Consider the following 144,179-nt stretch of genomic DNA (forward strand, 5'->3'; position numbering starts at 1 on the left):
AGAATATCAAAAATAACACTCATCTGAACGGCCTTTGCCAAGTTTGCATCATTGGCTACATGTTGAAGCCCATCCTTGATTGGATTGCCACTATTGCCACTACCAATTACCGCTATTTTCTTGAAATGCTCTTCATATTCTATGGAATACTTAACATGAAGGCATTCTTCCTTTGATTTCCATCTCACTGCCACTACTTCATTTCCATCTATGATTTGTTTTTCTATAGTGTTGAGCTTTAACTGCAACTTTTTCCCTCTTCTAGTTTTCCAGTTACAAATTATACACTTGCATTCTGTTGGTGGTTCATCATTGTTTGTGACTAGTTCAATAAACTAGTACTTTGCTACCCAATCAACCTGGAAAGTCCTTTTCATTTCCCACTCCCACCCCATTTTTACATTCCTTTTTCTTTTCTTCCTACCAACATCAATATTATCTTCTGTTACAACATCTTTTTTTGTTCAAACATTGTTATCCTCATTTGATGCATTTTGTTTTAATTGAATAAAAACTTGCTCTTCTAGTGGCGGTGAGGTATTGTGATTTCCTTTTGCATTTGTACTTCCCAAAATTGGTGGACCAGAAACATTGTCAATTCCAAAGAAAGCCTTTATGGTAGTATCTCTAAGTTTTCAGCATTTTGATGTAAGATTAATCCCTTCACTACCCTTGGGGGTCTTACCCTTGTCACTTTCCTAAGATTGAGCAATATTAGTTATAGACTCACCCTCCCCTAACATCTCAATCCATTGATAATCCATTTAAAATTTACTTCCCTGAGAATAAGTAGTATTACTTTCAGACTAGGAATTGAAACTTAAAGAAAAAAAGTTAAATTTCAAATCTGATTTTTGACAATTGGTGAATTGACATTCCATGGCAAAGGAAATAGAATATTGACCTTAGGTGGTCAATATCAATGCATTCAAGCTTTAAAAACCATTAATGTCACCAGCAACTTTCAGCATTGCATCCACTTTTTGAAAAAATTCCAATGAAAATGAGATAAGAAAGGAAATTGTAGATAAGCTTCTAATTAAATTAAACTACATAAGCTAAAGGAGAGTATTTTATAGCACAGCTACACATACCAGTGTACCACCACTTATGGAAGCTATCTCTGGAGTCTGAGTCGTGCCTACAATGTGTCCTGTACTACCAAAAATTTGATGGAGTGCCAGTAGTATTTAGTGAATGTCTCATTGCTTGGGTGAATTTGGATTTATACATATTACAAATCAATACAATTACCAATTTACCACACCAAACGAGCCAACTCCTCCACAACAAAATGAAAGTGTGTTGGAAAAATGAGCCAACTCCTCCACTTCCCATAATGTGAAATGAGCTGACTCCTCCATGGTAAAATGAAATTGGGATGGAAAATTCTCCCATACTGCATGAAATGGAAGTTTGAAACCCGGTGAACATTCCACGATAAGCGTTACCTGGTCGGCTTCATGAAAGGCGAATACCGGTAGGGAAAAACTCAAATGTAACATTTGCCTTAGCAATTACAATGCTAGGAAACCAAGTAAACCCAACAAAGCTTGGTGACCAGGAAACCATGGAAGGGCTCAAAAATTGCCAAAAATAACACTGGCAAAACATCAAATTCGCCAAAATATGAAAATTAACCACTATATTATACCTTGGGTAAAAGTAAAAGGCACTACCACCAATCTTGTGGTAACCCAAAAAGGGTCCACTTGCACCATGCTGAGGAGATAGTCTTATGTCCCAAACAATATAACAATCCCAAGAGTTAAAATCAACATGTAGGTCAAGAAAAATATTAAATCAATCTAACTCAAGGTACAAAGACACAAATGACATCTAAACCTAGAGGCAACAATGACATGTAGGAAATCTACTATGTAAGTGGGGAAGTGTCATCGCATCAGCCAACTCCAAGGTTACCTTTACAACCTGACTAGACTTTGACCCCTAGTGACTCTATGTGGCACTAGTATCCTTTCATACTAACAAGGCATAAGAATGAAGCAAGGTCACAACTAAGAATCCTCTCTACTCCCATCCTAGCATGTACTAGCACTTAAGGCATGGGTGAGGAAGAACAATGACACTTGTTAATTCATTTTACTCTTGTTTAATGTAATGTTATCACTTATTAAAATAACATACAATGGGTTACCCATGCAGCCTCTTTAGGGCTCCAGCCTCCATTAAAAACCACTTCCCGACATCACATATAGATAACTACCCTAAGCTCAGTAAAAGAAAAAGGTCTTGTATGACCATAAACCACACATCCGTTCTTAAACAAGTAATTGGAAAGTACTAAAATATCACTGATTAAAATTACAATACAATCATCCTAACAAGACTGATCCAAAATCAAGTATACATATACAAAACTATGACATCACATGACCTCAGCTAAAAACAATAACTCATAATCACCGCAATCCTATACAAGCAACTAGGAAGCAATCCAAAGATAATTAATCAAAGACTCAAAGGTTGTATCAAAAAAGTTCCACCATTCACCTCAATTCCACACAAGAACACTAGAAAGAAATGGCCACCAATAGATCAAACTCATCATAGAAACACGTGACACATCACCAAGGTTGGGTATAAAAGATCGTATACAAAACATCAACATGCCATCACAAAACAAACCCCCAAGCCTTTGGTAAACAATCCTAATTTGGTCAAAGAACTAAGTCAACCCCAAACCCAACAACAGTAAACCACACGTTACATAAAGTGCCAAACAATGTTACTTTCATAATTCATTAGGTTTTGAAAATACAACAATTCAATTTTCACTAAAGGGTTTCAAGATTCTATTTCATTTCAAGCACAAGATTTGACATACAAATAGGGTTACATTTTTCCATATTTGTTTTCAAGCATGACAATTTGATAAGATTTTCAAATTTATAAAAGAAATAAAATTTCCCATAGTATAACATCACTTATAAACAAACAAAACTATTTAATAAACACATGATTTCATTAAAGAAATCAATTGACTCCAATCTACAATTATCAATTTATTTCATAGATATATTTTAATAATAAATTAATTAAAATACTTCAATTAAATATTATTAAAAATAAAATTGATCATCATTAAATTATTAAAGATAATAATAACTTATTTATTAATAAAAAAACTTATATTAAATTATTAATAATATAATTATTAAACTAACAATTAAATAATAATTAATGATAATATTAACAATGTTTAATATTTAATAATAAAATATTAATTAATATTTAATAAATTATATTAAAATATTTAATAAAATTTAAATATCATTCAATATATATATCAAAAAATGACCCTTGTGATTTACATCACAGGTCCCTTTTATGGGAGAATCGCTTGAAGCTTAGCTGCCAAAGGTAGCTGTTGCCTTGGCAATCAGGGAGAAGGAAGGGAGGCTTCCCCAAAAACATTTTTTTTTAAATGAACAAGACACTAATCTTCTCTTTTCAAACAAAATCATAGAGCAGAATTTAATTTCCATATTCATATTGTTTTGTAATCAAGACAAACAAAACAATGCCCTTAAAATAAACTTTGGCAATTTCAATTGTGTGTGTGTGTGTGTGTGTGTGTGTGTGTGTGTGTGTGTGTGTAAACATTTATATATGTTTAAATCAATTTGTATAATAGATCCAATAGAAAAATTACTAATAACCAATCATATTTTACAATTCAAATATTGATTCCTTCTCCAAACCCTACCCAATTTAAATATAATTTTATTAAATTAATAGAATGAGGGTTTCTAATATTCAATCCTCATATACAGATAATCTCATAATGAAGAACAATTAAAATATACAAGGGATTCAACCCAAACTTAAAACTCAAAATACAGATTTATCCAAACACGAAGAAGATAGGAATTTGAAGAAGGAAAATTCATTGTACAAATAAACCCACAAGATCCTACCTGGATCTGATGCTAGGACAACAAACACATGGAGCACGCAAACAAATCTTCTTCTTTTTTAAACCTTCTTCTTCAAAATTGCTCCTCCAAAACCTAGTTATTGAGAAATGAACTGTAAATTGCTAATAAAGATCTTTTCCCCAATTTAGGGCTTTGATTATGCAATCACATGAAAAGCCTTTTACCTTTATTATTTATTTATATTTTAATATTCATGTACAACCTTTTTGCCATTTAATTAAAATATCTTTATTAAATAATTTTCTTTCTCTCTTTAATTAATTCTTGTGACATTTTTTATAAACATATTTATTAACTTAAGTAATAATAATATTTAGCATTTATTTAAAAATGAACTCCTAAATATATTATTATTAAATTAAATTAATATTTTTACACCCAAAATTAGACTAACTAAATCTTTAAATTTAATTCTTTTATTTAATTAATTTCTCAATTAATTAAATATAATTAAATATCAAATTTCAATTAAATTAAATCATTTATTATTCTTTTAAATTGATTTAATTATAACAAAAAATCATCATAGACCCACAAGGCTGAAAATGAAAACCCATTGTAAAGCACAAAATACTAGATCAAGCTCAAGGGTTAAAATCAAGAATTAACATTAGTTGATGAATTCAGAAGGGTAGACAACTCAAGTACTTGTCCTACTTTCTAGGACAGTTGACTTAAGGATAAGATTCGGACTCAAGAGTTATCTCCCTTCTCTTACCATTAAGATATTGTGATAGGGTACACTCATCCTAGCAATTCAGGCAAGTCAATACCTAGTACCTATAATCTGCATAAAATCCACACATATACATACACATATATTCTAAGCTAGACAGGAAATGGTGGGAAGTGGTGCACCATGTAGATCCCAACAAGCATGTGACTACGACTCCCTCCCTCAACCATATCAGAAACATCATGCATAAAATAAAATATGCAGGTACACCATACACATGCAAGTATGGGGTAAGTATCCATAGAAAAAGCATATAAATAATCCATCTAACTAACATCATGAAATAACTGAAATCACTATTTGAGCATACATGTATCATCATAGAAATAATCCTTAACATGAAATAAATAAGTAACTCAACACATATATCAATTGAATATGAAATACATTTAATCTAATTTGGTAACCAAGTATCGATAATTGTAAACATAAACATAAAATAGGCCTAAAATAAACTAACAAAACAAATATGAAAAGCCAACTAGGGGTAGGCATTACAATCTGATTAAAATTGCACTTTTGTAATAAAAGTTGTTATGATAACTTTTACAATTTTGCAAAATTTTCAAGCAACTTGACAACTTTTGTCCTAGGTAGACCAAACTTGGTCAAAACTCATTAAAGATGTTACTTATGATATGAAAACATCATTCCACCCCTTAGTTGACTAATCTAACCCTTTAGATACATAATTGTCATCCTTAGCAATAATGACAATAATTACATCACAGTTAGCAAGATTGGATAACTAAGTAATATTGCATGTTCCTAAGGACCTGATTAGACCTCCTAATGGAAAAGATGCACTCAATGACTCAGTATTCTCTTTTTTACACTATTGGTTTGGCTAAGGCCACTACAAGCCAAAACCTAACTAGGAACCCTAGGTTAACAATTAGCCTTACCTAGGTGCTCCTGCACCATGGTCCCCACAAGAGAAAATCATGTCACTCCTATAGACAAAATGTCATCAGCAATTCCCATCTTCTTTAAATCTATAGCTACAACCCAAGTTGCCTCTAACATTAGTTTAGCCTTCCACTTGATGATGTGTTCCATGTACACCTTCTGCTTAATAGTCTTCTTGTCTCTTGAATCTAGTACTTTCTTTGCCTATAGTTCCAACTTAGGAGGTAATACATTAGATACTACATCCTTGAAAACTTCTTGCTTGTTCATATCTAATTCAGTTAGAGACCCCTTGAACTTGGCTAGGTCTACCACATTGAAGACTGGTGAGATGTTCAAGTCACTAGGTAGAACCACCTTATAGGCATTAGCTCCATATTTAGCTATGACCTTGTAGAGTCCCACTCTATTTTTATTTTGGTAGGTACTCCTTTTTGCAACCTACATTTTTTGAAATTTACCATGACATAGTCCCCTATTACAAACTGAATATCTTTCCTCTTCTCATCCACTTTAGCCTTCAATTTTTTTGTAGTCTCTTGTATAGTCTTCTTCACCTATTCTTGGATCTCTTTCATGGTTTGGGTAAAGTCTTCAACCTGACCACTCCTATATTCCATAGCTCCAAGATCTCTGAGTTCACACACCCCTCTTGGATGCATCCAATAAATAATCTCAAATGAGTTTTTAAATTTGACCATCAGTCTAAGGGTGGTAAGTTAATCCAAATGATAGGTTAGTTCCCAACCTGATCCATAAGGTTTTCCAAAAATAGCTCATAAACTTGACATCCCTATTTGACACAATTTAGTCCATGGATCCTCACAATCTCCTTAAAGAATAGATGTGCTATATGGCTAGCATCATGGATAGTCTTACAATGTATGAAGTGATCCATCCTATTGAATCTATCCACTACAATATAAATGATATCACAACCCCATTTGGTCTTAGGTTTTCCATAATGAATTCCATTCTAACACACTCCCATGGCCTATTAGGGACTAGTAAAGGTTGGTACAAACCTAGATTACTAGCTCCTCCTTTTTCCTTCATGCACACTACATATTGTTTAACATATATTTTCATATCTCTTGACAACTTTGGCCAATGGTAGAACCTTTGAACTCTAGGGTTTTATTGATGCCAAAATATCCACTTAGGCTTCCATTATGTTTTTCTAGGATAAGGTTATCCCTCATAGAACCCTTAGGAACACACTGTTGGTTTCCCTTGAACAATAGTCCACTCTACAAGGTGTAATAAAAAAAAGAGCTATGAAAATGATTTTGAAATTTAGTGCATACCTTATAAGCTTCATCAAATTCTTCATCATCCTTGTAAAGGTCCTTGAAACTCTCAATGCCAATGTTATGGAGTTGAACTTCTTGAATGGTCAGCATCCTCCTACTTAGAACATCTGCAACCTTATTCAACCACCCTTTCTTGTACTTCATGGTGAATGTGAATGCCTGAAGATATTCCATCCACTTCAAATATCTATTTCTCAGATTTTCTTGGGTATTCATGTAGCTAAGGGCTTGGTTTTCAATAAATACCACAAACTCCTTGGGTAGAAGGTAATGCCTCCATTTCCTAGGAGACTAAACCAAAGCATACAACTTGAAGTCATAAGAAGAGTACTTCTTCTTAGCTTCATTTATTTTTTCACTAAAGAATTCTACTAGCTTACCTTCTTGACTCAACACACCCCCTACTGCCATCCCACTTGCATCACATTCTAGGGTAAACAATTTATCAAAACTAGGTAGTTTGAGGATAGATCATGTGGCTATTTGTTCCTTCAACTTTTCAAATGCAATATCCTACTTCAAAGGTCCACCTAAATTTGGTTTTCACTCCACCTTTGATGGTATCTATCAATGGTGCACAAATACCACTAAAATTCCTAATGAATTTCCTATAAAATTGAGCTAACCCATAAAAAATATGTACCTATGTTGTTGTATTAGATGGTGGTCAATTTAGGATAGCTAAAACTTTGTCTTGGTCCATCTTCAAAGACCCTTTGGATACTGCAAAGCCTAGGTATACAAGATCTTTCTTCATAAATTCACATTTTTTCAAATTAATTGCCAAATTCTCCTCATGCAACTTCCTTAGCACCCTCTCCACATGTTCAAGTTTTTCTTCTCTTTTCTTACTAAAGATGATTATATCATCAAGATATACTACCACAAACCTTCTAGTGCATTCCTTAAATACTTCATTCATGAGTCTCATGAATGTGCTAGGATCATTTGAGAGCCCAAATGGTGTCACAAGACACTCATACAATTCATATGTGGTCTTAAAAGTTTTCTTCCACTCATTACTTCCTTTATGCTTATCTTATGGTAACCACTTTTGAGGTCCAACTTGGTGAAGTATTGAGCTTGTCCAATACAATCCATCAAAGCTTCAATTCTATGTATGGGAAACCTATACCTTATAGTGATTTTTTTGATGGCCCTTGAATCTTTATAGAGCCTTCATTTTCCTCCTTTCTTAGATTCCAAAACCACTAGCACTACACAAGGACTAATTCTCTTCTTTCTCTAACCTTGATCTAGGAGTTCTTACACTTTCCTAGCTACCTCTCTATTCTGATCTGGGGTAAGCTTATAGGCTGCCTTAATTGGAAATAAAGTGTGAGGTAAAAAGTTAATCTAATGACTTATCACTCTTCTAAAAGGTAAAATTGAAGGTGTCCCATCACTCACAATGTCCTTATACTTCACAAGCATCTCTTGGATCTCATTGGGTAAGGGAACTTGTTTAGTCTTTTCTTCTTCCTTAGGCTTAAGATGAATAGCATACCCTTTATTGTCTTCATGCTTAAGGTAATTAATAAACTCTTTTCCACTACTCAAAAATACACTAGGATTTTTGGACTATGATTCATCCTCCTCTAATAAGGACTAAATCCTGAAAGGTCTTCCATCTTTCTTGAAAGAAATTGAATTCTCCTTTCCATCATAGGTAGCACCTCTGTCATATTGCCAAGGTCTACCCAATAGTAGATGGCATGCATCCATATGAAATATGTCACAAAGAAATTTATCCTTGTGGCCTACAATTGAAAACTCAACCCAAGTTTTCTCATTCACCAACATACTTTTCCCTTTGTTCAACCATATCACCTTGTAAGGGTTAACATGAGGTATCTTTACTACCTTGACCTTATCCATTTCTTCCTTTTTTATGATGTTATCTATGGAACTTGAATCCATAATAACCTTACATACCTTGCCCAGAATCTTGCACCTAATTTTGAATAAGGCCCTTCTATGCTTAGGTTCATCCTCTATTGGTTTTTTAATAAACACTCTCTTGGACATTAAGTTATCTCCTCTCTCTGAATCAATATGGTCTAGTTCATATACCTTAGAACTCATTGTGTCCTCATAAGCATATGCAACGCTCTTATCAACATTTGAAGAAGCGGGCTTGTTAGTATATCTATAGGTAGGGTGGCCCAACTAACCACAAGTATAAAATTTCATACTTTAGAAATATGAATTACTCCTACCTATACCTCTTCCTTTATTTCAGCCTCCTTGACTACCTCTTCCTATTGAATAACCTCCCTTTAGAGTAGTTTCGCCATCCAACTCTGCTAGTTTGGGTTCACCTTGATTTATCTAATCATTGCCTCTACCTTGGTATCCATCTTTGTGCCATATTTGATCTCTTCCTCTTCCTCTACCTTTTAATTTTTAATCTCCCTTCTTCCTATTCTTTTCTTCCACCTTAAGTGCCAATTGATGGCACTTTCGAACAATTATAGGGGTCCATAAGCTTAGCTCTTCTTGGATGCTCCATTTAGGCCCACCCAAGTATCCTTCTACTTTAACATGTTCCTCTTCTTGAATCTTGGACCTTGGGTATAATTTTTTTAATTCCTCTATGTAAGAGGATACATCCAAATCTTTTTTCTTTAGACCTTTCCTCTTTCTATCCAACTTTACCTAATAATATTTTGGTAGAAAGTACTCCTTCACTTTGGTCACCATGGCATTCTAGTTAGTTATAGGCTTCTTACCCATATTGACCCTTTCATCCTACAAGTATTTCAACGATGAAAATACTATTCCTTTGAGTCTTGATTTTGCAACTTTTACCTTTCATGCCTCTATGACACCTTCACATTCAAAATGATTCTCCATTCCCTCAACCCATTCAATCATTGTACCAGTGTCCATCTTTCCACTAAATAATGGAATTCCTTCTAGAACTTTTCCTCATAGTGCCTTGATGGCCTCCAAGAATGGTTCTTCATTCAATGGAAGTTCTAGTTTAGGTATGATGTTCTCCTCATCAATATTTATCTTCTCTTTATCACTAATTTCACATTCTTCATCTTTATTCTTGGCTGCTTCAACAACTTCTTCTAGCTTTGTCTTCATTCGTACCCAGGATTCTTAAAGGATTTTTTTTCTCCCTTTTCTCACCCATCACTTTGGATAACTTAGCATTAGTTACCATGGTTGTTTCACCTACTAACTCTTCTATAGGTGGAAATATCTATCCATAATCCCAAATATTTTGGGGCTTTGATACCATTATGATGTAAGGACAAGTCTTTCCACTTCACCCTACCATCTTGTAGGGTATCCTCTAGGACACTTCTCTAGCCTCTTAGGTATCTTTTACTAACCTTAAATTGGAAGGATTGAAATCCCCATCCTCCCTTCCTTCAACTTATCTACACCAATGTAGAACTCAACTCCATTTAATCAACACTCCCTAATTGTCTTGTTGACTCATCCATACCAAAATATCCACACATGAACTCAAGCTACCCAAAATGGAGAGAGAGGATTTTTATAGGTCATTAGGTCCATTCCAATTCACACCAACCAAAAATTCATAGAAACCTCTATCAATTTCAAGAAATTGCTCCAAACTAGGCCTAATAGGGCTATAAGGAATTAGGCCTCCAAACTCACCAAATGACATATAACTTGGAAAAAGGATTAACAAGGTAGGAAAAAAATTTGATATCATCATAACCTTTTGAAATACCTTTGAGATACACCTGGTCTCACTTCCCCAACCTATCTATATAGTGGGATGTTGATTCTAAGCCTACAATTAAGGGTTTTCAAATTTGCTAACATAATTCACAAGGGGTTGATTAAATCCTTTCCCAAGCATGTTACCAGAAGTTATCCTTTTCCACAAGGCTTCTCCACTCTTATTTCCTTCTCTCCATCCACTTTAGGTGAAGCTATAAATTCATTCAACCCCATTAAATGATGTTTCCATCACCGTGATCCCTAACCATGCTCACTTGGCTTGCCTAGGGCATCACTACAAAAAGGAAAAATTTTCTTTCCAGGGCCCGTGCACTTTCATGCCTATAGTAAAAGGAGTCACCTCACACATTCTAAGAGATTGTGCAACTTATGATTGTGGAAAGGTGAGTTTTGACCCCATCTTCAAAAATTGCCTAGTTCAGACTAGCAATAGTGCACAAACCAAAATATTGACAAAAAGGGAATGAAATGGAATCAAAAACCTATCTAATCACTCATATAAATATCAAAAAAAATCTACCAATTTATGAACAAGGTAAATTATGGAATTCAATCCATTAAGTACCCTCAAGAAGAAAAAATCTTGTACTATGGTAAAATAACACAGAAAAATGCTTGCTCATTAACTAAAATTCTTCTACAATGTCATCCAACCCTTATTCTTGGTTGAGGGAGGCCTTATATAGGTCCATTTCACCTGATCTAACCACTTGGAGGTGGTTACTCAACCATATAATTCAAATTGCACTTTTGCAATAAAAGTTGTCATGACAACTTTTGCAATTTTGCAAAAATTGTCAAGCAACTTGACAACATTTGTCCTAGGTAGACCAAACTTGGTCCAAACCTAATGAAACTCTACCAAGTGATTAAACATGTTACTTATGACATGAAAACATCATTCCACCCCTTAGTTGACTAATTTAACCCTATAGATGCAAAATTTCCATCCTCGGCAATAATGACAACAATTGCATCACACTTAGCAACATTGGATAACTAAGTAATATTGCATGTTCCTAAGGACATAATTAGACCTCCTAATGGAAAATACACAATATATGACTCACTAGTCCTTTTATTACACTAGTGTCTTGGCTAAGGTCACTACAAGACAAAACTAAACTAGGAACCCTAGGTGCTCTTGCACCAATGGCCCTTGGCCAATAATTCCTCCAACTGCAATCACATCTCACTCACCTCCTAAGTAGTCATATATTAAGGATCTTTTCAAATAGGCTCCACTCCTAGAATGAGATCAATATGAAAATCAATGTCATGTTCCAGCAGCATACCTAGTATCTCATCAAGGAATATGTAAGCATACCCACGAAGGAGTGGGTGATTGTCCAACATCACCTTATAGCTCTTAGCCTCATCAAGGTCACTGATAGATACTAGGAACATCATACATCCATGTTGCACACTTCACTTTAGCTTCTTAGCTGAGATCATCTAAAGTGGGACTGAACTCTGGACCCCTACAAGCTCTACCTAATCACATGTGTCATCAAAACATTGTACCAACTTATGTCAGCAATCTATATTCACTTGATGGGTGGCTAACCAATCCATACCCAACACAATATCATAAGATCCTAAGGTTAGGGTTCAAAGATCAACTTTGGTGGTGAAGGTTCACAATTCCAACACACAACCACTAACAATGGAATCCACAGTCACCTTGGAACCTATGGCTAACTTAACCTACCACCTATCAACTTGTTGTGTTGCTACTAGCCCACATAATTGAAAAAGGTGTGGTACACTCTTCCCTATTTGCTTCTTGCTCTCCATATCCCACCATACAGATCCATGGTCTCTTAGTTTCTTAATAGCATAATGGACCTTTAATTTTCTTTCATAAGGATGCATTGAAAAGCAATGCCTCATATCTAGTAACCATGTCTCGACCTTGAGACCACCTCCTAGGCCATCAAATAGTGGTGTTTTAGACCTATGAAGGTCTCTCATCATATCCATTTGGATGAAATCTCCATCATCCCAACCATGACCTATCCTATAGTAATCTCCATCACCAAGTGGTGTGTGATAATTCTCACGTTCATGCCCATGCTCTTCTCTACCTCCATGCCTTGCAATGTGGGAGTCTCCATGGTGAGATCTCTATTTTTGGCCATAGTCTTGTTGGTTCTCCTCAACATGAGGTCCCAACCGAGCTATAAGATCCTTCAACAAAGGTACCAATGCCTTAATAAAAACTTGATTATTATTTCCCTATTTTCCCTCATCTTCCTAATGTTCCTCCTCTTGGTACTCTTCTTTGTCATTATTCTATCAATTATTCCTCTAACCACCAAGTCTACATGATGGAGGTATCTCTAAAGAAGCAACAAGATAAGGGTTAGAGACATATCCAAAAAACATTAGTATCATAGCATAAGTGGTGCAAGATCACCTACTCTAAACTCATCAAACAATGTACCTAAGAGTCCTAAACATTCTACTTAGGTTAGTCAAGCACATTGATCTAGTTGTAAGGCCTAGTTCGAGGATTAGGCATAATTATGAGCCCCTAGCTAACTAAGGTCCAAAATGTTAAATAAGCCTAAAAGTCATAGGATCTTAGGTTTTTCTATTTTTTTAAGATTTAGATACATATTGGATTATTTTCATAATGTTTGGACCAAGTTTGGTCACTAGATTTGCAATTTTGCAAATTTTGCAAAAGTTGCTCTAAAAGTTATCAAAAACTTTTGAGAAACTTCCTTAAAAGTTGTCAAAAACTAGTAATCTGTTCTCCCAAATGGATAAAATAGTTTAAAATGCTAATATAACCATTGGTAATGCCCTATAAAGCCCTCATAGGTGGGTGGTAGGAAAATATTGTAATTTGGCATTTCAATCAATAAAATAAACAACATTTTCTTTGCAAAACCCATGTTTCAGGAAATTGTACACAAATGTTGGGATATGTTCCAATAATATCAAAATTTGGAGAATTTATTCTTCTTTCTTTTGCAATAAGTCTCATGCTTTGGTCAAGTATAGTGTGGGAGATATCAAATTTTTACTCTCGTTGCCTAGAATTCAACCTCAAAATCAGCATTCTCATAAGGCTTGATAGTTTAGGAACATTCCACCATGTGAAATTGATGCTCCTTGTTGTAATACAAGTATTATCAATTTAATTTCAAAATTTTTAGTTTAGAAGTGTTAAAATTCAGAGCACCATACGTAGGTGTGCATCCCTATGTGTACAACAACAGCAATTAAGGAAAATCACCCTTAGATCTTGATTGGTGATTCTTCAAAGCTTGAAACCTTGGAATTTATGTTGTTTCATATACCCTCACTTGTATCCATTCTTAGATTTTATTTTGGCATAGGAGAAAGAGCACTTGTAGTGCATTTGGAGCCCTAATTAAGCCTATCAGCCGCTAACATTACAACAGCAACATCTTCCTTGCATTTCCATCCTTTGATGTTCAAGCATGTTTTGTATAAGCCAAAAGGGTATCAAAATCTCTGGTCAAGTTATCATCTTGTTTTTAAACATTCAAACTTATGATCAAATCTCCCTCTAGGAAGGACTATAAGCCAAATCCTTGAGTTGCGAAGAAACTTGGTGTCATGGGTTTCTTGTTAATAAAGGGATCATTGAATCATTATGCATAAGACCTAAATAGGCCAGAATAGTGATTTTTGGCCACCCCTGGTCTTGGTATCCACTTTTTGGGGTTTGATCCCTCTTTTTGTTAAAGGAAAACAATAGTGCATTTGTGTGTTTTTGTGTTTAGGACCTTGGTAAGACTAGTGATTAGGTCACCTTGCCTTGTAGGGTTGTGATAACCTTCTTTAAGCCCCATTTATATACCTATGATAGGTATTTGGCACTTAGACCCTTCATCTTGGGTGTTGAGGGATTTTAAAACATCACCATTTCTTGATATTTCAATGCTTTTGTTGTCCAGTATTGCATCAATAAGCCAAAATAAGATACTATTATGTGTAACCAAATGATTTCATAGTGGGAGCATAACACAAAGATCCCAATGTTGCAATATGGGATCTCATGCCAAATGTAATGCTCCACCTGGCGATCCTTAGAACAAGATGAATAAAAACCAATATATTTTTCTTAAGGTAATAAGCATGGATTCAATCAACATCAACATGTGACCAATCAAAAGACCACAATAGAAGACTTAACCAAACAATCCAAGCAACCAACAATCTCCAAGTGTCACTACTTCCCAATGTGTTCAATAACCAACTATGGAAGTCAAACAAACAAAAAAAAACTTAATCTATAAACTTTCAAGACCTAGGAAGGTGCACAACCCAATAGGATATCCAAAAAACCCTCTAAAACACATTCGTTAAGTCTTAAAATACCTATTGTTTTCCTAAGTAGGTTTTCTCACAAAACTTGTGTGATACTTTTCTAGTATCGTGCGATATTTTCCAGTATTGTATGATACTATTCACTACTATCATACAATACTTTAAAAATATTGTGTGATACTTATTACAACTATTGTGTAATATTTTCTAGTATCATACAATACACTTTACTATTACCATGTCATACTTTACCAGTATCGCACGACAATTCTTGCTATTGTCATGTGATACTTTCTAGTATCGCTCAATATTTCTCCCTATAGCCATACAATACTTTTCTAGTATTGTCCAATGTTGAACCTATGTCACCCAAATTTGCAAGAAAAAATCCCAATGATCAATTTAGAAAGAAAATAAAGTTAGAACCTCCACATTGAGGAGTACCAAAACCACATCAGTCAAGGAGTACACACTCAAAACCATAAGGAAGATCAATAACTCTAAGATCTAATGTAATCATGTAGAAAGAAACATCACAATGAACATAAAAGTGCATAAATCAAATATCTCAATTTTTTTAAAAAAATCACAATGAATATACTTTGGAATGGTACATAGAACCATGTGAACATCCAGCTCTAGAACTGAACATGGAGGAAGGCCAACTTTTTATGCCACTCCCCAATAGTGGTATAGGTAGCTATGCCTCCCAACCATGTGGAACCCATAGGCCCAATCTTGCCATGATGGTGGAGATAGTGATCCAACTACAAAAACACACAATACAGTCATCCATGGCTAACAATCACTCCAAACAATGTTGAGGACTAAAACTAAGATCATGAGATAATGCAATACAACAGGTCCTAGTTAGAAGCTCTATGGGTCTACTATGTAGGGACTCTAGTGGAAGGTAGATTACTTAGCATTACAAATCTCAAGCTAAACATTATGCAAAAAATCTCCCTCAAATGAACCATACAAACACTTTCCCTCGAATGAACCGTACAAGCACATACCCTTGGATGAACCATATAGGTATGTCACATTTTATTATCTTAGTTTTATTACCCATGAATTCATTTAGTTATCACTTATTAGAAACTTCTTTACATAAACCTTGTTAGGAACATGACCCACAGTTACAAGAGAAGCCCCTCCACTAGTCTGCACTACATTCCCATGCTCATCACACAATGAGTGCTCATAGGCAATGTAGTTTCCCAATCCAACCCTAATGAACACAACTCAACTAAAAGAAATTGGGAGTTTGGATCTCACAAGAACCTGACAAGTGCATGCTCACGTGCTTGTGTGTGGGCACACCAACTACACAAAGATCATAAACAACAAGGGTTGGATGAGAAACAATAAAATAGCCAAGTAAAAAATCACTCCATCAAGTACATAGCTAGCAGTATGGACTTTAAATAAATCCCAATCCAAGAAGAATACATCTATGGTCAAAATGGATTCTTTACAGATAATACGAGTCCACAACCCACATCAGTGCCAAGAAACATGCAAGAAAACTAGATGGTACACAAATTGAGGTGAAGTTAAAAATGCCCAAAAACTAACATTAAAAAAAATCAATGAAATTGAAACCCTAGTTCTAATAAGGTATAAAGACACCAAATATCAAATAAAATGTGGATTCAAAGTCCATATGCAAAAATGGCTAGCATAATGCTCAAAAACCCTGAAATCCTACACCAAAAAGCAACAAATGCTCACAACCACCCAACTGGGTAGAGCCAACATATAGGAACAAAGGGGAAAATTAGTTCTCTACCTCCTAAACATATCAGTACTAGATACAGACTTAGAAACAAAGCTAAAACACAAAAATGAAAGACCCCTACCTCATAACCAAAAGGAAAAAATAGGAATGCTCATGATAAAATAATCGCTCTATGAAAGCTGCCAAAAGTCTGGGAAAACTTAGGTATCCTTGGGCTGGATCGAATGAGAGCAATCTCATGATGATCCCATGCTCATAGCTCCCACAATGAGTAAAACAACAATACCTCCTTAAGAGGATTTTGGATTTTTTCTCTCCAATTTCCAATTCAAAAGAGGGAAGTGAGGAATAATTTACTTTTTGGGATATATATCCCTCCTCGACCTAGAAAAATTGTTTAGTTCAATTAAATGTAACTCAACTACAAAAAAGTTGCTAATAATTAAAATAACAAGATTAAAACCCAAAATAACCTAAAAACATTAAATTACAATATTTCTTAACAATTTTTGTGACAAATGTAGATATCTAAATGAATAGACATAATATTGATCTAGTCACAAATGCAAATAAATCTAGATTTATTTAATCACTAGAGGGTTTAATTAATAGTTAAACAAGATAGGTCACCCATATAGGGACGATATTTTCTAGGTATAAATAGTTAAATCACTAACTCGATGTGCCACTACCAGGGATATAAATCTTCCACACTAAACAACATGATCAAATGCAATTTCATATAATAATATAGCCAAGGTGATAAATGCATTAAATCACATAATTAACCATTTATTTAATTACATTATAATAATATGTTTACATCACCCATTGCATCATTAAACATCTCAAGGAAAGAATGAAGTAAATATGCATAGCATTGAATCATAGTATCTAGAATCCAATAAGTCCACCATATAATCATAAACAAAGTATATATCCAAATACAAAATAACCAAATATCACCATAAAGTATCATGTCATATCAATAAGCATCATCATGCAAATATGATTAAACTAAACAACATAGTATCTATCATCTATGATATTTGCAATCAAAATATAGTATCTTACCATCAGGTTATCTTGAATATCATTCAACATGAGTATCAAAATATCTCTCAAATTCAAAACACAACAAGGTATTAAATGCAAACACAAGAGGCACTACAACCAACCTCATTAAGAACTTTGTCAAGAATCTACCAATGAGAAAGAAAGATTTTAAGTAGTTCAAAAATGGTTATATGAGAGCATTAGTTCATTGCAACTAGTATAGAATGTTGTAGTTTTCAATGTTGGAATATGTTTCTAGTTTTGTGTTCTTTCTAGTTGGAGCAACAAAAGTCTTGTCTTTAGATTGTTTAGGTTCAGTTGTAGAATGTGTAGGGCCTTTGAGTACTATTTTAGCATGGGATTGTGTGACAAAATTTGCACAAGATTATGATTATCCCTTATCAGATATAGGAGATGCAGGTCCTCAAAGGATGAATAGAGTCTTAGGTTTGTCACTTTTCTCTTTGATTTTAATAACATCAAAGTATTCATATTCTATAGGTTTGACCATATTGATCACATTATAATCATTGGTGTATGCATATTTGACCCTTTTATTGTTTTTTAGTTTAGATGTTCCCCCCTTGTCATGTGGAGAGAATAGTTCCTTGAATGATTTATGATCCAAGCTCTTGTTATATCCTCCTCCTACAACTACATCAATTTCATCAATGAGTTCTTGAATCTTGTGTCTTAGTTGGAGGTAGGTGTTCTTCTTATGACCTTTTTCTTGGTGGTAATCATAGTATGCAGACTCATTACACCAATTAGGTCTTAGTTGTGGATAATATAGATGAGAGTTATCTAGAGGAATGAGAATCTAATTTTGAAGAAGTGTCTTGTATACCACTTCAAGAGGTTCACCCAGGGGTGTGTATTTGTGTTTGGGTCTAGAGGCCTAAGATCTGTCTCTAGAGTTGTTGTTAGAAGGTCTATTGTCTAGAAAAGCCTTTTTAGTGGCTTTGGCTATTTGTATACTATTTTTAAGATTGAAAGCCACTTTAGGAGGCTTGGGAGTGATATTGTGCACTACTCCATCATCTACAATATTATGGTTTTTTGTTGACGTATTTGGATTTCTCTTTGCTAGAATTGGACCCTTGTTTATTCTCATTTTGCAAGGCTAACTCACCCTTCTTAACCATGAATTCCTCTATGTGAACACCTTGCATGATCATATATTTAAAGTTAGTGGGTCCTTGAAATTTTATTTTATACCCAAAATCAAGTAAGAGGTTGTTCATGAATATGTCAAGTTTATCGCTTTAAGGTATCTTGTGGGAATACTTGGTGTATAGTTGTCTCCATCTCTAGAGAAAAGTCAAGGAAGGTTCTCTTGTTCTATGTTTGAGGTTAAAAATATTTCTTATGTTAACTTGATGTTGTATGTTGTGTGAGTATTTTTGTATGAACATGTTAGCAATCTCATCAAAGGTTTTAATTCTAGTCGACAACTATGGGAACCACTCCATAGCTTATGCACCCACACCAGGTAGAAAAAAGTACATGATGTTTGAAATATTATGACAAGCTAAGTTACTATTAGGATGAAGCAGTAGTTGATCTCTTATCTACAACTTGGTTTGCTAAATGAGATTCCTCTAAGTGTACAAATCATCTTGTTGTGATAGATAAATCTTTGTTGCTTCTTATACTATTGTAGCCTTTGTAATTCACTCTTCTTTCTTCTCTAATTACATTACTTCCATTCATTACTTTGGATGTGATACAATACATTACATATATACCAATCTAATTACAAATTACAAATTTGGCCATAATACAAGTTTACACAAATATTACAAAGTTGGCCAAAATGTAGAAACTTAGGTTCTAAAGACTAACTCAGTGAGGTTCTAATACTCGACATCTAATGTCAATGCTTGACATCATCATGCACTAGGTAGATATAGAATCTCAGTTCATACTAATCACTTCTAAGTAGTCTTGAACTCAGTCTACACTGGCAACTTGACAAATATTGTGAAACTCGACATATAAACTAAATAACTCAATTCACACTGCATAGATCGATCAATGTTATCACTATGAGCTTGGTATAATCTGAGTCAGCAATGTTAACACTAGACTCGCATCACATCAATTGTGAACTTGATAAGCATTGCACAACTTGGTTTGCACTAGAAAATTTGGCATACAATGAGATGCTCGATTTACACTACTGATCATTATCATAGTAGTAAATGCTCGGTGCAAACTAAATTTTTTCCAAAGGACTCAGTAGCAACTATAGAAATTGATAACAACTAAAATGCTTGGTTAACATTAATAACTATACAATATGCTTGGTAGATACTTACAACCTAAATAAGTGTATGTCACTAATAACAAAACATGACTGGAATGTCAATTATCTCCCCCTTTGGAATTAGTGACAAAAACACTTATAAGTCAAAACTGAATTCAAGAATGTTCAAGAACATCTTAATCTATCACCTTATGTCTCCAACTCGGTAGAGTATACTATTTTTGAGATCTTTCAAATTTGGTTTTGTAAGAGATATATTTTTGTACATGGTAAAGCTCCCCCATACATAATATATAGTATACTATACATATGATATATGCATTTAAATACATCTTCTCCCCAATATAAAATATACATTTACAATCTACAATTTTCTCCAATCTTTCCTCAATCTCAATCTTCTCTTCTTTCATCTTCACATCTTCTCCCCCTTTCATTTTCACATCTTCTCCCCCTTTTTGACATTAATGCCAAAGATTTATGTAATATATTTATACAGTAATGCCAAAATGTGACAAGAAATCTGAATGTACCTTTAGGATAAGCACCAAAGTCTTGTCCCAATTCTCCTACAACATCTTGGATGTGTGTAATGAAACCTACACTTCTACTAACAATTCTATCATGTGATCTGCAATGGAGAAGTTGTTGTCATGGATGAGCATTTTTGAGTGTACAATGTGCTTCTGTAGTGCATCCATGTTAGGGAGAATCATGTTCTAAATATCTAACAATATGGATATTATTCTTTCCTCTTCTTTCAACAATTCTACCTGCATATCTATCAAAAATCTAATCTTATTGAAGTGGGTAGAGCTTGTCCTTGGGTCAAGTTCCAATTGTTGTGCACTTGCCTTTAGATCCTCATTAATTTTTGACAATTTATCTCTTATTTCCTTTGTGAAAATTGATGTATCACATAATTTACCAAAAATTAAAGATACATTAATGCAAGGGGTCTCTAGAGAGCCTAAAATAGTAGATAGTTCTACTTGATGAATGGAAATTTGTTGAGCAATAAATTCTCAAACTTTATTCTCAAACTTTTTCTCAGCTTTCTTTAATAATTTTTCATGTCCATCCAAATCTTCATTATATTTATGGATTGTCTCTGCCAACTGATACAAAATTGGTTGTGAAGTATCAACCTCTATGCCTAGAGCCTCTACTAAAATATTCTTAGCATCCTCAATGATTTTGAATTCCTTGTTTCTCTCTTCTCTAAGCCTTTGCTTCTTGGCTTTCTTTTGAAGTTCTCCAAAAGTTTGCATCTAATTTGGATTTAGATTTGAGATATCCCATTTAGGAATGACAATCTCCTCATCAATGTCTATATCCTCTTCCTTCTCTTTTCCTTTTCCCAAAAATTTTGTGCTCGACTGAGGCTTGGTCTCATCTGTCCTTGCACTTATTACTTGCATACTAGGAATGGAAAAAATTGTAGATATGGTAGAACTTACTAAAAAAATTTAAATTGCACTCATTGAAATACCAGTGGAAATACCTAATGTAGCCAAAATTAATGTAGAGGGAATAACTTGTTGCTTGGTAGATGAAGTGCTTGGCACTCCTATCAATGAAGTACTGAGTTGGATCGATGCAAAGATTGATTGAGTGCTTGTGTTTTTAGTGTTGGTCACAATCAATCCTGCTGAAGTTTTCTTTGGGCTTTTTATTTGCAATGATTTGCTAGGAGAATGAGGAAGTGAGGCTATGACCATTGCAGCAATCTTTATTGGGTTGGTCTCCTCAACATCTTGTGCATCTTCCTTTGTAGCTTCCTACCCTTGTTCCTCTTCATCATCTTCATTATCAAAATGAGTAACCTCTTCTTCATCTTTCTCCTAAACATCATCACCATCCTTATCACTTATACTAACTGTAAAATCACTCAATTTGTAAAGAAGATAGACATTCTTCCATGTGTTTGTAGCATTCTTCACAACATGCTCAATATCTTTCAATAACACAAGACAAGTGTTGAATCTTAAAGTTATTTCTTCATTTTTCTTCAAAGATTCTTTTACCTCCTTGTCATTCAAATTTGGCATGACTTGCCTTTGGGTTTTCTCATATATATCTTTTCTAGTTTGCATGGCATGCACCCATCTTGGCTTAATCTTTTCCATCAAAACACTAGGAATCTACTGAGTAAGATGATTAGGTGAGTACTTCCACTTACCCATCTTGGATATCAACATATCTTCTATTATCTTCTACTCCTCTGCAGTCCTAATCTCATATTTCAGTGCCTTGAAATTTGTGATGCCAAATCCTAATTCTAACTCTTTCATTCTTTCCTCAAAGGTGGGTGGAGACCTCTTGAAGATTATGTCTCCTCCTTCTTTGTCTACTTTCTTCCTTGATGATCTCCTTGTGAACATAGTAGCAGGTTTCGTAATGATTACCTTACCATTCTTTTTTAGTGGATCTTCTTCCTCTAATTTTTCCCCATCTTATGCTTCTTCATCCTCTCCTTTTCCTTCAGTTAACAGAAGAGTGGAACTAGTTTTCAGTTTAGCAATCCTCTTCTTACCCTTGTTAACTACCTGAGGGAGTTTGATTTCTAGTTCAATCGTAGCCTTTGCCTCTTCATAGGTACCAAAGTAAGCTTCTTTAGATTCAACTAGCTCATTTATCAATGCCTCAATTATGTCTTTGGTTCCATCAATGTTTACCTCATATCCTAGACGTTTTATCCATACTATTCTTGGCCTAACTGCCTAAATGTATATCATGTCACTATCAACCATGAAACAAACATCATCTTTGTAATATTCAACTAAATTCTTTGGAATCCATAATATATTATTCATCTTTTCCTTAAATGCATCAAAGTATTTGTCCATAATGCTTGCATAATTCTCTCCTATTTCAGCAATATACTCATTAATCTGATAAATGATTGGTACATCTTTTCTCCAAACCATAGTACCTTTTGATGGGAAGAATTTTGAACATAGAAAAATAAATAAGTCAAGAGTGAACTAAACTTATATGGATTGTTTTTGGAAGTTCTAATGCTCTCCATGTTCTTGTTGAATTGGTTCAATAGTAACTTGGAAAGGTCAAGAGAAAATTTATTCTTGACCACCTTGTATGCCAAGTCAACTGGTTTGCAAGACACACTATTCAACCTACTTAAATTGTATATTTTTTGGGTGATGACATAAATCCCAAACTTCAATTCCATTTCAATAAAATAGCTTATCTTCATTCCCCTTCCATCCCACTTAGCAAGGGTTTTCTTCTCCAGTTTAACCTAACCGAGGGTTTTAGTCATTTTCATCTTAGCCGACATTGGAAGATCAGTGATCTTATGGATTATCTTTTTGGTTATCTGAATTGATTGCTCCAACCATAGCCAACCGTTATGCACATGACTAAGGATAAACCTTATCCATTTCACTTGTAAATCTCATGACATGTGAGGAATGTGAGGTAAACCTTTTGCCTCGAGATGTTGATGCTCAGGTTTCAACACACCATCAACACATTACTCCTTCAAACATTCATCCATCTCTAGTGTACCGATATCTTGAATAGAACATTTTAAATGTGAATGGATATCATTAACTATTATACCTTGGGAGGGATTTGAGACTATGCTCCACTCAGATCTAGGGTTTTTGCAACTGTAGGAGTCAACTTAAAATTTGGTGCTTTCCATTCCACACCATGAACCAACATGTCTAAACATTTTTTTGCTTTGCTACTAGTGGATGCCATCTTCACTTGGTAGGGTTTGAGGGAATATGAAAACTTTTGGTAACAATTCACTCAAATCATTTAAATTCTCTAAAGATCACTCTGCACAAATAGCCCTCAAAAATTCACGATGAGAAATGACTTCAAATTCACCCTTTTTATCAAATTTTACCATAAATGCCTAGTATGATTGTTTGCTCAAATGACAGACTATCATCCACTTTACTTGTAACTTGGTAGTCTTTCACAACTTGGTAACCACATAAAACTTAGTTCCTCTCGACCTTTCTTGGTATAGTTTGTAACTTGACCTCACTTGATAAGGATAGTAACTCGATAGTGACTGCCATCTCTTACTCAGTGATCCCTTTGCATCTTGAATGTTGATATGGATCTTTTGTCCTATCAACTAGAACTAATGTTAGATGCCTTCTTCAATATCCTAGTTCTAGTTCTTCTATGAGAAATCAAGTGGAAATGGCATATGTACCAAGTGTTGTAGTCCCAACCAAATATAGCTTTTACAATTGATTCTATTGGATTCAATATCTTTGTTTTACATTCTAATTACTTGTGCCCATGCTTCTTACATTTGTGACATCTGCCTTCAAATTTTGGTTTCTCTTTGCATTCATTTGCTCTATGACCATGCTGATTACAATTGTAGCATTTTCCATTGAATTTTACTTTCCCATTGCTCCAACATTTTTTTGAAGTATGGCCTATCTTACCACAGTGACTGCAAGTAGGTTTTTGATTCCTTTGAGTTCCTTTCTTGGATGATTCACCTTCTTCTGTATATACAATTCCTACTTTTCCTTTTTGTCTATAATGACTTTGCTCATTCAACTGATTCATGTCTTCTTGAGATTTCATCATTCTTTAATTGGTTTTCCTTTCAATTTTTAGATCATTCTTCATTTTCTGATCTTAGATTCATGATTTCTTCATTTGCATTGGTGAGTTGATCAATGAAGTTTGTCTGCTGAAGAGATAGGTGTTGAATTTCATTATTCTTTTGTTCTATCTCTTCTCTTATCTTGTTTTTCTCTTCAATTACTTCACATAATCTTACTAACTAAATTTTTTTCTCTCTTCTTAGTTTTCTTACTTCTTCTTGAAGAGTGCTATTTTTTTCCAATAGTTATTTGATTGCTTCATCAGCTTCATCTAAATTTCTTGAATTGATGTCTTCAATTCTTTCTTTGTTGTAGAGTGGATCATTCATCTAGATTGCAAGATCTTTTATTATTTTTAGGGATTGAGAGAGTTTCTCTTTTTTCTTTCTTGAGTTGTCTAATAGCCAATTCCAAATCTAGCTTCTAATTGTCAATAGCCTTGTCAAGTTTGAATACCTCCATTGCCTTTGATCTTTGCTCAAGTTGTTAAACTTTTCTCTGAGAACCACAAAGCTCTGATACCAATTGTTGTAAATATTATGATAGGCTAACTTACTATTAGGATGAAGCAATATTTGATCTCTAATCTACAACTTGGTTTTCTGAATGAGATTCCTCTGAGTGTACAAATCACCTTGCTATGATAGATAAATCTTTGTTGCTCCTTATACTATTGTAGCCTTTGTAATTCACTCTTATTTCTTCTCTAAGTATATTACTTCCATTTTTTACTTTGGATATGATACAATACATTACATATATACCAATCCAATTACAAATTACAAATTCAACCACAATACAAGTTTACACAAATATTACAAAGCCAACCAAAGCATAGAAAATTTGGTTCTGAAGACTGATTCGATGATGTTCTGATACTTGACATCTACTATCAATGTTTTTCATTTTCATGCACTTGATAGACATAGAATCTTGGTCCATACTAATCACTTCCAAGTTATCTTAAACTCAGTCTACACTGGTGACTCGACGAATATTGTGAAACTCTACATATAAACAGAATCACTCGATTCACACTAAATCACTTGATTCACACTGCATAGTTTGATCAATGATATCACTATGAGCTTGGTATAAATTGAGTTACTTGGTTAACACTGAGTAGCTCAGTTAACACTAGACTTGCATCACATCAACTGTGGACTTAGTAAGTGTTGCACAACTTGGTTTGCACTAGTAAACTCAACATACACTGAGATGCTTAATTTACACTAGTAATCATTATCATGATAGTAACTGCTCGATACAAACTGAAATTTGTCCAAAGGACTCAGTAGAAACTATAGAACTTAGTAACAATTGAAATGCTTGGTTAAAATCATTAACTATACAATATGCTCGGTAGATACTTACAATTTGAATAAGTGTATGTCACTAATAACAAACATGACTGGAATATCAACACATGAGGTATATTTGGTCATGCATGAACTCCATAAACAAAGTTCCAAACTATCTTAAGTGATCTTGTGGATTAGTGGTACCCATGAATTTGTCAGATTTGGGTAGTTCAACTCCTTTACGAAAAGGAGACATGTAAAGGTCCTTGTCAAAAGGAAACAAAAAATTGGTATTCAGAGTGTACTATTTTGTGGGTTTGCCTTTGTCTTTCATCATTTGGAGTAGTTGTTCTTGCATGGACTAGATTAGTTTTTGAACTTTAGATGTTTCAGACTCTTCCTCTTTGATTATGAGGGTTTCTACATTGTATTTTGGAGGTAGCTTGGCTCCCTCTTTAACAAGTTCAAGGAGATAACTTTCTTTGTCCTCCTTCATTAGGATTTCCATCATTTTCTTAAAGATTTTCCTCGTTCAATATTTTTCTATTTCCTTAAGAGTTATTTCTTTATTTTCATCCTCTGAAACTCTCTGGTATTGATAGTGGTGTTTTGTCAATGTTACAATTATGTTCCTTATTTTCTCCTCTATTTTTCTCTCTAATTACCTGGTTGTGGTTTGTCAGTTTGTTTGTAAGAAAGTGTTTAGTGTGTAGAGGTGTTGTGTTTAGAGGTGTCATGTTTGTGTTGACAAAGTTAGGTTCAGGAGATGACCTTTTAGAGTTTGCATTCTCTTGAAACATTAGATTCCTAACTTGATTCAAGTTTACAGAAAAGACTTGTCTGATGTAAGGTCGATTGAAAAGTGACAAAGATTGATATGATCCCTCCTTGGATAGAGCAGGTGAAGAATATCATGGGGATCCTCCACTATACTCATAATATGTATATAAATTGAGAACAACCTCTACCTCAACTCTTACCTCTACTTCTACCTCTTCTAGGTCTAGGCAAGGGAAACACATTTCCACTTCTAGTTGTGATAGTCATAGATAATAACATATGACATGTTTAGACTAAGACCACACTTATAATTTTGTCTCAAAGTAGATGTGAGTGACAAAAGAGGTGATGTATACCAAGGTATGAGTGGTCAAAGAAGTGGCTAAAACAATTTAGATATTGACTATCATGAAAAAATGATAGGACAACATAGTAGGACAAGTAGAAAAGTAGAAAAAATAGACTAGTTTAGATGTGGATCATAAGTATTTAACCAAGATAGTTTAGTTTTAATTTCAAACTATTATAGATAGAAAAGTGTTAGTTTAGTTTTAATTTCAAACTATTATAGATAGAAAAGTGTACAAGTAATCCTAAATAGAGATCAGATTGGACCAAAAAATAGCTTGATATTTTGGACAATTTCTAGATAGGATTGTGTGAGATAATGCTTGTTGATGTGAGTAAATGTTGACACCTGGTGAGAATTTTCCTTCTCAGGCAAAACAATATACTAGTTTGATAGTTTTGATAAGTTTTGGATAGTAACTGGACAAAAGATCAAGCAAGAATATACTAGTTCTTAGGTGAGAGACTACACAAAGTTGGGTGAGTAAACAAAACAATGATTCCTAAGATTCTAACTTGCATGATGTTTTATAGAAAACCAAATGATTAAGTGATAACATTTCTTAATTTTTATCAATTTAGAGGATTTTTAGCTAGGTTTTCATATTTTGACAAGTTACAAACAAAGTTCTCAGTTTTCAAATAGGTTTGATAGTGTTTCAGATTAATAGAATTCTTAGTTTGACAAGTTGGTTTCTAGATTGGTGTAAAAATAGATGGTAGGGATACAAATAGTAGTCGCAAACAATCCAACCAAGGATAAAGAAATGTGGAAGGATGGGGGGAGTCTTTACAAGATTTGGACAATTTTGACTCAAAAAGACATGCTTTATCCCTATAAACAAAAAATTCTAGAGAAGACACAACCTTTGTCCCACAACTTATGTGTATGTTTTCACCTCACACAAACATGTCACCCACTAGAGGTTGCCCATGTTTTTGGTGTTTCTAAGGACTCAATAACATATATGTTTAAAGGTTACCCTTAAGGCAGGGGCTAGTGTTATATACCACCTTCAAATGTCCAAGTACATACCTATGGTGAGAATCTATAGGAGAGAATCTTCCCCCTCCTTACACAAATATTATGCCCCCTTTTAGAGGTGAATCGAGTAATAAAATACTCTAAGAGGTGTTTAATAGGCTTTTGTTCATGATAACCCCTGATGGTCTCACAAGGAAGATTTAGGCCTCTCAACCACACCAACACCTAAAAGTGTACATATTTCACAAAGCAAGGTTGAGAGTAGCACCACTCAACACAATAGACAAGGCTCTCTCAAAGAATATGGCATGGGATAAAGAAATAGAAATTACCAAGGTTTTGAAGTTTTTTGAATTTACAAAATTAACTTTATTATAGTGTGTTGGAATCATCGGTGAAAGGTGTGTACCCACTTGGGTCATTCTTAGAGGTTGAGTACTCTGACAGGCCTACTAAATTTGGCTCTAACTTGGTTTGGATTCAAGGGTCTAAGTTTTTTTATTCTCCCAAAAGGGAGAAGAGGATACTCATCTTCCTCTTCACCTCACCCAAACACACCAAACAGATACATCAGTAAGCCAGTTAATCACCTCAATACATCTAGAAGTTTCTAGGTTTCTAATTTACTCTTGAGAATCATTTCCAAGTAGTAAAGAGCATAATCTCATATCCCTTCATCTAGAACCCTAGAGAAGTTCACAAGGCCTAATTAAACTATGTTTGAAAAGCATGAAAATAGACACATTATTTTTGTGGGTTTGAATTTTTCTTTGACAAGTTTCCTACAATAAAACCATTAACAAGTTTGGGTATGTTTCAAAAGGGTATCTTTGACATGCGTCCTATGGATAATTGTTATGTTATTTTAGAAAATCAAGTAAATCACAGAGAAAACATAGGTCAACATAATCAAAAAGAAATAAATTAGCAAATCTCCAAGTGAAAATCAAGTAATCCAAGCACTCTGATGCTAGATCTTGTGCAATATTTTTCTTCTACTAGGTGAGAAAATGATCTCCCCAATGAGACATAACTTGGTGTTACATGAGAGAATGTACCTCATACGTGAGAAACTATTTTGTCAAGTGAGATTTTCCACCTATTTGTGTGAGTTTTTAGAGATCCTGCATGAGGAAATAACTTCCCAGGTGACACAAAAATGTAATCTACAAAAATAAAAATAAAAATGATGAAAATATTAAGAAATGAGGCCAAAAAATCAATTTTCACACCCCACATGGGTGCAAGAAATGTGTGTGCTAAATGTGGGCCTCAAGAGTCAACAACACACTTCAACACAGTCATTATTTGTCAAATTCTGATGCAGGAGCATCCTAGGCTTGCTTGTAATCCTATAGGATTGGAGGTATTTTGGCTAAGTGTTATGGACTCAGTCACCAAAAAGTGGTGCTCAGTCATTGAAGGGTCTAGTTGTGGCCAAGGAGCTTGGTCATTGAAGGGGTTGAGTCACTAAATGATCTTGGTAGATATAATTTTCTTGGCACCTATTATTCTTGCCAGGTGTTGATTTCTTGGCTTGTATTGGGTCGCTTGGCATTTACTGCAGTGTTTGGCATATGTTGGTTGCTTAGCATGCACTAGAATCTCAATGATGTTGGTGTTTTGACTAATGCTCAACTTGGTTTCTTTGATGCTCATCTTGGTCTTGGTTCTTGTAGGTGTTGAGTAGTCTATGATCTAACTTTGGGTATTTAATTTGTCTATGAGTTGACTTTTGGTATTTAATTTGTGTTGTAGCCGACATGTGGCTCAAATATATTTAATGTATGGGTTTTAATTTAATTTGTAATGAATTGAGCTAACTTGTGGCTTAGTTGGGTATAAGTATGGGGTCTTGTGGATTCTTTAGGAAAAAGTGATCCATCTTGGAGAAGAGGATGCGAACTTTGAGGAGCTAGTAGTTGCAGCTTGGAAACTAGGAGATTGCTTGGTGGGCTTGTGAGCACAAGTTAAGATTTCCTTAAGGTTTTCCTCCAAAAGTAATGTTTGGATTGGATCTTATGGGATCTTGTAGAACTATTATTTTAATTTTTATTCATATTTTTCCCTAACCTGGAAGATCTTACAATTAGGCATATTGCATGTAATCAGTTATTTATGAATAATGAGTTGTATTTGGCATTAGATCTTCCATTGTTGTTCCTTTGTTGTTGTATTTCCATTGTGTGGTTATTTTCTGGGGGCTTAGACATCTCCTTTGGGGTGTTAGAATGAATTTTGATGATACTACATTTGGGGAGTATCCTAAGCATTAGAGAGTATTAATATATTGCATCCATGATTGTGTTTCTCATTGATGTCAATATAGCATTGTTTTTGTAAAGACTGGCAGAGTAGTAGATAGAGATCTTGATGGTAAAGATAGTGGTTTGATGAAATGTTCAGTAAAGTGTCTTGATGACATGGTTAAGTTTGCAGAGTACAAGTCGATGGTATATGGAAGTTGTATGTTATTTAAAGAGAGCAGTTCAAAGATAGAGTATTGGGAAAGTAGTTCTTGAAGATAGTTGGCTATCTTACATCTGGCATGTAATGAAGTGATGCATAGTCAAGAAGTGATAGAGGATAGTCAAAAGATGATGTGAGCAAGTCTGTACACCTTAGTATCACATGTGTGAATTTTTTTATAGATTGTTGTGATCACCCAAAAATGGTCATCTAGACTATGAGCCCCCTTTGTAGCATTTTTGTATAATTTATCTAATGCTTATCCTTGATCGAATCTCCAAAAATCAATTTACTTAATTTTATCCTATAGTTTAAACACTTTATCCTAAGTTCATATTTAATTAAAAGATCATGTCCCCCTTTTAATTAAATAAAACCCTCCACTTCTCACTTATGATAAGTTGCACACACACAAAGCATTATTCCTATTTTAGAAATAAAATAAAAAGCATTTTTATCTACACATGAATGCACAATTTTATAGGTGGGAGTAATCTTCTATTTTAAAAATAACTTTAATTCTCCTCTACACATTTGAAACCTTCTCAAAAGTCAACTCTTCATCATGATTGTTGGAGATGCTTGTGCACATGGATCACTCAAGATGCATTCTCCTCCCTTGATTATGCCTCTTTTGCCTCTTAATTTCTACCATCTATTTTTCTTTAAAAAGGAGGGCTATATCCTCATTCAAAAATCTTAGTCTCTCATTCTATTGTTATACTAGAGATTTTATTGGTGATTTTGGAGACTTGGAGCATTCTTGCATTTTTTGCATTTTGGCTTATCTCTCATTCTACTTACATTATGGCATAATTTTTAGCTTATTTTCCTTTATGTTCTAGCTTAGTTATCTTGTTAGCTTGCATTTCATTTAGAATAGCTTTCATTTGCATTGCATTTTATTCTAGATTCTTAGGTATTGGCACTCTTGCCTCTACTCTTTGAATCTCTCGTTCTATGTGCACCTTGCAAGGGTTTCAAAGTTTGGTTCATTTGAAAGCCACCATCTCATAGCCTTTGCACATCATAGATAGAGAGCTATAAGCTCTATCTTGAAATGCCCTCCTTCATGGATATTCTCAAGAATAATGGTTCATATAAGTGTGACACTTTTTGTACACACATTTTTGGTGCCCACCATGGGGCTAGAACCAAGTTTCCAGCTCTATTTCCTTGCTGGGATTTTAGTTGCATTCTCATTTCTAGTTTTTTTTTTACAGCAACTTATTGCATCTAATAAAGTGGTTTTGCAGGCTTCTTACTTTGGTTTTAAGGCTAACCCTTATGCAAATTAGTTTGAAGGCTAAAACCCTAGTTTTGAAAGATTTGAGCATATCTTCCAAACCACTTTGAGTTCAGATTTGAAGTTTTTTTTGCAGGTTGGCTATGCAATCAAAAAAATTTAGACCAAGTTGCATATTTTTTTTAGTTTATTTGAGTCTGTTATGAATTTTTCTTTGTTTTTCATAAAAAATCATTTTCAATTTCAAATCAGAGAATTTTTTGGAAAATCTTACATTTTTAGGAATTTATCTAAATTATATAGGGGGTTAGTTATTTGTGTTTTGAATTTTTATTTCATATTAAGGCTCAACTCAATTTGAAAAATCTGGTCTATTTTGACAAAATGGGTCCCTAGGGCACAAATGAAGAGATATTTCTAAATTTCTTACATTTTTGGAAATCTCTCTAGTTTTTAGCAAGGGTATCTTCTTTTCATTTCTATTTTTGGAGCCGAAATCATAGCAAACAAGTCCAATCTCATTCACTAGGTCAAAATCAAAGAGTAAAAAAGAGATCATTTTGTGATTAGATTGCACTTTCTTTGCATACATTTGGTTGGAAGATAACTTGGATTTTTGAGGTAACTAACCACTTTATGTTGTAGGTCTTACTTGATTATTATGCTCTAACCTTTTTTTTTAATATAGGGAGTTTCTCATTTCATTGCTAAAAAGAATGCATGTCAAAGCTACAAATGCACAAGGGCCACTAACACTTGTTTGCAGGGCTGCCCAAAGCATAAAAACCAAAATTTCTTGTACTTATTTTATTCCATGTATGACACTCTACTAGTTATTTTCATTTTATAGGCACATTAAACTTGTGATTGGAGTTCTTTGGTGATAGGAGAGTATGTTATTCATCCTTGTGGTGAATCAGAAATCTTGACTTGCCTTTAGATTTTGAAATAAAGGGGATGATTAATTGAGACTTCTTGGTGTATTTAGGGGAAACAATCAAGATAGGAGAGTATGCTCTTTACCTGCAAGGTGAATCATATATCTTGACTCTTGAAATAGTTAGCATCCTTTAGGGGGTCTACACTTGGGCAACCAAGAGGAATGACCTAAGTGGGGACAAGTGAACCCGGCTATTACAACCCACTATAATCTCAAGGCTACAAGGACAAAAAAAATTGGTATACATATTGTTTCTCTTCACTTAGTTTGAGCACTTGTGGGATAGAGACCATGAGGAAAATGCTATACAAGAATGCTTAAGGTGCTCTTGTGGTCGCGAGGTTTGTTACCCATTGCAAGGTTGGGTATCTCGTAATTGGGTGCAAGAGGAACATTAATAAAGGAAGCCCTTTCTAAACACTTTAAGTTATTAACTACCTTATTTTTCCACTCAACATCTTGGTGAAAGGATTGATTCTAGTGGATTACCCAGATCACCCCAAGATTTTACACTCGCCATCTGTGTTCCTATGGTTATGCTTATGGCATTTCCATTACAAAGCCAATATCTCTTGTGGGAAACCACTTGATGTGAGGTGAAGGAGCACTTAGTGTGGGCCAAGTTGTTGAGTAATGAGCCATGTCCTTAGGTAGAATGTGCTTGATGTGTTTTCAAATGTGCTAGACCTATGAAAATCTTTTGAACATACACATGACAATAGTTCTAGGGCTTTCTTATGAAATGTCACATATGATTGTATCATGCAAGGTTGCTTTGTCCCTTGCTTGATTTCTTGAAGACTACTCCCTATGTCACTATCTTGCTTGAAAAAAAAAAAAAAAATTGAACATCAAACTTTCTATGCTATCAACTATTGTCAAAACTTTGTCAACCAAGTCAAAACATCAAATCTTAACATTTTTCTTGTGTTTTTTTCTAAGAGGAGTCTCATTATTTTAATTTTCTTTGCTATTTCAAAAGTTCTTAAACATTCTTAAAGTGACTCTTTGGTCTTAGTGCTCTTGGTCTTTCTATCTTCATGGTCTATTTTGCTTGCTAGTTATCTTTTTTATGAAACGGTTACCTTTATTTCTTGACTACACTCTTGGGTTGGGAAAGTTGTTCACTTGTCACCCCACTTGCTCTATCTATTTGGCTATTTGGATTCTTTCCTAGCTCTTGACTTGAGTCACTAGTATCATAATTTTCTTGGACATCTTGCTTGAAATGTCACTTTAATCTCTCTTTACTATCTTGGCAAGTGAATACTCTACCTCTCTTGTTTGGACATCAAGTTATCTTATGACACCTTCTTCGCTTCCTCTAGTCTACTTCATGTTTGATTATCTATATACCACTATGGCATTCAAACCTTGTGCTACCAAACCTCAACCAAATCTAGATGATCATGATATCCTTCATGCCACTAAAGAGTTTCAATATCTACATGCTCAATACAAAGGACTAGAAGAGACAAATGATCTTTCTTATCTTCATCTCTCTAACTGCATGATAGAAATGAAGTCTAAAATTGAGAAAAGGCTAGAGGAGAATATTTCATACTTAAATGAATCTTTGTTAAGACATTTACATACACATGAGTCATATTCTTCAAGGTCTACAAATTCTACTCCAAGAAATCAAACATCTTTATCTTCTAGATCTAAAGACCTCTTTAGAAAACAAGCAAGTGATAGCTCCTTTGAACCTATGCCAAGACTTCATGATGGAGGTATCTTTGACCAAGACATTGATGAAGATATGGATGCATTCAATTCACTTGAGAAAAAACAAAATGATCATGGAGAAAATTTTGAGAGAATTTGTACTCCCTTTTAATATTCTTATGATGATATTTTGCAAACACTTCTTGGCACCAAGCTCATCACATTGACTAAGTCTAGCTCATATAGAAACCCATTCTTGTATATCTATTGTGCTTATTATCAAGATAATGAACATATTACTTCATATTTCATTGAGATGAAACATAAAGTCCAAAATCTTAGTGATGATGGGATTATTGATACCTCTATTGACTCATGTGATGAGGATACTTCTCTTAAGATAGATCATATTAATGAACCTATGTCTAGTGGTGTTTTCCTTGATACCTCTACTTCTTCCAACACTTTTGCATCTCCCAACACTTCAATTTTTTTCAACATGACTCCATCAAACAAAGGACCTAGTGCTTTCCATATGGAATGTGTTTACCCTCAAGGGCTGCCTCTAAAAGAAACTCAAGCTAACCTTCACTTGGTCGCAAACCATTTCCATGCTACTAAGCCTAAATATCCTCAACCTTCATGCACTACTATGCCTACTCCATTCACTCTTCATTATCCCTTATTCTTAGAAGTGGATCCATGTCAAGAGGACTCTCAAAAAGGAAAAGCTATAAATGTCAAGAAAGATCAAGATCAAGTACCATTTCATCTCTTTCAAGATTTTTCTCCTCTATATCCTATATCTTATCCACCTCCTAGATATGGTGAGGACAACACTTCCACTATTTCCATTGAGCTTACTAAAAATTATGAGAAAAGTTCTCTTCCTATGCTATCTAAAGCTACTTGTCAAGATCAAAGCATCCCTTTGATTTCTACTTCTCCATATCCACCTCAAAACTATGCTCAAGCTTCAAATGCTCCTATAAAAAAAATTCTCCTGTGAAAAGTACTCGTGAGTCTATTGATGGCCTTGGCCATGTTTCTCACTATAAAGATGTTGATATCCCCACTCATTATCCCTTTGCATCTCTTTAATCTATCCTTGGTCCTTATCCATGAAAGTTAAAGCCTTCAAACCTTCCATCTATATTGGGAGCTTATGTTCCTTCATATCCTAAATTTTTCACTCCTAGCTCTCCCATCATACCTCAAGATCAACAAAGACACTCGTCCTTGATGAATTTCCACCCATCTATCCATCTAAACCAGTCATATCAGCATTATCCATCCATAAGTCCTGTTGGGACTAAAAATTGCATGGTCAATTTTGAGTCACATATTGTGAATCTTGAAGAATCATGCCCTAAAGTGCCTTTTTATGCATATGTAGTTGATTGTTGGTTTGAGGCCTAGATGGTGTTTGAGTGTCTTAACACCTTTCATTTGACATATGCATGTGATCCACAATGTTATTTTGCCATCCCGAATCATTCTGTGAAGTCCCATTTGGAGCTAGTGTCAAAATTTGCAATTCTGCCCCAAGTGTCAAATAGCAACCAGAGGCCCAGTTTGCATTTCAATATCTTTTACTCATGAATTTCTCATGACTATAAACTTTGGTAGTTTTTAGTGTCCATAACAAATAACCTATGTTTCATTTTTCAAGTCATTTTGAATTCGTTTGACTAGGTTTCGAACCCCTCAAAGTTGGTCATTTACTATTTTGTACATTTGTGTAGTTCAATATTTTGGGAAGCCTTGTTCGACCAATCATATCTTTGACCCAATTGACCCAAATGAAAAAAATCTTTTTGTATTGTGTTCTAGGGGTCAGACACTTCATAAGTTCCAATTTTGAGATCATGACGAATCCCTTTGATCAGTTTGCTAACATGATCAAAAACCTAGTTTATATTGTTTTGTTACGGCTAAGGTATCCTGACTAATTCGCACCCCTGTTCGGCACATTATAACTTTGATCCTGTGATTGGTAAGCCTATGTTAATTGTACCATTGTGTTGTATCCTGAAAGTCCTTGAAGTATGCCAATTCTTAAGTCATGACAAATTCATCTGCATACTTTCACATGTCCGTACATTTGCCAAAAACCACATTTTGACACATTTCCCAGTTAAAATTTCCAAGTACCTATTTTCGAAAATTCATCAAGTGCATCCTGTGACTCTTCATGAGCCCAAACCATAGAATTATATTCTCTTCATGGCAAAGAAATTATCCTGGTTTTCAGAACCCCAAACGATCAATAACTCAGTTTATAATGCCGAACCCAAGTCTAGTTTATGTTTTTTAACATTGGTTGCCTGCAGGGTAATTGAAGTACGGATGTTCGGCAATTAAAATCTTTTTACTAGAAAATCATCATCAACTAAGAATTTTCAGTATGATAGAGTGTGTAGGATTGAACACTCATGCCAATTTTTATGGCCTGGTTACTTGATTGAGTTAGTTTTTACGGCCACCTAGCGAGCCTCTAGATACAAATTTCACACTAGTGCGAAAATGATTAAAATGGAATTTTAAAGTGATGTTCCAGTGATTGTTCTAATTCCATTACATTGCAATCATGGGATAAATAGGAGGATGTCAGTTGTTTGAAAGGCAAAAATTTTAGCCGAACCCGCTTAAGGGTTCGACTAAATTCTTCAAGCATGGGTTATTGTTAATATCAAATAAATGTCATCATGATTCAAATTATTTGAATGCATGATCATATTTCTCAAAAGGAGAGGAAACTTGCAAATGATTTGAAATACCCACCATCATGCAATCCACATTTTGGTAAATGATATGAGTAAATCCACAAGCATAATGAAGCTTTTTTGTTGTGAGTTTGCACATTGAATTAAGGGAAAGATTTCATAAAGGATGCTCTCTCCCACATTGTAGTCTAAATTTGAAAGTTGCAGCTGAGAGGTAGTTTTCAGCATGGAAGATGTGCTCCATGTTTGGAGAAAATAAAGAGTACAGCAGCAAGCATCCACAGAGGAAGGAGCAATCCATGTTTTTAGCAAAATGTATAGATTTTCTGGTGAAACAAAGCTCAAGGAAGCATGTATCCATGTTTTTGAAGTCCATGGCTTCCTCCAGCAACAGTATCACATTTGTTAGAAGGAGGCCACTTCATTTTAACAGGGATATCTACATAAAAATGAAGCTCCATTGTGAAGCTATTAATCACAAGGTCAGAGCTCCATGTAAGAATGAGCAAGCTCATGCAAAGTGGAGGAATCTGCAAGAGATCACACGCTGCAAGAAATGAAGACCATAGTGAAGAAGAGGGAGCTGCCATGGGAAGCCTGCATTCACATGGACAGCAGTCATTTGAAGAGTAGATAATACCAAGCAAAAGAACCCACGTGAGTAGAAGGAGCAGGTGAAACACGTTGAAAAGAAGCATGCAAACAAAAATGGGCTACCATGGAAGTCGAAGTCACTGGATTTTTGCACAGGGGCAGAATACAGTATAAAAAAATAGTCCCACATTTGTTACACGAGGGGATATTTTTGTGTTTAAATACAAAAGCAAACACTTTACATGGTAACTTAAAGAAAGAGGTTTTTGGAAACCAAAGCTTGCGAGGTGGGTCCCAGTCGGCTAGAATAAGAGATAAAATTTTAAACAAATATGCACATTAAAAATGATGACATCAGCAAATTATCGATCGCTGAAAAGTCAAAAATCCGGCAAATCACTAGACAAAAAATCCAAAAAAATTTGGCTAGCGACTTGGCGACTTGCCAAAAAATTTCAAATTCGGCTCAAAGGTTAAATGAGCACATGGGTCCCGCCTGGATATGGAGCAACAAACCAGTGAGTGACAAGTGGCACTAACATGGTGATGAGGTGGATGAATATCATGGTGACACATGGCAGAGCTTCTTGATGTGACACATTTTTCAAGGTGCTGACGTGGTAACGATGCCACATGTCGCAATGTTATATCGCTAATGATGTGGCAAATGCTAACAACTTACAATGACATAGCGACTATGACATGGCAATGATGACATGGCAACTAGTGACATGGCCATGAGATGGATGAATCTGGTGATGACACATGGCACCCAATTGGAGGTGTCTAACAGCTGTGCATGGAAGAAGCGAATCAGAATATGCCACATGTCAAGGTCGGTCAAACAAGTTTGACTTGGATAGAAAATGGTAGAGAATTTGAGAAATTTCAAATTTAAATATTTTATTATTTCTCACATTTAAATAATGTTTGAAACTTTAATATAGTTTAAACTATATAAAAGGTTTTAATTTTTGCAAAATAATGTGCAAACCTATGAATGGAAGCCTGATTTTCAGAGGGACATAATTGGGGCTATTTTAATCCAAAATAGGCACTCCAATATACTGTCAAAATTGAGAAGAGCTGAATTTTCCATTTCTGGAGTCAAATTATGAACACGTGTTCACCAGTTCACATTGTAGGCCAGCTTGTGACATCCGAGGTATTGGCAATAGAACAAGAAGATTTAATCTTGAAGCATCTAAATTAGTTACAGGACAATTTTGAAGAGCTTTTGGAACTCGAATGTGAAGAAAATCATCCTTAAGTAGTTTTATTACATTCTAGAAGTTAGATTGAACTGGATTTTCACTTTTATGGTGAATTCATTTTAGTATCAAGAATCAATTACATCCTTTCATCATTACATTTTGAGATATTTTATGAGCCAAAATGAAAGGATTTGATTTTCAGTTATAAAGAGAAGGTAGAGAGAAGCTTTTAATCTTCCTGGGAAATAATTCTGAGGGTACACTTGTCGACTGCAAATTCAATTCGAGAATTGGCCTCTTGATACATATTCTTTCTTCTTTTCTGAAAAGGTTGTTGGATGGTTTTCTATTTTTCTAGTTCTTGGAGCTCTGCTCAGGCTGTGAAAGCCACACACCTAGCATTTTTTTGTTGTATTGAGTAGCATTTGATGTTTTATACAGATAGTTCTATTTTGTTAGGTGATTTATGAGTTAATTTCTGTATATCTTTCATGTAGTTGGTTTCAAGGAAAACAAATAAAGCACAGCAAAGGTTTTAAGTTCAGTCTAAATCTTGTCTCCTGATTACGAATCTATTATTTCTTCTAATTTATGATCAAAGAGTTTAGATTAGGTTGAATTTTGTTTAGGAATGTATGTGATTAAAATGTCTTTCTGGTGGAGCAAAGAACCATGTAATTGCTTGATATTTGTCACAGGGTTTGTAGATTTCATGATAGGATGTTCTGAGTATGAGATTCATTCTATAACAGATGTCAGTTCACAAAGTGAAGGATAGATCAAGGATCTTGATGTATCGATATGTCTTAGATTTCCAAAAGATGTATGGTTATAATTCATTTTAATTGCCTAATAGATAAGGCACTAGTCAGAGATAGGATCATTAAGTTATGTTGCTCATACTTGGGTCTTGTTGTTATCAACATATTAAATCAATTTTCTCTTTTATGTTGAAAGCTATTCAATGTTAACTTGCACTTAACTTGCCAGTTTCATGAGTTATGTTCTTAGCTATTTCATGCTTATGATTCCTGGTTAAGTATAGAAGATTTAGGGGTTTTTATATGCTTTACATTAGATTTAGTGTATGCTTTGATAACTGGTACCATATAAAGAATCTATAGGTATACCCGCCTAGGTTTTGCAGAGCCTAAAGTGCAGAAGGAGTATAGCCTTATAGTTGGCCCAGGTTCTTGGTGAAGTGTGTCCATTATTGGGGATAGCTGCCTATAGACGCATTCTTGCCTTGCATACTTGGTTGTTTAAACACTGTTAAATTAGGAGCCAACAAGTCCCAAGACTTTTGGAAGTGATTTGGATGATCAACATAAGAAACATAAGAACCCATTGAAAAATGAAGATCACTATGCCCCATATAATCAACATGTGAAGGCAAAGAAGAAAAAAACATTCAAGAGAACACAAAGGTCCATTATTAAAAAAGTGAAATCAATCAAAATATGGGTTCCTAAATCCATTATTGAAGATACACATTCTAAAGCATCCAAAGGAAATGAAAAATCTAAAGTGATATGGATTCCCAAGTCTCTTTTGAAAGACTTGAATACTGAAAATAGTTCAAAGTTGAAATTCAAGCTTCCAAGTTCCTCCACTTCATATTCTTCCAAATATCTTCATAAAAATATTCCAAAGCCTTCCACTCCATCTTCTTCCAAAATTACTCTACCATTTCATACATCTAAACCTCAAGCTATTTCCTCCATGATCCCTTGGTCATTCAAAAACCCTCCAAGATGTGTGTCAATGTTGATTTTCTCCACTTTGTCACCTACCCTTATGCAATATTTTCTAAGCTATACTTACCTACTATCCATATTCCTACAATCCTTTCAAGACATGAATTCTTATCCTCCATCTTTCTTCCTTCTCCCTATTAGCATTTTTTAGCATAATTTTCTATGGTCTTGTCTTACCATGAATTATCTTTCCTATAGGAGCTCTATCTAACTTGAAAAAGCTTGACCTATTTCTAAAAATCCAAAAAAAAATTGTGCCTTGGTGAAAACCACTTCTTGTGGCACCTTGGTTGTAAGATTAAAGAGAAATAAATTCATCTTATGGTGAAAACCATTTCTTTTGGAACCTTGGATAAGTACCATGATGAGAACCTGGCAAATGGGCATCATGCATAATTCTTCCATTAGATCCATCTATTCCCTCTTCTTTCTTTGATCTTGACAATGTTGAGCTATCCTTGCATATTGGCTATCTTGTTCATCATCTTACCTATTTTTCTTAATCAGTCGCTCATATCCTTCATATCTAGCTCCATCCTTATTGCTATATCTCACTGCTATCCTATCTATTTGACCCCTTGGTCTTGATCACAATAAAGAAAAATATGGTTCTCACAGGTCTCCTGGCATGCCTACTCATTTGGACTACACACTTTATGCTATCTTTCTTATTTTCTTCCACTACTTATGTCATGTGTTATCTCACTTGTTGGCTTTCTTTGCTTATCCAAAACATGCTTCATATGATTATTTCACCTCTTTCCCTAGCTTGGGTACTCCTTAGGAGTCACTCCTTGAGGATCACTTTCACTTACTTCATACTCTTTTCTTATCCATCTCTGCTCATCCACCAACTTGTTACTCCATCATATCCTACACCTTGTTAGACATTGGGAGAAAATGATGTGATCTTTCTTGAGAACTAGTGATCTCCAAATCATTCTAAAAAATCTAAGAAACCCAAAAAATGTCTTGAAAAAATGATCATCTCAGTGAAAAATTGGCAATAGGTGCTTTGATGTATCACCAAAAATATCAAAAATTTTGAAAAAAGTCCAAAAAAAATATGCCAAATGGTGAAAACCTAAAAATAGGCACTACTTGAGACCCTTGCACCTATGTCTATCAGTCTCAATCACTCACTCCGTAACACATTTCCTAGCTTGGAATTGTTTCTTGTCCTCATCTTGGGGGCACATATTCTTATCCTATTGAGGTATCCTTGTGCATTAGGGTTTCTTTGGCAATTCACAAAATAGTATTTCTCAACACTACTCCCCCCCCACCCCTTGACATCAATTTTTTCTCAACACTTTTTAGATAGTCTACCTATAGTCCCTAATGTTGCGATATTTCTCACTTTTAGAATCAATTCTTGAAGAAATAGCCAAGCAACTTACACAAGCACACACATTTAAACTGTTGATCTATGATGAACTTTATCTTCTTTGTGTGTTGTTTATGAAAATTTCTTTTCTATGTGTTCCCTCCCTAATAGTATTTCAAGGAAGTCATGGACTAGAAAACTAGAGGAATGGAGCATGTTTTACTTTCTTTCTACTTGTGGGTATACTTTTTTAGTCTAAGGTGTTTAGAGCATTCATGCTTGTCCTACTTGACACTTTGGGCCTACAATGTATCATCCATGTTTATTTTCACAAGACTGCACTTAGGGGTTATCCTAGTGCTTATACCTTGATATAGGTGTTATCTTGCTATACTAAACATAGGGAATCTAACTACATAGTCATCTTGACTTAAATGTCTTTGATGCTTAGGTTGGATTCCCAAATTCCTATCTGACATTCATTATGTTCATATCCCCATAGTTATACTAGTAATGATTATATGATCTTCTAATATCCCTAATAAGGCTCGATGATAATAAAAAAATAGGACCTACTTATGTAACCCTTGCAATTGCACCTTTTGATACCAGCTTGCATTCTAGGGTTCATTCTAGCTTAGCTTTGCATTTTGTATGTTAAGAGAGCTCTCTTATTTCATGGACTTGTCAGCTAACTATTTTCATCCTTCTCTTGCCTCTTCTCTCTCTTATCTTATCTCTTCTTTCCTATTTCTTGCTTCTTTTCTATCTTACCATCTCATCTATGCTTTTGACCTATCTTTTCTAATCCCGACATCCTAGATCCATTTTTGGGATTGAAATCCAAATTTGGGTTCATCTTGGTAGTCAAAATTTCTTCCTTCTATATAGTTGGTTTACCTATTGAGGCTTAATAATTGAATCTTGTTGGGGTAATCATCATTTCTACTCTCTTCCACTCTTTTCTTTCATTTTTATTTCTTCTCATTTCATATTTCTTCTTTCTTTGACCTAATTCCTATACTTTATCTTTCTTGGTCAAACTTAGACAAACTGGGGTATATCTTCATTTCTTGGTGGTCACTCTTTGGTCTTAATATATATTATCTATCATCATGAACTTTTCCTTGTTCTAATCAAATCTAGCTTATTTATGCATCTCCTCTATCTCATTTCAATTTCAATCCTGAGGGGGCAAGAATATTTTATCATTGTTTCAAATTTCTTTCTACTACAACTATCTATTTTCTCTTGATATATCTATTTCTTTTGGTGTTAGTACTCTTCTTGAGTTTTCATTTCATCTCTATCCTAGTGTTTAGAACTATCACTATGAGACTGTACATTCAGGACTTTCTATCTCTTTCTACATTTTGTTCTTCCAAATAAAATCTCTCTATCTATTATTTCCTACTTGGCTTATGTATTCTTTGATGTCATATTTTCCTAGATTGACCACACATTAGTCAAAGAGGGTAAAATGTGATCACCCAAAAATGGTCATCTAGACTATGAGCCCCCTTTCTAGCATTTTTACATAATTTATCTAATGCTTATCCTTGATCAAATCTCCAAAAATCAATTTACTTGATTTTCTCCTATAGTTTGACCACTTTATCCTAAGTTCATATTTAATTACAAGAACATGTCTCCCTTTTAATTAAATAAAACCCCCACTTCCCACTTATCCTAAGTTGCACACACATAAAGCATTATTCCTATTTTAGAAACAAAAGAAAAGATTTTTTGTTTACACATGAATGCATAATTTTCTAGGTGGGAGGAATCTTCTATTTTAAAAATAACTTTAATTCTCCTTCAAAAATTTGAAAGCTTCTCAAAAGTCAACTCTTCATCATGATTGGTGGAGATGCTTGTGCACATGGATCACTCAAGATGCATTATCCTCCCTTGATAATGCCTCTTTTACCTCTTAATCTCTACCATCCATTTTTATTTAAAAGGACGGGCTCTCTCCTCATTCAAAAAATATTAGTCTCTCATGTTATTGTTATGTTGGAGTTTTTCTTGGTGATTTTGGAGACTTGGAGCATTCTTGCATTCTTGCATTTTAGCTTAGCTCTCATTATACTTACATTATGGCATACTTTTTATCTTAGTTTGCTTTATGTTTTAGCTTAGTTCTCTTTGTTAGCTTGCATTTGCATTGCATTTTATTCTAGATTCTTAGATATTGGCACTCTTGCCTCAACTCTTTGAATCTCTCGTTCTATGTTGCACCTTGTAAGGGTTTCATAGTTTTTTTCATTTGAGAGCCACCATCTCATAGCCTATGCACATCATAGATAGAGAGCTATAAGACACATCTTGAGATTCCCTCTTTCATGGATATTCTCAAGAATAATGGCTTATAGAAGTCTGGCACTTGTAGACACAATTGTGAGCTGATAGTGCTATTGTAATTACAATTAAATTAATTATCTTATTTTAATTAATTGGGAAAGCCTCAAGGTTGATTCAAGGAATTATTATGAAGATATGGTATAAAGGAAAGATGTTTGTCTTTTTTGTAAAAGTGTATTAAAGAGTGTGATTTTTATTGAAGTGAAAAGTGTGAAAAAGAGCAGAGTGCTTGCTAAATGTGTGTAAGTGATCCAAGGGATTATTAGATGTGTGATATGAGATCTGCTTACAAAATCTAAAGGAATAGAAGTCTGGTTGATAGGACAAAGATAGAGGAAGGAAGTACATTTTAGTTCTATTATTCTAAAAGGAATAATACAGAGATCATTTGGACAATGGGTTCAATTGTCTTTCTCTTGAAACAATTTGGGCAGTGGGTCCAACTATCTTCCACAAATCCTAACAGGGTTGGCACAACTCCTAACAAGGTTGGAATCTCCTAACTAGGATACAAAGTCTCCTAACAAGAACTCATATGTACTAAATTTTTTAATAGACTCCTAATAGGGTATATCCTCTAACAAGGAATATTTATATTAGTACATCATCATGTTGTAACTTACATTTCCATACTAGGGATTATAGGATATCCTCCTTTCTCCCTATTCTCCATCACATGATTCATTTGTGCATTGATCACTTCCATGTGGTTAATCAATTTGGATCATTCCTTTTGGGAATTTGGGTTGAGGATAGGCCCTATTTTGCTCTATTCATATTGTAATTGTTGTTTTTATTTGGCCCTAACATGAAAGGCCTTATAGTCGAGCATATTGTATGTAATTAGTTATTTATGAATAAAGAGTTGCATTTGGTATCAAATCTTACATTGTTGTTTCTTTGTTGTTGTGTTTCCACTATGTGGTTATTTGTTGGGGGTTTGGACATCTCCTTTGGGGATTCTCATGCCTTATAATACATCAGATTCACTGAAGAATGAACAAGAGATTATTTTTCTTAGATGCCTAAGCAAGATGACTTTTTTCCTTCTATCCAAAGGGAGTTTTACTATGCCCTCTCAAAATCAAGAGTTTAGTAACCAGACCAACTAGAATAAAGGATTTAATCTAGAATTAATGCAAGATTAATATAGAATGTATGCAAGAAAATACTAAATTTTTGTGATTTTCTATGCAAAATAGATGAGTAAATCTATATGAGATGCAAGCTAATCTAAGAAATAAAATAAGATATTAATCTAGACATGATTGCAAATTAGTCTAAATGAGAATATTCAAAGAAAAAATGAAATAAAAAGCTTGTGAATGCATGAATGTTGATCTCTCAAACTAACAACATTTTGATACTCATCAATTACATTCACCCAAATAGAGAGGTAGGAGGACTCTTTTATAGAATCCTAGAACCAATTGAAAATAAAGATTAAAGAAAATGAACAACTCAGATTAGATGAGAGTTCAGTTCAATTGGAGGTTTCCATGATTGAAGGAGTTAACTGATTATTGATTGGAGTTAACTCAAAGTTTCCAAATATTAAGCACTACTATATTTGGGCCTGAATTGTGATGGCAATCCATTGCAATTATGATGGCCAACCATCACCCAATCAATAGAACCATGAATTGGCTCCCATCAGATGGGCATCAGACTTTTGTTGTCACAAATTGTGATGGCAAGGTTGTTTGTCGTAATTGCAATGGATAAAGTTTTTGTAACTTGGAAAAAGGAAGGGGCAGGAGTTCATGTTGACATTATTGCAATTGCAACATCCATGCGACAGCTATGCTATGGAAGTGATGTTGATTTGTCACTACTATCCATTGTAATTGTGATAGTTGTGTGGTGCAAGTGACGACTAGCCATCAGAACAATGTCATCACAATTGTGATAGCTAGTCGAATTATTAAAAATAATAATAATAAATTTTTTTGTCATTTCATATATGAGTTCAGATGAGGCAAATCTTGTGCCTAAGTGAATTCTCAAGAAGAGGAAAAGAAGTGAAGAATGGGAGAATGGCAAGAACCAGTAGTTGGAAGTTGCAAAAGTAAAAAATGCTACAAACCACAAATTGATATTTAAGAAGGGTAAGGAATATTCAAAGGAGTATATGAAGCAAGAATAGTGAAATGTCATCATGCCATCTAGGGTTGAGGAATGTACCTTAGCAAGTTTCTTGTATACTTCATGACAAAAATTACGAACGGGAGGTTATCAGATTGAAGAGAGAAGCAAAAATGAAAGGAGGCTTTTATGTTGAGCCAAAAGTTGAGCTAGTGTTCATTATTCATATCCATGGGTAAGTAGCTAGCCTATATACCTTGTACTTTATTGGTCTTTATATAGTGATAGTTTTGGTAGACTGTTAACTCTCTAGTCTATTTTTCATTAAAAAGATCAAATATTTTTTTTCCAAATTTTATTATAATATATTTACATCTCTTCTATTTTAAATAAAGAGGAACACAAAATTATTAGTCTTCCCCAAATTCTAATATAATTTTCTAAATAGTTTTTTTTTATTTATTGAGTTTCTTATTTTCTTATTTAGTATCAATGATATGCATCCAAAGACAAGAACAATTTTGTGACTTTTGTGTTTGAGGTAGGTTGATCCTTTTTCAGCTTGACCTATATCTTTTTTACTTTTTGTTTCTAAAATAGTGGTTAGCGATCACTTTTGGATGTATATACAATATTCTAGTGATATTTACTTGCTATGGCACTTTATTTCAGATTGTCAATGGTGTGTTTCTAAAAGTGAACAAAGAAACAATGAACATGAGGCATCAAGTTGAGCCATATGTGACCTTTGGGTATATTCTTAGTTAGTTATAAGAAATATGTAGATCATTTTTTCCTTATTTCATAGATTCTTGTGTCTAATTTTATTTAATTATCTTTCTTAATTCTTTCTAGATATCCAAATTTAAAAAGCATAAGAGAGCTTCTTTACAATAGGGGTTATGGAAAGGTTGATAAGCAGCAGATTCCTTTGACTAACAACTCTGTCATTGAAAAGGTACTTGTGTTGATGATTCCTTTTTGTGTTAGTCAATATGCTTTCTCAGTGCTTATTATTTCTATCTTATTGCTTATGAATAGGTTTTTGGTAAATATGACATAATTTGTATTGAAAATCTTATCCATGAGATTGTTTTTGTTGGCCCCAACTTCATGAAAGTGGACAACTTTTTGTGGCCAATTAAACTCAATGCTCCATCTGGTAGACTAAAGAAGAAACACAACCACTAAATTGAAGGTGGTGAAGTTGGAAATTGTGAAAAGTCATACATTTAAACTCAAGTTGGCTTGCTTGCCCTAGTGGGCCTTGTGAAATTGAAAAGCCTGATCTAGAGTGATGCACATAAATTCATGGGGGATTGGTGCATCTAAAAGGAATCCCCAAATTGGATTGGTTCAATATTGGATGGTTATTATAGAAGAGAAGATGTTCATATGTTCTATTTTTTTTCCCTTAAAACCTTGGTGAATAGCAAAGCACCTAGCTGAGCAAGATACAAACCTTGTTAAGGATGTGTTTTATTCTTCTTCTTTCCATAGACTCTTGTACTTTCATAATCACTAATGAGAAAATATTTATAGAGTTTAAGAAGTCCATCATATTGGATCCTCTCCATTCCATACAAAAATGGGTCCCTAATGTTCATTTTACTACTTTGTAGTTCACATTTTGTAATCTGTAATTGAGTTCTAGGTTCAAACTTAGAACACAAAGGAAAAAAGGAGTATATATTAAACATTGTAATTCATAACATCTAATCAATTATAAAAATATATGTTTCATGTGAGAGCTAACTCCAACAAGATTTAGGTGCAAATGTACTCTTCAAAGGGTCCTAAGGAAATCCCTCTAGATAAGTTACTTGTTAGGAGACATATCATGATTCCTTCCAATCACCCAACAACTCATTGTGATAAAAATTGTGTAAGATAAATGTCAAGAATAATCACAAAAAAAGAGGTTCATTTTTCTTCAACAAATGAGTTCTCTTGACAAACTATTCAAGTTGGAGTTTGTCTCAGTAGAGACATCTTAAGTAAATACCATGGTGTGTTACCTGTTTGCTATAGAAACATGTGTGTCTAATGAGCACCCACCATGAGTTTGAACTATATAACTCATATTTTGATTACACCAGCGGAAAATAAAAAATCCAAACTCCTACATGAAACCTTAGTAGACATTTAAAAGTCTCATTTCTTATATCTTTTGTCAACTAGCATATATTCCAACCATAAAAGAGTCACAATGTTGAAATAGTAAATATCAGAAAAATGAACAATAGATAACTTTCTCAACTTCTCACCATATCTAGTTTGCTTGAAATCAACAAGGTCTTCTCTGGACAATTGTTCATAATTATGTGGATACATTACTAAAAGCTAACCTACAGGGATAAATTCTATTTCATTTCAAAGAATCTCTTTATCAGAAAATTATATGGAAATAGAGATAATACATGTATCATTTTTAAGGCCCATCAACTTCCAAAGTACATAAAAATAAGAAGTATACTATAATGCATCTGTACCTAAAAATTGCCATTTTTTGTGGCTTCCATCCAAGAGGTGATGATTTTCATGTTCCACAAAAATCTAATACTAAATTATTGTAAATACAATACAATGAAATGAATAATATCAACGGTAATATTTCAATCACATTGCAAAGATGAATGCCAAAGAAGAAGAAAATGAATTTCTAAGAGTATAAAATAGTGGAAATGATTAATATCCCATAGTCAGTACCTAATCATGCCGACATCAATCATTTTGCCATCTTATTTAGAAGGTTTTGGTTTTTATAGAGCTTCAATCATCTTAACATTTTAAGATTGGGTCATTACTCAACAATATTTAAAATTGTAGACTAATCTTCCATGTATTCAATCTCCTAGGATGTTTTAACTTGGAAACTGATAGAAATGTAGAAAATATATGAATCATGTATATTTATGCGACCTTGTTCACCATTCATGTAAGTTATTCTTTTGGAACATACATCTATTATGGCTCAACCAAAACACAATCAAAAGCATGCACTAACAATTTAACAAGATTCAAAAGTCCACTTCAATTAAGCATCCATATCATTCATTTTTAGCAAATAAATTAAATTTTAATTGGAAACCTTAACAATTCTATATTTAATTATCCATATTACTCAATCTTATCAAATACATCATATTTGAATTAGAATCCTTAATAATGTGTTCCTAAATACTTATAGATGCAATTGAATGTGTATCACCATGTCTTTGAGAACCATGTGAAACATCTATACCAATAATCATTGTAGGTTGTGATGATATGCCTAGTATAGAATAATTACATTCTAAAAGGAGAACAAAATTGAGCCCACCAAACTAAATGAATGATGGAATCATTTAATAATTAGTATAACAATATCAAGTGCAAGTAAAACTATTGTATGATTCAAAAGATCATTTATTACACTAGCACATGTTACCTACTAACTCGTTCCATATATTTTTAGGTAGTGAAGAATACCTTAGCATTTATTTTTAGGGCGATATTTGTATAATATTGGTTGTTCATTTTCTTTAATGGAACTATGCACTAATTCACAATACCCATCTTTGAAAGGAAATTTTTCTTCCAAGGACCTTTTTGGATAAGGGAAATAGTGTTCCAAAGTTTAGTCAATATATACAAAGTAAAATGACATAACTAAAACAACAAAACTACTAAATAAATTACCTAATCACCATAAAGATTACGTGTTTTCCTTTCTGGTAGAAGACACAGCAAAAATTTGGGTTTAGTTGAAATATTAGATTTTATTTGATCTAACATCCTATCCACCCTATCCATAGGTTTAGAACACACATATCTTTGATTCTCACAAAAAAATTGGTTGATGTTGATCAAATCAAACTTCTACAAAAACAAAAGAGACACTTCAATTGTATACTGCAAAACAAGCTTGTCAACTACACCTCATTTTCTTACAGATTACATACCAATCCTTTTCTAGCATAGAACCATTGAAGATTAACTAGTTCATGTGGAATTTGGTGAAATTAACTACAATCCATCTTTCAAAATTTGATGGTCGGAACATGGTCTAAAATAAAGTTTTCTCCACAAGTTAGACCAAATCAGTTAAATATCAATAAAAATTCATATGCAAAATTTAAATAATATCTTATTGTTTAAATTTAAATCCACTGATGTAGATATCATCCTTTTTAATTGAGTACATTAATATTACATCCCACCCTTATCAATTTGAGAAGTAACACATTTTAGTCACTTTATAATAGTATTAGTCATTGCTTCTTGAATACTTGACCTCTAACCTTACTTTGACATATAAGAATTAATTTCACTTACAAGGTTAAAATTAAAAACTTCAAAAGATTATCAATACTTACATCATTCAAACCAAGCTGTTATGAAGTCATTTATAGTTGGTGTTTGCATACAAACTTACAATTAAGTGCATATCATGTCAACCAGAAACAAACATTGTAATGATAATGTGACAATAAAATTCACATGCCCAATTCTTTTCTTCTTCTTTTTAAATTAACTCATCCACAATTTCAAAAAATTGATGACTATTATCTATATGGATTAGATAAGTAACAAATACTACATATGTCACTTCATATTTTGATACAATCCTAGTAAAAAAATTTGCATTATATCTGGCAAGCACAATCCATTTGTCACCATTAGCAAGCATTGGAGCAGCAAAACCTAATGTTAGAAAACTGCCATAATTAAAAAAGTTGACATAAGTTTTAGATTAAAACAATTGACATAAGTTCTAAGAAATGAATACATGTAACCATTTCTTTTTCAGGTCATCCTTAAATTGGTCTCCACATCTCCATATTGCAAAGACAAAAGATCATAGAGTGTCCAACCTACAAGGTTCAACCAATAATACCATCTCCCCCATAAAGGAATCATCCATCTAGTTGCAAATGCCTACACTACTTGTTAGTTTGTACTTCAACATAAGTCAATCATTTATTAATGGGGGATAAGTCAGCTTGATCATGAGTCCTAAGAAAATATTCTACAATAAAAAACTAATTTTAAGCATGTGAATAGTTTGCAACAATATCCTCAGAATTAACTAAACTTTCTAATAAAAAATTGTAGATGTGAATGACATCATACCATTGATTTGATGAACTTGTGAATGCCACTCTGAATCGAGAATGTATGTGCAGCTATGTTCTATATGTATGGGCACTAAGCAGAGCTGAAAAAGTGCACCACATTTACATTTATTCAATAGGTCTATTAAGTTTTTAAAAATTATAGACCATCATGAACGTTAGAACTCTAGCTACTAGGGACAAGCAAGCCAACCCATAGAAAGTATTGATTTACTTGCATGTTGAGGACATTACCCTTTCCTATAAGAGTTAAAGTTACAATTTTCATGATGGTCTTTAACTTAAAATACCTAATTAAAGACCTCTAACAAAAATGTAAACATGTTACATTTTTTTGGCTCCACCTAATGTCGTATGCATATCAATTGAGATTGCATATTAAGCTATGGCCTCCTTCTGCATTGCCTAAAACTAAGAGATTCATACAGTTACTTTTTATGCAATCATAGGTTAATGTTGAGCTTCACTTGGTTTTAATAATAGTTTAATATTCTCTACTAATCAAGGCCAACCACGTGCAGGTGGAAGATCATTTGGCCCCACCAATGCCCCTAACATCTAAATTTCTCATTAACATTTGAAATCTTTAAGAAAGGATCAATCTTTAAAGTACCTAGAAGTTGGGCTACTCTGAGTGGAAGTCCATCTTCATTGCTCCTAAGAAATTCATCACAATTCTTTAGTTTTATCATACATCTAAGAGGAGTACATCCAAGAATGTCCTCATCACCTCCTGCATAAAATGAATTCAATATTTAAAAATGCCTTCTAAGAAATAATAGTTCAAGTGAAATAAACACATGAAAAATGAGAGAGAGAAAGAGGAATCTACTTACTAATAGGCAATTCCATCGCATATGTTGCCATGTTATGGGTTGAGTGAGTTTTATTTTTTATTTTTTTGGATTTTGGAATATGTATGCATCTAGATCAATAAGCACCTTAAAAAAAATCACTTTCTATATATACATACATACATAGATACACACATATGTGTATGTATGTATGTATACACATATATATACATATAGACATGTATATATACATACATACATACATAAATGCATAATACATACACAAAGATCACAAAGGTATGACAATGAAATGTAGATATCATAAGGGTATGGCAACCAAAAAGAGTGATCATAAGTGAACAAAAACAAAATTCTAGATCTCTATTGATCTCCAACAATATTTAGAGCCCTCCACCCTCTTTTGTGTGCAGCTCTCCACAATCAATCAAATTAATGTCATGTTTTATTATTATTTATAATCCACAATCCACAAGATCTCTCTGTATATACATATACACACACATGTGTATGTATGTATGTATATATACATATACATACGTATATATATGTATATACATACATACATACATACATACATACATATATACATATATACATACATATACACACACACATATACATACATGCATATATATACATACACACATATACATATATGTACACATACATATATACATACATACATACATACATCTGCATATGCAATTTTATCACCTTAGAAAATTGTATTTGATCTTGCTAACTGGGAACAGCTAATTGTTTATTTTATTGTACCTAATCTTATCACAGATCTACAAGAATTTGTAATCAACCCAACTAATCAAAAACTAGACCAATTTAACTAGGTTATGTCTTGTTTCTTTCTAAAAATATATACTATGATATGTTTTTGTAAACTTTCTTGCGAACCCTGCCCATTTATCCTAGTCAGCATTATTTTTGTGCAGGATCTTGACCAATCTTGAAAACTTGAATGCTAAAATGAAAGCTATGAATGAAGTAATTGAAACATATGCACAAGAACATGACATCCAATTTTTCCTTAAATTGGGATGCACACATGATGGTCTTCAGGTTTATGGCTTTGGAATTTTTAGTATCTATTTAGATTTTGTAAAACAACAAGTACTTGCACAATCTAGAGATAGATGGGTGATTGTATCATTGGAGCACTTAGTTGAGATGCATTGTAATCGAACGAGAAAGAGACTGTGGAAATATACTAGAAGGAGAAGGAGCATATTTAAAAAGAGACTACATGATAGAAACAACAACTAGACAACATAGAGTATATTATGGGAGCACTAGATAGAATCCAGGAAAGTGTTGTAGTAGGTACTATGACATTGCAATCACTTGCAAGTGTCTTTGAGAATTTATAGTCCAAATATCAAGAGGACTACAAGTTGTGCAATTTTTCATGTATTGCATCTACATTTGCATGTTTTAGAGGTAATGTCATTGTGGCAAAGGCTTCTACAAGGGAATGAGCCTTATGATTATGGCATTTACACAGAAGCATAACTTGCTTCTTCAACTCCTTACACTCAACTCTTTAGTGAAATTATTCTTCCAGTAGTGAGAATAGCTTCTACAAATTCCTAGGAGCCAAGGGACCCTAAACCTATGCTATTTTTTTTGGAGACATGGGATAAGTTACTGCTGGCTTTAGTTCTTCATAATATTTTTTATCATATAGTGATGTCCAAATTAATAGCAACAGTAGATACTTGGAATCCTCGCAAGAGACTATACCAATAAATGCATGGTTATATCCTTGGCTTCCATTATTGGGCTAGCGTATGGAGCCTTTACATCCAACCATTCATTATAAATTGGGGAATCCACTTCATGCCTAGCATGGAAGTGATGCATCTACATATGCAATTTTATCACCTTGGAAAATAATAATTGGTGGTATGAATAGCACAACCCACATGACACAAAGACTAAAGCACATAGAATGCTCTATTTTGTAATAGAAAATGCCCTATTTTAAAGAAAATAAATCAAAATTTTTATGCAGTGATCTCTAATTAAATGAAATATTTCTCTCTTTATAAACTCCACACAAAAGTTGAATACAAATCATAGTTTTATTTGTTTTTCCTACTACCGTAGACTATGGATCAAATTCCTAAATTAATTAAAAGAAACCAGAAAGTCTTAGCAACTCCTATGCATGTTGTACATGGTTTATTGGACATATAAAAAATAGATTGATATGCATGAGAAATCATGCATATATTCTTAGAATCTTAACTACTTATTATGTTGCAAAACTACAAGCTAGAGCATAAAACTTCTCCTTAATATATGCATGAAAAAAGACTAAAACTACTACTAATTATGTGATTGGAAATTTGCATGGTTATGATATTACTATCAGGATTTAACTGTGTGATTTTTGAGTCAAACTCATTGAATCTAGGTGATGCTCACAATCCATCTCTCATGAGAATAAATGGAACACTTAGCACTCATTCTTAGCACTCAATGGATCTAGGTGATGCTCACAAGAGTGAAGCATTGGGACTTCCTGGAAGGTCACCCATCTCAATACTACTCTAGCCTGAGCGCGCTTAACTACAGAGTTTCCTCCATGGTTAAACTCAAAGCTTGCAACCCCATTTGCAAAACCCTCACCAAGTGTTGTGCCTTATGAACCATTCATTAGAAAGTCCCTTAAGCTCATCAACTGATAAGTAGGAGATAATTTCCACAGCAAGTCAAATTATGATATTACTATCAAGATTTAACTGTGTGATTTTTGAGTCAAACTCATTGACCCATGTTTCATGAGTAGTGATTCAACATGAATCCATCTCTCATGAGAATAAATGGAAAACTTAGAACTTCATTGGATCTAGGTGATGCTCACAGGGGTGAAGCATTAGGACTTCCCGGGAGGTTACCCATCCTAGTACTACAAGCTAGAGCATAAAACTTCTCCTTAATATATGCATGAAAAAAGACTAAAACTACTACTAATTATGTGATTGGAAATTTGCATGGTTATGATAGTACTATCAGGATTTAACTGTGTTATTTTTGAGTCAAACTCATTGACCCATGTTTCATGAATAGTGATTCAACATGAATCCATCTCTCATGAGAATAAATGGAACACTTAGCACTCATTGGATCTAGGTGATGCTCACAGGGGTAGAGCACGGGGACTTCTCGGGAGGTCACCCATCCCAGTACTACTCTAGCCTGAGCGTGCTTAACTATGGAGTTTTATCCATGGTTAAACCCAAAGCTTGCAACCCCATCTTCAGTCATCATTTTCAATGTAAATCACAACCACGTCTTCAGCACTATTGAAATTCTAGTGCTCGGCACATACTATGTTACTCAGCACCAACTACATTTTACTAATGCTTGGCACCTACTTTGGATTCACTCAGCATCCACTAAGTTTTTTTGATGCTCGGTACCTATTACTTGCTCACCACCTAAACTTGCTCGATTCCTTCTGTATCACTCTGCACACACTAGATTTTGCATTTTCTCAGCACTAACTAAAAATCTGCTCGGCATGAACTAGCTTACTTGGCTCTCACTAATGAACTTAGTCAAGCTTTGTAGACAACCTTGTTACAACTTTATACTTCTAAGTGTGTCCAACCTTTGTTTCTTCAAGTATATTATCAATACATCATTTTACCAATGTCTTGATTGTTCCTTACACTTCATTACAAAACCATAACTCAACCTTTCCCTTAGGTACTCTTGTTAGATCTTGTTGATCAAATCCTTTTCATCAATCAACTAAGTGATAGTATTTGGATCGTATAAGAAATTGTCATTCTAGAAAATAGTAGGTTTGACATCAATAACAAAACAATGATTGAAAACATTGTTTATCAAATATCTCCCTCCTTGCAAACACTCTTCCTTCTTCAACAATGATCTTTTTTCAATCAGATTTCCAATAATCTCCCTCTTTGACATTGATGGCAAACCAAACTGATCAACCAAGTTATCAAAATGCTAACTAGGTTAAAATAGTAAATCAAATGCCAAAAAGAAATTGTGTTACCATCAATTTTCACATCTCCCTCTCTGATCTTCTATCTTGATTCTATTTTCTTCTGCTTCTTGCTCTTAGTTGTTGTTTCCTTTTTACTATTTCTTGTCCTTCTACATGTCTGATCAATTCCTGTATGACTCCCTCTTTTCTATAGCTTACCACTTTGATCAACTTTTCTCTTCTTAACTACTATTTCTCCCTCTTACATTTTGTTTCTTTAAATATACCATACCATTTCTCTCTCACACAATATTTCTTCCTCTATATGAATTGATCAATTTATGCTATTCTAGTATTAGCTACTTCTTTCTTTAATTCTATAGATTTGATTAGTTTCTGTTATTTCTCACTCTTTGAAAATAATGCCAAAGACATATTATTTCAACATCTTAACATGTAAGTGTAGCATTTGTAGGTACTCCAATTTCTCCCTCTGTCACCTTCCTTGTGACTTGTTTGGAATTTTAGTACTTTGATTACTTCAAGCAAAATCCTAAAGTAAGTATCCTCTGCATCAATTTAAAACATTTCATTATTCAACTCATTTGATGTAAGGCAATCTTCTTATTGCTCAAACAGCCTTGGATAGGGGTATCACCCCTAACTTACCTCTAAGATACTCAAATGCATTTTTAGGTAGTGCTTTTTTGAAGGTGTCAACAATTTGTTCCTTTGAGCTGATATATTCCATCCCCACTTGCTTATCTTCCACCAATTCTCTTACATAGTGATACTTAATTGCAATACGCTTTGTTTTGGCATGCATCACATGATTCTTTGATATGTTGATGGCACTTGTGTTATCACAATAGAGTATCACAAGTTCAGTTATGTCTTCCTTCATACCTTGCAGCAGATGTTTGATCCATATAATATTGGTGCAATTGATAGCAGCAACAACATATTTAGCTTCTATTGTGGACTGTGAGGTACAACTTTTTTTTTTGCTAGTCCAAGTAGCCAATCTTTTACCTAAGAAAATTGCTCCTCCATTGGTGCTCTTTCTATCATCGATATTACCTCCCCAATCTACATCAGTGTAGGCTTTTAACTCAAACTTTTCACTCTTCTTGTAATATAATCCAAAGTCATCAGTTCCTTTTAGGTACCTTGATATTCTTTTTACTGCCATTAGATGATTTTTTGTTGGATTTGTAGAAAATCTTGTCACTATTCCAATAGTTAATGCAATGTCTGGTCTACTATGCACAACATACTGTAACTTTCCAATCAGTAAGCTGTACATTGTCTAATTTACTTCAGGTCACTTATCATTCCTGGATAACTTATGTCTTGTTACCATTGGTGTACTAATTGGTTTTGAATCTTCTAAGCCAAATGTCTTGAGTATCTCCTTGATATATTTTGATTGGGTCACAAATATGCCATGCTTCAGTTGTTGTACTTGCAATCGAACAAAGAATTTGATTTCTCCAAACATTAACATCTCAAACTCATGTCTCAATTGATCAACAAAGTCTTTGCATAGGGCATCTTTTCCTCCAAATATTATGTCATCAACAAAGATTTCAGATATCAGAATATCTTTACCTTTTTCTACCTTGATATACAGGTTGTTGTTGTCATCTATTCTCTCAAATCCAATCTTCACAAGATATTTGTGCAGTCTCTCATACCATGCTCTAGGTACTTGCTTCAAACCATAGAGTTCTTCATGCAGTTTGCAGACCATATCCTTGTTTTTGTCATCAACAAATCCCTCTAGTTGTTCTATGTAGACTTCCTCTTCTAGTATACCATTCAAAAAAGTAGACTTTACATCCATTTGGTAGACTTTGAAACCTTTGTAAGTAGCATATGCAAGTAGTGTTCTTACTCCTTCCATCCTTGCAACAAGGGAAAATGCTTCCACATATCCTTCTTCTTGTGCATAACCTTTGCAGACTAGTCTAGCCTTATGTCTTGTGATCTCACCATTCTCATTGAGCTTGTTTCTAAATAACCATTTGGTACCAATCACATTCTTATCAACTGATCTTGGGACTAAAGTCCAAGTTTTGTTCTTCTCTATCTGATATATCTCTTCTTCCATAGCTTTATGCCAATTATCATCTTGTAATGCATCTTTCATTATTTTGGGTTCAATCTTGCTCAGCAGACATGATCCATTCCTTAGTCAATTCCTTGTCATTGGTCTTACTTCCTTGTCAACAATGATTTGTTCTGTAGGGTAATGTCTTCTCACATACTTGGATAATCTTTGTTTTGTCATTCTTTCCATGTTTGATCTTCAGTTTCAGAGTCACTGTGCACATTTCTTTCAAATATTTCATCATCTCTTTCATGTATACTGATTTTAGAATCAAAATGTACATTATCTTCATTCTACAACTCAACTTCTAAATGCATCTCAGCATTCACTGGTTATGATTCAGTTGATACTGAAATTTGTTGTTTCCCAACTTGATTGGTAGCTTCTTCTTTAGTAGGAATTCCTTCATACAAGTATGTAAAGGATTTGTATTCTTTTGGTTTCTTGATTTCATCAACCTGAGCTTATGCATGTTCATCAAAATTTACATTTGCACTCTCTACAATCTTTTTAGTCTTAGTATTCAAACACTTATATGCTTTACTTCTATTAGAATATCCAAGGAATATGCCTTCATCACTCTTTGCATCAAATTTGTCATTTCTAGAATCTTTAAGAATATAGCATTTACAACCAAACACTTTGAATGTTTTACATCAGGTGCATGACCATACCATAATTCAAAAGGTGTTGTATTTGTACCTTTCTTGACTTGTACTCGATTCAGGGTGTAGACAATTGTACTTACAGCTTCTCTCCAGTACTTCAGAGCAATATTTTTCTCCATCATCAATGTGTTTGCATAGTCTATTACTAATCTATTCCTTCTTTATGCAATGTCATTCTGAGGTGGAGTTCTTGGTGCTAATGTTTATCTTTTAATTCCTCTATCATTGCAAAATGTCTCAAGTTCTTTTGATGTAAACTCTCCTCCTCTGTCTGATCTTAGGCACTTGAAACTCTTTCATGTTTCTTTCTCTAACTTGGCTAAATACCACGTAAACATTTGAAATGCATCAGATTTTTGCTTTAAGAACATGGTAGTCATCATCCTAGATTAGTCATCCACAAATAGCATTATGTATTTGTCTCCTTTGTAGCTTTGCACTTCTATTGGGCCACATAAATTAGTATGCACTAACTCTAGTACTTCTTTGGAAGTGTAGGTTTTTCTCTTGAAACTTGACTTGGTCATCTTTCTTAGTTGACATTGTTCGCACATTATATTTTTAGGCTTCTTTAGCTTAGCCAAACCTTTGACTTTCTTCATTTTGTTGATGCTAGTCAAATTATCAAAGTTAACATGACAAAGCCTTTTATGCCATAACCACACATCATCAAGTTTTACAATAAGATAGTTTGCATCTTCAATATCTAGGTAAAACAGATTAGTCCTAGTTTGTTCACCTTTTCCTATTAGATTTCCATCAATGTCATAGATTTTGGCAGATTTATTTCCACATTCTACTTTGCAACCTATATTGCCTAATTGTGACACACTCAGCAGATTGTAGTTCAATCCTTCAACATAATATGCATTATCACATGAAATTTTCTATGTAAGTTTAATAGAACCTTTTCCTTTGATTTGACATGGAGCATCATTTCCAAATCCAACACTATTTCCATAATATTGAGTAAAGGTAACAAACTTACTTTTGTCTACTATCATGTGATGTGAGCATCCACTGTCTATGATCCATTTATCATTTTTGTTCACATAGGTTACTAGTTTTTTTGCCTCATCTTCATCTGATTCATCCTTCATGGCTACATAGACTACCTCACTATTATTTTCATCAGAATCCTCTTCTTCAACAATGTAACACTTTTTGCCTTTATCTTTGTAATCTCTGCTATCGTCTTCTCTTTTTTTCTTGTTCTTGTTTCCTTCTTTGTAGTTCTTCTTATATGTGCATCTTGCTGCAATATATCCTACTTCATTGCAATTAAACCAAATGATAGGAAGCTTACATTTGAATTTACCTTTGCCTCTATGAAATCTTCTAGCCAACAATGCTTCCAATTGTTTCACATCTTCTTCATCTGTGCTACTATCACTGGATGCATATTTACCTTTTTCTTCTTCTTCTTTGGTTTCACCTCCTTAGTGTCTTTTAATGATAGCTTGGCCTTGAAAGTAGATTCAAGATTCTTAGGTCTATAGTTGTTAAAGTTGGACAACTTAAATGCAGTGAGTCTTCCTACTATTCCTTCAAAAGTTAGCTAATTTCTTGGTACACATCTTAATTCTTGTATGGTTGAAACTCTAATAGGATAGATGGGGAGCAAGGTTCTTAGGAATTTTCTATTGATAATATCATCTTCTAAATGACCACCCAAAATTCTTATTGCACTTACTACTTCTTTCATTCTAGAGGCATATTGAGTAGTACTCTCACCTTCCTCCATTTTTTATGTCATCAAACTTTCCTCTGAGGATTTCTCTTTTTTCTCTTCGAACATTTTGATCTCCTCCATAGATATTAGTCAAGGCTTCCACATCTTGAATGTAGAGTCACATCCCTTGATGTCATCAAATTCAGCATAGTTGAGGGCAAAGGCAATCTCCAGCATTGCCTGATTGTGTCCCTGCTTTTTCTTCATATCTTCTATAGTGGGTATAGCTGGATCAACATGTTCTACTTCAATTGAGGTTTGTGCATGATCACTTATTGATCCAAGGTATAGCTTCATCAACTTTTGTCATGCAGTGAAGTTGTCTCTATTGAGCTTCGAAATTTCTCTCTTGGGCATCTTAATCTTCCTACTTCTAGTACCTTTAAACTAAATCAGTAGATGGCTTTGATACCAATTGATAGAAATGTTTTAGAATAACTAAGGGGGGGTGAATCAGTTATTCAAGGTCCAAATGTCCTAATAAAACTTTTTCATCAAGCAAAGTGATCCCATTAAACTGTTCATGCATCCAAGTTTAAACTTTCCTACTTAGCAAGTTACTGTAAAATCAACATGCAAGAATAACACATGAAGAATTAACACATAACATAGTGATTTATTTGAAAATTCAATTTGGAAAAAACCACCAGTAACATGCTACTCAATTCTCACTCTTCTGAAGTGATGCCTTGTGAAAGGTCTGCCCTATTAAAGGCTAAAACACACTATTAAATGTGACCTGGTTAAAGGATTTAACCACCCCATTAGAAGTGGGCCTAGTTAGAGAAATTTAGAACATTCACTTGGAATGCCACCCTATTAAAGGATTTACAAATGGTTGTTAAACCAACCTAAGTCCATAGGATTTTACCCTAGCTAACACAATTGTTAGAGAGTAACAACAAGGGCTTTTGACCTTATTCAACTCACAACTTAACCTGCAAATTTTAGATCTCTATTTAGCACACAACGTTGTCTAGCAATAGTCTCTGCAACTTTGACAACTTATCCTCCTTTCAAGCTTTGTCTCCTTGAGTCTCCATACTCAATATACCAGTGCAATCTCCTGTATGGCCACTTATCAAAGTAGAGTCTCTATGCTCTATTCTTCCTTCTTCTTGATGTCTTCTCCTTGACCCCCTTCAACAAATTCAACCCAGCCACTCTAGTTTCTTGGCCTGTGACTCCTTAAATAGAAGTTTGGAATACATTTCCCTCTCGATTCTTCCCACTTTTAATTTTAGTTTGAATGGATTAGGTAGGATTCAATGAATCTACCCCATATCTTGTTCCTTCTAGAAACATCATGAAGAATCCTCTTGAATTCACCCCAAAATGGTTTACCTAAAATTTTGTACCACCAACTCATCATCCTTATGCTCCATCTATTTCACAAAATTCAAGGTAACAAACTTGTCAGCTCAGATTTGGCCAATCTTTGACTTTTCAAATAATGCAACAGCTTGGCACTATTTAAATTTTGGTGCTCAACACATACTGTGTTACTCGACACCAACTAAATTTTACTGATGCTCGACACCTCCTATGGATTCACTTAGCATCCATTATTCTCTTATGATGCTTGAAACCTATTACTTGCTTTGCACCTGAACTTTCTCGGCTCCTTCTGTATCACTCGGCACACACTAGATTTTGCATTTTCTTGGCACTAACTAAAAATCTACTTGGCATGAACTAGCTTGCTTGACACTCACTAATGAACTTAGTCAAGCTTTGCAGACAACCTTGTTACAACTTGTACTTCTAAGGTTTCTAAGTATGGCCAACCTCTATTTCTTCAAGTATATTATCAATACATCCTTTTACCAATGTCTTAACTAATCCTTACACGTCATTACAAAACCATAACTCAACCTTTCCCTTAGGTACTCTTGTTACATCTTGTTGATCAAATCCTCTTCATCAATCAACCAAGTGATAGTACTTGGATCTTATAAGCAATTATCATTCTAGAAAATAGTGGGTTTGAAATCAGTGGCAAAATAATGATTGAAAACATTCTTTATCAACAATCTCCCTCTTTGCAAACACTCTTCCTTCTTCAACAATGATCTTTTTAAAATAAATTTCCAATATGACTAAGATATTTGATATCAGCTTCAGTCATATTGATACTCTATTCACTGGTAGAGGATGTTATCAATTTAATAGTGTGTAAAAGGAGGCAATAGCATAGTCATTCTATAATATAGGGACTTCAAAAGATGTAGTATTGGAATTCTAGTCTATTAACTCAAGATAAGTGTGTGAGAGAGAAGTGGTAGGTTTGATGAAATTCATGGTATAGTCATCAAATGCTTGGACAAATAATTTGAGACCTAAAGTGATTTCATCTAAAGGTATATTTGAATGCCTTTGAGTTCTAATGACATAAATTGAAGACTCGTTGACACAAGTAGGATGAGATTCATCTGACCAAACCCTAGATTTTTCACCTATTTCAAATTATTTTTTATATGTATGAATTTGATATGCATCCTTCTCTAAATTTTCCTCTAAGAGAGAATCAAATATGTATCCTCAAGAATCTGTGCTACATGGCATCAAATTGTAGAATTCCCCAACAATTATAGGGACCTATTCTCCACTTTCATTATTATCTTGATTTTTACAAAGTTTTTCAACATCTATAGTATGACTGGACTCACCCTATTCCTATTGAATTTGGGGAGTATCAGTAGTGGTTTCAGAAGAACCATTATTAGCATCAACAGTACTAACACATGGTACAAAGTCATCTAGTTCTACGAAAAACTTAACAAGATCTAAAGAAATTGGATAAGGAAAAATATCCTCATCATCAGAGTTATTTGCTTGATTATCTAACTTAGTTTATTACTCATGTTCACATTAACTTTTAGATTTTGGTATGAATTTATTGATCCCTAGATGAAAGGGGACATTCTTGAATCCTAGGAATGTTGTGTCACGAGGCCTTGTAGATGTTTCTTTGATCGGATCAATTAGATCATTGTTGTTACTTATAATAGGACCATTTCCTTTTTAGCCAAGATGTTTGATTAGTTTAAGACCTAATCCATAGTTTTCTAGAGTTAGCTCATGAGACTGGTTTGTGAGATCAGTTGGGACTTCTTCTTTGTGTAACCATGTAGCTATAGCTCTATTTTCATCTTCATCCTCTATAGGTATAGTGGCCTTCACAAAGGCACCATCTAATTTAGTCTGAGGTGATATCACAAAAGGTCTCTTCACTGTAGAGGGTCTCCCATAATGATGGGGAGATTCAAGAAGAGATACCAAAGACAAAACTGGTTCAATGTGATATTTGCCCATTCCATTTTCTATTAACTTGATTGTCTCCTCTATTTCTTTTATCTTGTTGGCATGATTATCTATGGACTCTCTATTAGCTGGGACAAAGCTATCAATAGATTTGAGCATGTTACAAGTGTAACTAGTATTAGCAAGTATAGTAACTTTAGATCCTTGGAATGGAAACTTGACACATTGATGGTATGTTGAAGGCACCACTTGTATTTCATGAATCCATGGTCTACCTAAAAAGATGTTGTATGCTAATGGAATATCAAGGACTTGACAAGTAACATCCCTTTCTACTGGACCAACTCGAAGAGGCAACACAAGAAGACCTAGGGATTTATATTTGACTTCATCATATGCCTTGATGGTTATTTTGCAAAGAGGATCAATAGACTCTTCATAATAACCCAATTGTTCAAGTAAAGTAGTAGAACAAATATTTAGACCAGCTTCATTACCTATGAGCATGCGACGAATACATTTTTTATGTATCATGACTTCAATATGCAATTGTTGATTATGAGGATGACTTAATGAATTATCATCCTCTTCAGAAAAGGAAAAATAATGAGGTGAGGTCAAGTGACCCACCATAGATTGAAACCTGTCAAAATCAAGATCTTGAGGTATGTTTTCCTCATTGAGGACTTTGTCAAGAATCTACTTATGAGCAGGTGAGATTTTAAGTAATTCAAAGATTTTTATTTGAGCATTCATTTGTTGCAATTGGTCAAGGATGCTATAGTTGGTAATTGTGGAGGATGTTGCAATTTTTTTATTTTTTCCAAATGGACCAACAATAGGTTTGTCTATATGTTGATCTACCTCGGGAGCAGAAGGCAGGGGTCCTTTTAGTACTATCTTGGTATGAGAATGTGTAACAATATTGGCACAACATTGTGACTATTCTTGATGACATGTAAGAGATGTAGCACCTCTTAAGAAAAATGAAGTCTTAGGTTTTGTATTGTAGTGTTTTCCTTTAATTGTGATAACATCACAATGTTCAAATTCCAAAGGTTCAACCATGTTGATCACATTATCATCATTGGTGTATGTATAGTTGACCTTGTTATTGGTTTTCTATTTAGAGCTTTCTCCCTTCTCATAATGGGAAAATGGTCCCTTAAAAGCTTTATAGTTTGAATTCTTGTTATGTCCACCCTCAACTATTTCCCCATCATCAATTAGGTCCTAAAATTTATGATGTAGATTGTTACAGCTTTTATTTTTGTGATTGTTGTTCTGATGGTATTTACAATATGCATTCTTATTCCATCATGTGGGTCATGGTTGTGGATCATACGGACGAGAATTATCCAGTGGAGTTATAATCTAATTTTGAAGTAATGTTTTATAGACCACATCTAGAGGTTCACCAAGAGGTGTGTATTCGCATTTGGGTTGATTAACCCAATATGAGTTCTTTGTTTTGTTCCCAAATGTCTTGTTATCTGGAGTAGATTTGTCAGTATTTTTAGATGCATTGATATTGTTAGTGAGATTGAAAGCCATTTTAGAGGATTTGGGAATGATATTTTCTACCATTCCATCATGTACTACCTCTCAGTTCTTGTTAACATACTTGGATTTATCTTTGTTAGATGCAGACCCTTGCTTGATGTCTTTTTGAAGGGTTATTTTGCCCTTTTTAACAAGAAATGTGAGTGCTAATTATGGGCCTCTAAATCCACACATACTTCAAGATGATCATTACATGTCAGAAATGTTTTGAAATGAACATGGGATTGTCCATTCGGTATATCTACACAAGGCGATCTATTGTCTTCTAACTAGATAGGGTTTTACTATTCACTCTCAGGATTGAGAGATCAGCAACCATACCAAACTAGTATGAAGGATTTGGAAGAATGAAAATGCAATCTAATCTATGTTTTTGACATTTTTTGAATGCAAAGATATTAGATTAATCTAAATGAAATTGATATTAATCTACGAACAATGGAAAGTAATAACTAAATGAATGCATTTTAGTGTAAATGATGAGCATATGAAAGCATGAGAAATTTGAATGCAAGGCACTTGACTAATAAGATTAGCATTAATTCAATCATTTTCATGTGCATCCTCCAAAATGAGAGATTGAAGGTTTCTTTTATAGAACCTTGGACCCAATCAACAGTCATGATCGAACCATATAGATAGTCCTAATTGAAGGTGAGATTGAGTCCTCCATTTCAAATGGGGTTGAATGAAATGAAATAGGAGATAACATTGATCCATTCAAAATATGTGCTTATAATTATTTTTCTAATTAATTAAATAATTAGTTTCAATAATTATGAGGAGCATATTTAAATTAGTCAATATTATTACTTCCTTTTTCATATGAGATGAAAAAGGAAAGGATATTGATTCATTCAAACATGTCATCATAATAGAATATCCTAATTAAATAAATAATTATTTTCAACACTTATGATATATATATTTAATTAAATCAATGTATTTTAATTCCTTCATTACGTGTATTAGCTAAGGGGTAGATTTAACTTAATTAAAGTACTTAGGACTTATAATTAAATTAATTCAATTACAAAATTAATTTAGCTAATTCAATTAATATTTAGAAATTAAATAAACTAAGTGATTAATACATATTAATGATTTTCTATATTTGATACTTAGGTCAAGTAGAGATTATCAGAATCAGAAATGCCTAGTTCAATAGGACTTAAGTAAGATTGATAAACCAAAATTGGTTCATAATACCAATGTGCAAATTTAGGGGTATTACAACACCTATTATCTTGTCTTATGTTATTATCTTATTATTATTATAATCAAATAACTTTAGCACTTTCTAATTTTTGGGTTTTTTGAACGTGAACTATCTAGTCGTTGATGTTATAAATACCTCTCACTTAATAATATACTCCTATCAATTTAATATAAATAATAATGTTGCTAATATATATTATTTTCCTAAGGCCTAATATAAGGCAAATAATTAATTTTACTTATTTATCCTTATCATATTTCCTTTAAAAAAAAGTAAATAAATAACTTTCATTAGTTTAAGTCATCATTTCACTTGCAACATCTTCTAATTTTTCTTTTATTCTCTAAGCTAATCTTAATCATGTAATCACCTAAAAATAGTCACCTAGACTATTAGCCCCCTTCTCAGCATTTTGGCTAAATTAATTAATCATTTTTCTAAGGTCAAATTGCTAAAAATTAAATAATTTGATTATAACCTATAGTTTGATTATACTATCCTAAGTTCATTATTTGATTAAAACAGCATGTCCCCTTTTAATTAAATAAAAGACCCTATTCTTCTAACCCACTCAATGTGCACTTATAAAGCATTATCCCTATTTCAAATTAAAAGAAAAGGTTTTTTGTCTCACATGTAAAGTCAATACTTTTCTTATTGGTTGACTTCCTCTTGCACGTGGATCATGCTAAAGTAAACTTGCACCCGTGATCCTTCATTCATTGATCTTGATCTCCATCATTCATACGTCTTTAAAAGAAAGAGCTCTCTCCTTCTCAAAGGATCCACACTCTTGAGTATTGTTATGTTGCAGCTTTATCATTCAAATTCTAGAGAGCTTTGTGGAGAACTTCTAATTCCTTGTCTCATTCTATCATCCATGGCATTATATTTTATATTCATATATCTTAGCTTTCATTTTGCAATAATCTATCCTATCTCATAACTAGTTTACATCTTTTAACACTCTCATTCTTGTTTAATATAGCTGCATTTTGCATATTCACGTTAGTTTAATCCATATTTGCATTGCATATTTGAGGAACTCATTGTGGACACTTGAATCCTTTCTCTTGTCTTAAAGAACCTCCCATTGCATGGTTTACTATCAAGGAATGTGTCTCTAAGGCTCAGTTGAGAGCCACTTTTATGCTTAAAACACACATCTTACACTCCATGCATAGGGAGTTCTAAGCCAACATTCAAACATTCCAATCTCATGGAATCACTTAGATAGAAGGGTTTAGAGTGTGACACTTTTTTAGTGTACTTTTTTGGTGCCCACCATGGATCAGAATACTTTAGTTTTGCCCCTTGTCTTGCTACATTTTCTACATTTTCCATATTTTGTCCACACGTTATTTTTTTACTGTCATAGGTATCGGGTGATACTTTTCTAGTATCATATGATATTTATTTGTACTATTGGGTGATACTTTTCTAGTAAAAGTATCTCATGCCCGTACTAAACTATATTGCCTAGGTAAAGTGAGTAGTATCACACACTTTGGGACAAATATCACACAAAGGAAAAGTATTGCATAGGTATACTGAAAAGTATCATACAATATCATTGTAGCAAAAAATGTTGCTTGGCCTAAAATTACTTGTTGCTTGGGTGATTTGATCAATTTTTCAATTGCTACTTGTTGTTTGTTTGATTTTACAATTCCACTATAGTCTAATAGAGGTTTATTTATAGATTATGTTGTTGTTTTGGACATACTTTTGGTGCATTAATAGTTGTGTAGGTTGTTGCCTTGAAATGCTTGCATATTTACCTTGAGCATAATGTATTTCAAAGATTCAAATGTGCAAGGGCTACTAACACTTGTTTTCAGGGTTGCCCAAAGCATAAAAATCAAACACTTGCTTGTATTTCTTTTATTCCATGTGCAACAGTCTGCTAGTTGTTTTCATTTCATAGGCACATTAAACTTGTGATTGGGATTCTTTAGTGATAGGAGAGTATGATCTTCACCCTTATGGTGAATCAATAATCTTGACTCACCTTTGGACTTTGAAAGAAAGGGGATTAATTGAAACTTTTTGGCATGTTTGGGGGAAATGATCAAGATAGTAGAGTATGCTCTTCACCCGCGTGGTGAATCATAAATCTTGACTCTTGAAAGTAGATCCAATTTGTCTTAGTTAGCATCCTTTAGAGGACCCACTCTTAAGAAACCAAGAGGAATTTTCCAAGTGGGGACAAGTGAACTTGGCTATTCCAACCCACTATGATCTCAAGGCTATCAAGAACACAAAATCTTGATATACATAGTGTTTATCTTCACTTAGTGTGAGTGTTTGCGGGATTGGGACCATGAGGAAAATGCTAAGAAAAAATTCTTAAGGTGCTCTTGTAGTTATAAGGTTTATTACCCACTACAAGTTGGGGTGTCCTATAATTGGGTGCAAGAGGAACATTACAAACGGAAGCCATTTCTAAACACTTTAAGTTATTAGCTACTCTATTTTTATACTCAACTTCTTGGTGAAAGGATCAATCCTAGTGGACTACTTGGATCACCCCAAGATTTTACACTCACCATCTATTTCCCTTGGTTGTGCGTATGGCACTTCCATGACAAAGCCAATATCTCTTGTGGGAAACCACTTGGTGTGAGGTGAAGGAGCACTTAGTGTGGGCCAAGTTGTTGTGTAATGAACTGTGACTATTAGGTAGATATGCTTGGCAAGTGTTTCCAAATGTGTTGACATGTGTAAACATTCTCGCAAATCAAAAATCTTGGTAGCTTTGGTAGAAAGTCTATTTTGATATCACAAATGTGTATTGGAAAATTTGCTTTGTCCCTTGTTCAATTTATTGAAACATGAAAAATACCTCTATTATTTGCAAATTGTGATGTTCTTTGACATAGACTGAAGTTCTACACTACCTCCATAATATTTTGATTTGAAAATTACTCAACTACTAGATTGAAACAAAAACATTTTGAGTCAAAATTGTCTATTTTCACATTTCACTAGCACATTATCGTAATACTTCTAGAGAAATATCATATGATACTTTTTGCCCACAATTGTATTTCCTAGTTACTTTAAGGTATATCACCTAATTATACTAAACTCTATTGCCGTACTTAAGAGAGACTATCACCCTCAAGAAAAGTGTTGTCTAGTTACTTTGAACTATATCTTGGAAAAGTATCGCTTGGGTTATTTTGTCTTCAAAACAGAGTTTGAAATGTGTCTTACCTCATCTAGGTGTCTTGTTGCTTCATCCTTCTTGAATCTAGTTCATAAACCTCTGTGGTAGGTATTATCCTAAGTCAAAAAGATAGGTCTACTCTATTAGATGTAAGTCTCAAAATGTCATTGATGGTCACTTGTCAAAATTTGGTTACCATTCTATGCTAGCTATTTGCTATTGAGATTCTTGTTTACTTCTTGGCTTGAGTCATTAATGCTATAAATTCTTGAGCACTCTTGACAAGCCATCTATTTTACTTTGACAAGTGGTTATTCTTGATTGTACGAGCTTCAAATCTGAAAAAAAATTCTCATCCTACTAAACAAAGACATATCTTTACATGTCAATCACCACTAGGTTCCAAGTTGATAAAGGTATTCATCCATCTTTCACTTTTACACAATTGGAAACTCTGCCTAGGTGCCCTCATAGACAACCTTGTGTGGATGATCCTAACTCTAAACAAATGCTAGACCAACATCTGACATAATCCTCTGTATAGCTTTGAAAACCCATTTGGTACACCTTTTGACACACCTATAGGTGAAGAAAAACCTATAGGTGAAGACAACATTTTGATCACCATGCATCTTGAAGAGATCAAATGCTGCTTAGAAGAATAAGCATGAGAAAATGGTAGACTCAAAGAGGCCATCCATGCTAGAGAAAAATCTTATCAACAAGGTAAGCCTAATACTCATACACACATGAGGAAAATAGAATAGACTAGTACAACAATCCATTTTAGAACATTCCTCTTGGTGGAAATGATGGCAACAACACACCTCTTGGGACTCCTAGAGTCAACATGGGAGCATGTCCATCACCACCTAGAAAATTATAATCACATCATAATAGTGATGATGAAATCACTAGTGAAGGCGTCATAAGATTTCAACAAGACGAGGTTGCCAAAAAATTGATGCTCGAAGCCTTAGAACAGAATAGGGACCAATACTTCCAATATATGATAACTAAGGGATGGAAACTCTCTCAATATTTTGATGTGCAAAGAATAATCAAAAAAATGAGAGACTACTGAGGCTAAAATATTGAGAGAAGAAATGAAATAACATAGGAAACATCTTTCACGATTGTAAAAATCAAAAGAACAACCTAAGGCTTCATTTGTTGAATCAATATATGCTCTTCCCTTTGACAGGAATCTTTACATTCCCCCATTTCCTAGGGAAATAGAGGTTCCCAAGTATGACAAATACGATGGAAATGGTGACCCTCATGATCATGTGAGACACTTTTATGCTATTAGCATAGATTTCATGCATGAAGACACCTATCTAATGTGATTTTTTTTTAGGAGTCTAAGAGAGCAAGACATGGAGTGGTTTAAAAAATTGATAACATGTCTTAAGACATTTGATGGACTCGCACAACATTTCATTCAATAATACTCCTATAACATTCAATATCCTATCACTATGTTGGATTTGTACAGCATCAAAAAAAAAATAGGAGAACCCTTTGCGACATATCTCTAGCGATGGAGATCTTTAAAATCTAGATACCCTCCACAATTTCCTAAGACTAAGAATATTGACATCTTTGTCAATATGTTTGTACCAAATCTTTACTTTGGCCTGAGAAAATAATTTTTCACAACCTTCAATGTCATGGTTGAAAGTACATATCATATTGAGGATGTTGCTATCAAGAAAGGTCACATTGTCATGAAAAAAGACAAGAATGTCAATAGAAATGGCAAGGACAAGAACAAGCCTTGGAACAAAAAAAAATATGTTATCAATGATGGAGTAGTAGATTCTCCTAAGAACAAGGAGTTTGTGATCAACCATTTCGATACCATTTATGCTCCAAAACAACAAGAGCATTCAAAGCCTCAAACATCTAAAAAAAACAAAAAATTTGCTAAGAAAAGATGTCTCTACACACCAATGGTTGGACCTTATGATGTGGTCTTGAAGACCTTAATTGCAAAAAGACTACTTACACTTCCAAAAAAATCCCACCCCTATGATCCACCTGTTAGGTCTGATTGGTGGAGAGAGGATCATTTCTATAACTATCGTAGAAGAAAAGGCCACAATATTGATCACTTCTTTAAGCTCAAATATTTAATTCAAGATCTCATTAACATTGGAAAAGTTGTCACAAATGGCCTAGTCAAAAACTCTGATCACAAAGCTTTCAAACAACCATTGTCAGAGTATAAAAAAGGTGAATCCTCCAAGGTCAACAAGAAAAACCATGATGCTAAGATCAACTATGCATACGCTGACACAAAAAAATGTTATAAAAAAGATTGAGCCCATTGAATATCTTTGCATGATGAGTTCTAATTCTAACAAACAACCCAATTATGACATTGAGGTTATAAGGCCCAGGGTTGTCCTCAAAACATGAAAATTTCAACAACAACATAAGAACACTCAACCCAAGGTAGTACTTCGAGTGGTATAATCCTCTTCCTTATTTAGTGAACCGCTTAATGTTGTCACTAAGGGGTAATCCAAAGTTGTTCTTAATGTTGTTAATGATCCTAAAAATGCATCATCCTCCAAGCAAGTAGCTACCTCAACAATATCCATTTATGACCTTGTTAGTCAGCTACACCTAACTTCAGCCTACATATCCATCTTTAAGTTGTTAGAGTTACCTCCTTTGCACAAGGACATTCTCAAAAAATCCTTACACTCCACTAATGTCCCCATAGATATTGACGTCGAGTGATTCCAAGCTATGGTGAACCACATTTCTTCACCTCATTATCTCATCTTTTCTAAAGAAGATGATAGATCTCTTAGTCATCCCCACAATCTTTCCCTCTACATTGAATTCCAAATCTTCCATTCTCATGTTTTTCAAGTCCTAATAGACAATAGTACAGGGTTGAACATTATCTCATTTAATGTTATCCAACAACTAGGCATTCTGAATTTTCCATCAACCATAAGCACAAGATCACTATCAATGCCTATGATGAGGTTGAAATACCTTCTAAAGGTTTCATTGTGCTCCCAATATAAGTTGATATAGTTGAAAAAAATGTGGCTTTTCCAAGTCCTGGACATACCACTCACCTATAATTTACTACTAGGAAGGTCTTGAATTCATGATATGTAAGCAATACCTTCCACATAACACTAGTGTATAAAGTTTCCTTTCAAAAGTATTGAGATAGTTGTCCCCAGAGATAACTTAATGTTTATAAATATGCTATTTTCTATAGAAAAATTGGTTCCTCACAATTGCTCTTCTCAAGAGCTAAAATCACCTTTTGCAGAGTTGGAACAAAAATTGAAAAGGATGAGCCTAGGCATGGGAGAGTACACTATAAATTATATCACTACTTTACCAATTTCCCCTAGATCTTATAGGAAACCTTTTTCCAAATCAAAGCCTTCAACTTTTGCAATGACCATTTTTGGCACTTTTGTTCAAACTTCAGTTCCCCTAGAAGAAGATAAAGAAGAACAAGCAATCAAGGATTGGATATATAGGGAAGAGGAAGATAAGGAGGAAGTCGCAGTCACTACTCCCATTTCTTCTAAGTGCTATGACAAAGGGTATAGACTTTTGAAAAACATGGTCCATTAGGGCCATGGGTCCTTAACTGGTAACAAAAAAGCTCTCAATGGCCCCTTAAGTCATACTGAGGGTCACAACACTCAAGATACTATTGGCCTAGGCTTTGGTCTTGAAGATGAAATACCTAGATTTGACAGAAGAGCTCCTATGTTCAATGAATTAGAGGATGATGGTCCACCCTTTATTGATACCACTCACCAAGATGAGGATTTCATGACTCTTACTTCACTTCTTTGGGGAGAAGAATCAATAATTACCCACAATAATGATGAAGCTTCTACTTCTAGATATCATGAGCAAGATGAATCTGACCATGAAGACTTAAATAGAGGAAGGCTTAGACAAAGTATTGATTTCTTAATTGCTAAGAACTAGAGCACAAATTTTGATGAGTATGAATGGCAAAGACTTTTTGAAGCATCTTGTAAATTAGGGGTGGATTTCATTCACGCCTATGTCACCCAACCAAATGTAGTTGAAGAGTCTAGTTTAGGGTTAGACAAGTTTTGTTGGCAAACTACTTTAGTGGATCATGTTGGTCCCTCCAAGTCTATTCCTAACCTAGATTCCTTAGTAACCTTCTTTATAGGCTTGAATTCTCATGTCACCAGAGATGACTCCTTCCGTATTAATAACCTCAAAGCCTCTACATCTCTTTCCTTGATTCACCCTAATCTCATAGATTGGTTGGTTCAACATCATATACCTGAAATATCATCTTTCCATAATGATTATGAGATTGCTTGCTACCTTAATATCATTGAACCCATGATTTCTTACACCCGTGAACCCATAGTTAACATGGCAGAAGCAGATATCAAATACCGTAGTCATAAAATTAAAAGGAAAAAAAAGTGGTCAAATGATGAAAACAACTTTGTGGTGGTATTTGAACCCAGAAAGACTAAAAATAAAGATATATCCAATGGTGAAAACCTCCTTGAGGTGCATACAAATGAGGTACTTGGTAGTCTACCAAGATATTTCTAGGATAGATCTTTGGTTCTCATTAAACCCACATAGCCTATCAACTTGGGTATAGAGGAATCTCCTATAATTATCCATGTGGCTCAATCATTGTCAACTTAAGACAAGGAGAGTTTTTCTAAGTTCTTTCAAGAAAAGAAAATCAAATATGCATGGACTTACCTCGATATGTTAGGACTTGAAATGGATCTAATTATGCATCATTTATCTATCTCTCCTAGTGTAAGACGTGTTAAGAAAAAACTAAGAAAGATGCATCCATGTGTGGCCCTTTTAGTTAAAGTAGAATTGGAAAGACTCCTAAGTAAAAACTTCATTGGAGCTATTGATTATGTATAGTGGATTTCCAATATTTTACCTGTGTCTAAGCACAACAAATCCATTTGAACCTACACTAATTTTAGAGATTTAAACAAGGCATGCCCTAAGGATGAATTTTCACTACCTAATATAGACATGATAGTGGATATGACAGTGGGTTATGAAATGTACTTCTTAATGGATGGCTTCTTTGGGTATAACCAAATCAAAATTGTCCCCGTTGATCAAGAAAAAATGGCCTTCACATGTGCATGGGGTACCTTCTATTGGAATGTCATGCTCTTTGGGCTCAAGAATGTTGATGCTACCTATCAATGAGCAATGACCACTATCTTCCATGATATGATGCATAAGAATATGGAAGATTATGTTGATGACACAATAGAAAAATCTATAAAAAAAAGACACACATCTTGATGACCTTAGTTTGATATTGGACCGTATGGAACAATTTCAGCTTAGGCTAAATCCAAAAAATTGTGTCTTTGGTGTCACATCAAGAAAATTGCTAGGCTACATTATATCAACAAAAGGCATTAAGGTTGATCCTAAAAAAGTGTAAGCCATTATGGAAATGCCTTCTCCTAGAAATATCAGTCAACTCAAATGTCTTCAAGAATGTCTTCAATAAATTAGAAGGTTCATTTCTCAACTGGCTGATAAGGTTCAATCTTTCAACAAAAACTTGCATAAAGCCTTTACCTATATCTGAAACAAAGATTATCAACAAAGCCTAGATCAACTCAAGGGATATTTAGCTAAACCCCCAGTATTGATGCCACCAATACAAGGAAAACCTTTGATTTTATATATCTCAGCTATAGGTTCCTCCCTAGGAGCATTATTGGCACAAAGTGATGAGACTAAAAAAGAACGTGCTATATACTACATCAACTGCACTTTGGTGGCCTATGAGATGGACTACGAAAATATTGAGAAGGCTTTCCCTATAGTAGTATTTTCCTCTCAAAAACTTAGAAACTATATGTTGGCACACACAATCCATCTTATTGCTAAATTAATCCCCTAAAATACTTGTTAAGTAAAGTTGCACTTATAGGTCACCTAGCTAAATGGATGATGATTCTTTCCAAATTTGATATTCAATACATCAAACACAAAGCTATCAAGGGGCAGGCCATAATGGATCAATTGGCTAGTTTTCCATTAGAAGATACAACATCTATGTAGATTGAGTTTCCAAATTCTTTAATCATGTACATTACTTAAAGAACTTGGAAAATTTTCTTTGATGGTTCTCATACTCGGAATGGGGCTAGGAGAGGCATCATGTTTATCACACCTCATGGTTACACAATCCCCAAATCTTACAAACTCCTATTTCCTTTCATTAACAATATTGTGGAATATGATGCTTTAAAAATGAGATTTAAATGGTTCTATAATGGAGAATCACATAATTGCACATTTATGGAGATTCCCAACTTGTCATAAATCAAGTCAAAAATGAATATCAAACCAAAGATAACATGTTGGTACCTTACAAGAATTTGATTGATGCTCTAAGGAACTTTTTCACATTCGTGACATTCTAGCAAATTCCTAGAGTAGAAAACAAGGTTGTAGATGCTATGGCCACCCTAGCATCTATCCTCCAGTTATAAGAACATGAATCATGATTTGAGTTCTTGGTGGAAGAATTACGTCATCCTACCTAAGATTCCTCTGATAACCATGTGATTCACATTATTTTGGTTCATGATTCATCATGTTATGCTACCATATTCTCCTATGTGTGTGATTGGTTGAAAACCTCATGTGCAACCAAAAATGCCAAATCCTTCTCAATGCTTCACATTACACTTTGGTCTTTGGTGACTTTTATAGGAAGGGTCTAGATGAAATGTTGCTTAGGTTTCTAGAGCTAGAAGAGCCTAAAAAGGCACTAGCCAAAGTCCATGATGACATTTGTGGGGCACACTTCAATGGCCTTACACTTGCTCAAAAATTACTAAGGGTGGGTTATTATTGGCTGAGCATACAAGCTAACATTGTTCATTATGCTAAGTCCTATAAGAAATGTCAACTTTGTGGCAACTTGATTCATGCTCATGTACATGAGCTTATACCCTCTATTACATACTGGCCATTTTAGTAATAAGCCTTTGACTTGGTAGGGAAGATTCATCCAAGTTTTTCCAGTGGCCACAAGTTCATTATCATAGTAACTAAATATTTCACCAAATTGGTTGAGGCTATACCATTATCTACTACTACAGGAAAACATGTTGCCCTGTTTATACTCAACCACATCATTTGTCACTACCACATTCCTTCCTCCATCATTCCTCATAATGGAGGACAATTCAAAAATAGGAACCTAAAATAGCTATGTAAGAAATTCAAAATCAAACTACATTGGTCCTCAATCTACTATTCCCAAGGGAATGGACAAGATAAAGCTTCTAACAAGACATTGCTTAAAATTTTGCACAGAACAATCCACAAATTGGGGAAAGACTAGCACTTATAGATCAATCTAGCACTATGGACCTACATAACCACCATATGTACTCCTACAGGGGCCACACCAATTTCTTTAGTCTATGGCTCTGAGGATGTCCTTCCTTTAGAAGTTGAGATCCCCTCACTATGAATCTCCTTACATGGGTTGATAATCGATGAAGACCATAGTGTTATGTGAGTACAAGAGCTAGAAACCCTTGATGAATGTTTCAAGGTTGCTTTTGACCATATGCAAGCTTATCAAAAGCACGTGTCTACTACATACAACAAGAAATTTTATCCCCATGAGTTCCAAGTGGGTGATTTTGTGCTTAGAGAAAATCCCAAAAATTAGCAGAACACAGAGCAGAAAGAGAAATTTGAGCCTAACTGGTTGTGCCCTTACATTATCACAGCAACATTTGGGTTTGGTTCCTATCAGCTTTCTACTCCAAAAGGGGAATAACTTGTGGAGCCTATCAATGTGCTAAATTTGAAAAGGTTCTATGTTTAAAAGCTCATAACTCAACTATTTGTACATATCTATAGATCATGAAAAAATCCTTAAAACTAGAAAATGTGCTAAAAAATGATCATCTTAGTAAATACCTATCAATAGGTGCTTTTATCTATCACAAAAAAAAATAAACAAATAAAAAAAGTCCTAAAAAAGTCTGCCCAGATGTCCAATTCAAACTTTTCTTCAAATATAGTGAACTAATTCAATCATTCATTCATCCAAACTTTAACTTGTCTAATTAGCAAGTTATTGTAAATCAACATGCAAGTATAACACACAAGAAATCAACACATGACAGAGTGATTTATGTGGAAACCCAATTTGGGAAAAACCACCAGTAACATGCTACTCAATTCTCACCCTTTTGAAGTGATGCCCTATTAAAGGCTTTCAACACACACTGTTAAATATGACCTCGTTAGAGGATTTAACCACCCTGTTAGAAGTGGGCCTGGTAAAGGGACTTTAGAACATTCACTTGGAATGCCACCCTATTAAAGGATTTACAAATGGCTATTAGGCCAACCTAACTCCATAGGATTTTCAGATCTAATACAATTTCTAGAGAGTATTAGAAAAGCTTGACCTAATTACAACATACAACTTATCTTGTAGATCTCATATCACTTCTCAACTCATATCCTTGCCTAGCCTTCTATCTCTACAACTCTTAACTGCTTGCCTTATCTTTCAAGCTTTATCTTCTTGAGTCTCCATACTCAATGTACCAGTGCAATCATCTCTTCATGACCACTCTTAAAAGAAGAGCCTCTGTGTTCTTCCTTCTCCTAGATGTCTCCTTCTTGACACCCTTTCAATCACTTTGTTGATTTTGGCACTTCTATAGCAACAGTATCAGCAACTCTCTTCTTCTAGTTTATGAATTCTTAAATATAAGTCTTGGAGTTCCTTTTCTCACTCAATTCATCTTTTCTTCAATTTCAATTCACATGGATTAGGTAGGATTCATTGCATCTAACCCATATTTTGTTTCCTCTAGAAACTTCTTGAATAATCCATTAGAATTTTCCCAAAAATGGCTTACATAGAATTTTGTGCCAACAACTCATCATCCTTATCCTCCAACTTGTTCAAAAAATTCAATGTAACCACTAAGTCATCTTGTATTTAGCGAATCTTTGTTATTTGAAATAATGTAGTAGCTCGACACTATTGAAATACTGGTGCTCGGCACATACTATGTTACTCGGTATCAACTATGTTTTTCTCGATGCTCAGCACCTAAAGATCACTTGACACATACTAAAATTTTATGATGCTTGGCACTTGATCTTTACTTGGAAATTGAAGATCACTCAGCACACACTAGAAATATCTATTACTTGGTTTCTACTAAGAATTTTCTTGGCTTCAACTGACTTGCTCGGCACCCACTAATGACCTTAGTTAAAGCTTTGTAGTCATCCTTGTTACTACTTCTTCCTCCAATTTATGTAAGTGTCACCAACCTCTATATCTTTGAGTACATCATCAATACATTATTTAACCATTTTCTTAACTAATCCTTGCACTTCATTACAACATCATAACTCAACCTTTCCCTTAGGTGCTCTTGTTACATCTTGTTGATCAAATCCTCTTCATCAATCAACTAAGTGATAGTGCATGAATATTATAAGCAAATATCATCCCTACAAATAGCAGGTTTGACATCGATGGAAAAACAATGATTGAAAACAATCTTTCACAACAATCTCCCTCTTTGATCTTCAACAACAATGAGCTTTTCAATCAGATTTCCAACAATCTCCCTCTTTGGCATTGATGGAAAACCAAATTGATCAACCATCAGACTAAACTATTCCACCAAAAGCTTACTAGGTTAGAATAGTAAGTCAAATGCCAAAAAGCAAATTGTAACATCACATCTCCTACTACTATTCTAATTGTCTTATTACACTTCTCCCTCTTTGTTGTTGTATCCTTTATCTTTATTTTTCTCCCTCTGTATTACTCCTCTCCTATTGTTCTAATCAACCTCTAAAATCTCCATCTATTTCTCTAATCCTTTATCTTCAATAGTTGTTGATCATTTTTTTACTTCTCCCTCTTTGACAACAATGCCAAGGACATATTAGCATCTTTAATATGCAGATGTAGCTCTTGCAGATTTAGTCAATCTCTCCCTCTGTCACCTTGCTTGTGACTGATTTGAAGTTTTCAACACTTCTATTACTTTAGGCAAGGATCCCAAAGTAAACATCATGTGCATCAATGTCTAAAATCTTCAACATTCTACTTATTTGATGCAGGGCATACTTGCTTTTTGGTTCAAGTAGCCTTAGCTAGGGGTATCACCCCTAACTTACCTCTAAGATACTCAAAAGAATCTTTAGGTAGTGCTTTTGTGAAGATATCAGCAATCTGATCCTTTGAGCTAGCATATTCCATCTTCCCTTGTTTGTATTCCACTAGTTCTCTTACATAATGATACTTGATTGCAATGTGTTTAGTTTTAGCATGCATAACTAGGTTCTTTGATATATTGATAGCACTTGTATTATCATAATAAAGTGTCATTGGCTCAATTATCTCTTCCTTCATACCTTGCAGCAAGTGTTTGATCCACACAATATTAGTGTAGTTTATAGCAACTACCACATATTTAGCTTTAGTAGTAGATTGTGAGGTGCAGCTTTGCTTTTTGCTTGTCCATGTGATCAACCTTTTTCCTAAGAAAAGTGCTCCTCCACTAGTGCTTTTTCTATCATCAATGTTACCTCCCCATTCTACATTAGTGTAAGCTTGTAGTTCAAACTTCTCATTCCTCTTGTAGTATAAACCAAAGTCATAAGTTCCTTTCAAGTATTTTAGTATTATCTTCACTGCCATTAAATGATTTTCTCTTGGATTGGCAGAAAATATTGCTACTATTCCAACAACTAATATAATGTCTGGTCTACTATGTTTGACATATTGCAATTTTCCAATCATTGACCTGTACAATGTTTGATTTACTTCAGCAGATTCATCATTATGACCTGTTGCCATTGGTGTGCTGACTAGTTTTGAGTACTCTAGCCCAAATGTTTTGAGTACTTTCTTGATGTATTTAGATTGGGTCACAAATATGCCATGCTTCAACTAATGTACTTGTAATCCAAAAAAGAATTTGATTTTCTCAAACATTGACATCTCAAACTCATGCTTCATTTGATCAACAAAATCTTTGCATAAAACATCTTTTCCTCCAAATATTATGTCATCAACAAAGATTTCTGAAATCAAAATATCTTTACTTTCCTCAAATTTGATGTACAAATTGTTATTTTTATATGTTCTTTCAAATCCTATCTTCACAAGATATTTGTGCAACATTTCATACAATGCTCTAGGTGCTTGCTTCAATCCATATAGTGCTTTATGTAGCTTGCAGACCATGTCCTTGTTCTTTTCATCAATAAATCCCTCTAGTTGTTCTATATAGACTTTCTCCTCCAGTATACCATTTAGAAAAGTTGACTTCAGGTCCATCTAGTAGACTTTCAAACCTTTATATGCAGTATATGTAAGTAATGTTCTTACTCCTTCCATTCTTGCAATAGGAGAAAATGTCTCTCCATAATCCAATCCTTCTTCTTGTGCATAGCCTTTGCAAACTAATCTAGCTTTGTTTCTTGTTATTTCACCATTCTCATCAAGTATGTTTTTGAACACCCGTTTGGTACCAATCACATTCTTATCAGCTGGTCTAGGAACTAGAGACCAAGTTTTGTTTTTCTCAATCTAATCTATCTCTTCTTTCATGGCCTTATACCAATCATCATCTTGTAGTGCATCTTTGACTATTTTGGGTTCAACCTTGCTCAGTAGACATGATTCATTCCTACTTATATTCCTTGTCATTGGTCTAGCATCCTTATCACCAATGATTTGATCTGTAGGGTCATGTCTTCTTACATACTTGGCTAATCTGGGTTTAGTCCTTCTTTCCATGTTTGATCCTTCAGCTTCAGAGTCATTTCATTCACCTTCATTTGGCATTTCATCATTTCTTTCTTGCATACTATTTTCAAAATCAAAGTGTGCATGTTCCATATTCTACAGCTCGGCTTCTAAATGCAACTTAGCATTCACTGGTTGAGACTTGGCAGATACTGAAGTTTGTTGCTGATTCCCAACTTGATTTGTAGCATTTTCTTCAACTGCCATTCCTTCATAGAAGTACACAAAGGATCTATAATCCTCTATTTTTCTTGACTCATCAATCTAAACTTTTGCATGCTCATCAAAATTTACATTTGCACTCTCCACAACTTTGTTAGTGTTAGTATTCAAACAATTATATGCCTTACTTCTAGTGGAGTATCCAAGAAATATACCTTCATCACTTTTTGCATCAAACTTGCCATTTCTAGTGTCTTTTAGAATGTAGCATTTACAACCAAACACTTTGAAATGTTTAACATTAGGTGAATGACCGTACCACAATTCAAAGGGTGTTTCATTTGTACCTTTCTTGATTTGAACTCTATTCAATGTGTAGACTGCAATATTTACAACTTCTCTCCAGTACTTAAGTGCAACATTTTTCTCCATCATCAAGGTTCTTACACAATTAATCACTGACCTATTTCTCCTTTCAACAATACCATTCTGTGGTGGAGTTCTTAGTGTTGATGTTTATCTTTTGATACCTTTATCATTGCAGAATGTTTCAAACTCTCTTGATGTGAACTCTCCTCCTCTGTCTAACCTTAGGCATTTCAGGTTCTTTCCTATTTCCTTCTCAACTCTAGCCAAATACCACTTGAACATTTGAAATGCATTAGATTTTTGTTTTAAGAGCATAGCAGTCATCATTCTAGAATAATCATCTACAAATAGCATTATGTATTTATCTCCTAGGTAGCTTTGTACTTCTATTGGGACACATAAATCTATATGAACTAACTCTAGAACTTCATTGGAAGTGTATGCTTTACTTTTGAAACTAGATTTAGTCAGCTTCCCTAGTTGACATTGTTTAACATTGTGTTTTTAGGTTTCTTTAACTTGGGAAATCCTCTAACTTTGTTCTTCTTGCTAATGTTGATCATATTATCAAAATTAACATGACACAAACTTTTATGCCACAACCACACATCATCAAGTCTAACAACAAGACATGTTGGCTCTTCTAGGTTTGTTCACCTTTTCTTATTAGATTTCCATCAGTGTCATAAATCTTGGTAGTTTTGTTTCCAAACTCCACTTTGCAACCTACATTTCCTAATTGTGATACACTCAACAAGCTATAATTCAATCCTTCAACATAGTATGCATTATCAAATGAAATTTTCTCTATAAGTTTGATAGATCCTTTTCCTTTGATTTGACATGGGGCATCATTACCAAATCTAATGCTATTTCCATTATATTGAGTAAAGGTAATGAACTTACTTTTATCTCCTATCATGTGATGTGAGCATCCACTATCTATGATCCACTTGTCATTCTTGTTCACACAGGTAACCAATGTTATGGCTTCATCTTCATCTTTGTTTGATTCATCCTTCATGGCTACATAAACTAATTCATCATCATTTTCATCAGAATCTTCTTCAACAATGTAGCATCTCTTGCCTTTCTCCTTGTAATCTTTTCTATCATCTTCTCTTTTGTTCCTGAACTTGCTTCCTTCTTTAAAGTTTTTCTTTTGTGGAAATCTTGCAGCTATATGACCTACTTCATTACAATTGAAACATATGATAGGAAGCTCACCTTTGAATTTTCCTTTACTTCTATGGAATCTCTTGGCCAGTAGTGCTTCTAACTATTCCACATCTTCCTTGTCTATGTTGCTATCACTAGATACATGTTTTCCTTTTCTTCTTCTCTTGGTTGATGTATCTTCCTCAATGTCTTTTATTGTCATCTTGGCCTTGAAAGTAGATTCAAGGTTCTCAGGTCTGTAGTTGTCAAAATTGGATAGCTCAAATGCAGTAAGCCTTCCAACTATTCCTTCACAATTTGGTGTGTTTCCTTGTACACACCTCAACTCTTAAATGGCTAAAACTCTTATAGCATAGATAGGGAGTAGAGTTCTCGAGTATTTTTTGATGGATGTTTCTTCTTCCAGTTGATCACCTAGACTTCTTATTGCACTCACCATTTCTTTTATTCTTGCAGCATACTCAGTAGCATTTTCACCTTCCTCCATCTTCATGTCATAAAACTTCCCTCTTAGGCTTTCTCTCTTTGCTCTTTAGACATTCTGATCTTCTCCATAGATTTTTGATAGGGTTTTCCACATCTTAAATGCAGTGTCACAATCTTTGAAATTATCATATTCGACCTAGCTAAGTGTAGAGGCAATCTCCAACATTGCTTGGTTATGCTACTTCTTTTTGTTTAAGTCATCTGTAGTAAGGCGTCCTTCTAGAGTTACATACTCTATTCCAATTGAGGTTTGTGCATAGTCACCTATTGATCCAAGGTGAAATTTCATCAAACTCTACCATGTAGAAAAGTTGTCCTTTTTAAGCTTGGGAACTTCTCTCTTGGACATCTTGATCTTCTTGCTTCTAGTACCTTGAAACTAAATCAGCAGAAGGCTTTGATACCAATTGTTAGAATTGCTTTTAGAATAACTAAGAGCGGGGGGGGGGGGGGGAATTAGTTATTCAAGGTCCAGATGTCCAATTCAAACTTTTCTTCAAATATAGTGAACTAATTCAATCATTCATTCATTCATCCAAACTTTAACTTGTCTAATTAGCAAGTTACTATAAATCAACATGCAAGTATAACACACAGGAAATCAACACATACAAAGTGATTTACGTGGAAACCCAATTTGGGAAAAACCACCAGTAACATGCTACTCAGTTCTCACCCTTCTAAAGTGATGCCCTATGAAAGGCCTTCCCTATTAAGGGCTTACAACACACACTATTAAATGTGACCTCGTTAGAGGATTTAACCACCCTATTAGAAGTGGGCTTGGTAAAAGGACTTTAGAACATTCACTTGGAATGCCACCCTGTTAAAGGATTTACAAATGGTTGTTAGGCCAACCTAAGTCCATAGGATTTTCAGATCTAATACAATTGCTAGAGAGTATTAGAAAAGCTCAACCTAATTACAACATACAACTTATCTTGCAGATCTCATATCACTTCTCAGTTCATACCCTCGCCTAGCCTTCTATCTCTGCAACTCTTAACGACTTGCCTTATCTTTCAAGCTTTGTCTTCTTAAGTCTCCATACTCAATGTACCAGTGCAATCATCTCTTCATGACCATTCTTAGAAGTAGAGCCTCCATTCTCTTCCTTCTCCTCGATGTCTCCTTCTTGACACCCTTTCAATCACTTCGCAAATTTTGGCACTTCTGTAGCAAAAGTATTAGCAGCTCTCTTCTTCTTTGTTTATGACTTCTTAAATAGAAGTCTTGGAGTTCCTTCTCCCACTCAATTCATCTTTTCTTCAATTTTAATTTGCATGGATTAGGTAGGATTCATTGCATCTAACCCATATTTTGTTTCCTCTAGAAACTTCTTGAATAATCCATTAGAATTTGCCCAAAAATGGTTTACATAGGATTTTGTGCCAACAACTCATCATCCTTATCCTCCAACTTGTTCACAAAATTCAATGTAACCACTAAGTCATCTTGGATTTGGAAAATCTTCATTATTTGAAATAATGCAGTAGCTTGGTACTATTGAAATACTGGTGCTTGGCACATACTATGTTACTCGGCATCAACTATGTTTTTCCTGATGCTCGGCACCTAAATATCACTCAGCACATACTGAAAATTTTCTGATGGCCGGCACCTAATCTTTAGTCAGCACTTGAAGATCACTTGGCACACACTAGAAATATCTGTTACTTGGCTTCTACTAAGAATTTTCTCAACTTCAACTAACTTGCTCGGCACCCACTAATGATCTTAGTTAAAACTTTGCAGTCATCCTTGTTACAACTTCTTCCTCCAATTTATCTAAGTGTGACCAACCTCTATATCTTTGAGTATGTCATCAATACATTATTTAACTATTGTCTTAACTAATCCTTGCACTTCATTACAACATCATAACTCAACCTTTCCCTTAGGTGCTCTTGTTACATCTTGTTGATCAAATCCTCTTCATCAATCAACTAAGTGATAGTTCATAAATCTTATAAGCAAATATCATCCCTACAAATAGCAGGTTTGACATCAATGGAAAAACAATGATTGAAAAAAAAAATTTACAACAATCTCCCTCTTTGATCTTCAACAACAATGAGCTTTTCAATTAGATTTTCAACAACACCTATGTCTATCAGTCTTATCCATTCACTCTGCAACACATTTCCTAGCTTGGAATTGTCCCTTGTCCTCATCTCAGGGGCACAACTACTTAGCCTATTGGGGTCTCCTTGTGGAGTAGATTTTCTTTGGTAACTCACAAAAATAATGCTTCTAAACACTACCCTCAACTTGACATCAAGTGTTTCTCAACACTTTTTAGATAGTCTACCTGCAATCTCAGATGTCATGATATTTCTCACTATCAAAATCAACTCCTAAAGAAAGGGGCAAGTGACTTATATAGACACACTTAAACATTTAAACTGATGAGCTATGATGAACTTTATCTTTCTTTATTTGTCGTTTATGATGATTTCTTTGCTATGTGTTCCCTCCCTAATAGTCTTTCAAGGATGTCACAGACTAGAAGACTGGGAGCATGGGGCATGTTTTACTTTATTTTTTCTTGTGGGTATACTTTGTTAGTCTACAATGTTTAGAGCATATATGCATGACCTACTTGACACTTTGGACCTAAAACGTATTATCCTAATTATTTTTACAAGACCCCACTTAGGGGTTATCCTGGCTCTTATGCCTTGATATAGGTGTAATCTTGCTATATTAAACTTAGGGAATCTAATTGTGTAGCCATCTTGACTTACATGTCTCTGATGCTTAGATTGGATTTTCACATTCCCATCTGATATCTATCATATTCATATCTTCATAGTTATACTAGTGATGGTTGTATGATCTTATGATGTCCCTAATAAATACTCAATGATGAAATTAGAGTCTAAATGTTTTATGGTCCTTGTTGGTAAACCAATTTGCATATTAGCTTGCATCATAGGCTCATTTCTAGCTTATTTTTGCATTTTTTGCATATGGGAAAGCTCTCTATTCATCTTTTCTTGGACATGTCAGCTAACTGCTTTCATACCTTCTTCACTTTCTTCTTGATCATGTATTTTCATCTTCTTGATCTTTTGCTTCACCTCTTTGCTATCCTATCATCACATCCATATAAAATTTTGACCTCTTACATAATTTCAACATTTTGGAACCATTTTTGGGATTGAAATTGAAATCCAACTTCATCTTTATAGTCAAAATCACATTTCAAAATTCTACCTTCTTTCAGTTAGCTAACCTTTTTAGGTCTAATCTTTGAATCTTCATTGGGGCATCTTCATTTCTCCATGTCTTCACCATTTATACATTTGATATCTACTTCTCTTCATATTCTCATGTCTAAATCATATTTTTACTTGATTTGACCTAATTTCACATTGTTTATCCTCCATGGTCAACTCTAGTCAAACTGGGGCATTCTACCATTTCCTTATAGTCATTCTTTGGTTCCAATCATCTATCTATCATCTTGAACTTTTCTATATCTCAATTTACTCATTTCTAAATTCCCTTTATCTCATTTTTATTTTGATCACTACGAGACAAAAATACTCTTTCATCACTTGCTACAACTATCTATTGTTGGGATTAAAGATAGTGTAACTGAGAGGGGGGTGAATCAGTTACTAACAAAAATTAATCCACAGATCCCTTAGATGTCTTAAAGATCTAGTTAGGTAAATTAAACTATTACTTTCTTTTCAAGCATTCATGCATGTAATAGAAAATAAAGTGAACACAAGAGACACCATATTTAACGTGGAAACCCATATGGAAAAAACCGCCAAGTAACTAGTCACCAATTTTTCACTCTTCTAAAGTGAGCCCTATTAGGAGCCAACCCTATTAAAGGTTACAATACACACTGTTAGGTGTGACCCTATTAGAGGATTTAATCACCCTATTAGGAGTGGCCTTACTAGAGGTTTTTAGAACAATTCAACTGAACTGTCACCTTGTTAGAGGATTTACAAAATGGATATTAAACCAACTTTGTTAAGAGATTTGGAATCACTGCTACAATGGTTAGAAAGCAACAATGAATTAACCTGAACAAGATGCAACTAAATTTGTTGATTACAGGTCTATATTTTGCTTCATTAGATCCTTCTTGATTAATTATGACTCTATTACTCCTCAATGATCTATGATCATCCTTCAGATTCACTTCCACAATAATCAGTCTTCATATCACATTAACTTCCCATACCTCCACACACTACTTCTTTGAATTCGCAACTTGACTTCTTACTTATATCATTCAGATTGTCAAGTCAGCATGTTTACATTTTACATTTACCAATAATCCATTCATCAGTCGGCTACAAATATTACTCTTAAACAAATAATTGTTATTTCATAAAACAATGAAATCCTTTACTGGCCGACCCTGCTCGGTAGATACTGCTTCTAGAAATTTCTTGAGTTAACCTTCTTGACTTGGTTAATATTGCAATATCCTAAAAATCATTTGGCTGCCAAGTTTTCTCAGTGAGAACTGAATCTCTCAGTAAGAACTGCTTCTTCCAAATTATCTTTGATGACCGAGTGAACTCGATAAGAACTATTTCTTCTAAATTACCTTTGATGACCGAGTAAACTCAGTAAGAACTATTTCTATCACATTTTCTTTGATTACTGAGTGAGCTCAGTAAGAACTAAATTTCTTTGATTACCTTGAAAGCTCGGTAATCAACTGTCTACTTGGTAGACACTGCAAACTATCTTTACTTACCTTTTGGGCTCGATAGACACTATTTATTGCCTTGCTGACCTTTGAAGCTTGGTAGACACTGTCCTTTTCCTTGTAGACCTTTTGAGCTTCGTAGACACTGTCCTTTGCCTTTCTGACCTTCTAAGCTTGATAAACACTATCTGATGACTGATATGACATTTGTGTGACATCAAAGACAACACACAATTGAACAATTGTATCCAACATCTATTTCTCAAGATCCCAATCTTTTCATTTGATCTCAGTCTATCTTCTTTGCTTGGTGTTATCATTCTTCTTGAGTTCTGACATCATCTCTTTTCTAGCGTTCAGTACTACCACTAGCAAGTTGTACATTTAAGATTTGCTATCTCTTTCTACATTTTGTTTTTTGAAATCAGATATCTCTATCTATTGCTGCCTAATTCACTTTTATTTTCTTTGACACAATGTGTTCCTAGATCAATTACACATTAGTCAAAGAGGGGAAAATTTAATCACCTAAAAATAGTCGCCTAGAGTATTAAGCCCCTTCTCAGTATTTTGGTTAAATTAATTAATCATTTGTCTAAGGCCAAATTACTAAAAATCAATTAATTTGATTATAACCTATAGTTTGACTATACTATCCTAAGTTCATTATTTCATTAAAAGAAAATGTCCCTTTTTAATTAAATAAAAGAGCCCATTCTTCTAACCCACTTAATGTGCACACATAGAGCATTATTCTTATTTCAAATTAAAAGAAAAGGTTTTTTGTCTCACATGAAAAGTCAACTCTTTTATTATTGGTTGACTTCCTCTTGCACATGGATCATGCTAAAGTCAACTTACACCCTTGATCCTTCATCCATTGATCTTGCCCTCCATCGTTTGCACATGTTTAAAAGAAAGAGCTCTCCCCTTCTTAAAGGATCTGCACTCTTGAGTATTGTTATGATGTAGGTTTATCATTTGAATTCTTGAGAGCTTTATGTAGAAATTCTAATTCCTTGTCTCATTCTATCATCCATGGCATTCTAGTTTAGCTTTCAGTTTTCAATAATCTAGCTCACATAGCAACTAGTTTGGTTCTTGTAACACTTCATTCTTGTTTAATATAGTTGTGTTCTGCATATTAACATTAGTTTAATCCATATTTGCATTGCATAATTGAGGAACTCATTATGGATACTTGCATTCTTGCTCTTGTCTCAAATAACCTCCCATTGCATGGTTTACTAGCAAGGAATGTGTCTCTAAGGCTCAACTGAGAGCCCCTTCTATGCTTAAAATACACTTCTTGCACTCCATGGATAGGGATCTCTAAGCCAACATTCAAGCATACAAGGGTTTAGAGTGTGACACCTTCTGAGTGTACAAATCATACTTTTAGTTACTTGCATACAAGATCTTGTCCCCTTGTCCCTTTTCACACTTCATTTTTTAAGATTCATTGTAATTCACCATTTTCTAATGAAAAAATAAAATTTAAACCCATTCCATAAAATGAGAGACTCCATCCAATTTTCATCTATCATCTCACTAATCTCTTCCCTTCAAAAAATAAAACTTTCATTTATTTGATTCATCTTTCATATGCAACATCATCTACTTTATTCCCTAAAATGATCTTAATCATAATCAAATTAAACTAGTTGGAAAGAACTTGTGTTCTTAAAAGAAAGGTCACAAATATATATATATATATATATATATATATATATATATATATATATATATATATATATATATATAAAACACAATTAATTACTTTTTCAACCACAAATACAACAGGACCCTTTTTAACCATGTATTTGCCCTAAATTCTAATAGTTTAATTAGGTAGAGTAGTAAAGGTTAGAATTGGATAATATTTAATATCATTTTATTAATATTTAATTTATTTTTAACATTTTTAGATTGTACTTTTAGATAAAACTTTAATTTTAAATTTAAAAAGATTAGAAATCATGATTCTATTTGAAATAGTTAATCTTTTTTAATATAAAATTAATAATTAATTATTCGTATAAATGTTATGTTACTATATAGTTAAGTATGTCATATATTAGAGCATTAATATTTTATTTAAATTAAAATAAATATTATAGATAATATTACTCATTAAAAAAATATAATCATATGGATATTCATAGAAAATAATTATATGATATTTTAATAATAAAATATTTAAAGAAAAATATATGATTCATATAATATTTTTACATAATAAAATGTTACACAACAAAATGTTAATATTAAGTATTAAAACTTAAAAATATTTATTTCCACAAAATATATACTCTTTCTAATTATTGAAGTTAATATGGTTTATTTTATTTATTTATTGTGTAATGCATGAATATCCATAGTGCTTCCTTGAAATTCAGGAGACTCAAATACATCAATCAATCAAACTCAACTAAAGTAATTTTAAACATTACAGAAATTAAAAATCTCACAAATAAACATTATAAAAATTTAAAGTTATAATTAAACAGAAAAATACTTTCATGTAATTAGTTTTTAAAATATTAAACAGCCAAAACAAGGGAGTTGGCCCATACAAAGAAAACTGGCAAATTGCCAACATATTACCATCCACAAAAAGGAACACCCCTTAACCTATATTGACACTCCAAAAAAAAAACTAACAATAGAGTAACAACAAATGAAAAAGTAAAGTAACTAATAGGCATCCATCTAAGATAACTTGTAACCAAACTGATGAAAGTAAAGAAATTTTTCAACAAGGGCTTCATAGCCTTAAACCTGACCAAGTCCAAATACCAACACAATGAGTAACACAACCATAAGGAGACAGGGAATCAACTAGGCTTTCCCTCATTTTTTCCTTTGAGGAGGATGCTCACCCAATCTTAAGCTAGGAACCCAAACAACAACTTGGCATCCTCTTGGCTCAAGTCCTCCTATTGGTTATCTTTCAACAGATACAAGGTAGTGGTTGTCACATGAGTCACCTTGATGTTGACATTTCAGTCAAGTTTTTTTATTAGTGACATACACACTTATTTAGATGATTAGTAGCTATCGATCTTATAGTACAGTTAATAATGTTTATCAAGTTTCTCAGTGCTTATCGAGTTCTCCAGTGCTTACCAAGTTTGTAAATTCAGCAATGTGAATCTAGTGTTGACCGAGCTATGAAGTGTCAACCAAGTGATTTAGTTTATACCAAGCTCATAGTGATAGTGTTGACCAAGCTATGCAGTGTGAATCAAGTGATTTAGTTTATATGTCAAGTTTTGTAGTATTCACCGAGCCACCAGTGCAGACCGAGTTCAGACTACTTGGAAGTGATTAGTATGAGTCAAGCTTCTATGTCTATTGAGTGCATGACAATTTTGAGCATTGATAATGGTTTCTAAGTGTCAAAAACTCACTGAGTTTGTCTTCAAAACCTGGGTACGAGGAGTTGGGTTGACTTTGTGTATTTTGGTGAAACTTGTATTCTAGCCAACTTTGATGAATTGTAAATTGGATTGGTATATATGTAATTTATTGTATCACATCCAAGAATATATATATTGTTGAAAATAGGCTAATAGAGATATGTAATTATTGTCATTTATGGTAACACATGGTGTACATGCTCATAGGAAACCTCAGAAATAAAGATACTTAGTGTCTAGTAATTAGAAAATTATCTAAGTATAGAATTTGGTTTACAACAGTGTATTGTTTTGTTTATAACTTTTTTCTGACATCATATTATGACTAGCAAATTTAGATGGAGATACTATAAATGTTGGAGATGATGTGTATAACCTTAGAATTCAGTACAGATTGTGTGAAATAGAGATAATAATGTTTTAGCGAAACAAGACAACGAAATTGAAGGAAAGGATTATTTTGTTTACAAGATAATTACTTGTCCAATTAGGCCGACATCCTAGATGTTTACTCTAAGTTGGAAAAGTAGATTATGGTCTTAGCTGACCTAGCAAAAATTTGTGTAAAGGCATGGTATTTATGCAAAAGGACATTTTGTAATGAGGATTGTGATGGTGATTACATGTGCCATCTTGTAATTGTATATGAACTTTTGTGAAAGCGATATATGCAAAGTTTTATATGAGCTATTTTGTGATTTGAGATTGAGCTAAAGATTAGAGATCAGTCAAGGAAGAAGCTATAGTACCTATATTCTAGAAGTATGATTACTTGTTTGGGCAATGAGCTCTTCTTGTAATTGGAAGTGCATGTTTGGGCAGTGGGCTCATCTTCCATTTACTATACTACAACTCCTAACAGGGTTGGAATCTCCCAACAGGGATTCAAAGTCTCCTAACAAGGACTCCTTATACTGAATTTTATCATTGACTCCTAACAGAGTCCATCCTCTAAAAAGGAACTTATATATTAGTATAGTATCTAGTGGGTATCATCCCCATCGAGATTTTCCCTTGGCTAGGGTTTCCCTAGTTAACAAAATATGGTGTTTTGGGTTATCTTTGTGTATTGTTGCTATTACTATTCAACATTACTTTATTGCTTTGTTATGCATGGTTTAAAGTAAGAAATAATATCCAATTGGCGACTAAAGTTTTTAGATTACTAATTCACCCCCCCCCCCCCCCCCCCCCCACCTCAATAATCCCTATTTCTAAACATTGGTATGAGAGTGCAGTTACTTTGAAGAGGCTTAACAGCTTGAGTAAGATCCCTATGGATATGGAATAGTTGATGAAAAACCTTGAAGAAGCTCTTGAACAAATTGATCTCCTTACTGAAGAAAGAGATAAGTTGAAGGATAGATATGAAGACTCCAAAGTATACATTGGTCAATTGAAGGAAAAGATTAAACATCTCAAATCCAAGCTTGAATCTACTGAATCTAGAACTAGTGATGATGATTATTCAAAGTTGAAGACAAAGTAGAAAATATTGAAGCATGAATTGAAGATTATGAATATGAAGTTGACTTTGAGAAATGATCCCAAAAAAATTGAATCTATTTTGAAGACTAAAAATGCAGATCTGAGAGCAAGTCTGGAAAAGAAAACATTTGAGTTTGAAACATTGAAAGAAGATCATGAAGAACTCCATAAGTACAATACTATTGTGAAGGGAAAATTAACTCAATGCAAGAAGTAGCTTGAGTAGCTTTATTCTAGCAGAGAAAAACTTGATGATTCAATGTCCATACAGAGACCTACTTATGATAAGACTAGTCTTGGTTATATAATTAACATGTCTATGAAGGAACCTGAGATTAGATCAGATCTGAAAGAAAAAGATAAATCTAATGATAAGATTGAATCCAATCAATCTTCTGATAAATCTAAAGAAATTGAGCAAAACAAGGAAGTTGAAATTTTGGATGAACCAAAGCATGTGGAATCTCCCAAGGAAACTAGGTATGAATTTAGAGGTAAGTGCTTTTTATGTAATGAAATAGGTCATATGAAAAGAGATTGTACAAATAAGTCATTTAATCATGTTAAAAAAAATTATTGTCATAATTGTCATGGTATGGGTCAAATGCAATTGATTGTAGGAAGCCTAAGTATGATAATGATAGAAGAAATGGTGCAATGTCTAGAAATACTAAACCTATAGATACAAGAAGATCTAATGAAAGCACATCAAGAGAAGGAAGATCTTATGAAGATAGAAGAGGGATTCGTGTGTTATAAGTGTAACAACTTAGGACACATTGCTTAGAATTGTCATGCATTTGATGATCAGTAGAACCCTAGAAGTAGAGCACCAGTATGTCAATTATACAAAAACTTTGGACATATAATGAAGAACTATAGAATAGACAGAAACTTTGAAAATAGAAGGCACAATGGAAGAAACTTCAGGAACAGAAGGAATGATGGAAGAAATGTCAGAAATGATAGAAGGAACTATGAAAGGAACTCTAAAACTAATAGAGACAATGAGGAACAAAGAAACATTGTTAGTGAACTTCAAGAAGAACTTAATGAGGCATTTGTAAAAGGAGAAGATATCTCAAACGAAAAGCTAGATGATGATGAGACAAGAAGATCAGAGTCAGTTATTGAGTTTGATTTAACTAAGTTGAATTAAGCTAGTTTGCAACATCAAAATTTGAGAACTTCATCTAGAGATGGAACTTGAGGTAGTGAAGTTGGAAAAAGGTGTATCCAGTTATGTTTAGATGGTACCTAAGTTCGCTTGTAATTTGGAGCTTATCTAAACAAGTTAGGAAGGAATTCAGAGTTACTAGTATTACAGCAAAAGGCCAATTCTATAGTAGAAGATGAAAACTATGTTATTGCAGAGAATTCCATAGAGAAAAGTCTTGTAGAGGTTTTTCATGATGAAAAATGGCTATGACAAACCTTGGGTGGCATTTGAAGATCAGACAAAAGATCTTGAGCAGTTATTTGATTACAGAATGTAATTGACAAATTTTTCATGTTTGCAAAGTACACAATTAATGCAAGTTCAAGTTGATGGAATAAATGGAGTACAAAATTGATTTTCACTTCATTTCAAATTCATCTGAAGTAAAGAGCACTCAGAAGTGACTTGTCAGAGCAATTTCAAAGCAAAGCCTATTTTTGGAAATAGGTATTATCATTTCTCCACAAATTTGTTCGGTAAAAGTTCATATTTGATAGAATCATGGATATGTCAGGAGTGCATAATATTGAGAATAAGGATAGACCTAAGTTGAAGATTATTTCTATAAAAGCTACTAAAGGAAACCCTAACTCAGTGTTGTCTATCACTCCGAACAATGTCGTACATCTTGAAGATGTTGGAAGTTATATGAATAGTAAATTTGAGTCTATTTGTAGTGAATTCATGAACAAAGATATGGAATTAGTTTTCAATCAAAACATGACAATGAAGCCCCAATTTGAACATTTAAGGAAACTAAACTTGTTCAAATATCATTTTTACTATGAATTGGACATAGATGAGTGGACACAAATCATATTGAGTAGGACATATGATGGAAAATTATGGATACAAGACAATGTAATTGATATTTTTGTTGACCTAATTCATGAGGTAACTAGTCTTAGTAAACAAGGAAATATGTACCTATAGGTGGGAAAATGGTCAAGAAGAAAGTTAAGAGTTATACTAAAGTGGTGTATAATGGAAAGGCTATGGTGATCAACACCATCAAGCAAGATGATGTAAGATTTCTGAGTAGAATCATTGCCTATTCTGTATGTGCAAGTTCAAATATTAATGAGCTATTAGCTAGATTCATCTATGCAACTTATAAGATATGTGTAGAAAAGGAACAAGTGAATCTTAGTGAAATTCTGAGAATGCAACTCTTAGAAAACCTAGAAAAGATCAAGAGGACAAAGAATGGTGTGTTTAGATTTCATTCATTAACCAATCACATATTATTTCATGTACTTAAAAGATTTCCTTATTTATTAGCTACAAACATAATGAGTAGTGATAGATGTACAATGGAGAAGATTACAAAGGTATGCAGAAGGCAGCCTGCAGATAAGATATTGGATAGTGACAACTTGATAATGAAAACATTTTAGAATGAAATGAAATAGAGATTCAGAATTGCACCTACAATTGTAGATAGATTTAAAGAAGAAATTTGTGGTTTGGTTGATATAAATTTTACCTATATTCAAGAAGTGGAAGCTCAACAAAGATTTCTTGATCCCTTGGGTTATGAACTAAATGATGATATAGCAGTTGGTTATATTGATTTATTATTGAAATTAGAGAAAGATAAAGCAGAATATAGATTCGAAACTTATGATGAGATTACATAGTCAACTCATCAGGAAACCTTAGAGAAGGCATCACACAAGAAGGTAGAATCTATTATGAAGAAAATACTATTAGAGGCCACAATGATAGAGAGTGATTCTGAGGCTGTAAGGAAAATTATGAAGCAAGGAATAATGAATATTCAACCTTTTTCAGTATCTATTGTAGAAACATCTATTGGAGTTCTTTCTAGTAAAGAACATATCAGGTAGATTTAAACCTGATACCATGAAACAAAGACCAAGGAAAAGCCTAAGGATGAGCTAAATCCTATATTCAGCAAGGCTAAATCTTGGTTCTGGGCCAATTAACAGATTCAATAGGACTCACTTCACTTTAGGCTCTACTAAGCCAAGACGGGAAAACCTTAGGGATACTATCTTATTAACTTGATATTCTTCTATGAAACACTATCCCCTATAGCAGAAATGGTCAATATCCTTCTATGATTTGCTGACAAACTTCTTGATTGCAGTATCTAATTACAACCAAAGAAAGTAATAGCAAAGAAGCCATGATCGACAATTCTAGTTCTTCAATACATAAAAAGGGAAATTGATATTCATTTAAAGTTTTGATATCTCAGCATAATCTGGGTATGCAACAGCAGAGGATACACAATCTCTAAGTTGATCAGTCCCTTATCCATTGGGCATCAACTAAACCTTAGCATACACATGGAAATGTAAAGTATACTCCTATATTCAGACATATGATCTATTTATTTGACTTGCAAAGAGACATCAATCTTCATAACAACTCTCATACTTATGGTGAAATCCTCCTGGTGTAACTTGCAACCTTGTTAATGTAAACAAGCATTCACATGGATCTTTGTTCCAACAACAAATTCATCCTAACATACAACCTTAAGGGATTGCAACTGAGTTGAAGCTCTTCGTTCTCAAACACAAAACATTACAGATAAAAGAAGGAGATGAAAATCAGAATGAAACTAAGAAGGTTAAGCTCTTGCATTAATTTTCTTCAAACCAATACATCATCTATATGTTAACACTCAAAAAATACACAATGAATGACTGTGTAATATGAAATGTCTCACAAGAAATACACTACTACTATTCATAACAGAAGAACACTAAGAAAAATGTTATCATAGTAATGGGAAAGAATTTCAACCAGACTGGAACCACAAAGTAGTTCCACTATAATGAAAAGTATCCAAAAACTGGAACCCCTACAAAGAGCAAAGAGGAAGAATATATAGGAGAGAAGATATTTCAAAATTTGGAAGGTAAATTTGACATGTGTCCCCTTTGAAATAATCTTCAATCCGAAGTTTGCTGAAACTGAACTTCCTCATCTACCTACAATTAAAATCATCAATGATGCACAAATATCTGATATATTTGCCTAAAGCAATTAAAAAAATATATCATGGAGAAAATATCAAGAATTCATCACAAATTGTACTTAAGCTTCAAAATTTGATCTTTGCTTGTCACTTCTGCTTTTGTCGGGCAATTCACTTGCATTGTTGCCAAATAACATAATTGCTCCCAACTGCATCAAAAACAATCAAATCATCCTCAAAATTGTTGGAGAAGTCGTACATGATGAAATTATGTCTATATCTGATTGCAATTTCATTTGCAACTTTAAATCTGCACTTTTCACTAAGAAGCCCCCAAAATCAAAAAACCTCCTGTAGCTGCTACTGGTTGACACCTGCACAAAAACTAATAGCAAAAATGGAAAATTCACTCTTTTTTTATTCCAATGGTATATTACACTATACATTTCAGATAAAAGTCGCCCCCCTGAGACCATTTCAAAAAATTGGCTCCCGAACTAAACAAAGCCATTAAACTTGAAAAATTTAAAAGGTCTATATAGTTAAAACTATATAAAAATTTAAAAATCTTCAAATCTTAACCATTTCAAAATTTATGCATTGCACATATCTCTGAATTTGTTTTTATATTCCTTAAATTTTCTTCAATCTGTGGGCACCACATGTCCATCTCTAATTCAACAGTCACCATTCAGGTGGGTCCCACATCCTCAAATGCAATTGAAATACATGAGACCCTTGACAACTTCGATATTATGATGGGATCAAATCGTATTGTCTTAATATTTTAATTATCTTGCCCCAATCTCACGGTAATCTCCATTTCATAACATCTCACGCCTTGCACTTGGGTCATCCTGATGGCACGACAAACTCAATTTCATATTATCTTATGGTTAAAAATTTTGTTTTAAGATCCTATGACATGGGCCCAATTGTAGTGCCATAGCATGTAATCCATCCCCCCATGACCTTAAAAATTTTGTAAGATCATGGGGCATCATATCTAACCCCCCCCCCCTCGATCTTACAAACTTTTCATAATATCAGGGCTCATTAATCCTTCTCCTCTGATCTTACGGGAACCAATTATATTGCATATAACATTAAAACACACTGATCTTGACCGCCGCCCAGATGGGGCCCTCCATATGTGTCATATTGTCCCCAAGTGGACATCGTGTCTCAAAGACACCTTGACCTCTACATGTGTGCAATTTTAAAAACCAAAAGTGCTTGCCCACAGAAGCATGTGGGATATTTCTTTTATATCGCACTACATCTCATCTTACCCCTACTGTCGGTGGTCTTTCCTCATCATTCATGGACCTTCCATGCACCTGCCCTCTTTGGCATGGATTTTTTCCTCTAATGATGTGGGGTTCTGCCTTATTGTTGCCTTGCATGGGACTTAAATGGAGTAGCCTAGAAGTGCATTGTTTCAAACTTGCATCCCCCTTTGAAAAAATGTGGATCTCCTACTGTTGTGTGGAAAGCCCCCTCATACCGCGGCTTCCTCCATGGTAATTTTGCCTTCTAACATGAGGCTCTACTCCTGCTCACTGGTGTGTTCATGAAACCGTGCCTTATGCTCAAAATGTGGGCATTTTATTATTTTTAAGACATGGAGCTCCCTTTTCAGGCTATGGCATCTATATGGCTCGTGGTCCATGAAGATAATGGAAAAGGCAGCTAGAAAATTTGAAAGGGATTATAAAAATGGTTCAAACTTCCCACATTCAACATTGTCCTCTATATTACCTCCAAAGTCGTGGACTCTCTACCCTTGTTATGTGGGAAAATCTACTCTGATGGTGCCTCTGATCATAGGTATCCAGCTTCGAAGTAAAATATAGTCTGTGCCTTGCCATTTCCTCTCATGGGGCTATTACATTTTCTTGTGGATTCATACATCACCATGGGCTTTTCTCTTTCTCCAAGTATTTATTTCAAAATATTTGAGATTTAGTTTGTATTATACCCAGAAATATATGACACGAATTTGGACATGTAGGTTGAGACTTAAGTTTGAGAGTAATACATGATTCCCATTTACAGGAGAATGCATAAATATTGGAGCTAGTACCATAATTTGTTATATAATCCTCTGTAAAAGGTGTGCACCAATCTTAAAATAAAGATTACCATTGAGGCATAGACCCTTCACCAACACTAATATAGTAAAATGAATTCATCTTTAAAACCAGATAGTCAAAGATTATTTCAATCACTTCTACAGGCAACATTGACAAAGCTATTACTATCAAGACTCTGAGCAACTAATGAAATTAGTCGGGCCTCGAAGCAGGTCCAGCTAAAAAAAATTTCATTTCCAAACCAATGATAATGAAAAGTGATCCAATAATCACCTTGAACTACCTGGAATCAAACTTGATCACAAATTGATCATTAAAAACTCCTTTACCCTGTTCTTTGTAAATTGTGATTTTCTAATAATAGGGCCTATTTCCCAGCTTTAAAAATTGATTCAAACATATGATCAAGCCTTGAAACTTTGGACTTCTATTTTTTCCAACATACTTAATAGGCCTTCCAAATCATAGCTCATGATGATATCAAAGTCAAAAGATATCGATATCCGAACATGCCTACTTCAAATTACCTATTTGGTTTTGGCTTTGAAAATTGGGCAAATGGGCACTTAAGGTTCTAGAAACTGGGGCATTAGTTATTTTTCATGAGGAGAATATAATTATAAAATTTGGGCTCATGAAAAATCATGAGATGCATTTGGAAAGCGTGCAAAGTGGGCTACTTGGATTTGCAGGACAGTGAACATCAGTAAAATAATGTTTTTGCAAATGGAATGACCCTGGGAAAGTGTGTAGACAAATTTGTCAAGCTTTATAAACTAGAACACTTATAGTATTTTTAGAGTAGAATGTAGGGGAACATACCATTTGATCTAGGCAATCATGGATTCAAAAATATGACATCCCGAATAGGGCTCCCAATCAATCTACATCTCTGATTACCAATGAAACTTTAAAAATTCCAAACAGAATCACATTTGAAAACTAATCAAACGGACTTGGCATAAGCTCAAATAAAGAATGTAGCAAGTCTCTCACCCCTAGAATATGATGCAAAATTAATTTTCTTATTTGGGTCAATTTTTCAATAGTTATAGTTTGTCAAACAGGGCTACCCAAAAATATGAACAATATGCAGATGTATGAAAACAGTAAATCATCAACTTTGAGGGGTTTGAAACCTAGTCAAATTGATTCAAAATGACTTGAAACTTGGAACATAGGTTCTTTGGTATGCATATTAAACATCCTCAAAGTGGTAGGTCATGAATCTTAACCAAGTACCAGATATTCAAAGCCAAACTGGGCCCTTTGTCACTATTTGACACAGGTAGAAAATGCAAAACTGAAAACCACTCAAAATGGGACTTCGCAGAATAGTTTGGAATGTCTGTTTATCATCATAGAACACATGGATAGTCTGAATACAAGGTGTTAGAAACATAAAACACCTCCTAAGCATTAATACAATAGCTAGGTACATATGCACGAACACCATTCATAGGGGCTTAAAGTAACTCAAAATTTGGAAAGGACACTCAAAACGAGAATGCAATTTTGAGCACCAACAACATCTTCAAAGCAAAGCATTTTGTATGCGGCAATTTCATATGTTCAACCTAGTGAACTGAAAATAAAATCTAAAAGATTGGTGGAAGCAGTGACTACTAAAACAAGAGGGTAAAACAACAAGCCACCAGAGCAAGCAAAGGACATAAAACATTGTTGACAATTATTAAATCCAGTGAAAAAAAGCAAGAAGAACAAGAGATCAAGCAAGCAAAGAAAGTTACTCCATCAAAGCAATCAGTAGGCAAAGCTCGGCAACCTTGGAAGCTAAAGATAGAGAAGATCAATGCAACTATTGCTAATGAAGGTAACTTTGTTCAGATGAACAAATTTTATGATTTTTATAATAGTTTTGAGAAGGATCAGATTGATAACTCTACTATGAGATATATCATAGAAAACAATCTAAAATTGAAGGATCTTGAGAGCTTAATTAACCAAAAAGTCTATGAAAGACTTGTTGGCTTCTGATTTAACAGATTTAAGAACAACCAGGAAACTAGACCAATACATCTAAGGCTAGAAAATTCCTATGATGGATGCACTTGATTGCCAATCTTGGGCCAACTATAAGGCATAATTCTTTGTTCACTTCAGGTTCTGCGAAACCTACGCGAGTTAACCTTGAGGTTCTAATATATGGTACCAGTGCTAAAACATAAAATTTGAAACTATTAACAGCAGATGAAACCCTTATGTCTTATGATACTTATGCAATAATATAGGAATGAAATAGCTACAAATCATAACCTATGAACCCATAAGCTAAGTGACGGTTAATTCCTTATAGCCCACTACATAACATGAAAGAACTAAATTAATTTGATTAAAAGATTTGTACAATAACCTCCATATCAACTTGCATCTGATTTAGTGATCAGTTCCTTATCCATTGCACCATAGAGTCATTACCAACAAGATGACCTAACTTGATTGCCTTATAATTAAGTTTATCAACTAAAATCCCCAAACTCCATTACTTGTGAAAATAACCTTAATATCAGCTTGCATCTAATTTAGTGATCAGTGCCTTATCGATTGTACCATAGAGTCATTACCAATAGGATGACCTAACTTGGTTGCCTTAAAATTAAGTTTATTAACTGAAATCCCCAAACTTCATTCTTACTAGTATCCCCTCCATACACCTACAAACCCTATCAAATCATTGAAGCATTTACTTAACTCCTTGAATTAAAAACAACAATAGATCTGATACACAACTCATTCAAGTTGTCTTAAATCAAATGAACCTTATTCATTTAATTACAAAGTTAATAGCATATGAAGAATTAGGAGACAGAATAAGAGAGCACAGATAATTCATTGTAAATCCCCTTTTGCATTCATCATTGGAAAGAATGAATGCATCAACTGGCAACACTAAATGAAACTCTAGATATGTCACATGATCTATCATTAATTTTCATTATCTCAGACAAACAATACATGAAATGAAATGAAACTTGCACAAGAATGGATGTGTGGCCTTCATAGCTAGAGCTCTAGTCAATTAGATAAGAAGTAAAACCAACAACAACCTAGTCTCACAGGTAAAACTAGAACCCTACTGGTTTCATAGAGAAAATTGTGAACAACCTAAATGAATGAGAGAAAGAAAGATATAGAAGGAATGAATTCCTTGATCTACTCTGCAACCACCATGTGTCCACTTGGAAAACTTCCTCAAGAAGTTAAAACCATCTCTCTAATTGCTCCCAACAACTGGTAAATCAAATCTTCACTCATTTTGCCTCCCAAAAGCATAAAATATCTTCAACACTTGATGGAAAAACATAACTGATTTTGATGCCAGATCTAAGATCAAGGCAAAGGCAAAAAATTAGTTAAATGACCTCTAGAAGCAAGATAAACTTTTTAGAATCATTTTCCTCCACATTTAGGCTTCAACAAACTTTCATATTTTCCCTCCAACCAATTTTGATGCTCAATGATGAATTCTACCCATTATGCTAAGAATGCCTCAAAAAATACAAATCTACTTATAGATTGAACCATTGAACATCTGTGTAAATTTTGACCCCATATTCAAAAAGTTCATCTCCTCCTAGTTCCAATAGTATATTGGAGTCCATATTATGGTTCAATTTTGCCCCTCTAGCAACTATTTGAAAAACTAGCCCAGGACTATAAAATGAACAATTTAAATGAATGAATTTGAAAAATTTAAAAGGTCCTTATAGTATGAACTATAGAAAATCATCATTTAAAACTAAATTTTTCAACTTGCTCAAAACTAGAAAAAAAGATATTCATTATTTTAAAATATCACCTTATACCTCCCTCAACCACTTAAACAACGCCATGTGTTGAACAGTGAGTGGCCATCTTGATCACTGTCGGGTCCCACAACCTTTGCCAAATTTTAAGGTTTTCTGGGAGGTCGCCATTGTAGACACCTAAATCTAATTACACTGCTTCGGTAATCCTATATAGCTATCTCTAAAGGCATCATTAATTAAATTCTTATTTAATTAATCATTTTCCATCCCCTGGCTGATTAATTAATTAATCATCTATAGTCCTAATTGATAAATCAAATAACCTATTATTTATCAATTAATCCTATTCTCCTATCTATTCCAAAAATCCCCATTTATTAAATAAATCTATTTAATAAATCTATCCCTCAAAACTAATAATCCCCTAAAGCCTATCCCTAAACCCTCCATTAGCCTAATCCACCCCATCCGCCCATGCTAACCTAACTTAGTCACTAACTCACCCAACCTCATTAATGCCATCCACTTGCCCATCTCTAACCCAATCCTAACCCAAGCCTAATCCATCCCCTAATCATTTGCACATTCCTAGGCAAGCTTAAGACTTTCCTAAACCAAACCAAAGTCTCCTCTCAAAAATATCCCACCCACCTAGTCATAAAGGAAGCCCACTATCCCTTAAATGCCCTTAAATGCTCTTATAAGCACTTATGAGGGCCATTTAAAGCCTTGAGCCTCTTTTGTTGACTCATCCATGCCCTTTCCTCCACCCACTCTCCCTGTCACATGTGTCACTCTTTGATTGGTTGTAAGGAAGCACAATCCATGTGCTTTCCTCTCATTCAATCTGAGCCCTCCTTAACCATTTCAACATCCTTGCATCTTAGCCCTCCATCCCTCAAGCCTCTTTCCTATAAATTGGATCCTCTCTCAAGCCAAATGATCACAATCCATAACCTTAAAGTTATCATGCCATTTTGAGAAGCCAAATTCATACCAATTTCACATATCCACATAAATTCCACCATTGAAGCAATTTGAAGCTTGAGCATACATCCCAAATCCACATAATAGACACATATCCAAATCAAGTGATCATCCTCATTGAGAGAGCCTATCCATGGCTCATATTCTCATTTGAGGACCTCACTTTGTCTCTCTTGAAGTTTATGTTGATTTTGTTAGTTAATGCTTTGGTTTTTAAATAGATTAGTATTTCTTGCTAACATATTAGTGTATACATTTTGCCACGCCCAGTGGGACCCTGCAAAGGTCATTTTAATCTTACTTAATGCTAGTTTCACATGCTTTTTCATGTTTTGGCTAACCATGAGAAACTAACATTTTATGCTTTAACTTTTGTGTCTTTATCTTGTGGTTTTTGATTGAAGGGTACAATTGACTGCTGCAGGAACACACACACAACCCTCTAAGCAGTTTTTACACAATCAACTCTCGAAAAACCTAGTTTTTTTTATCCCCGCAGTCACAAGAACATGAACCTGCAACTGTGAGAATGCACCATACTCTGGCAAGATCGCGAACTTGTGACCCTGAGAACATAGGATAATCTGCGAGAATGCCATCAACATTAGCCAACACATAAACAACGACATGACATGTGGCAACAATTGCAACTGACGAACCTGCTGACAAATCCTCCAGCGGGAATGTGTCTCGAAGTAGTGGGATCATCATTCCTACTTGTGAGAATGCGCACTACTTTTCTTAACTGCTATTAAAATTGTAATAAACTATCTTTCTACGAGACTATCATTCCCACATGTGGGAAAGTTGTAAAAATCATAAACCAGTGGGATCGCTCTGTTCAAAACAAGCTCCTTGGTTTTTCATTTTATTTTTTTTACCAGTTTTTCCTAGCATTCCCGCACTGTGATAAACCCATGGGAATGCATCCTCACAAAGAAAACTATAGTGGGATCGCGAACCCACTTGTGAGAACACGTGTACACTCGCGGGAACACTGGTTCTCACATTTACTCTACGAGAATGCTCTCTATTTTTTTGGCCTAGTTATAATCATTTTCACTTGTCTTTGCAAATTGAAAAACAATGAACTTGTATGTCTAACGACCCCACAAATCAAACACTTCATTTTGGAGCTTAAAAAGAACAACTACAAACTTTCAATTCTACATGCAATCTAGGCAAACTTCAATTTTTGGGCATCTTTGAAATTCACTAAGTTAAAACAAACTTGAGTAGTTTATCATTGGACTCACCATTTTTCTAACCACCCATCAATTCAAACCCTTTGGTTGCAATCTCAACACCATACTCGAGGTGATGGGTCCACTTGAAAAAGGTGTTAAGTGTTCCACAATCAGACTCTACTCACTTGGTTTTTGAGGGTTTGACTTAAGTTAGAGGATTTCTTGAATGTATAAGAATTGAAATTTGGTCAATCAAACACTTCAAGCTTGGGTTCTAAAATTGAACAAAAATCAATTGATGTGGAGGGCCTCGGGGTGTGTGAGATTTAATTTGCAGACCATAACTCTTCTTCTTGCTTGCATTCTTTGACTGATGTTACTTTTGTTGACACATCTCAAAGTTGGAATTGAACATTTATATCTTAATCACTTGTGTTTTCAATAGATCAGACAATCTAAGAATCAATTGGTGAAAGAACTCTTCTTTTTAGCCCAAGGTCATCTGAATCTTCTCTCCCCTTGTCGCCTTTGTGGGCCATCTTGGGTGCATAAGACTAGGATCCAAAACCTTATTTTTAGTTTTAGGGGGCCTACTTGGGGATTTCATCACCCCTTGGGATGACCTCAACTCCAGCGTTCCAATGGAGTATAAAGATCAGGAGGTGAATCCAAAGACACCTCTCTTGGGATCAAGATTTTGTCACTCACGCTAAGCCTCAAGGAACTTTATACCCTTGAGAAGTGAAAGAGGAAAAGTGGGTTACCACTCCTCTCGGCTATGTGACATCTTTTTGGTTTCATCTATGGATTTGGGCCTCACGTACCTTGCATATATCAAGGACTCCCCAGATAAACCAACTGTCAGCTTTGTAGCCAACCATCTAGGATGTTCATGTGCTTGAAGTGATTGCTCAAAACATTTGTAAAAACATACACACTCCTTGGCGCAAGTATCACATTCTAGAAATCAAAACTTCTATCTGGTTGTTCTTATCTATTGCTTGATCTTTTACTTGTTCAATGAATATTTTCCAAACTTGTTCAATCCTAGCTTAGGGCACACTTAGCATAGTCACTACTCCAAAAAACCCACGGTTGTGATTTTAATCCTTGTAAATATCTCATGTCAAGCCATCCCAAGACTAATTTTAAGAAGGCTAAGCTTCCTCAAATACCATCCTATAAGGAAATTGAAGCAGAGCATAAGAAGCATACCCCCAACCCTAGGATTGCCAAATTGGATCAAATTGAGAAAGACGAAGCTGAGGTAGCATTGTAGACTGAATGGGACTACAAGATCCAAAACCTAACCCTTTGACAGGGTGTTAATATGAACCTTATTAGTAACTCTACTATTACTCATTCTGATTAGGTCCTTCCTTTTTCCACACACACTTACACACTTATAGGTTTAGTCTCTCATCTAGGAATTGCACTATCCCATTCAAGCATTTGAAGTTATAACATCTCCTCTCATCTTAGGTTGTTGAAGGAGAATCCTCCACCTACATCGTTAAAGTCTTAGCGTCATTTCCTCACTCACTTAGAAACATTTTTGCATCACATCTCTCATCATCCTGAGTATCCTTGAAATGAAACACTTTGCTAAGAATAGGTTTTTTTTGGTGTCCCACATCACCTTGAGCCAAAGGTTAGGGTCACACTTTTTTTGCATCAGCATCACATTTCCCACATTCATAATTTAGGAAAACACAATTTTCTTGCACTTAGCACCATATCATTTAGACACCCTTAGTATCATCCCTCGCTGCATTTGCATCTTTAGGAAAAGCATCCTTTCATGCCACCCACCACACATTTTGGTAGGCACACATGAAAAAAGGACATGGATCCTAGTCATAGTGGTAACACATCTCAAGCTCAGTCGTATTCTGTAGTATCCATGACATCATCAGACCCAGCACCACAAATCCTAGAAGAACTAGGATCATCCATAGATATTGAGGCTTTCATGAACCAACCTGGTCATGCTACCATCGTAAATGTCATCATAGATCACAATAAGGAAACCATCATGGAAAATTTCTTACGAGACAATGTTGGTGTCTTTGAGTTTGGACGTCCACCACCTATCAACATAACAGATTCTACTCACCCATTGTTTGGATGGCAACCAACTCAAGTAGAACCAGCAGACCCAAATATCCCCTCGACCCAGGTGCCAATTCCCATTCCACAGAACACTCATCCCATTCTCACTCAACCATTAGTGCATACTACATCTCAACCAACCTCAAGTATACCATTTGCATCTGCTTCCACCACTCATTTTTCTGCTCCACCAAATCCTCCATTTGCATCTAGTAGCACTACCTTTTTGCTTCCACCCCATATCACATCTAGTCCATTTGCTACTCAAATACCACCATTAGGTTCTAATACCTCATCTTCTATCCCACCAAAGATCACTATCAACCCCTTTGTAACTAGCCAAAGCACTTCAGCCACATTTCCTTTGGGACCTTGGAATATTGTTCCAAAATAGGCACCTATCACTAGTCTTCCCCCTAGCACTGCAGTCACATCCGCACCTTTGACACTGTCATCCACTGCTTCACATAGTTATTCACTCCCACCCCTCACCAACTATTTCTCCATGCCACCTCTAGGCAATAGCCCAAATCCACCACCACTGCAGTTCCCTACAGTAAACACTTTGCTGCAAATTAATTACCTTGCGCCTATTCCACATCGGTCCTACTCTCAAGCAGGCACACAACCCACATATATTGGGCATGGTATACATTCCCACAGAATAGCAAAAGCATTATCTACATTACCACCTTTTTAGCCACAGTCTTCACATCAGCAGTATGCCCAAGCACACACACAAAACTATCTGATAGGGCAGCAACCTCATAGTCATCTACCACACCAACCTCAACAGATGCAACAGTATGCACAACCCACATTCTAGCGAACCATGGCATCCACTCCACCGTTTATGCAAACCATTTTTCCAAAAATGCCATATGGTGATCAAAGTTCTCCATATCACACTTCAGATTTTGGCACGTATGCTACACCGAGGGCACCTGGATCGGGGGCACCCGCTCCTCCACCTGTAAATTTTGAATGGGAAGAGATAAATAATGCTCTCAAAGCCCTCAAGGATGGGATGGACACCAAAACTTTCAAATTTGAAAATGATTGCCCATACCCTTTTGATAGGACTATCACATTGACTCCATTTCCTAAGCATTTCGAGATCCCCAAGTTTGACAAATTTAGGGGGAAGAGTGATCCAGTCACTCATGTTAAGGAATTCTATATGCATTGATAGGAGGTAGCTTATAATGATGTGTTCCTCATGCAGCTCTTTCCCAAGAGCCTAGCAAGACCAGCCTTGGAATGGTTTTGTCGTATCCCTCAAGGTACTATTAAAACTTTTGCAAAACTTTCTGTGGCCTTTGTTGCTCAGTATACCCATCTCGTTGAAATTGAATTATCTATAGTGGACCTCATCCACACTATGCAAAAGGGAGGGAAAAGCCTTACAGAGTACTTACAATGCTGGCAGATCCTCACAACAAGGATCTCTTGTACCATCCCTGAGCGCCATCTTGTTAAGATGTTCATAAACAATGCACACCCTAGCCTCGCTCATCATATGGTTATGAACTATTTGCAAATATACAAGGACATCAAAGAAAAAGGAATGGGCCTTGAGCAAGGTCTCATTAAGGATGGTGTCATCAGATTATACAAAGAAAACACCCAGGACCGCAGTCTAAGCAATGACAAAACTCGATATTGGAACAAAAACAAGAATACAATGACAAATGGTGCCACTGACACTCGACAAGTCCATATTGTTGGGGCAGCTACCAATGTTCCCACCACATTTTTCCAACAACAAACTTATCAACAGCAACCCCCTATGTATCACCAACCACCCGTGCAAACTCATCAACAAATACCAGTTCCTCATAATCAAACTAATGCTATCACACTATTGGCAAGTAGTAAACCCCATGTTCAGAGGCAATCACAAACATACACCCCATTGGAGGAACCTCTTGATACAATCTTCCAAAAATTGGCCAAAGATAACCTTGTTAGATATCCACAAATGCAACCCTTGGAACCCAATCAGTCTAGAGCATCCTAGTACAAAGATAACAAATATTGCAAATTCCATCGTGTCAAAGGGCACACTACCCTTAAATACATGCAACTTAAGGATTATGTACAGGACCTCATTGATCAGAAAGAGAGCATAGTGGGGGCACAACCCTCACCTAATGCAGGATTAATGATGTATCAAAATGCTTTCCCTCCTCATAACACGAACCTGAGAAAGGCACCTGCAAACCCTCCTGTCAACAAACCTAACAATGCTCCAGGTAAACAAGGTGACAATCGAGACACATCTCAGAATTATACCTCAGCATACTTAGACTATGGTAGCTTAATTGGTTGCATATCCCAAGTTGAACCATCTATCAATGTCATCAATATCAAAGGCCCAGACACTCAATATGTAGTTGCTACCCGTCGGATGTGACTCAATATAGTTGGTCCACCTGTATCCACATAAATCATACCACCATCAGCACGACCACCTTCATCTTGAGCATCTCCATTAGAATCACCTTCACTAGGGCCACAGTATAACATCTTGGAACACCTTGGAAACACATCGGTCTAGATCTCCATCCTGGATCTCTTACGGACAAGCCCACTTTCTCAAGAGATCCTTGACGGCACTCTATGTGAGTCACACATCCCCTCCAACATAAATGCCACTGAGTTTCACAACTTGGTTGGCCATATTTCAGCCTCTTGTGCCTTATCTTTCAAAACCACTGATATCCTAGCAGTTGAACCTAATCACATCCTCCCACTTTGCATCGTTGTTATGGTTTTTGACTTTGCAGTTAAACGTGTCATGATAGATAATGGATCAGCTCTAAACATATGTATTCTAAAGTTCATCAAGCAGGCAGGATATACTTAAGCAGATATCATCAATGAGGTGATCACCATCAAGGCATATGACAATTTGGAGCGTACTACTAAAGGAACCATCTTGCTCCCTATCAGAGTCGGCCCAGCCACTCAAGAAATGCTTTGTCATGTAGTTGATCTTAATCTTCCATATAACATCCTCCTTGGTCGTCCATGGATTCATGCCATGAAGGCTGTTCCATCCACATATCATCAGTGCATCAAATTTTTGCATAATGGCACTGAGATAACCATCCACACGGATCCTGAACCATTTGCTTACTGCAATGCGGTTGAAGCTTCATACACCAATCATTGTCCTGGGATTGAAATTGGCACCACCACGGCTAGTTCCTCTAGCACCTACCATGATCCGGACACCATTTTAGCCTCCACTCTTTCCACAGTTAAGATCAACTACCAAGATTTTGGCGAGTATAGTCTCACAAATGCTTTCGCTGTTGGCGCTCTACCACTTGACCCACATACTCAAGGATGCCCAACACATCAAGGGCCTATACTAGAAACCACCTCTCGACTGCACCAGTTGGGCCCTACCACATTTGTCACCAAAGGTATCCTTGATGGAGTAGAAAACACACCAGACATTAACACATGGCTATACAAAGAGCCACCTCCTAAAAGTGAAGCACTTCTTAATCACTTTAAACAGAAATATCCTTGGTCACATCGCTTGGCCATGGAGCAATGGGATTATCAAGGAGGTGGTTTAGGCTGCCAGGAATCAGGTATGAGACAGCCTATAGAAGCACACCAAGGGTAGAAAACCAAAGGCTTGGGCTATGGACTTCCTGCAACTGGGGGCACTATAATGGAAGGCCATGCGTTTATGAACATCCAAAACACTCTCGTCGAGGTTGAAGACATCCTTGAGGAAGTTGAAAAGAAAGCTTACAACGATATTTTCTTTGACGAAATAATCCTTGGAGCCTCTATGCTCTGCCAGTTATCCTTGAATCTCATAGACCTCCCCCTCGCTCACCCCAAACTCATAGATTGGTACCAACCAAGTGTCATTCATGTTGATGAGTTCTCTACTGAGCACGCGCTCTTTAAGTTCATGGGGGCATAAATGTCACATAAACGGCCACCTCCACCATCGGCATATGTCTACAAGCTGGATCTTGTGGGTTACTTTAGGGAGGAGGAAATCTCTAGTCGCAAAAATGAAATTCTAAAAGAAACAAAAAAGAAAAAGGATAAAAGAAAAACATCCCATGGTGAAAACTCCTCTGGAGCGCCATTGGGTGACTCAAAAAATGAAACAAAAATAAAGGATGTATCCAATGGTGAAAACCTCTCAGAGGCACTTGAGGATGGAGATTTCATCCTCCCCCCAAAAGAGCATCGACCTTCTATATCTTTAGTTTTGATAGAAGAAACTTGGCCTATAAATATTAGTCTGACAAAGATACCACATATCACATACATCGCAGCCTCTCTACCACCTAAACAAGCAGATCTTCTTCTTGAAGTTCTCCGTGAAAATATAGGCCGCTTTGCATGGTCATATTAGGATATGTTGGGGTTGGACCCCAAACTAGTTGTACACCATCTGGCAGTAGATCTAGGGGCCAAGTCCGTCAAGCAAAAACTTCAAAAAATGCACCCCAAGGTGGTTTTATTAGTCAAAGACCTATTATTCTGAATGGATTTCTATTACCTAATATGGTACCTATTACCAAGCCCTCTAGTGATATCAAAATTTGCATCAATTTCAGTGATCTTAATAAAGCTTGTCCGAAGGATGACTTTCCATTGCCAAATATCGACATGATTGTGGATCTCACCGTAGGTCATGAACTCCTATCACTAATGGATGGTTTCTTTGGATATAATCAGATTCATATAGCAAAAGAAGATCAGCATAAGACCGTGTTTACCACACCTTGGCGCACATTCTGCTACAATATGATGCCATTTGGGTTAAAGAACATCGAAGCAACCTATCAGTGCGCGATGACAGTCATCTTCCATGACCTAATCCATAAGATACTTGAAGATTGCGTGGATGATATTCTAGTCAAATATCTCAATGCTTTGGATCACTTATCTCACCTCGAGGAAGTGTTCAATCAACTAGCAGAATATCATCTCATGCTAAATCTAAAGAAGTGTGTCTTCGATGTTACTTCAGGAAGGCTCCTAGGTTTCATTGTGTCACAGCGCAGTATTGAGATTGACCCTAAGAAGTTCAAATCCATCATGGATATGGCTCCTCCTAAGACACTCAGGCACCTTCGTTCTTTGCAAGGAATACTCCAATCAGTCTAGTGGTTCATTTCTCAGCTTGCGGATAAGTGTCAACCTTTCACTCACCTGCTTAAGAAAGATCAAAATTTCAAATGGGACCTAGCTTACCAGTGCAATTTTGAGCTCATCAAGCAATACTTAGCTAATCCACCTATTTTGGTTCCTCCAGTTACAGGGCACCCCCTCATATTGTACATCTTAGCTACTCCCACAGCATTAGGTGCTCTACTAGCACAACTTGATGATGTGGGAAAGGAACGCGCTATTTATTACATCAGCCAAACATTAGTGGGCTATGAGCTCAACTACATGCCAATGGAGAAGGCATGTTTAGTAGTGGTGTTTGCCACCCAGAAGCTATGTCACTACATGTTGAGTCATATTGTACAACTAATATCAAAGATTGATCCATTGAAATATCTACTCTCTTGTATAGTACTCACCGGATGCCTGGCAAAATGGGTTATGCTTCTTAGTGAGTTTGACATTCAATATGTTGACAGAAAGGCCATCAAAGGCTAGGCTATTGCAACTCACTTGGCTAATGCACCCTTAGTTGCAAATCACCCACTCATCATGGAATTTCTAGATGAATACCTCTGTTTGATAGAAAAACAATCACTCTAGAAGCTATATTTTGATGGCTCCTATACATCTCATGACGTCGGTGCAGGCATACTCTTGGTTACACCTCAAGGCAATTATATTCCTAAATCTTTCAAGCTACAATTTTGATGTACCAATAACATTGTAGAGTATGAGGCCCTTGTTGTGGGACTAAAAATTGCCATTGAATGGAATATCATAGAGCTTCAAGTCTATGGTGATTCTCAGCTTATCATCAAACAAGCTTTGAATGAATATCAAACCAAGGATGAAAAGTTACTACCTTACAAGGATCTGGTTGATCAATTAAAGGAGCATTTCACTCAGATCTAGTTCATACAGATACCTAGACTCCAGAAAAAGGCAGCTGATGCTATGGCTACTATTGGTTCTCTCTTGGAAATACCACATGAGGCTATGCAATATGAATTCTTGGTTGAGCAGTTGCATGAACCCACATATGAGAATGATGAATCAACATGGGTCTGTATCTTGGCTGGTCCCCAATCTCCATGGTACCACAAAATTCATGGTTACCTACTAAATGGTATCATATCTCCTCACCTCACACGAACCCAATGCCAAAACCTTATTTGCAAAGCTTCCCATTATACTATCATCACCCAAACCCTATATTTTCATGGTTATCATGATACTCTCTCTCGATGTTTAGATCAAAATGAGGCTGTGATGGCTCTCAAAGAGGTACACACTAGACTTTGCGGTGCTCACACGAGTGGGATGGTGCTAGCAAAGCAGATCCTTCGGGCTGGATATTATTGGCCTACTCTAGAACGAGATGCATGTGAATTTGTGAAAAGATGTTTACCTTGTCAACAACATGCTAATTTAATCTGGGCTCTAGCACAGGACTTGCAACCCATTGCACCACCATGGTCTTTTGCCTGCTGGGGATTTGATCTTGTTGGTCTTATTGTGCCACTTTCTTCAAAAGGGCACAAGTGGAAAATCATCGCCACTGATTATTTCACTAAGTGGGTCAAAGTAGTTCCCCTTGTTACTGCCATGGGAGTTCAGGTGTCCAAGTTTATATTGTATCATATTATATGTCTCTTTGGCATCCTAGCTACCATTTTCATAGACCACAGAGGTAATTTTGAAAACCTAAATATGGAGGAATTGTGCACTTCCTTTCACATCCATCACCGCTTTTCTAGCCCGTATTTCCCACAAGGTAATGGTTAGGCAGAGGCAACTAATAAAACCCTGCTCAAAATCCTCAAGAAAGTTGTCAATGACTCCGACCGTGATTGGCATTTGCAAATTAATCTCGCCCTATGGGCATACCGCACTTCATTCTGTATAGCCACTGGCACAACTCCATACTCCCTAGTCTATGGTGCTGAAGCAGTCCTACCTATTGAGGTTGAACTCCCATCACTCCACATTTCTCTTTGAGGACAGATATCTGATGAAGAACATAGAGTGGCTCGACTTACTCAACTTGATCTACTTGATGAAAAAAGGCAATAGGCCTACGACCACCTCATGGTCTATCAAAGTCGCCTCAAGTGCAATTTTAATAGGAAAGTCCATCCATGCAGTTTTCATGAAGGCGACATGGTCCTTAAAGAGAATATGAAGGTTCAAGCTGACAGAGAAAAGAAAGGAAAGTTTGAGCCCACACGGTTTGGTCCTTATGTGGTCATGCCATCTTTTGGCTCAGGAGCCTATCAGCTATCTACCCTTGAAGGTGAAGTCCTAAATTATCCTACCAACATTATTCACCTCAAGAAATTCTATTCCTAAGGACAGAATATTGTAGAAAAAGGGCACAAAAAATAATAATAAAATAAAGCATCTAATGGTGAAAACTTGGCAATTCAAGCACCTTGGATAGGTCCCTGGTGAAAACCTAGCAAATAGTCACCAAGTGTACTACATCTCTTCCATTATCTATCATCAACACACACCCCTTTATCACCCCTCCATAATATATCACTCATCCCCCCCCCCCCCCCCCCCACTTTTCCAAGCTGTTCCTTATTGTTATTCGCCATGCCTTGCAACATCGTCCTCTAAGAACTTTTCACTATGCAACATCACACCTCATTCCTATATTATAGCATCCCATATATTATACTTGATGTATCCTACCATTGTACTCTACTAGATGTACCCTATCAAGTGATTTTTATCCATGTACTTTACCATATGTAGCATATACAGCCCATATAACATGTGTCTCATACCTCTACACTAACCCTTGTCTCCCATGTACCATACCTATGTGAATACAGCAATATCTGGACCCTTGTACATGAATCACACTTTACATAATCCCACCTAAACAAACCCATGTATTATAGCAACGCTATCTCCTCATCCTGAGCTTTCCCCCGTCATGCATATACCTACTACTATGTTTTACGAGGTCCCATGTCCTTAACTAGTCATACTTGTACATACTATCCAGCTCTTGTTGCAACCCGTCAGTAGCTCATCAATTGATCTCTTTGGCAAAAGGTTACTTTTTCACTTTGCAGAATCTTTTGTTGTTTATTTTTTTTGATTGATTGTTTCCACATATCTTTTGTTGTTTCCTCCTCAAGATCGCCATGATCATTTCATATCATGGTGTGTTTTGACTGGGGTAACTAAGGAGGTTGGTTTCGATCACAATCTTTTGCTACTTGTGAGTCAGTTTGATATTATCCTTGCATATTTCAAACATGTTTTCATCATTTGATAAAACATGATGCACTTGGGTAATCTCATTTGCTTGTGGATCATCCAGCATCATTTCAACATTGATCTCTCTGTGACTCATGTGTGATGCTTTGGCAATCCTTGCGTGCCTGTTTGAGTCAGTCCTATGGAATTTTGGGGAAAAGGCCTTGATGTTCTTAGTAACCTTGGCAAATCCTTAACAATCCTATATCAAATAAAGTGTTCACACTACATAGTGGTACTTCCTCATGAAGTACCCCATGCTCAAGCTTCCCCTACGCCTCACTTTTATTTTTAGAACCTTTGGTATCCTCCTCCTTGTCATCACCCTTCTCCCTTGAACTATCACTTTTTCCACCCTCAGAATCATTTTATTCCAAACCTTGAACATCAATTCTTATTCATTCTCATCATAATGAGATCCCTATCATAAGTTATTATCCTAGCTCTAAAATCTCTGCTATCCTCCTGACTGCAAGTTTGTTGGTCACTCTTTTTCCAACATTATTCTCCTTAGAGTCAGTATCTCCTATGATCACTTTTCATATTGTAGAACACTATCATAAGTTAAAGCATTGTTTATCCTATTCCACCATCATTGTTTGTCTTGCATCTCCTAGAATCTCGTATGTTGTATTATCATAGCTTGTATACTTTTATCATATCGCGAAATATAATTGCATTCGGTCTTTTTATGTTATTCTCACATGCTTATCATAAATCTCAAGTATATCTTTTAGTTTGTGTTCTTTTTAGCATATCATAAATTTATTGTTCTCTCTTTTAGTTTATTTAAGCTTTAGCATTATAGCCATTTATCATTAGATTATGATTCATTTTAGCATTGTAGTCATTCATTATTAGATTAGGTTTCATTTTAGCATTATAGTTCATCATTACGTTGTACTTCCTTTTTTGTATTTTCATCTTTTATTTTGTAATTCATTTGTTTTAATCTTTCATCCATCTTTAGTTTGTGTTAACATATCCTAAAGGTCATGAAATTATATTCATATCATAAATCTTTTTTTAATCCTTTAGTTGGTGATTCATTTGTCACTTATTTTATAGTTTGTACTTATCATCATACAATAGCATCTTAAAAATACTCTCAAAAGAAATCAATTCTCTAGGATCACATCACATCTATCATAAGCCACATCACATCATCAAGATCATATCAAAACATATCATATCGCATAACATCTATCATACAGCAAATCTCATCATCATCACAATATCATAACGAAAATCATGTCATCAAGGATCACATCAAATCACATCATGTCTGTGATATCATAGATAAAAAATCACATCACATCATATCTGAACTATCATAGCCAAAATCATATTGTATCATATATACAATATCATCAAAAATTACATCCTGCATCAAAAACTGTCAACACAATCATAAAATCATAGCACATATCGCATCCTGCATCACCAATCGTCAATAATATCATCAAAACATCATTGTCTATCCAACGCATATCAACCACTATACATAACATCACCAGTCCATAAACACATATCTCACCAGAATCATCAGATCTATATATCAATGAAAGAATGAAAGAATAATAGTCCATCAGTGTACAATTCCATATCATACAAATGGGTCTGAGCCCACACAAAATCTCCATGTGTCTCAAAAAAACTGCTATATACAAAGTACTTAGTATCCCAAAAAATCACCTGCTCATCGATGGTCAACCCATCATCCCTACATCATCAGTCTCCTCCTGTGCCCCTCTCCCAGCCTCTGGTGCTGGTGGTGGTGGAGGCGATGGCCTCATCAGTCCTCCCCCTATCCTAGAGCTCTCTGCCTCCTCCCTCCTCCCCCGATGCTAGCTCAGCCCTGCCCTTTGACTATGCCTTGTGCACTAGGACCCACTTGTACTCTCCCCCCAGTGCTCCATCCACTCTCCCCTCCTCCCTACATCCCTGTGTGGGTACTTGTTGTCCTTGACCTAGTCGATCACCTGTAATGCTTAATCTGCGATGCTGGCACTACGGCATGGTACCTCCCCCGATAGAATCCAACCCTCTCCCTCAAATCCTCCATCTCTACTCACAGTCTCCATAGCTCATCCAAACCCCCTCCCACTACCACCTATGCCCGTAAGGTCACCACCTCCACCACTAGCCTATCTCGCTCCTACGGAAGGGTGTCTAGTCTCGCTTGCACCCCCTGTCGCTCCACAATCATGGCATCCAACCTCCCCTCCATCTAACCCACCTTCGTCTGTAGCCTCCCCACCTCCACACCTATCCTATCTGCCTGCCCTTGTGCTACATCCCACTCCTATCTAAACTGGTCCCACTCTACCCAGAGCTGATCTCTCTCCTGTTGTGTGTCACGGAGCAGTTGGCTCATCACTGCATGTACCTGCTTTAGCAAGGCGTACTGAGCTGCCAATCCATCATCTCCTCCCTCGACAAACGATCCCCCTGCATCTCCCCCTGTTGCCCTCAGTCACCCCTATGCCTCCTCTCCTCCTCTCTCTAGTTGGTCTCCCCTCTCCTTTACTCTCCTCTCTGGATGAGCTCTCCTCTCCTCCCCCCCACCCTCCTCCTCTACCAGGTCGGCTCCTCCTCTTGTGCAATCGTTGTTGCCCGCTGTCACAACCCCCTTGACACATACCACCCCTATTGGGCTGCTCAGGCTAGCTCTCTTGCCACCACCACTGACCTCATCCCATGTGCTCTCCCCACTAGTCTTAGCCGCACAAAAGTATCTCGGTACTCCTGTGTGGAACCCGCATCTGTCACCCCGCTGAACTAATCCCACTGTTGTAGCTCCAGCTCTAGCGATGCCCTCAGCAATCTATCTCAATATAAGGATGGCTCATACATCGATACTAGCTCACGTGTGACACGCTGATACTAGTGCAGATCTCCTACTGCCACCTACTGCAACCCAAACAGTCGCAATGCCCTGTCTAGCCTGTACTGCTCTACCACATACTCCCACCTCCCAAACACAAAACATGGGGAAATGGTGTATGGGAGCTGCTCTCCCTCCTCTGCCCATGGTCCTAAGCCCATGTATGGCCTCCATACCATTGTCACTATCTCATCAATGCACACTCTCCAGGAGTCCACTAAAATCTTGTGGTGGTATGTCAATGGCTCGACCCAACTGTATGCCACTGGCTCCTATGCCTGCTTATCTCTGTGCCCGAGTGGCCTAAGCACTGCAATATGCTCCCACGCCCATACCTGTAGTAGTGTAGGGAACCCACTACTCCTCTCTTGTCGGCCACCACCCTAGTATACTATCTAATGAAGGTCTTGGTATAGCTCAACTAACATCAGAGACCCCCATGCCGCTAGGCATCCCGCATCCACAATCTGTATCACTACTGGAGTCAATGCCAGCGTAACCCCTGTACCCCCTGTATCTGGGGCAATGTACCCCAAAACCAACCCAAGTAGATAGAAATAGATCTGCCTCGCTGTCGTCACATGATCCATATGCTCATCTAATGCGAACTGTCCCCTTTGGATCGTGCACTCCACTCCAAGCCCCACCAGTCTCTATACGGTTGCCTCTACTGTCATCTCTTTGGTTACCATGACTAGCGTCCCTCGCACTGGTAGTCTAAATATGTGATACACATCCTTTAGCGTCATCGTCATCTCCCCTGTTGGTAAGTGGAACGTCGCTGTCTCATTTTGTCATCTCTCGCACAGCGCTATGACCATCGCCATGTAGATGCGGGTATGGGGCAACCTCGCCAGGTAGCCTAGTCTGATCACCTCAATCTGCACCTAGTCGACTAGCATCAGCATCTCTCCAACGCGCAACATTGCTGCTCACTGCTCCTGTGACACTAATGCATCCAAGGACCACTACACACCACCAAAAGAAATCCAAATGTCAATTTTCTATCTCCTTGTTTATCCTCCCACCCTCCCTTTCCTCAACCCCAACTTTTTTTGCCTTTATTCTGCAAAAACAATATTCTCGCAAAAATGCATTCCTGCGAAACCTCACCTCCTGTGTTCTTGCAAAACTATCTTCTAGCGGGATCGAGATGTTGACTCTGCTATTCCCCTTGACCTTTTCCCCTGATCCCGCTAACACATTCCCGTAGTCTCTACAACTGTCAATCCTGCCAATCCTTGGTCCCACGGGATCACGTTCCTACCATGTACCCATTTTTCCCCCTTTCTCACTGTGTAAAGCCCTTAACCCATGGGTATGCATTTCTGCTACATGAATTGCGTTCATCTTTACAGGGACGCGATCCCATCGACTCTACCCCGTTCTCACATAATAGCCCACCCCAACGCCCTAACTACCCCTCTCGATCATCCCACCCTTCCAAAACATTCCCATCTCACAAAAACAACACAACACAACTTTGTACCCTTGTAACATATCTTGGTCTGTCAGCCTGTACATCCTCTTTCTCTTAGTATCATTGTATCTATCCCAACTTTCGTGTCCATTCATCCTTGATCAGCACCTTGCACACCTCACACAACTCTTGGTTAGCTATTTAAGGTTTTCTGGGAGGTCACCATTGTAGACACCTAAATCCGATTACACCGCTTCAGTAATCCTACTTAGCTATCTCTAAAGGCATCATTAATTAAATTCTTATTTAATTAATCCTTTTCCATCCCCTAGCTGATTAATTAATTAATCATCTATAGTCCTAATTAATAAATCAAATAACCTATTATTTATCAATTAATCCTATTCTCCTATCTATTCCAAAAATCCCCAGTTATTAAATAAATTTATTTAATAAATCTATCCCTCACACTAATACATTTGGCATCCATTTGCGATAGCTAAGTGTCGCAATTGCAATGGCAATGTGTCGCCACTGCGATGGTAATAGATGTCGTTGTTTTTTAGTCGCAAATTACAACGTCTATCCTTAACTGTCACAATTTTGACACCTATCTGTCACAATTTCACCATTCTAACCCGGCACGAATCCCGTCACAATGCATGTGGTTCCTGTCACAATTTTGACATCTACCCCATGCATTGCGACGAGGTGGCATCGGCATCTACCCACGAGTTCACTGTGGCGACAACCTTTCCAGTTCTTTCGTGGGCGTCGCAATTGCGACATCCTTGGAAAATTGCAACGGGGACGCGACAGTGCCAACGGTGCGGTAGCGCTGGCGTCGACGCCGCCGGCCGTCGCAATGTTTCCAAATGTGTCACAATTGTGACACAATGTCGGGAATTGCAACAGCATCGCTATTCATGCGACGCACATTTTGTCGCAATGGGTGTGCAGACGTCACAATTGCGACGTTCGCGGCTAGCAATATGGAAAGGCCACTATGGTGGTGATGCCAACTACCGTCGCCGCCACAGCGGCCCTGCCACAAGCATGATGCATCATGGGGCATATGAATTCATATGCCCCCCAGGTGACAGAAAACATGCATTCTTTCCAAATGACAGCAATCTCTTTTAGTGTTGCAGGTGTAAACAAGATATCCCAACAGGTAGAAAATGTATCAAATGTCAATTTCATTTCAGAAAGTCTAGAAAAGAACACCAGTTCTGGCCAGTCATGCAATAAATCCAAATCATCAGCAGATCATGGTGCATCATGCTTGCGGCGGGGCCGCTCGCGTTGCCGCCACAGCGGCCCCGCCGCAAGCATGATGCATCATGATCTGCTGATGATCTAGATTTAATGCATGACTGGCCAAAACTGGTGTTCTTTTCTAGAATTTTTGAAATGAAATTGACATTTGAAAAATTTTCTACCTGTTGGGATATCTTGTTTACACCTGCAACACTAAAAGAGATTGTTGTCATTTGGAAAGAATGCATGTTTTCTGTCACCCGTGGGGCATATGAATCTTGTAAGTGGTTTTCCTTTGGATGTCCAATGTTCAATGACACCCTCTTCTTTAGTTTAGAGCCATTATACTGAGATTCAGACCCACCTGCTGTTTGAATGCTAGTTTTCTTATCTCGTATATAGAATAGCATGTAAGCTTTCTAGGAAAGCACACTTTTCTCACTGACTGAATAGACCTAGAGTACAAAATGTCATAAGAATAACTCCAATTAGTCTAAGCAACTTCAGTATAATTAGTGTTACCATATAAAGAAAAGGTTCTACATAAAATTGTAGCTCTTTTGTGTATCCTGTTATACACAAATTATAATGAGCTTGCTCCACAAAATTAAACATGTCTTCACAACTATAGCAAATGTATACCTGATTATCATCTAAAGCATCCCAGATGAATGTGGATGAATGAATAAAGCAGAAATAATGACTAGAATGTGTGCTCCAGCCATCATGAACAAGAACACCATAAAGAGTGTTCTTAAAATTGCTCTCATGTGATTGATCAATAGACAGAGAAACTAGAATATCATTCAAATGTGCAATATTTATTAAAAAACTAGTAGATATTACAAAAACTATATTATTAGATTCCATTGAAAATGTGATCCACTGGCAAATAATATTGTAAGGGCTACTTACATGTGAACTACTAACAAATGGTTTGAGATCCAACATACAACCAAAGTCTACTTTTTTGTCAATTTTTCCTCCAAATCCAACTACACTGAAGCGCTTGAGATGAATTGCAAGAACATGTGGTGCTTTATCAATTTTGAGTTGTTCTAGAGCCTTCACTTTTACTTTGCATCGTTCACATTGATCTCTTTTCACACCTCCATCTAACTGCTCCACTGCCATGTAATGGGATAATGCTTTCAACAAAGAATTTGCTCGAATGATCTCTAGGCTCAAATCTAAGAAAGGATCAAATTTATTTGAGCAATAAGAACATTGTGTGCACTTCACCTACAATCCAGATTAAAGCAATTGTTAATGAATAAAATACTTTTCTAAGACTATAACCTAGAGTTCCCAGCATAAAAATAATTTTGAAAGGTTTAAGTGACTCAAAAAACTAGAAATAATGACAAGAATGTGTGCTCCCGCCATCATGAACAAGAACACCATAATCAATCATTTTCTAACATCTTTTTACCCATTGTGTACCCATTGCACATCAATGTAGTATTGCTAGTTTTTTATTCATGTTATGCATGGCAAAAGCATACAGTAAGGGTCACATCAAAGTTTTCATTGGTAAGGAGAAACCCAAAAAATTACCCACCATATTACATGGGCCTAAGGAAAGCTTTATGCTTGACCAAAGGCAAGGCACCTGTAGCTAAAAGTCAGGATGATCGAACTGGAGTGAACAATGACTTTACAGAAAACACTTTGAAAACTTGTTAAGAAAATCTATCAACCTGCAATAAGATTGTATTAAAACTAGAATTATATAGATCCATATTATTAAAACTTAAAATACCTGTCAGTATTAGGTGTTCAAAAAAGCACATGCCGGACACCTCTTGGAATGTTCAGGGCCTCCATAACCTTTGCTACAATAAGAAAGAAATCCAAATAATATTAAATCTTTGTTGAAACTCCAATTCACAAGGATGTATAGTTATGTTCTAATAATCAAATACTAACAGTAAAAAACACAAAGCTGAAATGGATGTCGCTAGTTTTTCTCCATTCATTCATAAAACAAGCTTGATACTAAAATGTAAGTGTTTTCTCTTTAAATTATATCATGCTGATCACAAATACTAATCACAGATTGGTTATCCAAAAGGGTACAATATTATATTAGACAGAGATCAAATAAATATCCAACATCTTTACAAACCAAACAGAATCAATCATATCACATTTCAATAAGGCAAATATCAGATATAGTGAATAACTTCAAACCAGTATGGTACATATCACTTTTACATTATGATGTATCTGTAACAGTGATTACTTGGTCTTGCAAATTGCTCTACAAAAATTCTAATGATACTTATTGCAGATCAGTAATCAACATTAGATCGTCAGGATCTATGACATTAGGTCATTTTTCTCAAGTTGAATCAATATCATCAACTTCAAGAGCACCCACACAGCCACTAAGAAGTTCTACTCATAGAAGAAATTTGTAAAATATTAATTGTAATTGCAATTTTTTATCATATAACACTGTGATTGTATTAAGCTTCTTTATTGTTTGTAAATGAATGACAAACCACTTAGTTTTATAAAGTTATTAGTTTCTTAATTAGTAACTAAGGAATAAATAATGAATTGATTAGTGATGTCACAATCACCTTACTGCTCATGAAAAGTAACTCTTCTCCATTTTCACTCTTCCATGAGGTCACTTGTCCACCATACAGCAATACCTACACAAATATAACATTAATAATTTATACATATGACCTAAAAGAGAATTGATAAATTTAAAATGACATCAAAACCACAACTCAGATTAATCCATTAATTTCTATTGACACAATGGTAAAATCAAGGGATAGAGAAAATAAAAAGGAAATAGGAAGTAGATCTAATGAGCCATATTAAATATAAGATCAAGGCTACATTAAACCATCCTATGCTCTTAAACTAGTATCACCAACCAGCAACAAATGACACAAAACCAAGTATATGCACGTATGTAAGTATCAATTGTTTTTTCTCAATTTCACTCTTCCATGAAGCCAGTTGCCTGTCATACAGAAAAAAGATACAAAAATTCCACATATAACCATATAATCAATGAAATGATTAAAAATTTTAAATTTTAGAACCCTGTACCGTGAGCAACTCATGAATAACCTGTTTGCGAGAATCATTGACATGAATGAAGCAAGAAGACTAAAAAGAAATAAAGCTATCATAATATTGTTTTAGGTATGGCTCCAAAGAACCCTAAAATATGCCCTATATGCCCTATGAATGATATCAGCAACAATTGACAATAAATCAGGAATATAAACATATAGAAATATTGATAAACTATATTATTCCTGCCAGGCCAAAAAAAAATTGATGATCGTGCTGATGGACTACCATCTTGCAGTAAAGATAAATTGGATCAAGCTATCAATGTCTTAAGCTTTGGTGGAAAGAATTTCAATGGGTTGTGTTTCTTCACTGACAAAAATAATCTAAGCTTGTTAAATTTCTTCAAAGATCATAATAAAATATTTTGAAGTAGGAACAATCAGTATACTATGTAGTGTAGGTAACATTGATGTGCCTAGAAGCCTTTTGTTTTTAGCATAAATAGATTTAACATAAACTATTAGTCTATTAATGAGGAATGTAGACCTGCTTGGACTTGTTACAATCCTAAAAACTAGAACCAATTATTTTTTCCTTTACTCACAAGGTTATAAAAACTACCATAACCAAAGTCCAAAAAATCCAAAATCCAAAAAGGCGTGAATTGGAGAGAAAACTCAAAAGCTTGATAGAAAGAACTTAAAACAATAGATCGTTTCAAATTTCAGTACAACCTCAATGATGAACACAATTCAAGAACAAAACTTATTTATTGACCAAAAGAATACCTTAGAGCTTCTCTTAGATTGAGATTCTTGTGTAGATTTACTATTATTTGAACCAGACATTGATGTCCAGGCATGGTTCAGCATAACTTGAGTTTCTAAGCCTAACTTTCTAACCTCTGAAAATGGAAGTTCAAATGTCGATCCCAAAAAATTAGTTGAATAATTGACCTGCAATAAAAGAAAGTGAGAAAAATTCATATACATATTCTATTAAATGTTTGAAGACATGAGATTTCTACATTCCATCAGGTGAAAATTGAAAGAGCTTCTAGCAGTAACTGTGTAGACATTTTTCAATCTAACTAAATCAAATTAAAACAAAAATTATGTTAAAACACCATACAATTAGAAGTTACAGACTGCACAACATTTTTGTAGTAATAGAATCTCGACAAAAATGTAAACCATATCTAATACAATGCAATTACATACCTGGGTCTTCCCAGACAACTAAGTGGTTGGTCATGACTAAAAATTTGAAGTACAGGATCAAGCATTGTTGGATAGAAAGGCTTCCCAGCTTCAAGCCATCCAATCTCATGTTCATTTTTTTCCAGGACTGAATCCCCAGGTTTCTCCTCCTAAAACTCGTCCAAGAATTGAACAAATGCCTCAAGTGTCAAATAGCCAACCTATTGGGGGAAACTAAAGATTTCAGGGTGAAACCAATCATGTTTGTTGAAAAACATTTTAGCACTTCACAAATAGTAAGGACATGATTTCTACTCAATATAAATATCATAGAAAATACTATCATATGCTTACTAGGTTTTATGAGCAATAGAAAATCCTCATTTCTACTAAGCATGCTCGAGTGACAAACCTGTATTAGACCAGTAACGATCTTTAGGATATCAGTAGATCACTACAAATTACTCACCTGAAGGTAGATGCTTGTCTCAAATTGGCTCTTTAGAGCATATGACATTATTCTCATGCTCAAATTACACACCCAGTGATAGCATAACATATATTAATTCAATGAAACTAATTTTAAGAAGGGTTTAGTAATCTAGATGCATATTTCACATGTGAGCAGTGGTACTCTGCAATAATCATGAGATAATGTAGTTTAGATTTTGGTTAGAATGTTGAAATGTGATAAATAAACTTAAAGTTTCATCTGGAGTTACTTGTTAGTGAATGTACATGTAAGTTCATAAGGATCATTGTGATGAAACTAAGTTACAATCATGATTCCAGGAACAACCTGTCAAATAATAAACAAGTCAGAATATGAATTTTATTAAATTTTAAAAGTTTAGAGATTAGAGATTGGATCTGTGAAATTTTAAAAGGTTATTGATTCAAGTGGTTCATTTACAAATCTTGTTTCACTTGACATGGTTAACAAATTGAATCTACCAAGAATAGCACATGTTAGGCCTTACAAAGCACAAGGATTGGATGTTGGATGTTGTGTTGATGTGAAGGAGCAAGCTTATGTTCCCTTCACCATTAGATCATATAATGATGTTGTACTGTGTGACATTGTACCTTTGAGTGGTTGTCATATAATTTTAGGAAGGGCTTGGAAGGTTGAGAAGAGATCCCTACATGATGGAAGAAAGAACACCTACACTTTCACAAATAATGGAAAGAAGATGGTATTAACACCATTGGAGGAGCACAAGACAACTTGGAAGGTGTCAGCAAGCATTGGCATCTTTGAGAGGGAAAGGTTCCTAAGAAAAGAAGAACATGGTGAAGCAATGGAAGATGTTTTGATAAAAAATGATGATGATTTGAAGCAAACAACTAACGAGAATGAGGTTGAGGAAAAGAACCTAGAAAAGGATGATATGAAGACAAGTTGCCCATTTGAAGGAAAAATAAAAAATGAGCAGCAATCAAGTGTTGAAGAGGAAGGAGAACCTAACACCAAAAAGGTTCAAAAGGTTGTAGCAGAGGTAAAGAGAAAGGATGCTGATGAAGACAGAAAAAGATCAGGTCTTGAAGGGCTTGAGGGAAAGGAGATGATTGGAACAAAGATGAAAAGTACAAATGCTGATGTAAATAACAAAGAAACAAGGCTTGGAGAAGCAGATATGATATTGATTGGTTCTATATGGTGTCCATTGAAAGTTGGACAAAGAAAATTCACAAAGACAATGATGACTGAATTAGATAGAACAGCGACCAACCAGGAGTTGGTATACCAAGGCAAATGGCAAGGGTGTGAAGACATGTTGCAGACAGCAGTAGAGGTCTCAAGGTGTAAAGAGACTAAGGATGAGAAGACAATGGATATGAAGAGCCAAGGGAAGGCTAAACAAGGTGAATATATTCCAAGCATTGAGAAGCATGAAAATATGAGTTATTTTGGTTTGTTATTCTAATTTTGTTGCAGGCATATGAGAATATGATGGAGATTCCTAGTGTGGGGAAGATAGCAATAATTGGTAAGAGTTATGTTCTAGAAGGAGCTTGTTATTGCTTCTTGTTTCTACCTATTGTTAGTATCTTATTGAGCTTCACTTTGTTTCGAGAATAGTTTAATATTCTCTACTAAACAGGGCCAACCACGTGAAGGTGGAAGCTCATTTGGCCCCACCCCCCTCCCCCTAACATCACTCTACATTCCATGTTAACATCTAACATTCATTCATTCTTTCAACCATTAATAAAATGTAACATTCAATCAATATCACATGATAACATTCATTAACACATTAGATTCGTTAACATGCAACACTCATCAATATTCTGCATTAACACATAATTCATGAACATTCATTAGCACATAATTAAATTCATTGAGACATAAAATTCAATCATTATTAATTAAGGTATGTAGATGACAATCATTTCTTTTTTTTCTTTCTATTTCTTTTTTCTATGTAAGCTCTAAGAGGAGCATCAGTGTCATCATCAATTCCCCCCTCATTAGTTGTTATGTTCTCTGTTCTTGATGATCTCAAATTCCTATGTTGTTGCAAAGGGGGGTCCTCTACAATAACAAATAAAAGAGTTAAATTAAAAATAATTTATTATAATTGTTACAAGTATTTAATTATTTTAAATAATATAATTGTGGAGCTCTTTACCTGATCTGACCACATCATTTTGTCTGGACTCAACGTCAACACGATCATGAACATCGACCCCTCAATCCTCTATAGCTGCTATACAAAATGTTATGTTAATCCAAACACCAATTGCAATTACATATAAAAAATTTAATAGCAAATGTATACCTCCACCACTGGGATGCACATCATGCGAACCTTCGGCATCCACAGATTGTGTAGAAGGATTGTCAAGCTGCATTCCAACATCCTATGCATTGTTATCATTGCTTGCTTAAAACATATATACTCACTTTATATTGGAACTTAACATCAAATAGACTAATTGGTAAAGTATTCAATTTGAAATAAATTTCATTTAGCTTATTTACTTGTGGCTTAGATGCATCATTATTAGAACCTTCCACACTGATTTCAGCTCGTAGCCATTCAGCCACGGCTCTATAGCCTTGTTGGAAGCCAATTCTCTTATCCTCTTCTGTGAGGCATCTCTTGAACTCTAAGCCCTGCATTTTTGCATGGTATGGTGAATTTTACTTGCATTGTTTCATCAACCAATGGAGGGTAGTTAAAATATCAAAAGGAAATGGTAAATAGTTAGCAGGGTTTCCAACCCTTGTTACACCTTATTTTGGTCATGTTGGAGTTGTTCTAAACTGTCTTTGGTCCTTGGGAGTCCTAGAGGATCCAACTTCACTCCATCACAACCGCAATTATTTCTATTCTTAAAAAAATTAAAACTTTAAAGTCTAATGTAATGGGTAGTGCTGAAAACATTTAATACTCAACTTGTATTTTTCTTTTTTTAGCAACGTGAAGTCTACCTGACAATCAACAGCAAATCATCTATATCCATCACAATATAATAGGAGAAAAATCAAGCAGTTTTGATAGAGAAATCTACTATATAAATGTTGCGTGTTTGTATGCTTTGCTTGTACCAACATATTTTCTCCAAATTCTTAAGTTGGGTAAGAGTTAGTTCAGCTCTTTGGAAATAAAAATGGCTACAAGTGATGTTGCATTCCCTCATTCTTTCAATCACTGCCTTTATTCTCGACTATTGGAGGAAAATTCAGTCTCAACCATGGCCTCCATTTGTGAGATTTCTTCATATGAGAATTTTTTGAACGAAGAGAAAAGTAAAATATTAGTGATTGGAGCCACTGGTTATATTGGTCGCTTTGTTGCTCTTACAACTGTAAATGCAGGCCATTCTACCTATGCTCTCATTAGACCCATCACTGCCCATGATTCTGCCAAAGAAAAGTGCCTCCATGAATTGAAAGATTATGGTGTTAACATTGTCTATGTATGTCACTAGCTCTATTCATAACTAAGATTTTGTGGTAGATATGTATGGCACAGTTGTAAAGTGTGTGTACTTGTTTAAAATATTGATTTTACAGACTGTAGATTGTTTTGATTGGTCATATAGGTTTAGAATATATGATTAAGCTTTGCTTGTTTGTTCATGGTAACTACTATTGCAGCTGTTTGCTAAATTGTTAGATAGCGGTCATCTCACAAATAATCATGTTTGACTGTCTTGTTGTGAAGTTGGGTATTTAGAAATTATGTTAAGAAGGGGTGTTCGGTCAGTGATCTCCTTATCAATGAGTCTAATTTGGTTGGGATCATGAGCTATATTATAGTTGTAAAAATTTGTGTTGTAATGGGTTTTATTAATGTCTACATGTTCTGTAATGGGTCTTATTAATGTGCATGTATATTATAATGGGTGTTCTGCAGGGAGATTTAAGTGATCATAATTCAATGGTAAAGGCCATGCAAGGCATTGATATTGTTATTTCAATTGTGGGTAGTGGTCAACTTACAAATCAGCTTAAGATTGTAGATGTCATTAAAGAAATTGGCACTATTAAGGTCAGAACATAGGACCCTAACATTATTACCATGAATGCCTGTTAACTGTAATAGATCAGTTTGAAACCTATGGAGATGGAAACATCAAGGGTGAGATTTTAAATAATGTCATATTAGTAAATGAAGGAATCTTCACTAATCTAGACTGCAGAGTCTGACTTCAATTGTTGAATTGTTTATATTGAATATGAAAATCCACTACTGTTATTATATTCTATTGACCTATTTATAATTGATGAGCCAAATAAGGGAGTCCTAGCATTTCCCATCACATTATATAAAAAATTTGATACAATTTTTCATTTACTAATACTTACAACTCTTGCTTGAAGTTTCAAAAAACCACCAGAGTCGAGCTTGTGTGTCTCGTGCTTTTCTAGTCTTTCCTTTGTTGCCTTTGATGTGTCAGGCAATCTATGAAAAGTTTGAAATATGTTAGATAGTATAAATATAGAGGTTAATTATTACATAATTAGATTCTCAATAGTATCACATACCTTGATGTACTCTCCACTGGTGTAATATTATTTTTCTTGTCAGCTTTATACTTTCCATCCAAAATCAAAGCCTGCCACTCAGCCTCAGGAACATAGAGCGGACGCTCGTACCTGGGGTTATCCTATAAAAATTTTTTGTATTGGTCCCTAATATACTTCAAAAATAAACCAACTTTTTCAAGGAGCTTGTTTCTCTCGAATGCACGAGGTCCAAAGAGTTGGGTCATGCTCTCTATAAGATCATCCTTCAACGGTTTGCGTTGGTTATTCCACCTTTTAAGTAAAAAAATACATGTTAGACTCATAAATGAAGTGAAGCTATGTTTAATATAGTTCAAGAAATGGATGAAAAGGAAAACTATTATAGCAATGATATGAAATCAAAATAGTGGTTTGGGGTTTTAGTTAGGATATGATGTTCCACTAGGTACGCATGGTGGGCCCGAATATTCGCAAACACTAATCACCAAGTTTTCTCCAAAAAATATCATTCCCTACAAAAAAATCATGGAATCATTAGTCGATGAAGAGTGATCAAAAACTAAATTACTATTATATCACTATAGAATAATAATAACTTTAAAGTACCTGGAACTTTGGCTACTTTTAATGGAATGCCTTCATCGTCGTTGACGATCAATATGACATCCTTCACTGTTCCCGTACTAGCAACATAGGAACATCCAGGAAATGATGTTGTAGCTCCTATTGTAAAAAGTTTCATAAGTTTCATAAGTCTTTGTCATGAAGTATTAAAAAACAAATGATAATTGATGTTAAAAAGTTGTAAAAAAAAAATTGTTTGTTGCTGTCATAAGAGAGAAAAAGAGGGATTTGTGTACCAGCAGATGGTGCAACAATCGATGCTTGTAAGCTGCGTGTTGCTGACTTAGCAGTCAAAAAGAGATTTGTGGTTGTCCTGGATGGAGTTGGCATCATCATAGGATTCAATTGATGTGAAGTTGAAGAATAAAATTGTTAGAGCATGCATAAATATAGAACACGTGGACTAGCATGGACAAGATTGTTAGAGCATTAAAAAAAAGGATTGTTCGAGCATGTATTGTCAATGATTATGATCATTCCTATATATATTCAATGGAAAACAGAAGTGGGGAATGGAACATGCGATCTACCTGAACCACCTGCAGCACCCTCATCATGGGAACGGGGCTCAAAATCACGCAAAAAACTCTGTAAAGACGACGCATCCATATTTTAATTAATGCCATAAAAGAGCATAACATAAAAACCATTATTGAACTCTTGTTATAATTAAAAATTTCATTAATACTTACTTTTAAGGTTTCAGAGGTGTGCATCAAGTCAGCTCCCCTTTCTCTTATTTCCTGAGTACTAGGCTTTATGGTTGCCAAACGTAAAATTTCTCTGCCAATTTTCTTTAGCAACTTTTTAGTCGAACCGATCGGGTCATCGGTGTCTGCTAAATCAATATAAAAAGGGTCCTCCTCAGGGGGGGGCTGCTGATCAGGGACTACAGGTTCCTTTCCCTCCCTTTGACCACTGGCCCTCTGTGACAACAATAGTATTAGTATTATCAAAATTACTCCAAAACAATGAAGAAAACAACATTAAAAAAATAACATTTTTCTTCTATCTAGTTTGCACAATTACAATGAGTTTTACTTGCTCATGTGTAGATGAGTCGGGAACATCACCAGCATCCCCTCCGGGTGGTTGCTCCATATTGTGCCCCTGTGTCAAAGATCAAGTATAAAAATGTTAGCCAAAAATTTATTGACTAAATGGTATGTTGGAGTCATTGATTAGAAGTTGGTTTAATAGTATGTACCACCCCCATGATAGTAGCCTCGTTTGCATCTATGCAGTTCAAATTGTAATCAATAAGAAGCCCTTCCTCTGCACGTATTGATTTTATCGCACAGATGAATACACGATTTCCCTCACATGCCTCAAATATGCAATTGGGTTGCTTTATAGTTGACCCAAGTCGTGTACTATTTATAAAACCCGCAATATTCCCTGTTGCTTTTGGCCTTCCATCAATGTATATAGCCACACTTTTACTTTGATTATTGTCTTTCTGTTGTATATAATTTGCTGAGAGGGCATACATACGCATACTTTTTTTATAGTGAACAATATGCATCCAACTTTTGTAATCGTAACATGGTCCAACATACTCCATCAATTCAGAAACTTTTTTTTAAGACACCTTTATGCCGTCCATAAAAAATAGGCCCAAACCATGTAGTGATGATGGTGCTATGCGATATATCCTCTCGTTAACACAAAATCAGTGTTTATTGGAGGAAGTTCCTTGGGTACCCAATGTTTCTGTAGATGTTGGTACCTCAAGGGCACCTCGATGTCACCTTCCATCTTATCATCATAAGAACATGACCCCCCTTGAGCAAGGAAAAATTTCATGCGTTTATTGAATTTCCTTCTAGTCCTTTGACCTCTAGTTAATCTCCTTGTTCTAGATAAACTGCATGTCTCACTTTCCTCTTCTATTCCTATATTTCCCTCACTCGAGGAAGACACTTCTGACAAATGCCTATTCGCTGGTACCTACAAATGGGAGAGATCTTAGAAGACATAAATCTTACTATTGATAAGTGTATTAAATAGACTATCTATAAGGAGTATTGACTTATACCTATCGATCCATGAGACTGTGCAAAATGCTCCTGAAAGGGGTTCAGTTTCCTGCAAATGTAATTCAATTATCGTGAGCATAATCACATCATAATCATAATCACATCCATCATTAGCATCACATAAAAATTAAAAAAATTAAAAGGTACACAATAAAACACTTAAATCAAGCTCACATTATAAGCCTACTGGGGAAGTAGGCCTAGTGAAGGGCTAAAATTGGGTTTTTGTATCAACTGATGAGTTGAGGGCTTAGTCACCTTGGGGACATGCTATTTTAAGTTGTTTGATGTGTGTGGAGGTGGGGGAAACACCTAGTTAAGGTGAAGTCAAGTTTGGCGCCTATTGAGGCATTGTGAGCATTTGATAGTTTGTTGATTAGATTGCTTGGATGAATCTATTGGATGGATTGAGGGACATTCATGGGATTATTCCAAAGATGTAGAACCTAAGGTGGCAAAAGGATTTGGTGTGCACTCTGATAGGTTATGGAGTTGGAGGGATCTTATGAAGATGCTTGGTTGGTGTTGTGAGAACACTATGGAAGTCCCTCTTGCTATGAATGATTGCAAGTCCACCTAGGGTCTTTGCATCACCTACAGAGGCATAATTATTAACCAAAAAATTGGGTAAGCACTTATATTATGTTTTCCCTATGAATTTTATTCTAGGTACAACTCCCTTTTATAGATATTTAATGAATTCCCTTTTCTAAACTAAACACTTACAAATGCTTTTGACCTGAAAGAAAATAAGGCTCAATACATTCACGCATCAATATGTGTTTTAAATAGTTTCATTTAATTAATTTAGATTAATAGCTAATTTAGATTAGCAGTATTCTATTTGTAGTTGAAACTTGTAGCTTTTAAATAGATAATGAATAAACTATGTAACCATATATATAAGACAAATATATTTATATCAAGAAATGAATATTAAATAGATTAAGGATTGATGGCATACCTCTAAATTTCATCATCATCATCCTCATCGTCGTCATCATCGTCGTTGTCGTCGTCGTCTTCGTCATCATCCTCATCATCATCATCATCGTCGTCATCATCATCATCCTCGCCATCATCGTCATCATCATTGTCATGGTCGTCGTCATCATCATCATCATCAGTAGCAGCATCATTGTCATCATCTTCTTCTTTTCTTCATGAAAATTTGTGTCAAGAACATCATCCAATAACTGTCGATCGTGATCACCATCTACATCATCTTCTACTTCTTCAGCATCTTCTTCTTCCATCGCATTATACTTTATTGGCCTTCCTCTCGATTCATGTCTAACAACAAATGACCAACCCGATTTATGTGGAACCTCTGAGTAAAATACCTGCTCACATTGGCTTGGAAGAACATAAGGCTCATCCCCAACTAGCTCAAACGACCTTGTATTAACCATTGTAAATCCATTATCATGTTCAATAATAGTTCTATCAGGATCATTTGGATTAAGTCATAGCCTGGACCATTTGACAATGAAGAGTACTAATTTGAAGGAACTAAAGTCACACTCAAGTATCTCATCCAAAATGCCATAGTATCAATTTTTAGACTCTTGAGGATGTAAGTCATTTCTAGATGAAATATTAGTCACTTGAAAGACTGCAGTTATTCCTGAATCACAAGTTTTCTTCGTGTCATCCAACACTTTGACGTGTAATTTCTGACCATTACAGAACATAGCCTTGTGGTGTTTAACCTGCAATAATAAGTGAAATATATCAAAATTATTGCATCGTGAGTTGATAAACATACAGGTGATTAACAAATTTGTACGTGCTTGGAAATCTCTTAAACCACGTGCTAAATCTATTTCCCTTTGCGTAACATTGGAATCTCCATTACGATGAGCTTCTTTAACCAATGAAGATAAACCTTCCCATGTTAATGTGTGACCAGAATGTTGACATCGTTCAATCCATACCATCATCCAATCAAGATTTTTTGCAATATAGAAATGTAGTGCATCCCACTCTCGAGCACCTGTACAAAAAAAAAAGAAGACAACTTACAACTGATTTATTTTGAAGATTAAGAAATAATTTATTACAATAACATCTTATAATTTATTACCTCTCAATTTCCTCAATGTACCTTTCCCCATCAAGTACTCCCCTTCTAATTTTTTAAAAGGCTCGAGATCCCAAATGCAATCTACATGGATATTTGATGCAAACTTAGGAAGATATTCAGTAATGTACACCATAGTCTGGTATACCGTATATCCCTCTACCATAGAACCCTCAGGATGTGCTCTTTGTCAAACCAAAGCCTTCAAAGATTTCAAATGCCTCTCAACCATCCACATTGACCTAGTGTGTACAGGTCCACACAATTCAATCTCCTCAACTAGGTGTATGAGGTAGTGTTCCTGTGCATTGAAAAAAGTTGGAGGTAGACACTTTTGCATTTTACACAGTAAATGAGGAATTCTTCTCTTCCAATAGTTTATATCTTCTTCATGGATTTCTTTAGATGACAACCACCTACATTAAGAGATTCAAGTCACAAAAAATATATAGATATGAGACTTTAAAAAATAAAATACAATAGATTACATAGCAAGAAAAAAAAATCGCAAATATAATAAATATATACAACAAATTGAACAGATATTACTGCTTACCTCATATATTTTCCAAGATCATATATCACTTGTTTGATGTTATTATTGAAGTGCTCTGGGAGAGATAGAGGAAGCACGTACTGCAGTAATTATAAACCAATCATTTCATTGTTTTCTAACATAACATAATGAATAGTACACGTAGTTTATGAATATATTGTAAATAAAGAAGAACATAACTTACCTTGACAAAAGTATGCCAATCATGCGTTTTGAGCCCTAGCCAAAATTCACTTTTTTTTTATATGAGATTGTTTATGTTCGCAGCAAATCCTATGGGAAATCAAATTTTTCGTATGACTTCTTTTATGGCATCACTTTGCTACTTCGTTAATAACCATGGAAGGGCACTTATATTAATATGATCTCTGTTGCTATTTTAGTGAATGAAATTCTTCAATGCATGATTGGATTCATGTATGTCATTACAAATTTTGACAATTTTTTCTTTGTCACGCCTTGAATCCAATATTTTCCACAATGTCTCTGTTATATTCTTTCCAATATGCATAGTATCAAACAAATGCACAATTTGTAAATGCTTGTAGTAGGGCAACCTACTAAATTATCTGGGATAGCTTTTTAGTCCCTTTGGAAGGTTGTCAATATTGCCTTGACGACCTTCACGATCATCAATTACACAATTAGTCAACAAAAATCACAATAGAAATATATAAATTACAAACATAAACCATTAGGTGGAATGGCATTACCTCGACGATTAATTCTATTATATTCCAATTTCCATAGGCGAGGTGTCATTCTTCATGGCTTTGATGTAGTCTCTTCTTTCCTATTGAAAAGATGTTTTTCCGTACTTCAATACTTATGATTCTTGTGGAGGAAGTGTCTACACTCATCAAACACCTGCTTTCCTAAACTTTTTGAATGATGAGATTTCATCTTTGGACCACAAACTGGACATGCAAATTTTCCCTTTGTTTGAAGACCTACAAGATAATGATATAATTGGATTATTAAATATGTTGATTTTTATAATTAGAATTATTGTGCGCAACTTGAATTCACTATAACATACCACAAAAATGTGTTAGCCCTGGGGCATCATGTATTGTCCATGCAAGTATTGCATGGAATTGAGATTGTCTTTGTCCTATTGGTCTAGACACGTCATACATAGTGACACCGTTCCATAACTCCACCAACTCGTCGATAAGAGGCTCAATATATACATTCATATCTTTTACTTGATATTTACCTACTTGAATGAACAGTAACATTACATAATTATTGTGACCATTTTACTGGAAGATTTGTAAGTACATGTAAATTAATAACTATCAAATGATAATATACCTGGAACAATCAGTGCCAACATAATGTGCTCCCTCTTTATTGACATGCACAGAGGAATGTTATTGTTGATAAAAAAAATAGGCCACACTGAGTAAACAGATCTCATCTTTCCAAATGGATTGACACCATCTGCTGCCAATGAAAGCCTGAGATTACGAGGTTTTTCTTTGAAGTGCTGCCACTTTTCCTCTATGTGCATAAATGCTGAACCATCCGCAGGGATTCGAATAATGTCATCTCGACTTCTATTGCATGCATGATAATCCATAAATTGAGCCAAGCTACTACACCTGAATAATTGTCGCATCCGTGGAATAATGGGGATGTAATGAAGAACCTTTTGAGGCACCTTTTTTGTTAGTCAATCTATTCGATATCTACTCAAATGACATATAGGTCATTGTGTTGCAAATTCATGTTCTTTATAATATATAATATGATCATTGGGACAAGCATGTATTGCTTCATACTCCATTCCAATATCTTTCATAACAACAGTTAATTCTCGATATGAATTCTAACAGAAACTTGCCTATCAATCTACAAAAAAAAATATAAGTTGTTAATATAAACAATATTAGTGCTACATTATTCACCCTTTGTTAACTATAAAGACATATATGACATAACTTAACATATGTGACATTGTTATGTTGGATAAACCATTCATAACCTTCAAGTTCAACAACAACAATACAGTAGAGAGAAGAGTTGTTTGGGAGTCTTTGTATAGGGGCTCATATGCCTTCTGAAGTAGAGGTACATCAAGGCTATCATCATCATCATGATCAGATACGCTTGGACTAGATGTGTCATGGATCAATGTATTTATACCATCCTCTTCAATTGTGTTTTCTAGCGCATGATTGTCATCTTCCATGGGATCATTATCTTCACCTTGCATATTTGCACCTCCATGTTCCTCCATTTCAAAAACCATATTCTTCGAATTGTTGTGGTTCATATCATGTACTTACCTGGGAAGATCAACCTATATAAAATTGATTAACATAAATAAACCATGATCATCAACTCATCATCAAGTGATTTCATATGTATATAAATTGTTAAAATGATATAATGAAGGACTTACCAGTGGATGACAGTCATGCCCCCCTTCAATGTGACCATTCTCCCTACAATGTCTCTTAACTGTTTTGATTAGCAGTCTTCTACGGTTTAAGCCCTTACAAATATTGCAAGGACAATAACATTTTCCATCACCTTTTCTTTTCAAGTTAGACCAAAATCTAGCGATTGTCTCCCTATTTTGTTCTTCACTTATATTATCTGACATGATCGTTCTTTGCAAGAAGCAAAAATCAGGCTATGAAAACTTCGATCTACAACTTTCACAAACTAAGAAAAACTATCGAAAGTACACAAATCTTCTTAGACCTAGCTAAATACTTTAATATTTTAAAAATACTTTCTTTGACTTTATTCCTAAGATTATTTTTAAAACTTTGACCAACCGCCTAAAGGTCTTATTTTAAGAAACCTTACAACATTAAGCCACTAAAAGCAATTTCAAAACATATAAGCTAAAAGTATAGTTAAAATATACATTAGAATTTTTAAAAAACAATTTTCATACTTGAGTGTGCGGCTATAACTCGTGCAACAGCCTTCTTACTTAGTTGTAGAAGCTCTCCAGCAATCAAATTATACAAACTACAAGGCCTAACAAAAATTTCAAAACATATAAGCTACAAGTCTAGTTAAAATATACATTAGATTAGATTCAACAATAGCAAGCAATGTTATTTAGAATTAGATTCAACAAACCTTGGCAATGTAAATAGCCATCTCCTCTAAACTGGACTCCAGACACGAGGGTGCATTCACATACTCTTCCCATAAAGGTATCCTAAAGAACAAAAGCCACTATTCTTGAGTTTGTGAATTGCACCTCGAGGTGAATGAAGCTTAAAAGGAATGAAAATTGTTTTCATACATTTAAATCAGGATGTAATATTTATTCATAAGTATATACCTTGTAAGCACTTAAAATTGATGTTATATGTGTTGCAGGAAAAGAAGAAGTTTATACTTATGTGTATAGATGCACTTCCTGTATGTGATCCAAAGCTCGAATGTTATCAAGTGTGTCCAATGATGGGGAGAGACCTCCAAGCAAGCAGAAGATCTGCAATGAAACAAAAGAAAAGAAAATTTTCTTATAGTAAGAACAAGTTTGTTGTGCTGCACAGGGTACCAACAAAATAGTGTATAATATCTTTTTCTTTACCTGGCTTTCAATTCAGCATGAGAGCCTTTAATAGAAAAGTCAAGTTGATAACATATTTAACAAGAGCTGCAGGGCAGCATAGTTCCTGCGTAAGTTCAAGAAAATGTGTGAGGATTGACATAGATTTGCGTAAGTCCAAGAAGATGTGTGAGCATTGACATAGATTTTGTGAACATTTTCTATGTAATGAAGATTTTACTGCAAATGGAATGAACCTAGGGGTCGATTGGTAAACTAATTATTTGTATCAAATGGTGTAAAATTGAAACTAAAACCATTTCAATTGGCCACGCCACTCATGGACTGTTCCTCCATATGTTATAATACTTTCATCATATATCACAAATATGAAATAGAATATGTAGCACACTGAAATAAAGTATTAAAAGATATTGTCTAAATGTAATTAAATATATGGAACTGGTTATAAGAATCTGTACAAATCAATCAGAATGGGTTGAAATCAATGCATCTTACTTCAGCATTTCATGTAACACAGCCAAATCCAAAAGAAATCTCGCAGACAAACTACCTGAGATTTATAACCTTTATCTTCCAATATCCAATGGCTCCTTATAGGTGTTAATAAAAAGAAGCCGACTGTCAAAAACTGTGGCAATGATAAATATTTTGAAAAATAAAATTGTATTAGGTATAAATAAAAAACAGTGAAGAATGGTGTAGACTTGTAGCCAAAAGATAACACAGTGAAAATTGATGAGCTCTTTGTTATAACCCACCTCAAAGAAATGTGCATATCAACTCCAAGTGTCAAATGTCAGCTGTAAGTGCAACAATGCAAGTTTTCATCTGTGTAACTTGTTTTTCTGCTACAGTCAATGCTGATACATCCTGCTTTAACATAAATAGATTCAAAAGGAAGCATTGTCAACTTAAGAAAAATAGTAAAAATATACAGATGGATAAATGATGCATTTGTTTGGTATATTGTTAACTAGTTGAGCAATAACAGAAGCTACGCTGACTGCTTGAAACTTTTTGTATGGCTTTTCTTGCCCCTGTGAAGAAGATGAAAAAATGTCATAGATAGTAATCAAAAGGAATTAAGCCTACTAACAACAACATGATTTGCATTGACAGAAAAAACCACAAATCCATACATTTAAAGAATGACTTGAGTGATCTTTCAAACAATTTGAAAATGAGCTCTGAACAAATACTTTTAACCATACTTCCTTTTATTATGATGTGTCCCCCTGCAAGAAAAATAAATAGATCTACAAGAAAAATATTACACATGCTCATGAGCATGCCAAACTAAACATGCAATTGAACAAGTGTTACACCATTTGTAGAAATGGGAAGCTCAAGAGCACCCTCTATAAGAATGATAGGCCCAACACTTTTGTACTTACTCCCTCATGCCAGAACGTGCCAGCAAGCACAGCAACCTAAACACTGATTTTTTGATTTTTGCCTCTTCTCTTTCATGGCCAAATGCTACTCAACGAGTGTTATCGAAACTAAATCTGTGCAGAACATCATACAAATTTATAGATACTCTTTTTTTGCAGACATTAGAGAGGACGAAAATGAGGTGACTTGAAATCTCTCACCATCTTGGGCACAAAATTGCAAAGGCATATGGTATTGATTTCATAGCTGGTAGCCTTCCTCTCTTAAAGTGATACCTTTATTAACCTGGCTCTGATACCATGTTAAATAATGAAGGATCTTTGTAAATGTAATGGATCTCTCTAGGTGATAATCAATATAGAATGGATATGAATTAATTCAATATTGAAAAATGTTTTCCAGGTCTGAATATATAATTAGATCACTTATTAGAATTCCCAATCTGAAGAGATAGAATCATTTATGAATCTCAATAATCCATCTCTTGTGATCAGTCATCTTATTTAGTGCAATCAAGAGGCATATGAGGGGTGGTTGTAACTGTTCAACTACATGTCTCCTTGAGGAGACACATAGGCATAAACTTAATTAGCCAACAAATCCAAAGGTTATCGATTATGATTAGTCACCAAAAAAATTATCAAGAGACCCTATGGTCATCGTCGTGATTATTTGCTAAGCCAATTTCAACATCAAAGCCTCTAATATGAATATAGAGGATCATAACTAGATCCCATATGATTGTCATTCAATCCATCTTGATTAGGGATATACTACCCAATCCAAGAGATAGATATAATGTGATTGTTTATATTTTCATACTTAGTTTAATAATGACAATATCAACTCAATACAAGGATGCCAATCAACTCACTGCCATCACTACTAATGCTTCTAAATTAGCACAAGTGCTCTATATTATGTTTTTGGTACTGAGTTAAATGAGAAAGAGAAAAGAGCATGATTAGTTGTCACATATTATTTGGCCAACTCAGTGCCAAAAATACAACCTTTAATGTAAAGTGAGGAGCTGCAATAGAGTGCAAGGATTAGAACCTCTCCCCAAGTTTTTAGTAGACTAGGGAAGATGAAGATTTAAAATGTTGTAATGCAATTTATGAATCATGATGATGATTTTTAAAACTAATCACTGTAAAGACAATCCTAATTTTGGTTGAGTCCTAAGTATGCCAACCATGCAAGGAACTTTGTATGATGCTGCAAGGAATGCATTGATGCATTTTTGGATTTAGTCTTCTCAATTCAATTCAAATGAGTCAACCTTGATAGAAAACACTTTTGTACTCATTTTTGGACTCATTGGATATATTTTATCACTTAATTTTGTAAAAAATATATTTTTCTATCCCTTCTGCTCTCTAACATCTAGATGATAGATCATAGAGTGAGATCTGAAACATTGTGATCAAAAAAACATATACAATCTCTTCTAGAAACAACATCAAGTAAAATCTTGGATAGCAAAAAAATTGTTATGTATAACAGAAAGTTGTTTTTAAATAAACTTAAGCAATTTTTAATTTACCAAAGTTTTTGCTAAGCCCACATTTCCCAACTGTGTAAGGAACTTCATATGATGCTACGAGGAATGTGTTGATGAAGCCAAAAAATGTGATTTTTTGATTAATCACTAATTGCCAACATTCATGATTATGTAATTGTGAAGGACATGTCTGAATTGTATCTACTCTGATTTACAATCAATTTTCATCCTATCACTATGAAAAATGGTAGTGTGATGTTGCTTGTATTACAAAAGGGATGTTGCTTGTCAATCTTGCTGAGGGTACTAACCCCAAATCCCTATAAGGGACATTGCCTCTTGACCCTTTTAGGTGCTCCATCCCTAAACCTGTGCCAACGATTGTCCCCAAATCAACCCTTGCTAACCACCATCCCCAAATCAAGATCCTAGGTCCCACCCTTCCCAAGACCTAAAGGAACATAGAATTTTTTGCAACTTTGTACTTAGTTTTTAGGTTGACTTCATACAAAGGAAATTTTAATTGAAAACTATCAACAATTAGTTATCATTTATGCAATGTGTAGTATGTATTGTGCAATACAATTTAATCAAATACAATATGAACATAAATAAGAAAAAATATATCTCATAGTTTATGGAATAAGATTTCATTTTATTTTATTTTTGTATCTCTATTCTATAAAACCATGTTTTGTTAATTTTTTCATCTTTATTTTACGTGTGTTGAAAATATGTTTTTTTCTTGATTGATTCGTGATAGTTCGATAATTTTTGAATCTTTTGGTTTGCCTTTTTTTTACTAAGAAGATTTTTACTACTATGGTAGATACTATAGACCTTGGCAATGAGGGCCATACTTTCATAACTATGCCAGATATATAATACCACTGCATTTCTGTGTAAGATACATGCAACCAAATGTACTTTTTATTACTGGCCATTTTGTGGACTTAGGGCCTTTCATTTCCAATGAAAATAATGTTCTATTATTACTTTTATACTTGAATTAATGAATATTGAGCAAGGATTTTTGAATTTTATTCATTATATGAACGTTTAAACTTGAATCTTGATCTCATGTAATGGGATACTTGTAACAATTTTCCAACTTTTATCCCAAATGTTTAATATATAG

At 35.0% G+C, this 144,179-nt stretch overlaps 1 pseudogene; it reads left to right on the top strand.

The window, feature by feature from the left end:
* Positions 1-46,315: 46,315 nt before the first annotated feature.
* On the top strand, positions 46,316-47,673 carry LOC149538628 (large ribosomal subunit protein uL30y-like; annotated as a pseudogene).
* Positions 47,674-144,179: the final 96,506 nt, after the last annotated feature.

The sequence above is a fragment of the Cupressus sempervirens genome, chromosome 9 (genome assembly GCF_028749045.1).
Source record: "Cupressus sempervirens isolate cs-2001-9-10 chromosome 9, ASM2874904v1, whole genome shotgun sequence".
Lineage (NCBI taxonomy): Eukaryota > Viridiplantae > Streptophyta > Pinopsida > Cupressales > Cupressaceae > Cupressus > Cupressus sempervirens.